Source organism: Puma concolor, chromosome D4 (genome assembly GCF_028749965.1).
Source record: "Puma concolor isolate L17-30 chromosome D4, mPumCon1.1.hap2, whole genome shotgun sequence".
Lineage (NCBI taxonomy): Eukaryota > Metazoa > Chordata > Mammalia > Carnivora > Felidae > Puma > Puma concolor.
In genome coordinates this window covers 62,644,714-62,788,892 of record NC_141679.1, presented here as the reverse complement: position 1 = coordinate 62,788,892, position 144,179 = coordinate 62,644,714, and the positions used below count along the sequence as shown (strand labels likewise).

At 40.5% G+C, this 144,179-nt stretch overlaps 2 protein-coding genes and 1 long non-coding RNA gene across 5 annotated transcripts in view; 1 reads left to right on the top strand and 2 right to left on the bottom strand.

The window, feature by feature from the left end:
- STX17 (syntaxin 17) overlaps positions 1-17,374 on the bottom strand; it is a 66,368-nt gene extending 48,994 nt beyond the window's left edge. For both annotated transcript variants that reach the window (XR_015242893.1, XM_025913012.2), the window contains exons 1-2: positions 17,314-17,374; positions 8,384-8,569 (exon numbers count right to left, since the gene is read on the bottom strand). Coding sequence is in view for 1 of the 2 variants with exons in the window: in XM_025913012.2 (XP_025768797.1) it covers positions 8,384-8,506 (123 nt within the window). In the remaining variant the exon portion in view is untranslated. The remainder of the gene's footprint in view (positions 1-8,383; positions 8,570-17,313) is intronic.
- Positions 17,375-55,652: 38,278 nt separating this feature from the next.
- NR4A3 (nuclear receptor subfamily 4 group A member 3) lies at positions 55,653-96,175 on the bottom strand. 2 transcript variants are annotated; one of them, XM_025934750.2, is made up of 9 exons: positions 93,863-93,960; positions 92,157-92,330; positions 91,186-91,257; positions 88,947-89,917; positions 85,297-85,426; positions 84,660-84,832; positions 74,472-74,671; positions 72,051-72,229; positions 55,653-58,944 (listed from the first exon to the last, which is right to left on the bottom strand). In XM_025934750.2, exons 4-9 carry the CDS (start codon positions 89,913-89,915, stop codon positions 58,697-58,699), a joined length of 1,899 nt encoding a protein of 632 aa, XP_025790535.1. In that variant the 5' UTR covers positions 89,916-89,917; positions 91,186-91,257; positions 92,157-92,330; positions 93,863-93,960; the 3' UTR covers positions 55,653-58,696. The 2 variants fall into 2 exon arrangements, with proteins under 2 accessions (XP_025790535.1, XP_086539716.1); XM_086683590.1 differs by lacking the exons at positions 91,186-91,257; positions 93,863-93,960 and adding an exon at positions 95,584-96,175.
- Positions 96,176-98,063: 1,888 nt separating this feature from the next.
- LOC147574937 (uncharacterized) lies at positions 98,064-123,602 on the top strand. Its single transcript, XR_015242896.1, has 2 exons — positions 98,064-98,253; positions 113,368-123,602. It is a non-coding gene; the product is annotated as an uncharacterized LOC147574937 (long non-coding RNA).
- Positions 123,603-144,179: the final 20,577 nt, after the last annotated feature.

The following is a 144,179-nucleotide window of genomic DNA, read 5'->3' as shown; positions in this document are numbered from 1 at the left end:
TAAAAATTTTAATGTTTTTAACTAATACAAATAAGTAACTACAAAAAAAGTTATGTAGTTCCTGTGTTCAAGAAAGAAGAAAATATGAGCACACTAAGACATGAAAGATATTTTTTTTTCAACGTTTATTTATTTTTGGGACAGAGAGAGACAGAGCATGAACGGGGGAGGGGCAGAGAGAGAGGGAGACACACAATCGGAAACAGGCTCCAGGCTCTGAGCCATCAGCCCAGAGCCCGACGTGGGGCTCGAACTCACGGACCGTGAGATCGTGACCTGGCTGAAGTCGGACGCTTAACCGACTGCGCCACCCAGGCGCCCCTGAAAGATATTTTTAAAAATTTAATTCCTAGAGTTAAAAAAGTCATCTGAAATGAAAAATGCAGTGGATGGGATTAATAGCAGCTAAGACAATGCAAAGAAAAGAATAGCAATAGAAACAATCCAAAATAAAGCACAGGAAGAAAAAAGATGGACAATAAATGAACAGGGCATCAGCAGGTCTTGGGCCAACTGAAAGCATCATAGTATATATGTAATTGCACTCCCAAGAGAAAAGAGAGATGGCAGAAAAAATATTTGAAAAATGAATAACCAAAGCTTTTCAAAACTTGATAAAAACTATAAATCCGTAAGATCTGAGAAACTCCAGAAATGCCAGAAATATGAAAAATGAAAACTATAATACACATGACAATAAAATTTCTTAAAATAAATGATAGAAAAGTCATAAAAGCAGCCACAGACAAAAGGCACATAAAGTACAAATGAACAAAGACAAGAATGACAGAAAACTTCTTTTGAGAAACAATGCAAGCCAGAGAACAACGGAGCAACATCTTGAAAACAATCTAAAACGTAACATGGAATTCTATACCCAGAGAAGTATTTTTTTTAACGAAAGCAAAATAGGGGCACCTGGGTGGCTCAGTTGGTTGAGCATCCAACTTTGGCTGAGGTCATGATCTCACATTTCATGAGTTTGAGCCCAGCATGGGGCTCTGTGCTGACAGCTGTCTGTCTGTCTGTCTCTCTCTCTCTGCCCCTCCCCCACTCACGCTCTGTCTCTCTCTCAAAAACAAAGGGAAAAAAAAAGAAAAGAAAGGAAAATAAAGACCTTTTTTCCAACATAAAAAAATTGACAGTGCTCATCACTAGCAGACCTGTACTGCAATAAAAAGGAAGTCCTTCAGGCTGATGGAAAAATGATACCAGAGAGAAACCTGGCTCTACACAAAGTAATGAGCACTGAAAATGGTAAATATATAGGTAAATATAAAACATTTTTTCTTATGTCTAAAATCTCTTTGGAAGGTAACTGTTTAAAACAAAAATAACAATGTATTATGGGGCTAATAATATACACAGAAGCAAAATATATGACAATAATACTATAAAGATCATGAGACAGGAAATAGAAGTATATTGTTATGAGGTTCTTATAATATACATGAAGTGATTTATGTATATGTGTGTGTGTGTGTGTGTGTATATACACACACATATATAATTATTTGAAGGTAGACTGTGAAAAGTTAAAGATGGATACTTTGAATTATGAAACAAGCACTAAAACCCAGAAATAAAAACAAAGAGGTATAACTAATAACCTAACAAAAGAGAAAAATGGAATTTCTAAAAAAACATGCAATTAATCCAAAAGGGAGTAAAAGAAGAAAAAGGGGACAAAGTACAGATGGGGCAAACATACAAAAATAGCAAGATGGTAGATGTAAAGACAACCATTTGACAAATGTCTATTCATTATAAAAACTCTCACCAAACTAAAAATAGAAGTTAATGTCCTCAACCTGATAGAGGCATCTACGTAAACGCTACAGTTAATATCATGCTTAGTGGTAAAAGGCTATTCCTTAATACTGGGAACAAAATAAGGAGGTCTGATCTTACCACTCCTATTCAACATCACACCAGAGGCCCTAGCCAGTGCAGGAAGGAAGGACACAGTCGGAGAAAGAAGAAATAAAATAGTTTGTCTTCACAGGTGACATAATTGTCAACACAGAAAATATCAAACACTGTAACAGAAATGCTGCATAATATTAGCAGACAGCCCAATGATCGAAAGCCATAAACTGAATATTACTCATGTAATGAAGATAAATAATGATACCTACCCCATAGTGAAAAATAATTCATTGTGCCTACAAAATATCAAAAATAACACCCCCCAAAACAAAGCACAAAGCCTACCTCCCAGGAGTGTGAATCTCCTAATGCATTATTACCATTTGCTCACGTGTCAAGCAAGCTGTAGAAGAGATTAGTGTCTTAGGTGGAGGTTGAACTAAAGGACCTTATCTCTTATAACAATAAAATTCTTTAAAAATTTTTTTTAATGTTTATTTATTTTTGAGGGAGGCGGAGACAGAGTGCAAGCGGGGGAGGAGCAGAGAGAGAGAGAGAGAGAGAGACACACAATCCGAAACAGGCTCCAGGCTCTGAGTTGTCAGTACAGGGCCCGACACGGGGCTAGAGCCCACGAACCATGAGATCGTGACCTGAGCTGAAGTCAGATGCTTAACCAACTGAGCCACCCAGGCAACCCAGTAAAATTCTAAGAAAAATAAGGAGTAAGATAGTTCGGATTTCCTATTACTCGCTACAAGCTATACCTAACTTATATTACATTATTAAAATCTATCATTGCAAATTTTTGGAGAAGCGGAAAAAGCTAAAGTGATTTAGTATGTGTGAAAAAAATTACAAGTAAATCCTTTAAAATTTGGTTGTGAGAACTACTGACAAGCGTTTTTGAACTGTGCTGTTTTTACAAAACATTGTTGTCCATCTACACAGCAGCACTAGAGAGACCAGTGAAAGCACTGCTGTAACTTGAAGCAATTAGGATGTGTTTGGTTGCAAATAACAGAAAACTCAAAAATCTTAAATTACTTTAATAAGGACATTTATTATCTCCCCTCAGAAGCAGCCTAGAAGGTAGTTTAGTTCAGAAGTTTACAAGCTCACCAACTGCCTAAGTTCTATCTTTCTTCTTTACCACTCTCAATAGAAAGTTTTTGTCCTCAGATTTGTCCCCTACTAGCTATTGTTCCAGATACAACAGGGAGACACAAGGCCAGGAGAAGCAGAACTGTTTCCTCTCATGTGTATCTTTCTACCAGTAGGAAAATCTTTTCCAGAAGTTTCCATATCCCAAACAGGCTTTCCCTCCAGTCTCATTAGCCACAACTCTAGGATACAGTTGCTATTCACACACTGACAAGAATGTAATTACTACCATTAGAAACATTATTCACCACCTGTGCTGAAGATTTCCTACTCTGAAGCACAGGAAGACAGACTGAATCAAGGTTCTGTCAAGAAGAAAAAAATGGGGCAGGGGGTGGGGGTGAGGGTGAGATTAAAAGACTGAAATAAACATTCTCAGATTAAAAAGAGAAATGGAAAATTTTTGGTTGTAATCACAGGTTTAAAAACAAATCAAAACAAATCAGTAAATAACAAATCAATGAGACTGATGTTTGATTTTGCACCATGTAGTTTGTGCTTCATACTGCCAGAACAGTTCATGCCACTCATTTTCACACTAAATTATATGTCACCTATTATTCTCTGAATATTTCCTATTTTCTTAACTGCACTGTAAACTTCTTCAGGATTAGAAAACTAATTTTTTTATGACCTTTTAAGAGCTACCAATAAAAGAAATCGCAAACACCAACACTTATGAAAACCTAACATATATTTATTTCTTGCAATTAATAATTTTCCTCCTCATTAAACCTGGAAGATTGAACACAAGCATGTATCTCTGCTCTTTTCTAAAACGCAACTAAAATGACAATAAAGGACTTTAACAGGTATACATTCATAAGAATAATGAGAATATAACAGAAGATATCGGTGGACATGAAATTTTAACCAAATTTGAGAAAATCGAAAGATCACAGACATGTTGCAGACTCAGAAGACCCGAGAAAGCCGAAACATGAGGCTGCAGAAGGGGTGAATGGTGTGGGAGAGGCAGTGAGTGACAAGCCAACAGGCACATCACTACTACCGAAAGGCTCGGTAACCAGACATACCAGCTACCGGGCAGCCAGGAGGATGTATACGGTAGGGCAGAAGGATTGGTTCAAAGCTTAGGGAAGGAACAGGTAGTCTATCTACCACATGCCCTCTCCGCAGGCCCAAGCGACTACACTGCCCTGGTCACCACAGAAGACAACATTCCACAAGAGTGTCTGGTAGTTCCCCATGAAAACTGATCTTTCATTCGCTCCCCCTCCAAGTTACAAGACCTTTCCTACTCCCTGCTACACGCACAAATACCTTCTGATTAGCACTCTTAAATATCAACAGCTGGCCAAGGAAAGCAAAGTCCATAATATTGCAGGCTGACACAGAAAAGAAAGGGAGAGAGTGAGTGAGTTGTGGAGGAGATAAGAATTAAGTTTAAAAAGAAGAAAGAACAAAGAAACTCAGGAAAAACAGACAAAGAGGCAGATAAAACTTAAATAATAATACCCCATGGATGATACTGCATCCATGAAACAAGAACAGGAGGATTCTCTTTAAAAGAAAAAAAGAGAGGACAGAAAACAGAACACAATTAGCAACAATATGATTCTCTTTATTTCATCTTAGCTGGAACGTAATAGCTGATGTGATAGCTGGAGCTGCCATTTTACATGCAAGATAGAAACCAGCTGAGGATCCGAGAGCAAGATAAGAAGAGCCAGAGTCTTTAATGACCGCTGAGCTGCCACTGCAGCCCTGGAGTGCTCCCTAACTGTGAGAGGTTCAAAATAAAAGCAAAAACGAAAAACGCCTATCTGATATGGTACGCTACTTGGGGCTTTTCTGCCACTTGTACTTTAACCATATACTAACACAGTACGTGCTACGCAGTAAGTTTCCTCCCAACCCTGCAACCTGAAACAAAGAAAATTATGTTCTAAGCATATAATCATGTTGTTTCTATCCGCTGTGCTTAGGTCTATCTTACGTTAGCCAAGAAAGCTGGATGCTAACACTTTGATTTCAGCATCACAATCTAATCACATCTACCACGTGCAATACAGTGTAGTGCTGAAGGACCCGTGGCAGAGCGTCACAGGTGCCCACGGCACACTGCACCCATTGTGTTCGGGTGTTGCAGCGTCACTCCACTAAGGCTGACCTTCAATTTCCCTTCAGTGTGACTTTCTTCTTTTAAATTCATACTGGATGACGGATGGCTAACATAATAAATATGTGATCTGTCTACACCGTTCCCCCAGGAAGAATATGCCTTTTTCAAAATAAGGCACTGTCACACACCTGGAGCCCAAACCTAGCTCTTAACTCTTTTGTCCATGGTGAACATTGCAGCTTTTAAATGTTTTTACGTTACCATAAACTATTAAAATATGCTATTCAATCATACACAGACACACACACACACAAGTCACTTTCATGCAAAACTAGAAATCCTACAGAGAGTATTATGATCAAGAATATAGAATAAAACACAGATCAGTAGGAGTTTGCTTAGCTGCAGATATCCCCTACACTGTGAATTATAATTATTCCAACATTGTCTAAAACTTTCACGTTAAGTAAAGATTTCACAAAATGCTAAAGTAAAAATGTTATGGTAGACAAAGAGGAATATACCTCTGGAATAATTTTCTTAGCAAGTCTGGCACAACTAATCAAACCGATAATAAATCCTTCCTATCCCTACCTCCCTTGTTCCCAGGGTTCTGGCTTTTCCATTGATGACTGACTGGGTGGTACACATGGCTAGGACCTGAGGGAATGATGGCAGGCACTTTCATACAGAATAAGTATAAGAAAAGGGAAATGAAAGACACGCCGAACCTCAAAGGTAACATAAGACAACAGTCCACCTATTTCTGTCTTTCAGAATCAACTTATCTGCTAAATTCTTGTCGTCTTTGTAACTGAGCACTTTGATATGAGCTCAGGACTTTAAAACACACCTTATCAACCTCCCACCCAGGTATGATCAATCAAAAGTAAACAACCCTACTTCTATATTAATATAGTACTAAAAGAATGAGCCCTCCTCAGGGCGCCTGGGTGGCTCAGTCAGTTAAGTGTTGGACTCTCGGTTTCTGCTCAGGTCATGACCTCACAGTTTCGTGGGTTCAAGCCCTGAATCAGGCTCTGCGCTGGCAGTGAGGAGCCTACTTGAGATTCTCTCTCTCTCTCTGTCTCTGTCTCTGCCCCTCCCCTGCTCATGCTGTCTCTCTCTCTCAAAATAAATATATAAACTTAAAAAAAAATTAAAAAGAAAAAAACAATGAGCCCTCCTCATTAATGAAAGCATGGAACCCTATAATTTGTTTTGGCTCATAACAAGAATAACCAGTTTACCAGAAAACTCCTCCACCCTAAAAAGTCACAGTACTTATTGTTTACAGATAAAGAAATTAAAAGATGACAAAATACTAATCTTGAATTCTAGATAGCTTCATATTTGCATTGAAATTTCCATCTTCATATTCTTGGCACTTATTGTCTATACTTTTTAAAAAGATTTAAATACTAGGAAGACAGATGGTATCTACTGGGGAAAAAACTGACACTCTTCTTAGTTGTATAATGTGCTCAGGTGAGGGTGATAAATATTGTTTACACTGAAAGGCTTAATGACCACTTCCACACCACCCCCCACCACAAAAAATTAACACAAAGTGACACGGCTTAATATGCATAGTGGGGGAGGGGCACCTGGGTGGCTCAGTCAGTTGAGCTACGGACTTCGGCTCAGGTCATCATTTCACAGTTGGTGAGTTGAAACCCCACACGGGGCTCTGTGCTGTCAGTGCAGGGCCCACTTCAGATCCTCTGTCCCCTTCTCTCTCTGCTCCTCCCCTGCTGTCTGTCTCTCAAAAAAAAAAAACGTTCAGGGGCGCCTGGGTGGCGCAGTCGGTTGAGCGTCCGACTTCAACCAGGTCACGATCTCACGGTCCGTGAGTTCGAGCCCCGCGTCGGGCTCTGGGCTGATGGCTCAGAGCCTGGAGCCTGTTTCCGATTCTGTGTCTCCCTCTCTCTCTGCCCCTCGCCCGTTCATGCTCTGTCTCTCTCTGTCCCAAAAATAAATAAACGTTGAAAAAAAAAAAAAAAAAACGTTCAAAAAAATAAATAAATAAGGGCACCTGGGTGGCTCAGTTGGTTAAGCATCCAACTTTCGCTCAGGTCATGATCTTGCGGTTCGTGGATTCCAGACTCATATCCGGCTGTGTGCTGACAGCTCAGAGCCTGGAGCCTGCTTCAGATTCTGTCTCCCTCTCTCTCTGCCCCTACCCCGCTCGTGCTCTGTCTGTCTCTCTCTCTCTCTCTCTCTCTCTCTCTCTCAAAAATAAACATTAGAAAACAAATTAAAAAGATAAGCTAAAAAATAAAAATTAAAAATAAAAAAATTTACACTGGGAGAGATCATTTTTAAGGAGCAAATCCCACTGACCTGTCCTATAGCAAATGAAACCACATAAACTGCCAAATCAATGCTCAGTACTCAGTAAACCTGATGCTCCCATGAATGCCACAACTCTTCCACCAGACACTGACCTGTCCAGGTTCTATGCAACCTTCAGCACAGTCCCTGAGACTAGTGCTTCCCTCTACCTATTTCCTAAACTGATCTCTAGGTGCTATTTCTCAATTTGGGGCTTTCCTCAATGGGAAGAAGTCAATTTGGGAAATTCCCTCATATCACACAATGATTTACCTCTTTATGCTACATGCACCTAAAGAGGATAGGAGTTACTGATAGACCCCAAAGTTCAAAAAACTTGCCATGAGGTGAATGAAATTAAGGCAGGCCCCTTAGCCAAAGTTCACTGCCTTTACATTATGGTACACTATCAAACGATTCGTATGTTAATTATTAACTACTTAATATGTCAGCATGTACAACTTAAAAGGCATAGTTTCTTTTTTTTTTTTAATTTTTTTTTTTCCAACGTTTATTTATTTTTGGGACAGAGAGAGACAGAGCATGAACGGGGGAGGGGCAGAGAGAGAGGGAGACACAGAATCGGAAACAGGCTCCAGGCTCTGAGCCATCAGCCCAGAGCCCGACGCGGGGCTCGAACTCACGGACCGTGAGATGGTGACCTGGCTGAAGTCGGACGCTTAACTGACTGCGCCACCCAGGCGCCCCAAAAGGCATAGTTTCTATTCTAATATTCCTCCCTAAAAAATGAAGAATATGAGAGGTATATTTGTAAAACAAAACCCAGATGAAAAAATGAATATTGTTAAATCAATAGGAGATGGATATTTTAGCAAAGCTTCTTATCTAATATTCTAAATTTAGCTGAAATGCACAAGTATAAATCAGAATATGTAACTGTTTCTCGTGGCAGAAAATGAAAAAACTCACCTTTTCAATATTTATCTGGTGTTTTCTTAGCCTCTCCAGGTCTGTTGGGATTACTATCTTAATGAATTTCTGGATAGCTGGTTCAAGACGGCGTAATTTCACTTTTTCTTCATCTTCAGACATTCTAGAAAAATGTTATGTCACTTCTACTTGCAGCAACTGTCTTCCCCACTCACATGGAAAAACCTAAAAGGGAAATATTTAAGAATGTTTTTAATCAGTTTCTATTATTTTCAAAAGCCAACAACGAGGTAATTTTATGATTTATTCTAAATATATATTCAACTTAGTTCTGAACTTGAATGACTTGTTTTTTCTTGAAGAAATCTTTTATTTTAGGGGCACCTGGGTAGCTCAGTTGGTTCAGCAACCAACTCTTGATTTCAATTCAAGTCATAATGTCACAGTTCATGAGATCAAGCCCCGCACTGGGCTGTGCGCTGACAGCATAGAGCCTGCTTGGGATTCTTGCTCTGCGTCTCTCTCTGCCCCTCCCCTGCTCATGCTCTCTTTCTCTCTCTTCAAAATAAGTAAACTTAAAAAAATTTTTATTTTGAAACTCTTTTCTCTCCACAAAAGTAATGTATATTCACTTTAAGAGAATATGAAAAAGAAAAAAGAAAAAACAAAAAAGAGAATAAAGTAAAATCAATCAGGGGCGCCTGGGTGGCTCAGTTAAGCATCTGACTTTAACTCAGGTCATGATCTTGCAGTTCATGGGTTCAAGCCCGTGTCAGGCTCTGTACTGACAACTCAGAGCCTGGAGCCTGCCTCAGATTCTGTGTCTCCCTCTCTCTGCCCTTCCCTGCTCATGCTCTGTCTCTCAAAAATACATAAAGATTTTTTAAAAATTTTAAATTAAAAAAAATCAATCATCTCCTCACCCATAGTTAACTAAGCTTTCCATTTTCTTTCTCCCGTTCTTTCCATTTTTTTTATTTTTTAATGTTTTTATTTATTTTTGAGACAGAGAGACAGAGCATGAGCAGGGGAGGGGCAGAGAGAGAGGGAGACACAGAATCTGAAGCAGGCTCCAGGCTCCGAGCTATCAGCACAGAGCCCAATGTGGGGCTCAAACTCACGGAGTGTGAGATCGTGACCTGAGCCGAGGTCGGACGCTGAACCGACTGAGCCACCCAGGTGCCCCTCTTTCCATTTTGATGTCTGGTTTTTTCCATATAAGAATGTATATGCTTAAATACCTTTTTTAAAAAAAGCCATGAATTTACTGCCAAGTTTTCATTTCCCAGTATATCTTGCACAAGACTAACCTTTTTAAAAAAAGATGTCAATGAGGCGCCTGGGTGGCGCAGTCGGTTAAGCGTCCGACTTCAGCCAGGTCACGATCTCGCGGTCCGTGAGTTCGAGCCCCGCGTCAGGCTCTGGGCTGATGGCTCAGAGCCTGGAACCTGCTTCGGATTCTGTGACTCCCTCTCTCTCTGCCCCTCCCCCCTTCATGCTCTGTCTCTCTCTGTCCCAAAAATAAATAAACGTTGAAAAAAAAATTTAAAAAAAAAATAAAAAATAAAAAAAGATGTCAAATGGCAAAATTAGAAAAAAATTCATAACATTTCTGCTTGTATCAAACTTCATTTTTTTAAAAAAAAAATGTTTGTTTATTTACTTATTCTAAGAGAGAGAGTGGGGCCAAAATCAAGAGTCAGCCTTAACCAACTGAGCCACCCAGGGGCCCCCAAACTCCATTTCTAACATCATAATGTAACTATGTAATTACATACTTTAAATATAACATCATATGCAATTCTTTTTCATTGAAGTCCTTTAAACTGCCTCTTCCCTTTCTTACAATGTAGACAATGATGAACATTGTCTACAACCAATACAAATAACCAGTAACAGAGCTGGAATAAGAAAGAATTCCTGAGAGTACTATCAAATGTTCTTTCTAATTCACCAGTAGTCTTCTACCAGTGTTGCAGAATGTCAAAGGGTATATTTTTGGCCCCAGGATAGGTGAGGGCAGAGGCTGGCAAGTGAGCAGGCTCCAGGATCCCATGGCTGCTTCAACTGGAGAAAATTTACTTATATATATTTCATAAATTTGAGCTTATTAGATTTTACATCAGTAAAGGACTCCACAGCTTAACTAAACTTGAGAACCACTGTTGTGCAACCTTGCTTTCATGCCGTCTCATTAGCCCACAACCTCTCCTACATTTAAAAAAATTTTAAGCTATGTTAATCCCAATGGGTTAAGGTGTCTTAAACCAGGGTCCATTATGGACAGAGGTTCCCAAATATACTTTATGGAGTCCCTGAATCTTTATGAATAATTATTAATGTATTTTTTAGTTATTTCAGAGGACAGAGTCCATTGTTTTATGATATTAAAAAAAAAAGAGATCACTCCAGAAGCATTAAGAACTATAAATAATGTTGTTTCTCTCCTTTCCTTCACAGTTGAAAATCCTGAAGTGTTGGTTATATAGACTATCTCATCGACTTAGTAACTTGGTTTTTATGTCTAAGCTTGAAAGCAAAAAAAAGAAAATCTCCACACATCAAAAATAAAGAGAGTTGAACAGCTACAGTAGTTAAGTGGGAATTGGAGATATATGGATAAGTTCATTGCCAAAAGAGTCCACAGAGCTAACAGGAAAATTCATAGCTACGGGACTAGACATAATAATCTAAAAAGGAAATTAAAGGGCATCTGGGTGGCTCAGTCAGTTAAGTAGCCCACTCCTGATTTCAGCTCAGGTCATGATCTCACAGTTCAAGAGTTTGAACCCCACATCGGGCTCTGCACTCACTGCACAAAGCCTGCTTTGGATACTCTGTCTCCCTCTTTCTGTCCCGCCCCCGCTCTCTTGCTCTCTTTCTCAAAATAAACATTAAAAATTTTTTTAAAGAAAATTAAAATAGGTACAGTTAAAAATATTCAAAGATACAAAGGAAGGAATAAAATATTTTTACAAGTTAGGTAATACTATGAGATCATATCAGGCTAACCTGAAAAACCAAGTACAAATTTGAAAAATAAAAACCTAAAATTAGGTTAAATAGTAAACTATGTAGCTGAAGAGAGAATTATTGATTGGAAGATATCAGTCAGAGGAATAAAGAGATGGAAAACATAAACGATAAAATGAGAAGCTCAGTAACAAATAGGAGTCCCATAAAGGAAAAATAAAGAAAGTGGTGAAAATATCATTCAAAGCGAATATGCTGAAAGAAAACAAAAAGAGAGAATATGTTGAGAATTAAGATGCAAGACCTCAAACTGAAAATGTACATAAGCCCCAAGAAGCATACACTTAAAAAAAAAAAAAAAAAAATTGCCCCTTCCTCGCTCGCTCACTCTCTCAAAATAAAAAAATAATTTTTTTTTAAAAAGAACTACTGGGGCGCCTGGGTGGCGCAGTCGGTTAAGCGTCCGACTTCAGCCAGGTCACGATCTCGCGGTCCGTGAGTTCGAGCCCCGCATCAGGCTCTGGGCTGATGGCTTGGAGCCTGGAGCCTGTTTCCGATTCTGTGTCTCCCTCTCTCTCTGCCCCTCCCCCGTTCATGCTCTGTCTCTCTCTGTCCCAAAAAAAAATAAATAAAAACGTTGAAAAAAAAAGAAAAAAAAAATTTAAAAAGAACTACTAAAAGGCACACTTTAATAATAAACCCAAAGGAGATGAATGGTGAGGAGCTATGATTATAATAAAGTACACTGTTACTGGGTGGATAAATGAATGAAAGAAAAAAAGATTTATTTTGAATAATAAAAATCTTTGCATGTAAATTATTATTTTTCTATAATGCATCTTTTATAGAAGCATAGTGTTACATTACATAGATGCTCCATAATTTAATCATCTGTTGCTGGCTATTTAGGTTGTTCCAATTTTCCACTATTGTAAACTACACTACAGCATAAGTACCCTTCTTACACATAAATCCATACTACCATCTATGATGGTTCTTCAAAATAACTAGAAATAGTATATGTGCACAAATTTTTTTTAAGTTTTGATACCACATGTCCCAAAGGTTGTGCCTATTTACATTCCCATTAGCAACATATCAAAATGCCCATTTATCCATATTCCCACCAATACATGGTATGGTTCTCCTTAGACATTCAAAAATGGTAGGATTTATTTATTAGCCATTTGCACTCTTATGAATTGCCTACTAGTGCTATGTATCTATTTTACTACAGGGGATGTCTTTTTCTTTATTATATTTAACATATAATAGACTCATAAATTATCAATTATTTGTCTCACAATGTTCCCAGTTTATCACATTGCTTGTGTTTTTCTCTACCATGCAGATTATATACTATAGGAAGAAATCTTTACATCTACCACCATTCCTATTTTCTTACCATACCTGATACTCAATATATGCTGATGGAATAAAATATTTTTTCACATGTCTCTTCTTCATCATTTCTAGTTCCATCACTCCAACAATGCAATATGCATAGCACCTTACAAGTGTCTTAATTGGCCTGCCTTTAGACTCTTTCCCCTCTTCTAGGTTTTTCCTCAGACTACCACCAATTAATAGAACTCAAACACCAACTGCAACATGCTACTCCTCTGAACAAAAACTTCCAAGAGTTCCCTATTATTTGAACAAAAAAATACAATGTTCATAAGTAGATAAACCCAATCTAAGTATTATCACCCAACCTCTACTTTTGGCATTGCAGTGATGCTCCCTCTGTCTAGATGTTCTTTTATATTCCACCTGCCTCTAAAATTTATGTATCATTTGATACACAACTCTAATGTTTCTGCTTTCCCTTCCACTAACCAGCTTATGGTGTACATAACAACCCTAATTATTAAATATTTGACTTGTTGGCACTGTTCCCCGATGCTATGATGATTTTTTTTTTTTTCAGTTCCAAAAGTGATATTTCCAGGTTAGAGTTGTGCATGATTCTACCCTCAGCTTTCTGTGTCCAAGGAAAATCTGGTGTCTCATTAAAGCCATCTATCAGGGAAGACATTTTGCCCCAAGAACCTCCCTAGAGACTTTTCTAACTCTTGGTCTCCCTCTGGCCAGTCTTTTTTTCCTTCTCGCCACCATTTCCATTTTTATAAAATTATAATAAAATGCTTATATAACACTAAAATGAGAATACAGTATAAACTTGGTTTGCAAGCATAATGCATTCCAGAAACATGCTTGGAGTCCAAAGCACTCCTATCAAAGCAAATTTCAAGAAACATTGGCTCAGTTGTGATCATGTGACATTCAGCACCATGTAGAAGTACTACTCCTATGGCAAAACACCAATCATTTATCAAGTCAACTTTTGTTAGAAATGTTTGCTCATCTTGCAGAACACTCGCAGACCAAGTTACTTGCAATCCAAGGTTTTACTGTATAACATTCAAATAATTGCATAAATCATGATGTTATTAAAACAGAAAGTTGTCCAGCAGTGGCTCCAATCATAAAATAGCTCAAATAATCTTTGTAAGCTGCTAAAGGAAAGTCTTCATCCAATATACAAAATGTGGGTTTATTTATTTTTTATTTTTATTTTATCTCTACGTTCAACGTGGGGCTCAAACTCACAACCCCGAGATCAAGAGTCACAGGCTCTACCAACTAAGCCAGCCAGGTACCCCCAAAATGTGGTTTTAAAATATAATTGAATAATAGGTAAAAGTGTATTTCAACATTTCTTGATCTCACAGTTCATGAGTTCAAGTCCCACATCTGGCTCTCTGCTGTCAGCACAGAGCCCACTTGGCATCCTCGGTACCTCCCTCCTCCCTGCCCCTCCCCGGCTTGCTCTCTCTCTCAAAAGTAAACACGCGGGAATGTTTGGGTGGCTCAGTTAATTGGGTGTCTGACTTTGGCTCAGGTATGATCTTGCGGTTCTGTGGGTTCAGTCCCACATCAGGCTCTCTCCTGTCAACATGGAGCCCACTTCAGATCCTCTGTCTCCCTCTCTGCCCTTCCCTTGATCATACATGGCTCTCTCTCTCTCTCTCTCTCTCTCTCTCTCTCTCTCTCAAAAATAAACAAACAATAAAATAAACACTAAAAATACATTTAAAAAATTGGAACGTATTTCCAATTAAGCCACAAAAATAAAAAATACATTTACATTAACATCACAGCTGTGTAAAATATGCCTATAAAAGAGACAAAACACACAAAAATGCCTAACCTCCTAAACTTCTGTACAGTTGATTTCCTTGTAACATTTTTTTAAAAACGTAATGAAATATTTGGGGTGATAGAATTGTTCTGTATCATGAAGGTGGTGGTAGATAATATAATTACATGCATTTGTCAAAGTTCACAGAACTATACACTACAAAGAATGAAACTTTGAAAATTAAAAAAAGAACACAAAATGTGGAGGAACACAAAATGGAACACATGCTATAAAAAAAAACAAAACTATTACCAACGAATAGCATAACCACACTGAAAGAAGTGGGGGAAGAAAATAATCTAGGTAACTGGACAACAATTTTTTTAAAGTTTTTATTTATTTATTTATTTATTTATTTATTTGAGACAGAGAGAGAGAGAGAGAGAGAGAGAGAGAGAGAGAGAGAGAGAGAGAGAATCCCAAGCAGGCTCTGTGCTGCCAGTGCAGAGCCTTACGCAGTGCTCGATCCCACAAACCATGAGATCATGACCTGAGCAGAAATCAAGAGTCGGATGCTTAACCAACTGAGCTACCCAGCTGCCCATGGAAAAATATATTTTAAGAGGATACTAAAAGGCTGAAGACAAAAAGAACTACACACAACTATACTGTATGCTAATCAGTAAATTTGTTTTTTTATAGGAGTATGAGTAAGAAATCCTGAAAATCCTTGATGTGTATACTAGGACTGAACAAAGAAGAGAATATTTTGTAGAAGATGAAAGACACATGTCTGTCAAAGAAAGAATAGGGGCGCCTGGGCAGCTCAGTTGGTTGAGCATCCGACTTCAGCTCAGGTCATGATCTCCCAGTTTGTGAGTTTGAGCCCCACGTCGGGCTCTGTGCTAATGGCTCAGAGCCTGGATCCTGCTTCCGATTCTGTGTCTCCCTCTCTCTCTGCCCCTCCCCTGCTCATACTCTGTCTCTCTCTCTCAAAAATAAGTAAATATTTTTAAAAACGCTTTAAAATAATCACAGTAATAATCAATGAAGGCAACTTCCATCAATGGATGGTAAAGTCAGCAAGTGAAAAGTCTGAGGAGAAACAAGATACCTGCATAGTTTAGAAACTCTCCCATTACAAGGGAAAAGTAGTAAATTTATGTTAGAGAATCATAGCAGTCACCATCTTAACCAAGTGATCAATAATATCAAAAGCAGTGTCTCATAACATGAACCTCTCATATGAGGAACTGAGAAGGTACATCCACTTCCGCGGCATCAACAAAAAATGCACAGCTGTAATCTAATCATAAGAATATATCAGACAAAATCCAATTGAGGGACACTCTACAAAATAACTGACCAGGATTTTTCAAAAGTGTCAAGATGTGGAAAAACAAGAAAAGACTAATGAGCCACTCCGATTAAAAGCAATGTGGGATCTTATACTGGATCCCAGAACAGAAACAAAGTCCATTAGTATAAAAAAATTATGAAATCTGAAAAAAAAAAAAAAAGTGGTAGTTTGGTTAATAGAATTGTACTAATGATAACTTTTAAAATTTTGATTACTGTACTATAATATATAAGGTGTTAACATTTTTTTTTTTAAAAGCTGTAAAGAACTTTTTTTTTATTAAAAAAAATTTTTTTTTGAGACAGCACAAGCGGGGTAGGTGCAGAGAGGTGGGGTGGGGGTAGAGGGACAAAGGATCCTAAGCTGGCTCTGTGCTAACAGCAGAGAGCCCCATGCGACGGCTCAAACTCGCTAACCCTGAGACCACGACCTGAGGCTCAACTGACTGAGCCACCCAGGCGCCCTGAAAACTCTATTCTTTTGAAACTCCTCTGTAATTGTAAAATTATTTCAAAATAAATAGACTTCTTAAAAAATGTATTAACTGATGTTTCACATGGGCCAACTGACATTTATAAGTCAAGAGCTGCCCTAATACTTGTGGAGGCGGGGGTGCCAGGTGCTCTGCAACCGATCCTTGGGTGCTTACAACTATTATTACCTGCGTACCCTTAACACTCAGGTTTCCCGTGAGGAAAGAGTACTGGGAGGTTCACTAAATTACTTAAGAGGTTATTTAAAAGTGAAACAGCCCCAATTACCAAAAAAAACCTCCAAAACTGCCGGCAACCTTCCGCCCCCCAAAAGCGATGAACACCGTCCTAGAGATCCCACAGGTCTTCCCACTGGTGGCCCCGAATGTTCTCAGGCACGTCCCCCCGAGACGGGGCACTGACTTGGGAAAGAAAAGTCATGGCCCCAAGTCCTCCCATATGGTCTCTTCTCTAAGCCCTCTGATTCTGAATTTATAAAGGAGGGAGTGAGATGCGGGACCTTCCAGAACCACCTTCCGATGTGGCTGACAGGAGGCTCCGATTTCTGGCTCCCCAGTCCTCCCCTCATTGCCCCCGAGCCTGGAGTCGCCTCTCGCTCGCTGTGTCGCCCCCGGCACCCCTGGGCCACAAACACCAGACGCCGCCACCTGGGAACGGATGCACGAGCGGTCTCGGGACCAAGGCGCCGGCGACCCTGCGACCCGGACGACCTAGGGCCCACACTGCGTCACGGGCAGATCAGGCGCAGGAAACTTTCCCACCCCGCGACCCCGGGAGGCCGCCAAGCTCGCCCTGTCGGCCGCCTCCCAACACCCGCTTCGAAGAGAGCTTCCAAAAACGAAACCGCCACTTCGTGGAGCCAGGAGGACCCCCAAAGCGCTCGCACTCCGGGCCTGATGCCGGGCTTCCCACCCGGCGCCTCTCGCGCGCGCGCGGGTTCAGCGCCCAGCCGGACAGGGCCTGACGCCCCCGAAGCAGCCTCCCGCAAACCCCTTACCTCCCGCCGGGGCGCTCGAGGCCGGTTGGTGTGCACGGCGCAGGCGCGGGCGCGACGGGGCGGGGCGGGGCGTCGTGATGGGCGGGCTGGGCTGGGCTGGGCCACGCCCCCTCCCGGCCCTTTTGGGCCCAGTGGGGCGTGGCAAGGTCTCTGTAGCTGCTCCCAGCCGCAGGAATGATTTAAAAGAGTGGTCTTGGTTTACGTTGGGGGTTGTAACATTGGAGCCAGAACGAAAGAGACTCACAGTCGTTTTTTTAGGTCTCTTTGTTGTGTTATCAGTACGAGATAATTCATACTGCATAGCCTTCTACATTCTGCAAAGTTTTCCCGTCCATTTTCCTGTTTTAACACGGATTTTGGTGGGCTAGCCGCGTGTTCTAAGCTTTTTACACATGTAGAAACTGAAGCTCCTCCGAAAGGTTGTGCCTTCTCCCACTCAGCCCCAAAACCCCTGTGAGGTGGACAGGACACGGTCTTAAAAAAACTGTAACAGGGGCGCCTGGGTGGCGCAGTCGGTTAAGCGTCCGACTTCAGCCAGGTCACGATCTCGCGGTCCGTGAGTTCGAGCCCCGCGTCAGGCTCTGGGCTGATGGCTCAGAGCCTGGAGCCTGTTTCCGATTCTGTGTCTCCCTCTCTCTCTGCTCCTCCCCCGTTCATGCTCTGTCTCTCTCTGTCCCAAAAATAAATAAACGTTGAAAAAAAAAATTTAAAAAACAAACAAACAAAAAAAAAAAAAAAACTGTAACAGGCACAGAAATTGAAGCTCAGACAAGTTGTGATTCCCTTCCCCCCACCAAAGCTGGTGGCGATCCTTATCCCAATTTCACAGATATGACGCTGAGGTTAAAGAGTTTTGAGTGACTCAATTCCAGTTCAGCCAGTTAGTGGCAGAGCTGGGACGCCCAATTACCCTCTCAAGCTCTTCCAGTTACCAGCTGCTACCAATGACCACGCAGATGGCTGGCTTTGAAGCCTGTCCGGGTCACATGCTCTGACTTCCAGACCCCGCCTCTTTTATGTGTTTGTGAATGTTCAGATGACTTGTTTAGAATGTATCCGCTGATAATTTCCTTAAAAGACATAAAGATGTTCAAGCCACAGCTCAGGAAACTCAGGTCTTACCGTCTTCCAGAGGAGTGGGAGTAGAGGTAGAATTTGTAGACAAAGGAAGATTAGGGGCCAGTGAGAAAGCCTTGAACTAAACTAGAACAAAAAAAAAAAAAAAAACTAAGCAATTTAGAGATTCTTTGTGGGTATAATGAATTCTGATGTTTGTTTGCTTTACTCTAGGAATGAAAGGCTTATAAAATTTTAATTCTAAGGAGAAATATTAAAGTATTAAGCAATGCCATGGGAAAATGTTTTTCCAGCAAGGGTCAATTAAACAAGATCTTTTGAAGTAAACGTCGTTCAAAACAAAATAAGTCCTGAAAACCAACCTCAACCAGGGATTCAAGGATTCTGTATTTGAAACTTATGGGTTATTTTATGTATGTTTGCTAGAACATAGGTGTGTCAAGGTAGCAGGATAAAGCTTTTTAATCTAACAGCTTGTTAGTTTGATTTATAATCTCTAAAAATTTAAACACAGTGTGTGGAATTCTTTGTGTTCATTTAAAAGACTAAGAAAGTAATATATAATCATGATATGAACTAAGAAATCATTTTTTTAGTATCATAGAGCAAGTATATGGAGAACCTGAGAATCAGATTTAGGGCAACAATATAGACTTCTGAGGTTATCTTCCCAACCCAGTCCTTTTCTGGGAACTGCCTCTCCACCCCACCCCCACAGATCTACAAGCTGTCACTTATGAGCCTCTGGTAGCCATTTTGTACAAGCCTGAACCCATGCCCCTGACCATAGTGAATTATTCTAGGAGCAGACATCTGACTCAAGCTGGAGCAGTAAGATACCTTTCCCAGGAATTTGGGTTTGGGACTAGGATTCTAGCCTCAGTCTGACTGGTTTCTAGAAAGGAGAAGATGCTCACAGCAGAGCTCCTGGTGGCTGTGTTTTTCACTCTATAGACTGGTGAATCAGAGGAAGCCATGATGCTCTTAGATACCATTTGTAATTGTGGAGAAATGAGTATAGGTATGTCCTAGTTCGTGGTGTTAAAAAAAAAAAAAGTTTTTTTGCTTTTTTGTTTTTGTTTTTGTTTTTGTTTTTTTCTCAAACCATGAATTATTGAAACATCTATTGCAGTTTTGAATGCGTTCTATTTCTTTGTGCATTCTACATTCCAATATCATTTATGATAGCAATGTCATTTGGAACTGAGACAAAGAAAGGTTAAAAATAAAATAATAGTAGTTACCTTTGGGATGGTATTAACTGGGAGAGGGCATAAAGTAGCTTTCTGAAGTACTGGAAATGTTCTATATATTGACACGGTGTGACTACATATGTGAAAATTCATCAAGCTGTACACCTAAGATCTATGTACTTTATGTAAGTTATCCCATAATAAAAAAGGAAAATAAAGAGCTAGCAAGTCTTGATATAAAACAAACAAAACCTCTTACTTAGTAAACAAGGAAATCTATACTTTCTTAATATTATTTCTATTACCTCTCTGAGATAGTGGTGAATTAGCAACAGTAATCTCTACCCTTGTTAAAGCCCTTCATCCCTTTGAAAATAAAATAAAAAGCCATGAAAGAGATAGAGAGGGGAGGGAGGTGAAAGTGTCTAGATGTACAAAAAAGAAACAGAGTTTGGAGCACTTTCAAATCCCTCGTTCCAGGTGACTTTACTTTCTGTTTTACTGTCACCTGCCACTCCTGCCCCCACCCCCCCCCCCCACCATCACCAGTCTGTTCGCTAGTCTATAATGTGTATTATAGTTATGGAGACCTTGTATCAAACCAAAAGGAGTAAACTCTGCAGGCAAACAGTAACTCTGGAATTCACTCATCAACTATTCACCATTTAGAAATTTGATAATCATTTTACATGCAGAATATCTTAAATGCCCAGACATCTGCCTAGAAACTTCCCTACCCCACTTTTTGTTCTTTTAAAATTACCTTCATTATTCTCAAAACTTGATGTGCCCAAGAATTATTGCATAAGGTAGTATTCATAAAACCATGCTTAATGGACCTTGTGGGCAATTTAAACAATTTTTTGAAGGGTAATTTTGACTCTAATTTTTGCTTTATTCACTGACTTTCATTCTTCATAGCCATACCCCTCTCTATCCAACTCACTCATCCTCCAAAGATGCAAATTTACATTTGCAATGAAAACTCAGTAAACATACTTAGCATTAGAATCATATTAAATGTTATTTAAACTTCAGCAATTTGCAAGGCACCTTGAATTTTATGGTACCTTACTTAATTATTATCATGAATGTCAGTTAATATCACACGGTAGATACACAGACAAGCAAATTGACACATATTCTGCATGGACCCAACCTTGCTTTCTGCCTCTCATTACTCCCCTTCACACATCCTGTGTTCTAACCAAATTAAACTCCTCAGTATTCTTCATCCCAGCCCTTTCCGCAGCCCTACATTGTGCCTTTCACCGGAGGTATTCTCCACCAATCACCCCTCCCTCTTTGCACATCCAAATCCAACTCATCTTTCCATGTTCATCCCAAATGTGACCCCTCTCAATATTTCTAGAATGTTTATTTTTATTTATTTTTTATAAGACTACTTTTTTAAAAGTTTATTTATTTTAAGAGCGCGAGAGAGAAAGAACAGAGGAGGGACAGAGAGAAAGCGAGAGAGAGACAGAATCCCAAGTAGGCTCTGCACTGTCAGCACAGAGCCTGATGCAGGGCTTGATCTCACACATGACCTAAGCCGAAATCAAGAGTGACTGAGCCACCTAGGTGCCCCTAGAATTTTTAGATTTAATGCCTGCCGCCTCCAAATATCTACCTTATAATCTGATCCTTTTTTTTTTTTTTTGACACATCACTGTCTACCTTTTATTACAGTAATTTAGTATGTGTCTTGTTACCACCTCCAATGCTTTTCAACCTTTTCCTTATTGTGGCACAAATAGAAAATGGCATTTATAAAGCAAAAATAAGAAAGTTGCTCTTAGCTTCTGCCACTGGCCCAGCTGCAGTGGGAGCTGGGGAAGTTAACGCCTCTACACACCTAAAACACATTTAAGCACAGGGGGTGAGAAGTTGTCTTGTACCATTCCATATTAGGACATAAGCTCCCTGATTCCACATTTGAGTGAAATCATTTGGTATTTGTCTTAGTCTGATTTATTTCACTTAGCATAATACCCTCTAGGTCCAAAACAAATGAATGAAAAAAGAAAGCAAAAGCAGACCTACAAAGAGAGAACAAACTGATATTTGCCAGAGGGAAGGGGAAGGTGGAGGAATGGGCAAAATGGGTGAAAAGAAATGTGAGATATAGCTTCTAGTTATGGAATGAGTAGGTCACTGGGATAAGAAGGATAGCATAGGGAATATAGTCAGTGATATTATAACAGTGTTGTGTGGTAATAGATGGTTACTACACTGTGGTGAGCAAAGCATAATCTATAGAGATGTTGAATCACTATGTTGTACACCTGAAACTAATATAGCATTGTGTTTTGTGTAATGTAACATTCTGTCAACAATATTCAAATTAAAAATTTTTTTTAATTTTTTAAATTTTTTAAATGTTTATTTTTGAGGAAGAGAGAGAGACACAATGCAAGCAGGGGAGGGGCAGAGAGAGAGGGAGACACAGAATCCAAAGCAGGCTTGAGGCTCTGAACTGTCAGCACAGAGCCCAATGCAGGGCTCACACCCACGGACCGCAAGATCATGACCTGAGAGGGGCGCCTGGGTGGCTCAGTTGGTTAAGCGGCTGACTTTGGCTCAGGTCATGATCTCGCGGTCCATGGGTTCGAGCCCCGCGTTGGGCTCTGTGCTGACAGCTCAGAGCCTGGAGCCTGTTTCAGATTCTGTGTCTCCCTCTCTCTGTTCATGCTCTGTCTCTCCCTGGCTCAAAAATAAATAAAACGTTAAAAAAAAAAAAAAAAAGATCATGACCTGAGATAAAGTCAGAGCACTTAACTGACTGAGCCACACAGGTGCCACCAAAACAATCTTTTTTTTTTTTTTTTTTTTTTTTTTTAAAGAATGTAAGCTCCCCAAGGGGAGGATCCATGTTTGCTTATCTACCCATATCTACCCATGGTATCTACCCATAGTTCCTAGTTCAATGCCTTGTACCTATAAGTGAATAATTGAATAAATAAATGACAATGCTCTTTAAGTTTGCTTTTACAGAGTTCTGAGGGCTTCCAGTTGTGTCAAGAACTTGAAAGTCATCACTCCTATCCTTAAAATAAGAACAAAGTGGAACAAACATAAACATCAGTGACTTTTCTTGGACCCATCAGAGAACTGAGGTTGCAGGGCATTTGCCTGCCAAAATCTGGAGAGAGACAGGTAAGTACAGAGAATCACAGGCACCATCAGCTTACCTGGGACGGAAGCCTTGGAACATCTGAAGCTGGTAGGAACATCTAAATGGTAACTTCAACAAAATGTTAGTAGTGACATGTGGACTGTGTGACAGTGAGAAACTCCTGGGGGCTGCAGTCTTTGGGGAAACCAATACTTTCATGGGTTTTACCTCTATGAACCTCACCAAGTTCTAAAGGGGAAGAGAGAGCCAAGAAAAAAAAATCTTCATGTTTCTGGCAGAAGAGAGGAAAATAAATCATTTTGAAATATACCCAGAGCCTTCTACATAAGAAAGCCCTACTCTGCACAGGAAAAGACTTAGCTAGAGACATATTTATGGCAGGGGTGGGGTGGAGGGGAGGTAAGGAATGAGAAGTTACCTAGCCCCACTTGTCTTAGCCTTCAAGTCTCTCCTAAGGGGGTGGAGGGGTGGGGGAGGGGTTAAGAAACACTTGTGAAAGTCATAGCCCACCAAAAGATGAAACTTAATCATAGGACTATAGGATGTTTCCCTTCCCCGTGCTCCTTACCACCACCCTAACACTCCAATATAATAACAGTGGACTATAGTTGAAAGAACTGCGAGGTACATTCTCTATATAAGAAGTTTTTAGAAAAATCTGAAAAACAAAAATACTGGAAGAAATTGAAGCCTCTGATACCTACTGGTACAGCAGACATTAAACAGAGCTCAGTCCTAGCCAGATTAACACAAAGCCTCACACTAACTGCCTATTCACCTCAGTTCCTATTGCCTGATACATTGTGTCTGGCTTTCGACAAAAAATTACAAAGCCTGTTAATAGGCAAAAAGAGAGAGACATAGTCTGAAGAGATAAAGCAAGGATCAGAACCAGACTCAGATATGACATAGATCTTGTAATTATCAGATAGGGAATTTAAAATAAGTATGATTTTTAAAAGTGTATTCATTTATTTATTTTGAGAGAGAGAAAGAAAAAGCATGAGCAGGGGAGGGGCAGAGAGAGAGAGAGAAACCCAAGCGGGCTCCATGCTGTCAGCTTAACCGGCTGAGCCACCCAGGTTGCCCCTAAAGTAAGTATGATTATTATGGCAAGGGGTTTAATGGTAAAAGCTGACAACATGAAAGAACAGATGGGTAATGTAACCAGGGAGATGGAAACTCTAGGAAAGAATAAAAAGAAAATGCCAGGAATAAAAAACACTGTAATGTAGATGACAAATGCCTTTGATGGGCTTGTCAGTAGACTGGACATGGTCCCGAGGAAAGAATCAGTGAGTATGAAAATATATCAATAGAAACCTCCCAAACTGAAATGCAAAGAAAAATAAAAATGAAAAAAAAAAGAACAGAATAAATTTGTGAGTCAATTTGAAAAGATGTAACATATATGTAATTGGAATGCCACAAGGAAAGGAGAAAGAGAATAAAGCAGAAGAAATATTTGAAGTAATAATGGCTTTTCCCAAAATTAGTGACAGACACTAACCCACAGATTTCAAGGAAGCTCAGAGAAAACCAAGCAAAATAAATGCCAAAAAGTTGACACCTAGGTATATCCAATTCCAAAAAAAAAAAAAAAGGATAATGAGAAAATCTTGAAAGAAACCAGACAGAAAAAAAAACACCAACCTGTAGAGTACTGTTCTGTGAAAGGGAGGTGTATGCAAAATGACCTCCAAAGGCAGAAGGAGACTAAAACAGAAGAAAGAGACCAAGTCCAACTTTATGAGAAATGTTTTATTAAGGAGACTTAGAACAGAAGCCTGTATTGAGTGCCCACAAGACAGGTGGATCTCAGCAACTCCACCTCCCTTAAAAGTTCTTCTGACTTTGGCTCAGGTCATGATCTCATGGTTTGTGGGTTCGAGTCCCGTATCGGGCTCTGTACTGACAGCTAAGAGCATGGAGCCTGCTTGGGATTCTGTGTCTCCCTCTCTCTCTGCCCCTCCCCCACTCACGCTCTTTCTCTCTCTCTCAAAAATAAATGAACACTAAAAAAATCAAAACAAAACAAGCATCATGGAGGATTTGTGCAAGATGGCATTAGTTTGGTTCACACAAGGACCAAGGAAAAGTTACATCAGAATTCTCAACAAAAACCGGGGCGCCTGGGTGGCACAGTCGGTTAAGCGTCCGACTTCAGCCAGGTCAAGATCTCGCGGTCTGTGAGTTCGAGCCCCGCGTCGGGCTCTGGGCTGATGGCTCAGAGCCTGGAGCCTGTTTCCGATTGTGTGTCTCCCTCTCTCTCTGCCCCTCCCCCGTTCATGCTCTGTCTCTCTCTGTCCCAAAAATAAATAAACTTTGAAAAAAAAAATTTAAAAAAGAATTCTCAACAAAAACCAAACACGTAAGAAGAGTGGAGTGAAATATCTAAAGTGTGGGAGGGGGAAAAAAACAAACACAAACCTAGAATTTGATATTCAGCTAAATTATCCTTTATAAGTGAAGGAAAAATACTTCCTCACACCAAAAAAAGAAGGAATTCAGTTCTAGCAGACCTGCTCCACAAGAAATGTTAAAAGAAGTTCTCCAGGGAGAAGGAAAATGATATAGATCATAAATTTGGATATACATAAAGAGAGAAGAGCCCAGGAGAAGGAATAAATTAAGTTAAAATAAAATCTTTGACTTTTCTTATTCTTCATGAGCTAATAGTTCAAAGTAATAGTAACAATGTATTGGGTAAAACCAATGGTAGCAATATTTCAAGGGGCAGGAGGGAGGAATTGGGAATACTCTTGTTGGAAGGTACCTGCACTCTTCATAAAATGGTAATGAGGGAGCACAAGGCAAGCTGAGGGCAAAGTACAGGCTAGCATACTGCCCTCTCCCACACCTCCCAGGTGGGATATGTGTGATATTCCCCAGGCTTTCCTGGCTGCCCAAGAACGAAGGAAAGGAAAGAAAACAAATGGTTAACTGAGAGAGATCACAGTCATCTATCAGTTTACAAATACCTTAGTAAATTACAAGAAAAAGGCAATCTTATGAATAGCCTAATCTCCAGACACCTATACACTCTGTTTCTTGGAACCCTTAATATTACCCTCCCTTCCATAGTTATGTGGGGAACAAAGGCAAGAAGGAAATGGCAGGTAAAATTAAATTTCCTTATAACCTGCAGCCCATTGACAAATACTTGAGGCAAATACAGAGTATAACATTTCTCCAGGAACCCCCTACCATCTTAAAGTTAATGCTTTGCTAGAGGGAAAACAACCTTAGCTTGACAATAGCAAGACCTCAGGTATCTTAAGAGTCCTCTTTAGCATTCCAAAGTCCTTCTGGAGGTCTGCCTTTTGCTTTTACCTCTCCCAACTCCATAGTATATAATCAGTCACTCTTCACACCACCAGTGCAGCTATTCCTTCCGCCAGTCCTGTCCCCATGTTTTAATAAAATCACCTTTTTCTACCAAAGACATATTCAAGAATTCTTTCTCGGCCGTCAGCTCTGAACTCCCACCGTCACCCAAAACCTCATCAGCGGTATAGTGTTATTTGAAAGTATACTTAGATTAGTTGTGAATATACATTATAAACTCTAAATGAATCACTAAAAGAAGTTTAAAAAGAAATATTATTGATATACTAGAGAAGGCAGGAAGGGGTTAGGGGAGAAATAACAAAAGCAACAAATAGAAAATAGTTACAAACATGGGTAAATATCAAATCAACTGTATCAGTAACCACTTGAATATTAATGCTCTGACTACACCATTTTTTTTTTTTTTGTCAACGTGATAGTCAAAGTGAACAAAAAACAAGCCCCCACCATATGTTTTCTACACAAAACCCATCTTAAAATAAAGACACAGAAAGGTTAAAAGTAAAGGGATGGAGAAAGATGTACCATGCTAACACTAATGAAAAGAAACCAGGAGTAACTATATTAATTTCAGACAAAGCAGATTTTGCAGCAAGGAAAATTAACAGTGATAAAAAGGATCACACTACATAATGATAAAGAGGTTAATTTTCCAAAAAGACATAACAATCCTTAATGTGTGCATGAAACAACACAGCATCGAAATTCACGAGGCAAAAGCTGATAGACTGCAGGGAGAAAAAAGTGCCTCACAAATAGAGTATGAGAACAACATGCGTTAGGTTCATGAAAGTTGCTATTTCTTCCAGGGGCAGCAGGATCGTCATAGAAGAACTAAGAGAATTTAACAATAGGGCAGAATGATTTCCAAGATACCAAATATTTCTAGATTCCTGATAGAGAAACTGCCGGGGCTCTCTTTTACAGGATTATAGAATCTATCTTCAATCCTTTGACAACTGACACTCTCACCAGTAAACCTTTTAATCCTCCAACTAGTGAAATACATTTAAGGAATTGGAAATCAACAAAATTCACAAAGAGCCCCACCCTCCCTCTTCTCTGCCCAGCAAGCCCCCAAATCCCATTGTCACAGCCTGCAGGGGATTTTTTTCCCCTTCTGTAGGCCTCCATGGACTGCAGGGGCTTTTGAGTGGTATTTATATTTCCTCCAGCCAAAGACAAATTAACTTTAATATTTCTTTGGCAGATTATTACCAAAGAAAGAAATATTGCTTCCTTCATGGAAATAAATTGATAGGTTCAGCAACTCATTTTGCTTGCATAAGTGAGCACTTCAGAAGAGAAATGTTTAAAACCTGAGTGAAATGGGTTTAAATATGGAAAAAATTTCCTGAGTCCCTGTACTTAAACCTTAAAGGACATGATTGCTAAGTTTAAATCTTTCCAACATCTGGTAAGTGCTTTCCCATTCATTCAATCAGTCAGTCTATATGGCCAACAAACCAGCTACTATGTCTCATCCTGCTGATTGAAGGTCTAAAGATTCCATTCTTGTCTTCTAGGGACTCACAGTCTGGAGGGAAAGACAGACATGTCAATAAATACAATACGATTGACAAGCACTGTTATTAGCTATCCTTAAAAAGTGCTATAGAAAGAAGTACAGAGAAGATTACTTCAGAGTTTGGTCAATACATAGGAATAATCAGTGAAGGGTTGAAAGAACATTCTGAACAGAAAGAACAATGTAAAAGGCACAAATAATGCAACAGATATATATTCAGGTTTCCAAAGTAGTGTGGTCAGATAAGCAGACAGAAGGTTGCAAAAGCCAAGATGAGTAACTACCTCAGATGTATTTATCAAAGTTCATGTTGGGGCACCTGGGTGGCTCGGTCAGTTAAGGGACTTCAGCTCAGGTCATGATCTCACGGTTCATGAGTTCCAGCCCCACAATGGGCTCTGTGCTGGCAGCTCAGAGCTTGGAGCCTGCTTCAGATTCTGTGTCTCCCTCTCTCTCTGCCCCTCCCCCACTCCCTCTCTGTCTCTCAAAAAATAAATGTGTTAAAAAAGCAAAGTTCATGTTGATCATGTTCCTATTTGTTTCCGATCTGGTCATGGCACTATTTAATATTAAACCTGTGCTGTGGCCCCCTCCAACTAAGACACACATGGAAATTCGCACAACACCTACCAATTCCTTGTGGGAGACTCTGAGGCCCTCCAAGTTTTAATTTAAATGTCCAGCCTCCTAGCCCACATTTTCTGAAGTTCTACCAGAGTTCTTGTAATTCCCTAATATCCCATCCACTTTCTGGCTTCCATGTCTTTGCTGAGGCTGTTCCTCCCTTTGAAATGCTTTCTGCCTCCTTTCCATTGATCAAAATTTTACCCCTCTCTGAAGACCCATCTCAAATCCCCTTCTCTCCCCAAAACACTTCCCTATTTCCCCAGCCTGTGCTCTACAGTACCTCAATTTAATTTTGCTCTGCTGTAGAGTTGTTCACATGTCTGTCTTTCCAACTAGAGCACAACTTGTCAAGGGCAGATGCCTTGTGTTATTTATTGTGTGTTCACAGCTGGTGGCCTGGAATGTAGCACTGGATAAATATTTAGATGATGTTGCGTGTCTCATCGCCTTTGTAATCTCATTGGGTTCTTCTCCAGAGCTTCTCCAGTGGGGCATACCTTCTGAAGCTAAGTTTGTTAGGGTGAGATCAGAGAAATAACCAGAAAACCACCTGATGCACAGATTCCTTGATGGCACAACAAGGCCACTTGGGGACCTTTAAAAATATACAGTTGGGGTGCCTGGGTGGCTCAGTCAGCTAAGCCTCTGGCTTCAGCTCAGGTCATGATCTCTCTGCTCATGAGTTCGAGCCCCTCATCTGGCTGGCTGCTGACATCTTGGAGCCTGGAGCCTGCTTTGGATTCTATGTGTGTGTGTGTGTGTGTGTGTGTGTGTGTGTGTGTGTGTGTGTCTCTGCCCCTACCCAACTCATGTTCTCTCTCTTTCTCTCTCAAAAATAAATAAACATTAAAAAAAGAAAAAAAAAGTTGCCTGGGCTCTACCTTTAGAGATCCCAATTTAATTGTTCCTAAGTGGAAACCAGTCATCTTAAAGTTCTGTAGGTAATTCTAAAGTGCAGTCAGTTTTGAAAACCACAGACCTGGGGCGCCTGGGTGGCGCAGTCGGTTAAGCGTCCGACTTCAGCCAGGTCACGATCTCGCGGTCCGTGAGTTCGAGCCCCGCGTCAGGCTCTGGGCTGATGGCTCAGAGCCTGGAGCCTGTTTCCCATTCTGTGTCTCCCTCTCTCTCTGCCCCTCCCCCGTTCATGCTCTGTCTCTCTCTATCCCAAAAATAAATAAACGTTGAAAAAAAAAAATTAAAAAAAAAAAAAAAAAAAAAGAAAACCACAGACCTAAAAGGGTAGAAAATAGTATCCAGGCCCCATATATGAATTAGAATAATTTCAAAATCACTTTCTCAAAAGCTGATGCTCTCCCCCGGGAAAACATAGCTAAAAGAATGGAGGCCACACAGTCTGGGTGAAATTGACCTTTTTCCAGGGAAATCTTTGTTACGAGGAGTCTGAGTTATGCTATGGGAGAAATCACACATTGGCATGATGCTGGCCTTCATGTTCCTACTCAGCATGTCTAGAGAATCCCATTATGCTCCCTGCCCTGCCCCCATCTTTAATAGGAAGTTGTAGGAAGCCATAAAATAAGACTGAAATCAAAACACCAAGTACCAAATCAGCAAATGAGTCATGAAAGCTTGAGAGTTCCCATTCTCGTAAGGGTCTCCCACATGGATATCCCCTATGGCACTCAGTAGAATGGAGGAAAGAGCCAGACACCAAGGGGAAGACCCCATGTTGCACAACTCTACAGACACTGTGCACGTTGTATTCCGTGTAAAGAGTGTCCCCTGGAATTGTATAAGGCTGCATCTTGGTACAGGGATTTCCCTGTACTCAGATGAGGAGATTGCTGGTGGCGGCCTCCATCTTGGTTCTCTTCCCCAGCCATCTTCTGTCTTGAAACTGTCACTCTGAGCCAAGGTGAAGAATGAAGAGCATCCTCGCCCAAGCACTTCCGCTGAAGTCTTTCCCTACCTGATGAGGTCTTCGTCAGAAATCCCTCTAACTGGCAGCTCTTGTCAACACATCCTTGATCTGCCCCGTGTGTTATACCACTCTGCTGGACTCCAGCCAAAACTGGTTCTTCAATCAGTCACTGCAGCAGAGTTTCAGAGAGGGTGTCAGTTCCTTCTCGGCTTCTCCACCCTTTTTCTTTTTCCTCATTAGTCAAAGTATCCACAGAGAAGGAAAGTACATATTTATTTCTAGATTTTGTCTGGTTTTTTTTTTGTTTGTTCGTTTTGTTTTTGTTTTGTTTTGTTTTGTTTTGGTGGGGGACAGGGAGAAGGGGAATCAAATTTAACAATCTAAAGGCAAAGAAGAGGTAAATTGAAGCAGTGTTATCTATAAAAAAAAGTATCCCAGCCCCTGGCAGAGAGTAGGGAGCTAAAAATGTTAGTTTCCACTGTTCTTGGAGGATGGTAAAGTGAGCGTGGTGGTGGTGATGGCTGGTGAGCTACTGAGCACTTTTCACGTTTTTAGAGAGCATGAAGAGCGCAACAGGGTCTTTAAGATAAGGAGCCAATTATTTTTCTTTAATCGGAGTTGTGAGAATGAAAAAGAAACAGGATGTTAGCATGAAAAAGTGTTTTGTAAACTGTAATGCACTATATACAATGTATGGAGTTACTATTAAGTGTCATAGGAAACGTACAAAACAAATTCCCTCAGGGTTTGAAGGAGAGGATGAGACCACGTCCCATTGTGGAAATCGGGAGGAAATGGCACATACCACTTCCTAAAGATGTACAAGATTTGTTTTCTACATCGTAGAGGAAGGACTGCGATCCCTGCTCGGACCACAAAGCAAGCTTGGTTGTGAGAATGGTTTAAAACTTTGTAGAGCACTATACAAATGCAAAGTGATGTTATTGTAGTGTATAATAATAAATACATAATATAATAAGCATATATAATAGGTATATATAATTGTACATTGTTATAATGGTGTGGCTATTGTGGGTGATGGAGATACTATTACCATTATTATTGACTCTGAAGATGTCAGTCAGCACTCAACAGGTGTAGCTGGGAGGGAAGGCATTTCAAGAACAGAATTGAGGCCTGGAGAGGTTTCCACCAACTTTCTTGGCTAACTGTGAGTTCCTCTATATAATATCTTTTTTTTTTTTTAATGTTTATTTATTTTTGAGAGAGAGAGAGAGAACGAGAGAGGAGCAGGGGCAGAGACGGGGGACAGAAGATCCAAAGCGGGCTCTGTGCTAACAGCAGACATCCGTACGCGGGGCTCCAACTCACAAACTGTGAAATCATGACCTGAGCCAAAGTCGGGCCCTTAACTGACTGAATCACCCAGGTACCCGAAAACTCATTTAACTTATTTATTTTTTTAAGTAGGCTCCATGCCCAACGTGAGGCTTGAACTCATGACCTTGAGATCAACAGTTCCATGCTCTACCAATTGAGTGAGCCAGGTGCCCTGTGAAAACTCACTTTAGCCCTGGCTTGTTTTCCCTACATTCATTTTCTTTTTAATCCCTCCCTTGCTTTTAAAAAATCTCGTTGAATTATATATAGTTTTGTAAATCATCTTTAATCCTTTCTGGATGAAGTTAAGTTACTAAAAAAAAAATCATTTCTTATTTTTCAACATTTCTTATCAATTAACTTCTGGTGACAATTATTTGGAATGTCCCCTGGGGAAATTGGCATGGATGAGGCACATTTGGAAAGTAACATTACAGGAGTTACTTTCTTTTTTTTCAACGTTTATTTATTTATTTTTAGGACAGAGAGAGACAGAGCATAAACGGGGGAGGGGCAGAGAGAGCGAGACACAGAATCGGAAACAGGCTCCAGGCTCCGAGCCATCAGCCCAGAGCCCGACGCGGGGCTCGAACTCACAGACCGCGAGATCGTGACCTGGCTGAAGTCGGAGGCTTAACCGACTGCGCCACCCAGGCGCCCCTACAGGAGTTACTTTCTGATACTACTGCTGATCTCCTAACTTTAAAAATTTGGTTAAAGTCATATATAATATTGTTATGAGTATAATGTGAATCTATTGGTAATGAAAATTTTTGCATTTGCAGTTAAACTTGGGTTTTTTTTTCCAAAAGAATTTAAGCAAAGATACAAACTTAAAACTACCTAAATTTTGGTTCCTATATGTTTTAAAATTTTTATTTAAGTTTAAATAAAAGAACTAAAATGTATAGCCTATGAGAACATTAGAAGATAAAGTCTGTTATCCAATTTAAAAAATCATGCATATAAAAATGCATGGAAATGGAATGAAATCTGTTCTGTTACTAAAAGATATTTGTAATGCTCAGATTACAATGCTGTATCAGAAAAAAGAAAAGTATAGAAAAGTCTGTAGTCTTCCTATATTCAATCTCCCTTATAATTTTAAACATACATTTTCAAACATTTGAAAACAAGATACTCTTTGAGAATTTGAAGGTACTAAGGACATTTTCTTCCATTAAAAAATTCCTGTCTAAAGATTGCTTTCATGTCCAATTTACAAGACCCCCAACTAAGTCAATTTCCTTGGTGTATGTGTATACCCTTAATCTTTACCATCTTCACTTCCCTGCCCCTTCATTTAATTGACTAGGTGATCAAAGTCCTACCTTCTTTGTTTCGAATAGACTTGACTATCTCTCAAAAGGTTAAAAAACCATTCTCTAAATGGCAATGCCTTTATACCTATAAAGAAATAAACTTTAGAAGAGAATTCTGAAAGAGGAATTTGGAGACGTTCTAAATAGAGGCAATAGTATGAGAACAAAATGTTGCCTCTAGGCTGATTACAGGAGATGATGGGCACACGGTCAGGATGGACTCCCTACAGGATTTTACTAAGACTTCTGGTGAACAAACGATTGTTGCTGTTAACTGATTTAGAACATAGAAAGACAAATACCCTCCAGTTGATTTTATGATTTAAATTTGGATTTATTTTGGATGATTTAAATATGATTTAAATTTAAATCTGATATAAACCAATAAACAAATGTCTGCTAATAATGCAGCCTAGAATAGAAATGATGAACTGGATGAACAACGATGCATGGGTAGTGAACTCATGTTGCTTCCTGGGGATCACTTCATTCTTTTCTATGCTCAATAATGCACCTAAATTTTTCCAGAGGTTTACATTAGACTTACTTGTCCTTTCTTTTCTGGCTCAAGTCATTTCTCTATTTAGAAATGCAAAACATGTACTTGTTTCTAATGTTTAGCACCTCTTCTCATTTCTATGATGTCCCAAAATGTCTCAGAGGATGACAGTGTCTGTGTTTCTTTTACATCATGGGATAGAATTTATCTGGGTCTAAAGATTTGAAGTCATGCAGTGTAGTTAAGGGTGCTCTTTCTTCCTCATATATCTTGAGCCATCGTTCTCTACTATTGTGCTTTGTCTGACCCTTTTGAGTTCCTATAATGCTTCCATTTGCACCAGAAGAAAATGGAAATCAGGTTGAAATTGAATGTAAAATGTCAGAACTAGAAAAGCTATTAGATCAAATCCAGATAAAGGAACAAGTGCAGGATTTAATCTGGCTTGCTCCTTATGGAGATAAGTACATTGGGCTACATCAAAGCTATGCTAGTAAACACTTGTATCATGAGCTAATTCCCCTTGTTCTGAGTCTATGCTTATGTGAAGCAGACTTTTGATAATAATTTGGTTTTCTGTGTATATCTGTCTATAAATGAAGAATATACTAGTCCCTAGTTATAAGTTAACAAATGAGCTTTCAAAAACAAAAAATAAAAATAAATAAATAAATGGGCTTCCTGGTTTATACATCAAAGCTTGTTAGTAGGTGTCCACCTGAGAGAGAGGGAGAGAGAGAGAGAGAGAGAGAGAGAGAGAGAGAAATCCACTCTCACCATGCTGCTAAGTCAGGTTCCTGAGGTGTAGCTTCTATAACATGGAGATCACACCAGGGTATGGCCCCTTTGAGGCCTCTCTGGGCATCTGACCACTCTTCACCATGAAGTACTTTGATTCCATCTTGCTGCTAGTTGTCCACAACCACCTGCTCTGTGAAGACAGTCCACCTCTTAGTTTTCAAGCCCAGAAATAAACATAGCTACTTTTCAAGAGACAGTTACTGACCACAATAGGTCTTTTTTTTTCCTAAGAGCAAAAGGTGCAATCCTCCCACCTGTTAAAACATCTTCTGAAATGCTCTATGGAACAAACAGTGTTGTTTTTCCTTTAGACATATGACACAAAAATCTATTTATGTAGCCATTGGGTGAAACATGCAATTGTATGGACACCTTCAGGAATAAAGAAAGATTATAAAATATTCCCTTACAAACCTTATAGAGATCCTTCAAATGATTGTGTCTAATTTGAGAGTTTGATACATATTCCAAGGACTGAATTGTGGGCCTTTACAGTAGGAAAAGGATCGAAAATGCCTAAAAGCTCTAACACCTGCTTTTAAAAAATGCTTGCAAAATATAATTACTGAAAAGTACTATTTGGAACTTTTTCAGGATTAAGGAAGCATCTGAAAATAAACTTGCTTAGCAATTTTGAGTTACTCTTCAACTAAAAAAAAATCTGGCTAATGGACTTTAAAATGATTTTGTATTTCTGTTTAAAAAGTATGCAACTCTTATCTGGTTTGACAGCTTAAGTGCCAGGTCCCAGCCAGATAAAATCTGAAGTGATGAAGGCAGTGCTTCTTAAATAAGAGCAAATTGGAACTGCCATCCCAAATTACTATCATCTCTTCTGACAAGATTAGATATGCCCTAACTCCCATCTGATGAGGGAATCACCTCAAGCTTGGAGACAACCAGTTTGGATCACCCAAGTACAAGGTAAAGCCAGAAAAGGATCCCAGAACTCTGTTCTTTGGCCAGCCCATTAAGTCGGAGAGTCTTATAGAGGTGAGTTAGTCAACACTCGGATACCTTTAAGAAGAGAGTATGGATCTAGTTTCTTCTGTCTCTTTAGGCTAGCTCAAAGTAACAAAACACCTGCCCTCACTGACCTCTCCAGTTTGAGTTTTTGTTATGTTTCATACTTGCTCTTGCTTTATATTTCCTCTTTGTCTCATTGAGATACCTGACCTTGGATCTGCTTCTGGCCGTTTGGAATTGGTATTTGAACCTGGTCTCTGTTTTTTTTTGTTTTTGTTTTTGTTTTTGTTTTTGTTTTTGTTTTTGTTTTTGTTTTTTTTAGACCCTGGGTTTTCCCAACAGATTTCAATTTGTTTTATTTTGCTGGCTCTCTATGCTCTGAGCTATTCTAGTCCTTGCCCTTCTGAAGCTAACTTCCAGCATAGTACACTTAGCTGGCTGGCTGTTCTCTGTGTCTGCAGGAGTCTATGTGAGTGTATGGGGGCCAGGGATACAGTGTACATGCATTTTGGATAATCACTCACTGAAATGGGGGTGGGTATCTAAATAGAAACAAGAGGAGTTGGGAAGTAATGCATTTGCTACTCCTGATTAACCATCCTGAGGTTTGACGTAAATTCTTAATTAGGTGTTTACTTTTCTGCCAAGAATTTTATCTCAGCTCTCAGATTTTGCTGCCACCTGGTGCTAAAATGTTCCAGGTAGTGATGACTAAATAGTTTGACAGATGCCAGAAAGTATAACCTAGATTCAGAGATAACACAAATTAGGATATTGGATACTAACATTAAAAAACATAACGATATAATAAGAAATGAATGTGGTATACCTGTTACAATAAATTTATAAGGAGCAATCATAGTAAAGTACTGTGCAGTTCTAAGGTATCACCATCTCTTAGAAGTATGGTCCCCATATGAGCTGTCATTCCTGAATACAACAGAAGGCACATTAACAACAGTTTCTCTTAGTTAATGCCCCCACCTCCCAACTGAAAACAGTTTGCTACCTACTCCTTGTGAGTTAAGATTGGCTAATTCTGTCCGAAATTTCTTTTTTTCTTCCTTTCCTTCTTCCTTTTTTCTTTTAAGATTTTAAAGTAATCTCTACACCCAGCGTGGGACTTGAACTCACAACTCTGCTATCAAGGGCTGCATGCTCTACTGACTGAGCCAGCCAGGCGCCCCACCCATGGTTTATTTCTACTTCAAAGAAAACATTTTTTCCTTTTATGGCCTTCATCGGTCTGTTGTATCTTCCTGTTCTTCATCCCGCCACTATTCTCCATTTCTTCTCCAGATAGAGTATGTTTCTATTGCTCCTGACTTTTCCCAAATTATGTTTTGCCTGTATTCTTCCACTCACTCTGTTGGAAGGGATTTTTCCTTCCGGGTGATAACACATCATGCAGCCACCATTTCCTAATCTGACTCTTAAAGAAATTCTGTCCTATTGGACTCCCACATGGGGTAATACTTTGGTCATTTAGCTTTTGAGCCCCAGGTGCAGAGCAATGTAAAAAGAACTCCCCCAAACCCAGGCAAAAGAGCAGTTCAGTGCTGTCCATGTATGGCAGATTTTATTTTCCAAAGATGACCAAAAGAATAACTCTCATCCTACATGTTCTTCTCTACAATGTGACTTTGACACTCCTCCCATGGAGAAGTGAAATCTGTGTTCCCTTCACTAGAAACTGAGTGGGTTTGTGACTTTGGAAGAAGTGACACAATGTGACTTCTAAGATTAGATTGTAAGAAGTGATTAAGTTTCTGCCTGGCCCTCTTGGGATACTCACTTTTGGAACTCAGCCACTGAGAGGAGGGAGTGCAAACTATCTCATGCAGAGATACGACACAGGGAAGTTGCTTGTACTTTTTTCCAGCTGTCAGCCCTAGCGCGGTTGTAGCCCCATCGAGTATCCGCTGTGAAGATACCTCTGGATGATTCCAAACTCCTAGATGAGGCCCCTAGACATCAGAGAGCAGAAACAAGCCATCGCTGCTAGGCTCTGTCCCAATTCCTGACCCACAGATAACATGAGTCTAATAAAATTGTTGTTTTCTGCTGCTAAGTTTGTGTGTCAGGTGGGAGGAGTCGTTGCACAGTAATGTGGACAGAAACAGTATCCTATTCAGTGTGTTCCTTACAAATGGCGAGGAAGTCCCCCAGGGTGGGTGTAGAGCCCAATTCCACTCCATCTCTTACGTAAAGTTTCTTGTCATCCTGAGACGTCGCCCTTAGCCACAGCCGGAGCAGCCTTTACCTCTTCTGGTTTTGAAAGTCTTGTTTCTGGTATCCCAGAAGCCTCACCCTTAATGTCAGAGACAGTTTCTCTATTTCTTCCAGGAGATCTGGGACTTCATTGTAAATATTTCTGTCTCACTCATTTCTGGCTCGTTTCTCACATTGTCTATTCTTGGTTTCTCATTCCATCATTCTACCCCTGTAATCCACATTTTCTTGGGATGAGTAGTGGTGGGAATTTTACTCCTGAAGAGACTCCAACCTACTCATAGGAGTGTGGCCTCACCCGCTGGTTCCTACTAGGCAATTGTATCAGTGATGGCGCATTATCAGTATTTCCTTGATTATTCTAAAACTGATTATGATATGGCTATATTCCAAGCATTGTGCTAAACTCTCCATACACTTCTTTCAGTGATTTCAACGACTTTATAGAGTAACAACTATCATCCCTCCCATTTTAAAATAAAGAAGGGGCGCCTGGGTGGCTCAGTCGGTTAAGCGGCCGACTTCGGCTCAGGTCATGATCTCGCGGTCTGTGAGTTCGAGCCCCGTGTCGGGCTCTGTGCTGACAGCTCAGAGCCTGGAGCCTGTTTCAGATTCTGTGTCTCCCTCTCTCTGACCCTCCCCCGTTCATGCTCTGTCTCTCTCTGTCTCAAAAATAAATAAACGTTAAAAATAAAATAAAATAAAGAAAATGAAGAACAGAGAAGTTAGGTAATTTGCTCAGGATAACACAGCCTATAAATGGTTGGGGGGAGGGGATTCAGATGAAGATGGTCTAACTCCAGAGCCCATGCTCTTAACTACATATCCATGTTTCAAACTGAGCCCAACTTGTTAAAAGACTATTCCAGGGTGAGGTGAAGATCTTGCTTACATGTCCCTCCTGCTTTTCTCTTCCTCGCAGCTTCCTATTTCTGCACATAAAGGCACATATATCTCTCCAAGAATAAGCAACTGCTTCTAGGTGAAGAACATCCAGTTTAATTCTATACAGAGAAAATAAACATTTCTCCCAAAGAAGCAACAAAGTCTGTGGATGCATAATTTTGGCTGCTAGAAGCTAGCCAGGACAATTTATATTATACCACAGTCACTCAGCTTTTTTGGCTAAAATATCTGGATTCAGGTTACATCACAGATCTTCCCAAGAACAGTAGGTGGAAGCTTGTTTTATAGTTGTGTAACTAAAGGGCCAATTCTCGGCCATATCCCCTGAAGCAAAGAATAATCTGCCTCAAAGTGTCTTTTTGCAGGGTGCAAACTGCTTACAGCAATTTAGTAACAGTGTTTTACATTGTTTTTTCACCAGTGTAACAGGAGTGCAGCAGGCTTCCTGGGAGCAGTCACAGCTCCAGGCCTGCTATTGAGATGGCACTCAGCATTTTGACATATTTCCAGTATAGATCTACCTCTCTCATGCATGGATGAGAAATGGACATTTTGCTGAGAATTCCGTGGGATTAAGGGAAGAGGTTTGGCACTGAAAAATCATATTGTAAGCCTTGATAAAATCCCCTTTCGGGGTACCTGGCCGGCGCAGTCAGAACAGCATGTGACTCTTGATCTCTGGGTTGTGAGTTTGAGCCCCGTGTTGGGCGTAGAGGTTATTTAATAATAAAATACTTTTTAAAAACCCTTTCATGATTTCTATTCTTTTCCCAATTTTCCATAGTGAATAGCAATTTTATTTACTCTTCAAAAATCTGCCCTCTCCCTCTAGAATTATTCTCCAAATTTATCAGTCTCTAATCCCAAACTGTCACCTCACCCCCAACTCATAGTTCTCTCTCCAGTTTGCATCCTTAGACCCACCTCAGCACTCGGAAAAGGAATCTCTTCTTTAAGAGAAGGAAGAGTGTGGTATACAAAAAAAATGTAATTTTTCAGTCACAAATAATTTTTTTTACAAATATCTCTATAAGAAGAGCTTCTGTGCATCAAGCTTTAAATTGGTTTTAACATCTTTTTTTTTAATTATGAACTAAATCACACATGCAAAAGAATAAACATAATGTATGTATACACGCTAAAGAATACAAGATAATGACAATAACAAAACCCAGTGTGCTGGATTATGCTGGGTTAACCTGGTTAAACTGGAATTGTGTTCCTAGTATTCCCTTTACTCTGACTCATGGCTAGAGTTGGCTTAAAGAGGAACTTGCACAAATATGGAAGGTGGAAGCGGAGACGCAGCCATTATTCTCTGAAAGTCATTGTAGTCAGATGTGGTGATAGAGACACACATGTTCCCAGCAAGTTCTAGCTTGCCCTTGAGCTCCTCCATTGTGCCAGTAGCTCTTCTAGCTAGCTGCTTGCTCTGCTACAGTTGCAGATGTGGTTTATTTGCTGAAGCAAAACAACAAACGCTTTGGCAGCTATGGATATGGCAAATGCTTTTTTCTAAATTCCCATTGGTAAAGACCACCAGAAGCAGTTGTCTGACTCAGCAGATCTTGAAGTGTCTAAACAGAGATGCATTGTAGAGCATTTGGCAAGCCTTTGTGTGTGAATCATAGCACAGATCTTGAGATTTTTGAGATAAAATTATGTCATCCTCTCCCAATTACTATATATATATATATATATATATATATATATATATATATTTTTTTTTTTTTTTTTTTTTTTTGAGAAACAACTTCTGGCTTATTACTGGGCCCCAGTGGAGTCTGAACACTTGACTATGGGACACCGAGTTACCGTGCAATCTGAGCTGCTTATCACAAAATGAGTGATGTCTGACCCAATAAGCATCACTTCATCCACAAGTGGGAATGATATGTAAGGGGTCAGGCTCAAGCAGGTCTTGAAGATATAAGAAATCGCATCAGTAAGTGGCACAGATTCCTGTGAAACCCACTTTTGCTACATTGCCTCTCCTCTCTCAGTCGGCATCTATGGCCTCATGGGGTGTTCTTTATGATCAGTTGATTGAGGATAGAAAATAATGCATTGGGTTTACAGATATTTCTACCAGAAATGCTGGCAGAAGTTGAAATTGAGCGACTACAGCATGACAGCCCCACTTAGGTGTGGCCATGGACAGTGTTGAAGAGATTCTCTCAGTGGGCAAAACTCCAAACAGTGTACCTGGTTGGCTAATTTGCCTGGAGGAGAAATGACCAGAGGTATGGATCTGCATTAATTCATGAACAATGGCTAATAGTTTGGTTGATCTGGTAATGGACTTGGGAGGAAGATGATTAAAGAATGAGAGGCAAAGAGTTTTGGAGAAGGGATATGAGGAAAGACCTCTTTGAATGAATACAGAATATGAATGTGTGTCCCAGGTGAATGCTCACCAAAGACCAATCTTACCAGAGAAGGATCTTAATAATCAGGTAGACAAGATGACCTGTTTTATGGATATCAGTAAGTATCTTTCCCCAGTCATTTCTGTCTTTGCCCAGTGCAGTCACAAATAAAATGGCCATGGCTGCAGGGATAGAGGTCATCCAGCAACATGGACTTTCTCTTACCAAAGCCAGTATGATTATTTCCATTTCTGTGTCACCAACTGCCAACAACAAAGACCAATACCACCTGGAGATATGGCACTATTTCTCAGGTCACCTGACATCAGGTTGATTATATTGGACCATTTCCACCATAGAAGAGAAATGCATTGTTCTTACTAGAATAGATACTCATTTCAGATATGGATTTGCCTTCCCTTCCTGCAGTGTTTCTTCCAAAACCATTCATCCATGCACTTACAGAATGCTTTATTTGTCATCATGGTATCCCATCAGCCTTGGTTCTGACCAAGGAACTCATTTTACAGAACGTGAGTGCAGTAATAGTCTTCCTATCATTTAGAAGCAACTGACCTGATTGAATTATGTAATAGCTTTTTGAAGACTCGGTTTAGTGCCAGATGGGTGGCAAAACTTTGCTCTTCAGGATAGATGAAGTGGACTTTGTGTGCCCTTTTATTAAGAGAAGGTTAACAAGTTTTCAGTTGTATGAAGGGTAATTTAATCATGTTATACAAAAATACGGTCTTGAAGTTTTTATTTGGAAATTAAATACAGTTAAAGAAGTGTGTGGACCGAGTTGACAAGGGGGGACTGTGCTGGATTGTGATATGTCAACTTGGATAAACTGAGAACTGCATTTCCTAGAATTTCATTTTTTATATGATTCTGAGTTAGATTTGGCTAAGAGAGGAACCTGTGCTATGTTTCCAAGGCGGAAGTGAAGCAGTGACCAATACTCTCTGAGGCTTGTTGTGTTCAGGTGTAGTGATGGACAGATACAGAGGTGCTTAGTGGGCCCATCTTGTTCTTTCCAATTGGCATTTAAACATGTCTTTCCCATCTTTAAAAATCTTTACTTTGACCTCATGTCCCCTCCCGCACTACCCTCTCTTCTTTATTCCTGGCTGTACCCGTTTTCACCTTTTGCCTCAATTGTCTGCTACTGGTCTGTCACATCCTTCTGCCTAAAACTGCTTTCACTGTTCTCCTTATACCCATTCTTATGGGATTTCTATTATCGTTATATGCTGATGACGCTCAAGAGTATACCTATCCAGATGTTTCCTCCAAATTTCATATCTGCGTGTCCAGTGGTCTACCCAATACCACACCTGGATGATAGATAGGTACCTACAAGTCAGCATGTTCATAACTAAACTCATCACACTTCCCCTCAAAACTATACCTCCTTCGTATCTCAGTGAAAAGTACCATTGTCCACTCAGGTGTCCAAGCCAGAAACCTGGTTTCAAAGCTTCCCACTTCTCTCCCTCCTACTGCCACTCTCCTTGTTTGGGTTTCCTTTATCTCTTGCCTGGATTACTACAGTAGTTATTGAAGTCGTGAAGATCTAATTACACAACCAGAATGTACCGTACACATGCTAGGGTTTATCTTTAGTGTAGATCTGTATTAACCCTGAAAATGTGGGGCAATAAATCCACTTATTATTGGTTTCAGTCAGTAGTGGGCTAAGGTGAACAAAAGGAAAACACACTTACACAACAGTGGACATTTTCAGTGTGTTAGATGTGGTGAAAATGCTGTTCATTCCACAAACATTTATTAACTTGCTACCATAGTTAGGAACTGTATCTTCAGGAGAAGTTTCCAAGGTGTTGATTCATTGTGTACTTTTCCTAGGTCCTGTACTATGTGACTTGCAGGGGATATAAAGATGAAAAAGCCACGGTCCCTATTGTTTTTCTTTTTAATATTTTTAATGTTATTATTTTTGAGAGAGAGAGAGAGAGAGTGCAAGTGGGCTAGGGGCAGAGAGAGACAGAGATACAGAATCCAAAGCAGGCTCTGTTGGCACAGAGCCCGATGTGGGGCTCGAACCCACGAACTATGAGATCCTGACCTGGGCCCAAGTTGGGCACTTAACTGACTGAGCCACCCAGGTGTCCCAGTCATGGTCCCTATTCTTAAGGGACTCTCAACTTCCTTCAGTTACTACTGGTGTCAAATGAGATCTCAAATGGCCCCATCCACTGCTGAGCTCCTCCCACAGAGAGTGTGGCAATAATTTTCCTTCCAGGGCCTGTTATTGTTCAGAGAATAAATTAAGTCCAGAGGAAAATAAAAAGTCAATCTAGAGACATACATAGACTGTTGTCTAGATGCAAGGACTCTTTTCTGGTGACACACAGGGAACACCTCCTTGGGACCTGAATTAAATTGTGAGTAATCTCAGTAATGAATTCAGCCTTGTGCTCAGCCCATTCCCAGAACCTCTGGCTTAATTATGAGAAGAAAACCTATTTATTGTAGGACATCACCACTTTGGGATAAATTCCTGGAAGTCATCAGAAAAGCAAGGGGAAGCTCTTTCTCAGAGTCTCTTCTCTGGATTTCTCAGAAAGAAATGTTTCATGTTTGGCTTGTCAAGTGCTTTTAATTTCAGTCCATGGATTTGCCCCCTTACTTAACTCTCTTTGAACTTAGGTCTGCCTGTCCATTCTGAGACCTGGATCTCCTGTGGAAGAGTAAGTCAAGCTTTCTCAGTGTCTTCATCGGATATCATCTTTCCCTGAGTCTGTTCTTCATATTATTAGCTACAAGATAATAATAATAATAATAATAATAATAATAATAATAATACTTTTACAGTATTTTACCTTTTACAAAACTTTTGATGTGTTTTCGTTCCTTTAATCCTAGTAGCAACCCAGAGAGGCAGAGCTGTGAGTAACCTGAGGCTAAAAGTCACTTTTTAAAGATCACACATCTGTTAGATGACAGCCCTCACAAGGAATCCAGATATTCTAACTCACATCTTCTTTCCACCCTCTACATCCATCCAGTGGCTGAAGTAGTTTCCACCTATGCTCCATTTCAAAATGATTCTTAAGTTTTAATAAAAATACATTGATATTGGGAGCCAAGAAACACTGATGTCTCTCTTGGGGGATGAACTTTGTTATGGGGATGAATCCAAACCCCCTCGGCCCCCAAGCCAGGTCTCAGTAGGGGCCTACTCAGAGCAAGGAAATGCAGGACAAAGTCTCCTGAGGCAGTAGTTTTCAACCTTGGCTACACATAGTAAACACCTGGGGAGCTTTAAAAAATACTGAAACCTGGGTTTTAGCCCCAGAGACTTTTATTTAATTGGTCTTGGGAGCAGCGTGGTAACTGAGATGTTTTAAAAACTCCCCGGTGAAACAAATTTGCAGCCAAGATTGAGAACTATTGCCTGAGAGCTTCCACAGATTTACCTGTTCCTGGTAGGATTTGTGGATGCATTCTCTCCTCTCTCCTTTCTAAATGTTTGTTATACCAATCATATATAGTCATTGGATAAAATCGAGAAACTATGGACTAATCTTTAGATTAATATCATAGTTATTCCAAAGAGCATAAATACTGTTAACAATTTGATGTGTATCTTTCCAGACTTTTGTCTATATAGAGACACATAAATAAGCCTCACTCTCTTTTAAAATCAAAATGACATACATATATACTGCTGTTTTTGCAATTTTTCCCATATCAATTTTTCCCATATCAATATGGGAAATGAAGCCATTTCCATAGGTTTGATAGCATTCTATTGTTTGGAAGTACCTCATTTAGTCTTTAATAACAAGAAGAAATTTTCTTTTTATTTCCATATCCCCTTCCTTTCAGACAATGTGACACTTGAAATCCTAGAATATCATTAAGAATGATCAAATTTTGTTGTTTCTTTTGGTTTCTGAGTCAACTGCAATTTATTTGGAAGAATTACAATTAATCAAATAGTAAGCCAATATGGAAAAGTTTTTTTTGGAGGGAAGTTGGGCAATAATTATTAACACTTAAGCCCCAATAATATTAAAGAGTGAGAGAAACTCTGAGCTCTACAACCCAAAGTTCTACCATGTCTTCAGTTTGGGGTCTTTTCTCATATTGTTAAAGCCTAGCCAACTACCTGGGTAAGCTCAATGAAGAATCTATGAAATAATGCTAAAAATAATTACAACTAGCATTTGCATAGCACTTTAGAGTGGCTAATTCTAACATAAAAATAAGAACTAATTACCATTTGTTAAAAATCCTTATTGATAATCAATGTGCCAGGCACTGAACTAGGGACTTATTATATATTGCTATTTTATATTTCTTATAAAGTCTATATAGTGGCATCAGCATCATCTCCATTTTACAGATGAGACACCTAAGTCTCAATAGATTGCCTGAGTTCACATTTTATTTATTTATTTATTTATTTATTTATTTATTTATGTTTTATTTATTTTTGAGAGAGAGACAGAGACAGAGACAGAGTATGAGCAGGGGAGGGGCAGAGAGAGAGGGAGACAGAATCCATAAAACAGGCTCCAGGCTCTGAGCTGTCAGCGCAGAGCCTGATGCAGGGCTCGAACCCATGAACCACGAGATCATGACCTGAGCCGAAGTCAGTTGCTTAACCAACTGAGCCACCCGGTTTTTAAAACTTCATTGTATCTGAGATATCACCTCATGCCAGTCAGAATGGCTAAATTAACAACACAGGAAACAACAGATGTTGGCAAGGATGTGGAGAAAGGAAAACTGTCTTACACTGTTGGTGAGAATGCAAACTGGTGCAGCCACTCTGGAGAACAGTATGGAGGTTCCTCAAAAAGTTAAAAACAGAACTACCCTATGATGCAGCAATTGCAAATAGAAATTTACCCAAAGGATACCAAAATATTAATTCAAAGGGATACATGCACCCCGATGTTTATAGCAGCATTATCAACAATAGCCAAAATATGGAAATAGCCCGTGTCCATTGACTGATTATATATATATACATATATATATGTATATATATATATGAAAAAAAAATAATCATATCATGATTTTACCCAGCATTGTATCTCAGAGCCTAGCTCAGTGCTTGCACTATGCCTAGCAGAGAGCAGGCACTCAGTACATAGTTGACAGATAAAGGAATATTAAATCACATGCTATTTCACTAACTCATACTGCCTCTGGCTGATGCAGAAATGCTCTCTGTAGAGGAGATTTTCTTTTTTTTTTCTTCCAAGTTGTTCTTTAAATTCCAGTTAAGGTTAAAATACATTGTAATATTAGTTTCAGGTGTAGAATTTAGTGATTCATCTCCTACATACAACACCCAGTGCTCATCACGAGTGCCCTCCTTAATACCCATCACCCATTTAACCCATCCCCCTGCCTACCTCCCCTCCAGTAACCCTCAGTTGGTTCTCTATAGTTAAGAGTCTCTTATGGTTTGCCTTTCTTCCACTACCCCCCATGTTCATCTGTTTTGTTCCTTAAATTCCATATATGAGTGAAATCACAGGGTATTTGTTTTTCTCTGACTTATTTCATTTAGCATAATACTCTCTAGCTCCACCTGTGTCATTGCAAATGGCAAGATTTCATTATTTTGATGGCTGAGTAATATTCCATTATATATATCCATATATATATATATATATATATATATATGTATATATATATATATATACATATATATATATATATATATATATATATATATATATATATATCCATATATATCCATTCATCAATTTGGGTTCTTTCCATACTTTGGCTATTGTTGATAATGCTGCTATAAACATTGGGTGTATGTATCTCTTTAAATCTGTATTGTATCCTTTGAGTAAACAGGGGATTCTTTTCCTGGGCTTTCATTCTCTAGGAATGATTCCTCACATAGTAGTGATTTGGTGAATCATGGAAATTTACTTGCATTCTTGTCATTCTCTAGGGCAATTGTCCCCAAAATGTGGTCCCTAGACCAAGAGCACTGGTGTCACTCATGAGCTTGTTAGAAATGCAAACTCACAAACCCTCACTCCAGACTGCTGAAACAGGATTTCTGGGCATGAGTCTCAGGAAACTGTGTTTAATAAGATTTCCAGATGATTCCAGTGAGCGCTAAAGATGAACATTAAATTTTGAGAACCTCGGGGAGTAAATGAATGCCTTCCTGTTTTGAGACTCACAATAATAGTTTAGCCTGGATGATTGCATGGCATGAAGAGCCATTTACAGAGATTGGGAAGACAGGAGGGGCAAATTTGGTTGGAAATCATGAATTTGGGTTTATTAAATTTGAAGTACCTATGGGATATCCAAGTGAGGGTATCGGGAGGCATCTGGAGCCTCTAGGTCTGGAGCTCAGGGGAAAGGACTGAGTTAGACATGTAGATTTGGGAGTGGTAATTGAGGTAAGAATAGGACTGCTCAAGATAGTGGGAAGCATTAAAGAAGTGGGGGCATTGACATACCCTAAGGAATAGAATTATTTAAGAAGAGTAGGGGAGAGATGCTCAGAGAAAGAAGAATCTGGGGACAGCCATTCTTTTTTGTAAGTGACTTGCATTGGAATGTGTGTCTCATCTTCCCTTCTGAATTATAAGCTCTTTAAAAGCAGGGACTGTGTAAACTTGAATAGGTCCCTCAAACAAAAGTACATTGCTGCACAGGCTGTGAATAATCAGTAAATTCCTACCAGGATTCTGCTTTGCAGTAATCCAATGTGATCAGAGTCACTGGCAAGATGTTTCCCCCCAAAACACTTATATAATTCCCCAATGGACAGTGTGGCAGATTAAAAATAAGTGAATAAATAAATGGCATCTTGTGTAATCCACTGATATCCATGCTAATCACATTAATCAGAGTGAATTAATTACACCTGAAAACAGATGCAAAGTTAAATTCCTTAGAAAATCAATTCATTAAACTCATATTGGAATGCACAGTCAACAACCCCCATGTTTAGAAACTCTTCAGCATGATTTGTGGCAACTTCTGATTTAGTAACAAAACTGCTTAAAACATTTTTAAAGGCAATTACAATTACTGTCTGGTATTTGATGGAAAGAAATCTAGTCAGCATTGTCCCTCGTGTGTCAACTGTCACAATTTTCTAAAAATTTTGGGGCAAAAAATAGGCAGGCTCTACTATTTGCTAGCCTCGATTAGGGTTAATTCAATGTGTGTCTGCAAATAATAGTGTTTAATGTAATCTCTCTAATTACAGATAAAACGCATTTTCAGTCATGCTCATCACTGACAGTATTTTGGGATAAGTTAAACTGACAGCTGCTTTCTAAAGGAAAGGAAAAAACAAACCTTCCTAGGGATTGTGTTGATTTTCTCTCTCTCTCTCTTATTACATTGAAGTTCAGAAAAATATGAAACTAGACCTTTGGCTCTAGTTCCAAACTAACTTTGGAATGACATATGGAATTTGGGAATTTTATCTGTTTTCCATCTCTCACCCCCATCAATGAATATCCAACTTGAATTCACTCAAGAAGCATTTTCTAAGGGTTTCTAGGGAACCAGACATTGTGCTAGGCACTAAGGAGGTCAAGAAGGAATGATTCTACCAAAACTGCCCTACACAATTGGCTCCATGAACCAAGTCAAACTTCCTACTACACCAGACATGACAATCACAGTGTTATGATATTCACAGCCCCTTCAGAGTGAGATATTCAAGTCACAGTATTTTCTGAAGGTTCAATGTCTGTTCTTCAATGATAGCTGATTAGACCAGAGATGACACAAGGGCACCTAATCCACAGATTGTTCAGGGACCTACATTTGGCCTAGAAAGAAAAGTTGAGCTAAACCTATTAGATTTTCTCTTTCAGGAATAGGAATTGGAAAATGCTGAATAAGGCAGTTAGTGGTAAAAGTGAAATTAGAAGATGGTAGGAGAGAAAGCACAAGAAAGAAAGAAGACCATGAAGGGGGCAGCAGCATTAGGTCTATAAGGTTAGGAGGAACTACAAACACAGGACCGAGTTCAAAGCTGAATGAATCAATGAAATAATAAATAAATAATTGTGGCCTAAGATGTCTTTGGCTTATTTGGTAGCCTCAAAACATGAATGATTCACATTGAATCACTATCCTTAATACTCCTGACTTTTTTTTTTAAACTTATGCTGCAGATGGACTATGTTTCTTGTATCTTATGCGTCTTAGTTGAGATATAGTTCAACTTTGAGTAATGGAAAAACTAAAAAAAAAAAAAAAAAGGAGTGGTTTAAACAAGGCATTTATTTCTCTTTTATGGAAAGTTTGGATAGAAGCAATCCAGGGCTGATAGGGTAGCTCTTCTCCAAAAACCCCTCCAAGACTCTGATTTCTTCCAACTTACTTTTCTACAATCCCTAGGAAGTACCCTTATCTCCATAGTCTAAGATAACATCCACGTTCCAGATGGAAGGTGCAGAGAGGAATAAACAAGGGGCAAAAGACACCGACTATTGCTTAAGGTAGGTTTCTAGAACCTGGGAATATCCTATACATGTGACGTAAGGAAAACATCTAAGTTCCACTTCTAGAGCAACACCAGAACTAGGGATGACACCAGAAGTACAGCAAGATAGTACATTAACAGAGCTAAACAAACAGCAGTGGGACCCCAAAGCTAGTGCTAATGTAAAAACTGGCAGAATTTACATGTATCTTGAGGAAGTCTTTGGATTTTTCTATTTGTGGAAGAAGGAGATCAAAACAATCTTTTCTAGATCCTGAGTGGAGGAGGCCCCAGCTAACATGTGGGTTACAATACACATCAGATATATTCCAAGACCAGTAGTATGTATAAGCCATCCTAAAATATCACCTATCATGATATTATTCTTGATTCTTATCCACCTTGAAATTTCCATCCATAAGGCCACTTTCTGGGGCCAGACAATAATAATGTAGTCTCTAGAAGGCCGCTGTCAAATGCCATCTGGAAGCAGAGAGTGACATACAGGAGATAGTAACCAGATGGACACTTTCACGTACGTCCATTGACTTATGTCCACTTAAGTGGGCCAAGACCATGCCTAACTGCAAGGAAGTCTGAGAAATGTGTTTATCCTGAGCAACCATGTGCCTGGTTAAATATTCTATTTCTATGTAGAAAGGTTTGGCAGCTTCTTATAAACTTACACCTACCCAGCAATTCCACTCCTAGGTTTTTACTCTAGAGAAATAAAACATGTTCACACAAAGACCTATAGATAAATGCGTATGGCAACTCTATTCATAATTGTATAAAGTACAACAAGATGCCATTTTATAGCCACTGGATTAGCTAAAACAAAACATTCTGATGAATCCAAGTGTTGGGGAAGATCTAAAACAATAGGAATTCTCCTACCTTGTTGTTCAGAGTATAAACCGGTGCAAATACTTTGGAAGAAAATTGGTATATCTAGCAAAGGAGAAGATTTGTATACCCCATAGCAGTTCTATTTTTTGGTAAACCTAAGGCAGTGACTCAAACTTTAGTATACATCATGACCACCTGGAGGTCTTGTTAAAACACAGATTGCTAAACCCCACCCCTAGAGTTTCTGATTAAGTAGGTTTGGGGTGGGGGCTGAAAATTTGCATTTTTAGCAAGTTCCCAGGTGATGCTGATGCTTTTGGTCCCGGGACTACACTTTGAAAACCACTAATCTAGAGAGATGTTTGCCTATGTTTATCAGGAGATGTATACAAAAGTGTTCATAATATTATAGCTTGTAATAGCAAGAACATGGAAACAACTTAAATATCCATTGACAGGAAAATTAATTAAGAAATTATAATGTAGGGGTGCCAGGGTGGCTCAGTCGGTTGGGTGGCCAACTTCAGCTCAGGTCATGATCTCACAGTTTGTGAATTCGAGCCCTGCATCAGGCTCTGTGCTGACAGCTCAGAGCCTAGAGCCTGCTTCGGATTCTGTGTCTCCCTCTCTCTCTGCACCCCCCCCCAAAATAAAATAAACATTGAAAAAAAGAACTTACAATGTATTAAAAGAAGTACTATTGAGCAGTGAAAAGTAATACATTAGAGCTCTATAACATCGTAGATAAATCTCAGATATAATTTTGAGCAAAGAAACAAGTTGCAGAAGAACATATACCTTATGATACCGCTGATATAAAAATTTAAAAATGTAACTCTAAACAATAAGTTGTTTAGAAATGTACACATATCAATGCTAAACCAAAATTCAGGCTAGTGGGGAGAAGAGAGAATACAGCTGGGAAGCACAGGGACTCCAACAGTTCTTGTGTTGGATGGTACGTTCATAGATGTTTGGTTTAGTATTGTTTTATATGTTTAAATCATTTTATGCTTTATAATACTAAGTGAGATAAGTCAGTCAGAGGGAGACAAATACCATATGATCTCATTCACATGCGGAATTTAAGAAACAAAACAAACAAACATAGTGGGGGGAAAAAGGAAAGAGAGAGAGAGAGACAAGTCAAGCAATAGACTCTTGACAATGGAGAATAAAAAGCTGCTGGTTACCAGAGGGGAGGGTGGGGTGGGGGTGGGAGAAATAGGGAATGGAGATTAAAGAAAACACTTAGCATGTTGAAAAAAAAAAAAAAAGAAACAAAATGATAAAAAATAAAAGAGACAATAAAATAAAATAAAATAAAATAAAATAAAATAAAATAAAGGCTTTAAAAATCATTTTATCAGGATGCGTGGATGCATCAGTGGGTTAAGCGACTGGCTCTTGGTTTCAGCTCAGGTAATGATCTCATGGTTAGTGAGTTTGAGCACTGTGTTGGGCTCTGTGCTCACAGTGCAGAGCCTGCTTGGAATTCTCTCTCTCTCCCTCTCTCTCTGCCCCTACCTCGCTCATGAATGCACACACACACATGCTCTCTCTTAAAATAAATAAACTTAAAAAAAGCATTTCATCATAATTTTTTGCTTTTAGATCACTTCTATTTTTTTTGTATATATAAATATTTTACTTTGTCCTTTTTTAATTTTTTTCTAAATTAAAAAAATTTTTAAATCACATTTATTTATTTTTGAGAGACAGAGTGAGACAGAGCGCGAGCGGGGAGGGGCAGAGAGAGAGGGAGACACAGAATCCAAAGCAGGCTCCAGACTGAGCTGTCAGCACAGAGCCCAAGGTGGGGCTCGAACCCACAAACTGTGAGAGCTGAAATCGGACAGTTAACCGACTGAACCACCCAGGAGCCCCATTTTGTTCCTTTTAATCATATTTTTCTAATTTTATATTATTTTAATTTCCCATAGAATCTTGGTAATGTAAAAAGCAAAAATACAAATGTAAAGGATGTACTCCTTAGTTTTTAAAATTAAAAAAAAATCCCCTAAAGAGATATAAATGTACAGTGAAACACATGCAAGTAGCTTTGTTAGGTAGTGTACTTACATGTATGTTTTTTCTATATACTTAAAAACATTTTTGTAAACTTCTGAACAATTGATTAGAAACTGGCAGGAAAAAATGAGCAAGGATGAGATGGTGAGGGGGAAGAAATTAGGACTTTAGGTATAAAAGGTGGAAAGTGTGTTATAATTTTATTTATTTTTATTTTTAAATATTTATTTATTTTTGAGAGAGAGAGAGGGAGGGGCAGAGAGAGAAGGAGAGAGAAAATCCCAAGCAGACTCCTCACTATCAGTGCAGAGCCCAATGCGGGGCTCAAACTCATGAACAGTGAGACCATACATAACCTGAGCAGAAATCAAGAGTCAGATGCCTAACCAACTGAGCCACCCAAGCGCCCCCTTTTTCTTAAAAATTTTTATTTTATTTTATTTTTAAATGTTTATTTATTGTTGAGAGAGAGAGATGACAGAGACAGAGGGGGAGAGAGAGAGAGAAGGTGGGACGTGTGTTAGAAGACACATAAATTCAATGGGCAAATGTACTCCAGGCTTCAAGGAAGAGAACAAGTCTGAGATGCTTAAGGAAAGTCTGGTTCTCTGCAATGCTCCAACATCTCTCTCTCTCTGCAGGGACAAAGAAAGTAGATTCTGCATGTGATGAGGCTGGTCTTTGTGGGTTTAGTGAATGTGGCCAGAAAGGAACAGAGGGGTGGTTGTAGACTCCAAAGGAGGACAACTTTGAAGCTGTTGACTATAGAGCCTTAGTGGAAGTTTTATTTATTTATTTTTAGTTAAAAAAGGTTTTTTTTTTAATGTTTATTTTTGAGAGAGAGAGAGAGAGAGAGAATGCACAGGGAAGGAGCAGAGAGAGGGAGACAGAGGATCTGAAGTGGGCTCCACGCTGACAGCAGAGAGCCTGATGTGGGGCTCGAGCTCATGAAGCACAAGATCATGACCTGACCTGAAGTAGGGTGCTTAACCAGCTGAGCCCCTGAGTGGAAGTTTTAAATTACCCAGAAATTGGGAGTTTGGCAGGAGGCAGGAAAGAGTTGTGAGGGTTCAGTAATTGAAATCTGCTCTCAGGGTAGACAGCATTTGTGTCGAGAGAGGGAAGCACCAGAAATGATCCTAGAAGTGGAGCAGAGCTTCATTATTAGAAGACTCTTCGGGTATAAGGCTCGTGAGGGACAAGGTTAGAGACGTGGAGACAAAACGGTGGGGGCCTTGAGTCCTGAGGGATTAGTAGGACAGGTGGTAAGGTTGACCAGAAGGGAAATGAGGTTGAGTCTGTGTATAGGATAGTAGCTCTGGTGCCTGTGTAGAATTCCTCATCACTTGCTGGTGAGCAGGGAACTGAGGGTAAATGATCTCTGTACTGCCGAGAGGAGCAGGAGTCTGAAGACTAAGCTGCAGGAAGGCAGCCAGGAGTCACAGAGCCATATTGAAATGTATTTCAATCTAATAGGACCTTGGTAAGGGACTTAACCCTTCCCAGCTCTTTCCCCATTTTCAGACTGGTGTAACAGTCTGACAATGAGATCACATATGAAAGTATTTACCAGAGTGTCTGGCACACACAATAGATGCCTAATAAATATTAGATCTCTCTTCTCTTCCCCTCAAATCAAATGCCCTTAGAGGCCCAGCATGAGAGACGGCCAGCATCACAGCAGGTAATCAGAGAAGGGGCCATTGATCCTTGGGGTCACCGATGGAACAATGAGATGGGCAGAGACAAAGAAAAAATAACACAAGAATGACACTGCACTTGCAACACTATCAAAACAGAACACACAAACAAAAGATATTATCTGTGTTAGCGTCACAGTGTAACTCAGAGACAGCCCCAAGGAAGAATTTTCTGAAAGAGTTGTTGAAGAATTGTGTTCATGGTGAAGGGTGTCAGATAATAGAAGGTGCAAAAACCCTCTTTGAAATTTGATGGGATTTTCAACCCCTTGGGCAAAGTATGGAATTTTTCAAAGAAAAAGTATTTGGACAAGATGACGGACCATTTAATGTTCTTAGATTTTAGTCCTTTCCATTTCAAGCCTGGTCTTAGAGCAAAGGTTTACAAACAGCTTGCTCATGAAATGACCTCAGGTGCCTTCTGAGAGAGAAATGGGGAAGGCCTGAAATCAGTGCCTGAGGCAAAAAAAAATCACTTATAATCAAGATTATCCTTGCAAAGCACACATATAATATACTAAGCTCAACCATCAACAGTTAGCCAAGAGAATTGAACGCAGGTCCCGAAAAGTTATTTTTACACCATGTTCCTCGCAGTGTTATTCACAATAGCCAAAAGGAGGGAGCAACCCAAAAGTCCATGGACACATGGATGGATAAACAGAATGTGGTATGTACATACAACGCTATATTACTCAGCCTTAAAAAGGAAGAAAATTCTGACATGTACTGTAATATGGATGAACCTTGAGGACATTAGACTAAGTGAAATAAACCAGACACAAAAGGACAAACACTGTATGATTTCACTCACATGCGCTTCCTATAGTAGTCAAATTCATAGAGACAGAAAGAATGGTGGTTACCAGGGCTGCAGAAAGAGTGAATGGGGAGCTATTGTTTAAGGGGTATAGAGTTCAGTTTTGTAAGATGAAAAGAGCTCTGGAGATTGGTTAAATAACAGTGTGAATGTCCTTGACATACCTGAACTGTGCACTTTAAAATGGTCAAGAATGTAAGTTTTATGTGTATTTCACCCCAGTTAAGAAAAGTCAGCAATTAGCTTCTTGTGTTGTCTTTGTGGATTTAACTTGTGGAAATTTCAACTACAAGCACATCCCCCTTATTTAGCCCTGGATTTCCCACCTCCCTTCCCATTCAAACCAGACTTTTGCCTCTGGAGTCCCCAGAGAAGAAGATGAACTCTCTCTTTTTCCCCTGTGGCTGAGCACCTATATTTAAAGTCATATGCAAGATGGAGCTCTACCAACTCTCTCATTCTTTTCTTAGTAATCATACTGCATAGTTGAAGAAATGAAGGTACTGAAGGTACTTCTTAGAAGCAGGAAGAAGGGTTTGGCCCTGGGCTAAACATGGCACTTAGATGTCACGGAAAATACTCTGTGCATGAACTGATTTAGTAGACTGGGAGAGCTCTATATTTCTTTTTTTGAGCCATCAATGCCCACAAAAAATATATATTTGCACTAACTCAGAATATATGATGTTTGGGGCAGAGATGAATGAAAGTTGCATTGGAATTGCCCACAGTGAGGGGTTTCTAGGCAATATAGCAGTAATGACGTCAGCAAAAAGGCAGAGAGTTCTGATCAATCCTGGAGAACTCTAATCCTGATTGTTATAAATTCTGGTTCACAAACAATTAATATCCATCATCTTGATAGAGAAATAAATCCTTTATACCCCTAAAGAATACTTTTAGGCAATAAATTATTAGCTCCATTTAATATACACACAGTTATATACAGTTGAAAGAAAATAGCTTCAGACGTTGTGCATGTTTGTATCTCCTCAAAGCACACAGCAGTGCTTTGCCCACAGGAAGCAGTCAATAAATGGTTATTGAATTCAGAATGCCCTTCCCAATCAGTGAGGTTTAATATATTTCCAATTCAGAATGCCTATTAATTTTTCAGCATTAGTAAGCCTTTTAAAAAAATCTATTTTGGGATGTGTTTAAGAGTTCACAGCAAATACTATTCTAAAAATGATTAAGAGAATACTGTTCAATGAAGCATGCTTATTCAACACACCGGTAGCCATTGATAAAATGTAGTTTAATCATTTAAATTTACATTGTTAATGTACAAGAGCATTTCTTTCAAACCACAGGTTAACACACACTAAAGAGCAATGCTGTTAGAAGAGCAGAGAAACTTTGGAAAACTCTGCTGTCTGAAATGAAAGGCAAGGCACTCTCCATTAACAGCTGGTGGATTCCTGATTTCTGCCCACAGAAGGCGTGTTCACACTGAGAGAGCTCTCCCACAAGGAAGAATCACCTGCTTTAATTCTTGCTGTCCTCTTCTGAGCTAGTTTGGTCATCCACTCTGTATAAACTTGTGTGTCAACATCAAGACAAAAAAAGGGAGTTGAATTGATGGATTATGTGGGAAGCTCTCATAGTTATTACAACTATGGAAGACGGAAGAACATTGGCTATAACCATTATTTTCAGCACTAGCGTCTAGACCTATAACTAAAAACCTTCATTCATTTCAACCAATCAATATTACGGCTAAAAAGTCTTTTCCTTAAATCTGATGGGTGTAAAAATAAAAAGTAACAGCATTTCTCCAGGGCTCTGGTTTTTCTGTTTGTTTTGTTTTTCTCTTATGGATATGACAAAAAACAAGGATTAACTTTCCAATACCAATGGTGCACAAAAGGGTTATGTATGCACAGCATTTCTAATTTATTCAAATTCAATCTGAATTTGATCTGAAGCTACCTTGTATGAAATGTTAGCTTTCCTGATATTTAATAATGTTTATTATGTTTGCATATAAGCTCAAAAAATTAATGCAAAAGTACTACTTTCCTCATGGTCATCAGGTAAAATGTAAATGGTCGTGGTTATTTTTAAAAGCCTATTTTCCTATAGATGTAGTAAGTTGAGTAAAAACACTATGGAAAAGAGAACCAGGTCCTAGTCTTGGTTCTGGTCCAACCAGCCTGTTGGATCTTGGGTAATCTTTACTCTTCGCTGGGCCCCTGTTTTCTCCTGTATGGGTTTCAGAGGGGTGGGGGACCAGTCCACAAGTCAGGCCCCTGCCAAGTCTAACATTCCAAGATCCTAACATTGCAGACCCCATCACCTGGATATAAAAATAATAATCTTTTATAAAAGCTCACACAAACATAATACATGATCAAATATCAGAATGACCGTTGGAAAAAAAAAAACCATATATGCTTTGCTATCTGGGTTATCCTTTGCAGCAATTAGGCAATTCATTTGGCATTTGTTTGATTGTATAATTTAATGACAATATAAACAGCATAGTTCTGTTCTTTCTTCTTTAAAAAGACTAAAGCAAAATGATTTAAAGCTAACAAAAACTACTGTGACATCAGTTTGACATTCAAAGTTTGTTTCTTAGCAAAATGGCCAAAGATATTTTGACTTGATACAGAGTATATAATATAAAGACTTTTCGACCTAAAAATCTTCAAACATTATTCGAATTTAGCAAAACATAAGCAAAATTTTAATATCAAAGTGCTAAACAGTACTGCCTTAAAAGTCACTGCAAATGAACCATAAAATAACTGCATGGGAAGTAACATTTATTGTACAAATGGTTAATAAAAAGACACATTATAAATATATATATGTAACCTGCTATATTTATATATATATTTGTTTATTTAATTTCTAATAGGTGTATCCAAGTCGCTGTGAACACCCCATTTAAGTACTCTAACTCAGTTTCCAGGAGCTGGTGGTCTTGCAATAAATACAGGCAAAGCTATTACAATATAACGTGCATACAAATGTTTGTACAAATAAGGACACTATGCAACAAATTATCTCGTAGTAATATGGCATTGACAGTATAAACATACAAAAGGGAGTACGAACACGGAATGTTGAAACGCAGCCCACTAATCCTGTCTAGTAGTCACATTCATACTATAATTTTTTTTAAAATAAGACTCACTTGCTCTCCAAAATTGTCTCTGTAACCAGTAACAAAAATTAAATTATATATATTTAAAAAATCTTATTATCTCTGATGTTTACCCTGTATGATCAGTTCCTACTTATTTGTATGTTCTTATTTACGGATCAGACATGTGAGACTCACTGAATGCTCCTGGGGCTTCTGAACGAATGTGTCAGCTAGTTGCTATCAACTGGAACAAGTTTAGGGAACTCTGTCTCGGTTGATAGAGCACAACCAACACAGTTGTATGCAATCCATTTTATAATCTGAGCCCCCTTTGGGACAGCTGGACAGTCAGGGCAGAGATCTGGATCCATTAAGAATTGCCTAAAATCTTGGACGGACCATACCTCAGAAGGGTTCTATAGGGCAGGTGGACAAAGCCTCTGCTAGGAAAATTAACATGTGTCACTTGCCAGCATGACTGCTTCCTTTTTATTTCCATATAAAATAAAGGAGAGTTAATAAACAAGACTTAGTAAGACAGCACTTTAAAAATTGCACTTGTATATGGAAGCGAACAGCCATTATCGTTTTGCTATGTCTGATTTATAGGTAATCCTCATCTTTCACCATTTGTTAAAATAAAATAAAGGAAGAAAGAAATTAAGAAGAGAGAATTTCTGCCTTGTTTGCACCACATACATACCCTTGACACAGGAAGTGTATTCTAAAGATCAACCTCAAGACACATCCTACTCTGGCGAACAACCATCGGCTGTTCTTGTTTTTAAATACAAAGCAACTATAATTGTATTCCCCAGAAAGAGTTTTAAAACAGTTATATTATCCTTTTTTTTTTTTTTTCCTGCTGGGATAGCATCGTCCAAAAGTGCTTTGTTAGCAATTTCTTAGAAAACCCTCATGAACTATACCCTCCCCTCCCGCGCCAACCCCAAAGCCTAAATATAAAACACAACCCCAACACAATACTCTGCAAGTTTTCTGGCTTTAGGTTGTAAGGAAAAGTGCCAGAAAAAAAAAAAAGTCTTTTCTACAGGAGCTGCTTTTTTTTTTTTTTTCTCTTAAGCAAGGACAGAAAATGGTAGGTGTCCAGACCCAAATCCTCTGCTGCTTAGCAAGTCGGAGGCGCTAGCCAATGAGGCGGCTCCCCCCCTCAGGCTGCTCCTGTTCAGAAAGGCAGGGTGTCCAGGAAGAGCTTGTCGATGATGGAAGGTGGAGACACCAAGTCTTCCAGCTTCAGGTAGAAGATGCGCTGGAGGCCCAGGGTACAGATCTTTCTCAGTTCTACCAGAGCGCCCAGGACCTTGGGCTCGCTGGGCTCCACAGCCTGTCCCTTACTCTGGTGGTCTTTCAAGCTGCTTGTGATCTTGTTGCATAGCTCCTCTACTCTCTTTGGTTCTTTTAACCCATGTCGTTCTGCAGAACAATGGAAAAGGGGCAAGTTTGGAAGGCAGTTACATCTTTTATTTAAAAAAAAAAAAAAATCTTTTTAAAGTTTGTTTGTCTACAGAGAACATGCACGAGCAGCAGAGGACCAGAAAGAATCCCAAGCAGGCTCCGTAGCCCAATGTGGGGCTCAAACTCACGAACCGAACCGTGAGATCACGGCCTAAGCCGAAGTCGAGGGTCGGACACTTAACTGACTGAGCTGCCCAGGTGCCCCAGGAGGCAGTCACATCTTAAGAGACTTTGAATCCCTAATGGAAGCCCGCATCTTGTTCCTCCAGTTGGGATGGCATTTTACAATGCAAGCACCTCCCTCTTGGAGGGAACTCGTGGCCTTTGGACTCCAATGGCACCAGGGTTTGCATCCCAGTCCTGCCACTTCTTCACTGTGTGCCCCTGAGTTAGCCTCTTGATTTTTGAGCCCCAGTGTCCTTATGAGATGAAGATAATAATCGTCCCTAATTTCGGGTTTCTGGGAGGACCCACTTAGGTGAACTATGCACACAGTTCCTGGCACATAGTCACACTGAGTGAATGACAGAGTGGTTATTATTTTGCATACATACGAAAGCCTTGTCAGGAAGCAACTCTTTAGAGTGACAAAGAAACACGTCCAGGCAAATGAATTAATGTTCTCATCTTGACAGATGGGGAAAGGGGCTCGGTCAGTTCCATTTGCTAGGAACAAGGGTAGCAAGGGCTACCCCCCCCAAGACCCAGCATAAAGCACATTCTTCATGTTTTCATGCACATGCTTTCATGCTAACCAGCACTGAGAAGAATCCAGCTTTTCTTTTCCTTTTTTTTTTGCACCCCCCCTTGAAACACCTATTGACCGACACCAGGCACTCTGTACAAAATACACATGTCTTCCTGCTGTGGAGATGGAAAAGTCAAAGAGAAGGGAAAAGGCCCAGAAACAGGCACGGTGGCATTCTACAATGTAGCAATACATGAACACCAGTATCTTATATTTTATAAAACAATACATAAAATGATCCCCATGTTGAATATTATGATCCCCCAATTTATTTTAAGGTTAAGTGATAAACCTTAACTGCTAAACTGATCTGAACTCAGTTTTCTGAGGCAGATTTTGTCCTCTTGCCCCAGAACAATGTTGCATCTCTAATCAGAAAGGAGCCTGCCATCCAGTACAAATCACTTTGCTCTCCCTCAGCATTTAGATACCAGAGCCTCTTTCCTGAGAGAAGGGCTTGGCCCCAGTTATCTCAGTCAGGGCTTGTATCTCTAAGTATATTTACATGTAAAACAATAATTCTTGTGAGATGGAAGGCATCCTTCCAATGGGAAATCAGGCAACACTGTCTAATTTTTCCTAGGTTTATTTTTTCAGTTGGGGATATAGTTCCAGAATAATTAAGGTATAGCATTATATTAGTTTCAGGTGTACAGAAATGTTCAGTGATTCAACATTTCTACACATTACTCAGTGCTCAGAAGATAAGAAGTTACTCTTAATCCTCAGTTGGGGATATTTTTGTTGGGGAAATTATTTCCTTAAAACAAAAGCCAATCAGCAAAAGGAAGCAATGTCCAGACATTGTTTTCTTCTCTTGCTCTAAACCAAAGGAGGCCCAGGGGCCAGAAGATCTGCAGTCTTCCTTGGGTTGGCCTTAGGTTGGCTAGTTGTGTACAACTTGGGTGAGCTCCTCTCTCTCCAAGGCTTATCTTAAAAGGAGGAGGTTGAATTTAATGACCTCTCAGGTCCCTTCCAGCCTGGTGGTTGTAATTATATTAAAGTACAACCATGAAAATTGCTGGTTGGCATCTCAGTTGGATTGTGACTTGTAGGCGTCTCATCTCAGTGCATCATAATATAGAGAAAAGGGCACTGGACGTGCAGTCAGACAGATCTGGATTCTGGTTTTGGTTTTGTTACTTACTAGCCATGTGACCTAATCTCTTTGAAGCTCAACGTCCTTCTAGGAGAATGGGGATTACAGGGCGGTAGACACACAAGTCTTGATTCTATCCTTCATTCCTTTCCGTGTGTCTTTTAAGATTTTTATTTTTACTGAAAAAATTTTTAAAAATTATTATTTTGGAGACGGAGAGTGTGTGTGTGTGCATGCAAATGGGGGAGAGGGGCAGAGGGAGAGAGAGAATCAATCACGCTTGATGCTCAGTGCTCCACACTCAGCACTGGGATCCCACAACCCTGGGATCATGACCTGAGCCAAAATCAAGAGTCGGACGCTCTTGACTAAGCCACCCAGGTGCCTCTATGACTTCACTTTTAAAGAATCTCTACACCTAATGCAGGGCTGGAACTCAACCCGGAGATCAAGAGTTGCACATTCTACCTACTGAGCCAGCCAGGCTCCCCTTTTCCGTGTGTCTTAAATATTACACAATAAATTAAAAGAAGAAGTGCCATTATAATAAAACCTACTTCCGTGGGTCATTGTGAGGCTTAACTGAGATGATGAAACCCAAAAGTGCTCTGCCAACTGCAGGGTGCTCCATGCGTGGTACCGTCAGCACCTACGATGCTGCGTGACATGTGGCAAGTGGTTGGCAAACACAGGGTCAGACAAAAGGCAGTAAAGTTCCCTACTTCTCAAGGTTTGCAATGCATGATTGCAAACTGTTAGCTAATCAGCCCAGGTGCAAACCTGTCCTCTACGTTTATCTTTACTACATACACATAGTCCCTTTGTTTAGTCTCAAAAGATGCACCCGGGAGTGAACTTGAAGAGAAACTCTTCCTGCAATAGTGTTCTGCCTAGAGTTTTATTTTCCCTCTAAAAGTGAAAAGGCAAGCTGCAAGATTGGCAATAAACTTCAAAAGCTATAAGATGTGCATAGCCTCTGACCAAGTAATCCCACTCTTGGGAATTTATCTGAAGGAAAAATTCAGAAGAATGAAACTGTATGCATGAAGACGTTTGGGGTAGCAGTATCTATTAGAAAAAAAAAACTGGAAAAAGGTAAGGGGTAGAAGAATAGGGAAATTGTTAAATAAAAAAAATGGTATATGCACGTAATGGGAGATTCTGTAGACACCGGAAAGGACAAATATGAAGATTATGAAGCAACGTGGACAAATACAGAATATCACATTAAAGAAAAAATAGAATATAAAATGGTATCTAAGCTGCAATGACATCTAAGCAGAAGTTATTTCTGCATATAGAGAAGGGTGAAAGGAAACAAAATAGTGAGAATATTTATGAGATTATCAGATAACTCCTTTCCTTTCTTTTAAAATTTCCAAGTTAGTGGCATTTACATTTGAAACAGTGTTAACACAGAACAATCTGCGATTTGGTGGCTCTAGTGGCTGTAACATGATCAAACAGTCATTGTGCTGATAGTAAATTCTATCAATACTGAGCTATATCAAATTAGGTTCATAACCCAGGGAGGGACACTATTCCCAGAATAAAATACCAGTCCGTTGATTTGAACTTCCCCTTCCTTTCAGTGCCCCATGTCTTGAATTATATTCAAGATCCCATATTCATTTTTAGGATAAAGGAATGGAGCAAGGCGTTGGCTGGATTTTGGGAGGGGGTTGATTATGGAACCTTATAACCAGACTTTCTTATGGCCAAACTCACAGAAGGAGCCTCAGAGTTTTCCCTGCTCTCCAACCAGTTGTGGCTGCTCAATAACTATGGCAACCATTATTTATTCAGTGAACTCAAGTGGAGATCGATACCTCCCTGCCAGCTGGATCAACCCTAGGCCTGGAATTCCTTGAGGAATTCAGAGACACTCCTGTTAGAAGCCAAAGGCACCTTCTTTGTTGTTTTGAACAGCTACTGGATTTGTGGCTTCTTTACTTTTTCAAAAGGGCTGAGATAAAATTCGGTCTCCATGCAAACTACTGCCAGCAGCAAGCAAATTTTCAAATCACTAGGGAGTCACTAGGTGTCTGGGACCTTCCTGGTAATCTGAAATTCCTTAAAACCCCAATAACTGACATTTTAGTTTAAGGAACCTTCTTTCTTTTTGCAGCTTGGTAAACATGGCTGCAGCGCTAATAAACAGAGACTTCAATCCTGGGGGAGACTGGACATTTGGACTTCCCCCTTCCTAGAGAATCACATGCATCTTAGTATAAGATCTTTGTCCCCATTAAACACAACAGGGTCTTCAGCACTTCTTGCTTTTTGATCTACATCATTTTTATCCAATACTCCAGTATTTTAACTCACCTTTATGCATTCAAAGCTTTAAACTGCATCTTACAGAAATGGTTAACTAATAGATTTACATGTTACAGTCATAGTACATATGAGTTGGAAAGGATTTGAATCATTTAGATCACACTCCCACCTAAGACAAGAATCCCCACCACAAGAGATCACAAAGAGAGTGCCCAGAACCAGCTGCGTAATAAAACTAAACCTAGTAGCACTTTATATTTTCCTCTTTTACTTAGATTATTTTATCACACCTCTCAGCATCTTTGTGAATCAGGCAGGACAAAGGTGATCTTTATTTCATAGTTAAGAAGGCTGAGGCTCAGAGAGTTTCATGACTTACTTACAGTCAAAACTAGCAAATGGCTAATTTCTTTTGTTCCAAGTCCAGATGTGTTTCTACTATACCAGGATGCCTTGAACACCATATTAGAATGTTCTTCCTCATCCTGAGGTGAGCTCAGCCCCCCTGAAACTCCTTCCTACTTTCTGTGTACCTAATGAACTAATTAATGAATTACGTCTTTCAACAAATATGTATTAGGTGCTTATTCTGTGCCTAGCAATGTTATAGCCATTGGGGGTAGAGCAGTAACTAAAACAGACAGACAACAGATCATATACTCCTGACCTGTGTGGTGTTAGTATCTAAAGAAACTGTTGGATTCTCATGCAATTTTAGCTGCCCATGCCATAGACATCTCTGCAGAGAGAGGAAACGGAGGGAATTGGAAGAGGAGAGAGAGGAGGAAGGGAGAGGGGAAAGTGAAGGAATGGGAGAGAGGGAAGGGGGAGAGAGAAAGGGAGAGATTGACTGAAATGATAGAGGTATTTAGGTCTGTGCTCATGTTTTCCCCTTTTTGCCTAGTTAAGACCTATTCATCCTTTATTTCTTAAGCAGCCTCCATGCTCAGCGTGGAGTCCAATGTGAGACTCTAGAGGTGGATGCTTACCTGACTGAGCCACCCATCTTTTAGATTGCAGATCAAATATTTCTTCAAGGGAACATTCCTTTTTACTCCCAGTTTAGACCATGTTCTCCTATGGCATTCTACTTTTCCCCTTTGAAGGATATGACAGGTTGAAATCAGACATTGGTCTGACTCTTGCCTGCCTCCTCCATTAAATATAAGCTCCATGGAGGCATGGACTGTGTTTGCTCACCATTATACCTACAGCACCAAGCTTACTACTTAGGAGACACCCAATAAATGTCTGTTGAATGAATACACGCATGGAGGAACCATGATCTGTGAAATACGATTCACTGAATACTAAACGTGTAGGTTGCTCAGAATAAATATACAAGTAGGGCATAAGCAGCACCCAATGGTAAAGAACTTCACAACTCTAAAACCTCTTGTATTAGAAGCTTAAGAGCCAGATTTCCTGAATGTACTATCTACCACTCATGAGCCTGATGACTGTTGACCCATCAGTAAAATATGGCTAATAATGGTACCTGCCTCGTGGGTTGTGGTGAGAAGTAAATGAATTGATACATGTGAAGTATTTGGGCCAATGCCAGCATACAGTAAGTAACAAATATTAGCAAGTATCCCCTATGTCTAAGACTCAGCTCATTAATGTCCCTTCAAATCAGCCACTTCTCTGAGTTTGCCTTTTAATGATTTCACAGTCCTCCCCATCACTCCCATAACCATCTCTAATGATTGCTTCCCCCGGCCGTCCTAGTTAATCCATCGAAGAACTTTGGTTATTATCTCTGTGATGTTCCTCTCATCGAGCTCCTCCTCTCCTAGCCTCTCTGGGCTAGGTCTTCCCTATCCGTCACCTACATCGTTTCAATAGCTCCTGGCTGGTCCCTCTGCTTTCCATCTCTGCTGTAATCCATCCCAGGTCCCTCCAAATCTCCTTACTAAACAAACAAAAGAGCACATGTAAAACCCTTGGCATGGTGCCTGGCACTGGGTATTTTAAAACGATGGCTATTCTTAATTTCACGGAATCCTAATTACCAATAGCTTTCACTGTCCCTTGCTACACAGTGTGGTCCCTCCTCCAGCAGCATCAACATCAAAATGCAGAATCTTGGGCCTTACCCCAGACCTCTGTAATCAGAATGTGCAGTTTAACAAGATGCTTAGTGATTTCATGCACGTGAAAGTTAGGGAAACTCTGCTCTAGTCAATTCTGGTCCCCATGAGATGCCTGGGCCAGTCTGCAACCAGTGGTTGTCTAGCCTCTGTTTGTAAACCTAACTCCCCAGTGCTGCTTGCTCCTGGATCAAGCTTTTCTTATATTGAGCTGAATTTTACAGGGCCCAGTTCTGCCTCTTGGACCCATACAAAAAAGAAATTCTCTTCCTCGTGTCAAGCAGCAGGGTATGAGGACAGGGGATGAGGACACCCAATAAGGAAAAGCAAATCCTTCTTTTTTTGAGCAGGTCTCAGGGCACAGGCCAGCATGGAGACCACAGTGAGATAGTTCCAGCTGAAGGGGAAAACGAAACCCAACAAACAAACAGGACCTTCCTGCTCTGAGCTCCCCTTCTTTCTTGGGGAAGTCATCTCACTGCTACCTCTTATTGCATACGTAACATCCTTCACTGCTGGGCGGTCCCCAGAGACACCGAGCCCACACTGATCAGGAAGCCACAGGTTGGTCAGCAGTCTGTGCTGAGGCTGTGATAGTGCTTTCCACTCTGCCTGTCTTTGGTTTATTAGAGTATGTGTCTGTCTCCCCAACGACACCACAAACTCTTTGAGGAGGAGGGATTTGTGTGGCTGGCGCAGAGCAGATGCTCAATAAATATTACTGAATTAATCTGAATTGAAATAAGGTAGTCCTCAGGAATTCAGACTATTTTCTAATAACAAAGTAGTAGGCTAAAAATAATTAATTTTCCTAATTTGGGAGACTTTCTGAAATTCACAATTAACCCATTCATTTAACCAATTTTTGCCATGTGCCAGACGCCTTTAAATGCCAAAGTAATTATAAAGATGAGTAAGACTCTCCCTGCCCTTAAAGAAACCCACAGTCTATTTAGAAAAGAAGAGACACAAATAAGTTACTTAATATAATGTGTATATGCAATTATAGGGATGCAGGAAATTGTTCTGGGTTCTCAGGAGAATAGCTAGCTCTTCCTGGAGGTAAGAAAATAACACTTAAGATAATAATAATGAAGGTTTGGCTAATATTTTTTTCTCTGCAAAGTACACATTAGCTCACTTAATCTTTATAGGAAACCTGCAAGTAGACATTATCTCTGTGAAAAATGAGAAAACTGAGATTCAGAGAGGGTAAGCAACTTAGCCCAAGACTGCCCAGCTAGGAAGTAGCAGAGTGAAGACTTGAACTCAGATCTCCCATCTCCAAATCTTGAGACAACCCCCACCCCTTTTTAAAAAAAGGATATTGCCTTGCCAAGTTGTACACTTAGTTTTCTTTGCAACGCAGCTGATGGCCATATACGATATAAACACAGGGTAACCAGGTAACCACTTAGAATGAGCTCTGGGAAGACAGGTGGTGGAGGGTGTGGCAGGATCAGCCACCTGCCCGGTCCTCCTATGACACTGTTTCATTGCTTTCTGCCCCTGCTTCAGCCTTCCTTTCTGCTCCTCAATCTTAGAGTTCATGTTCCAACAAGACCAGGAGAAAGATTATAAGGCATAAGAGAAAAAAGTCATTTTCTCACTTGACAGAAGACCTGAGAGAGAAAAGAAAGCTATGGTGGAGAACATCCTTTCGGTGAAGTGATTAGCAAGACGGCATTTGGGCACTCAAGATTCTCTCCACCATCTGGTCCAAAATGGCCTTTCCGATCTTTTCCCCCTTTTCACTATGTGGGAAATGCATTGTACTCTGAGGCTAGATCATAATCCCAGGCCATAAGATATCACATTGAATCAATCTTTTCCCTGAAAATCTTCTAAATTTCCCTAAAGTTCAGCTTTCACCACTAGAAGTAGAGAGCCCAGGGCCCACACTGTGTTCATGTCTTCTCCCTCCTGCTCACTCCAGGATACATAGTCATAGAGTATAATAGACTGCACTCCTTTGGTTCTTCTTTCTACTGAGATTACAGGTGCGATTTAACACATGTGATGCAGTGCCACTGTGTTTGCTCTACCCTAGAGGTGCTCAAGTATTCCATGCCAAGCCCTTGCAATGCTGTTTGCTTGGTCTGGAATGTCCTTCTTCTCTATCTTCCCTTGGCTACATGCTACCTCCTTGGGAAGTCATTCATGACCAGCACTTCAACCTTTCTCTGCCCTAAAAGAGTGAGCAGTAGTCTGGCCTTACCCTGCACTGAATCTGTCCATTTTAAGGACCTGGGCACTAACCACTGCACATCAAGTTCATGACATGAAAATCACATAGGACTTCCTAGTAGGCTATTCATGGCTTATCTTTGCATCCCAAGAAACTGACACCAGGCCTGGCACATAGTAGGACCTCAATATTTATTTAATGAATGGATACTTACGAAAATGGTAATTCCACACTAACTTTATGTTTGGGGAGCTTCTTATTTATTAAATATAATTAACTATAACTAGACATCCCCCCCACGGATACCCCATCAGAAGCAAAGCCTGTAGGTTGTTCCCATGTCAGGGATGGGGCACCGGTTAAACAGGGCGGTTAGGGCAGAAAAACTGGGGACTCAAAAACGTTTGACAACCACAACTGTGGGGAATGAGAGCGATCTGAAAGAAACCATTTCCTGCCCCACCTCCCCACCTAGTTTATCACAAGGGGGCCTAGAGAGAGGTGGAAGAAGCAGAAAAAAGAATTAGAAAAGAAAAGCCACGTTTGTGCAAACTTCTAATACTGCACGGATTCTTAATAATTTTCCTGGAAAAGAGATTGGTTAAAACTTCTGACATTCTGCTTCCTTTTCAAGAGTTCTTCCCTGTGGTTTAGGGGCAGACAATTATTTTGGGACGAATTTCCTGACGCCAGTAGTCCAACTGGTATTCCACAAACACCCTGGACGATCAGTGGGGCTTATTCAGAAGTGAGGATTTCACGGGAGCCCATATTCAAATGGAAATTCATATCCGCAACAACGCACACTGCTGTTTTCCAGGCACCGCCTTTTCTGCCGTTTCCTGACGCTTTCACACATTTCAAACACTCTCCCAACCAGCAAATCACAAAGTATTGCAAGGTCCAGAAATGAGACAAGAGGGGCTAACTTTTCTTGTGGGTTATACCCGCCGCACCTGTAACAACTCTGCACAGGTGGGCGGGACTGAGGGCAGTATCCCATAAAGGACGTGGCCCCCCTGTGCCCAAGTGCTTGGTAAGTGCAACCTAATTTCTTCAATACCAGTGTCATCCTTTGGGCCTCTCAAGCATCCAAGGATGCTTGAGATATTCACCAAACTTAATACCTCCTAAAGCCACCACCCACTTCCTCATGCCACAGAGTTTGATTTTCGACTACCTAGGGCTTCCAAGGGGAAGGGGCAGGCGTGTGCCTAACACTGGGGGCTCCCTGTCACCATCACTCCAGGATGGAATGTGGGTGGATGGAGTGCCTATTCTGAATCCGGTCTGGTTCCATCACAAAGCTACTTTCCTGTAATCCATACTGCTGCCTCATGGAATAGTTGTTGTTATCCCCACTTTACAGACGGGAAGACTGAAGTTCAGAGAAATGAAACATGTTACTGAATAACACACGCTTGTTAAATACAAGACCCCACATGCAAACCTGGGGGTGCCAGATCCCATCGTCATGCTGTGTCTGCTATGCCAAACTGCCTCCTCCCCGAGCACCTCCCCACAGAAAGGGCAGCGGGCTGAGCGGCTATAGCCGCAGGACATACAGTGGACTGGACGCAGAGACAGCACTAGCAGCACCTTCTCCTAATTCCTTCTCTGCATTCTCTACACTGAGCTGCCCAATATCTCCAGGCGGGGACTGTCTGGCACCCACAAGTCCTGGCCTCAGAGTCATCTATTAATTTCTACTTAAAGAGTAAACCAACAACAACAAAAGGTGTAAGCCTCAGTGGCTCTCCTCTTAAACCACAGCTCCTACACCTGAACTGGCCTCTTCCCTCTCATTTGTGCTCAAAGCCAACTGTCAGGGTAGTTCTTTGTAAATGTTTGCTTATTAATATTATTATTATTATCATTATTTTGAGAGAAAGAGAGAGAGCGAGCACCAGTGAGGTAGGAGCAGAGAGAGAGGGAAAGAGAGAGAGAATCTCAAGCAGGCTCCGCACTGTCAGTGCAGAGCCTGATGTAGGGCTCAATCCCACAAACCATGAGACCATGACCTGAGCCGACACCAAGAGTGGGATGCTTAGCTGACTGAGCTACCCAGGTAGCTCTTTCTAAATCGCAAGACTGACTATGATTCTCCCTTGGTCAAAATTTTCCATAGGTCACCATTGTCCTCCAAATAAACTCTGACCTCCTCACTGATGTCAGGGGCTCTTCTTGCCTTGCTCCACCCTTAGCTCTCATGCCAGCCTCACCGCCCAGCATGCTATTTTTTTTTTTTTTTTGGTCACTTCCTTCCTGAAACTTATGATAGCCATATTTCCAACGGCTTTAGTGAATTTTTATTTATCTCTAGAATTCTCAGTCCTTCCATTTTGCCCTGGAGATATCCTGTGCCTTTATCAAGGACCATCCCTGCTTTTAATGTTTATTTATTTTTGAGAGAGAGAGACAGAGAGTGAGTGGGAGAGGGGCAGACAGAGAAGGAGACACAGAATCTGAAGCAAGCTCCAAGCTCTGAACTGTCAGCGCAGAGCCCGACACGGGGCTGGAACTCACCAACTGCAAGATCATGACCTGAGCTGAAGTCGGACGCTTAACCGACAGAGCTACCCAGGCACCCTTAGGACCATTCATGCTTTTAATAGATTACCTGTTTTGAGAAGACCACTTCCTACCTTCTATCTCTCAGCACTTTGTGCCCACTCCTACATCCCTACTATGCCACAACACCCTGTACCACATGCATTAGTTTGTGCATTCTGTCTCCTCCAGGGATGTGTGCTATCTCTGAAAACACACTGACACGCTGCAGAGCACGGAGATCAGTGAACACCTGTTGATTAACTAGACTCAACAGTCATTTCCATAGAGATGTGGCAATGTACTGGTTTTGTTTACTGAAAGCCAAGGCTGGCTCTAGTATTCTTTTTTTTTTAATTAACTAAACTCTGTACTTTCTAGTTTTGAATGTTGAACAGTCCTAGGAAGAGCTGAATGGTTTTGAAATTGAGCTGAAGAGCTTAGTTCAAAGGTAGCCTTTGAACCAATTTCACTCCAGTCCTGCTGGGAGCAATAAGCTTGTGCCTTGAACATGCTTATTTTCCTCAGGTGCTCCCACAAGCCATTTGAAAGCCCTCTAAATGGAATTCATCCTCTTCAAGATGGCCTTGCTTCTGTTTTTGTTAATGGCTCCCTCAGAAATCTCTGGTAGGCCCCATCAAAAGAAGGACCAAAAACCTGGAGGAAGTGGGGTTCCACTTGGAACACTGAGGGAACAAAGTAGTGTCTGAGTCCTACCGTAGCATGTGCTAATTACTTCTATTTGCCTTCAGATGAAGCATTAATTGCTGAACCAGCCTAGCCTCTTAAGGCACTCAGACGCATCTCACTGTCATTGACAGGAGATGTCACAAGAAGGTGCATGTGAACAACCCACCTGATACATGAGAAAAATGGGCCCATTTGCACCAAAGGATGGATTTGGTCCTCTGTGAAGCTCATTATGTTCCTAAAACACATGTTTTCTACAGCTAAGAGTGTAGCAAATCTGAACCTTAATTCCTAGTCCGACAGCCTAGCCCATGCTTGGCTCTGATGACAAGGATGGCAGGTGAGCCCCAGGTCTGGCTGGCCTCTTCTGAAGCCTCCAACCTCTGTCAGTGGTTCACCAGGCCCCAGTCTGATGAGAAGGATGAGACTGAACAGGACACTTTGGAAGTGGAGGGAGGGGGGCAAAGGGAGCTGGGGCCTGGGGCTCCGAGAGCAGCCACAAGGAGGTGGCATTTCTTTTCTCACTGATGTGCCTTTCTTCTTCTCTCTCACTCTGTCTTGGGAACCTTTCTCTCTCAAAAGACCAAAAGGGAGAGGGACACCTGCGTGGCTTAGTCGACTGAGTGTCCAACTCTTGGTTTTGGCTCAGGTCACGATCTCACGGTTTGTGGGTTTGAGCCCCAGATCAGGGTCCACGCTCACGGCTCAGAGCCTGCTTGGGATTCTCAATCCGTCTCTCTCTGCCCCTCCCCAGCTCCCTCTCTCTCTCTCTCTCTCTCAAATAAATAAATCTTAAAAAAAAAAAAAAAAGAAAGAAAGGGAGAGGCATCTAGGGGGAAGAAGGCATAACACAGAAATTGAATATGTGTTATGCTTCTGGTTCTCAACCTTCAAAAATTATTGAGTTGAGCCATTTTTTGCTTTTCATAAATATCTATTTTTCTCAGCTCTCCGCCAAAGTTGCTAAATAAAGTTGTAAATAAATAAATAAATAAATAAATAAGGTATGTTTCATATTTTTTGGTTTTACTTTGGGTCACCCACCAAGGACTGGGAGAAAGGGAGACTTGCCCCTTCTGCTCCATAGGAACAGGCTGGTTAAGGTAAACTTCCTTCAAAAACCCCACGTAAAAATAACCCAGAAGCAGTTGGTCCAACGTCAACAGAGCTTCTGTGGAAATTCAGATTTTTCCTGAAGGTTCATGGCAGTAAGTTGCAGATATATGTTTCTTTGTTTAAACAAGGTTAAACTTAGCAGATTTTTAGAAAAGTGGCAGTCATTATCCTAATCTGTGTGTGTGTGTGTGTGTGTGTGTGTGTGTGTGTGTGACAGCTAAAGCCAGAACCCCTTAACACAGGAAAGGAGAGGAAGGGGGGCTAGGGACACAGTCACTTTGGTGACCAGCTGGTGCTTACCTGTGATCATGCTCAGTGCTGATAGGCATGCTAAGGCTTGGATATCAAGGTTCAGGCTCTGCAAACTTAAGGAAAAGTCTTTAATGGAGTCGAGCCACTCCCCAAATCCACGAAGGCACTGAAGTCGATGCAGGACAAGTCCGTTGCAGAACACAAACTTATCTTCAGCAGTGTTCGACCTATAAGACAAGGTCATGGCGGGTGGGAGAGAGAGACACATTAAACGGGTGTGTTCAGTCTGTCCAACACCACAACACAAAGGCACCTGAGTAACCACGCGGCAGTGTTCAGAACCCGGCGGCCTATGCTGTGAAACCTGCCCAGATACTCTTGATGCCCGAGACTGTGCTCCTGGGATAAACAACCACCGCCACTTGTCTGTGCAAACTTTCTTGGTGAGCATCAGCCCTGGGAAGCTGGGGGTGGAGCACTTGTACTCTTATTATGAGAATCAGCTGCCATCCCACCCGGGACGGGACACAGAGGAGCAGGCACTCCAGGAGCACGGCAGTGAAGCACTGTGCACCGCCTCTTTCTGTAGTGAACACGAGCCTTTTCCCTTCATGGCTCCTTCCCTTCTTATTCTCAAATGCCAAAAACTGAAAAGACCTGAGACTAGACACTACAATTCCACTCTGCAGACTCTAAGAACACCAAGTCCTTGCAACTGCCAGAAGTCAATCACAAAAATAAAAAGTCACTGAAAGTAAAACAGTCATTTTGCATATCCTTCTGTACTTTAAAAAAAATTGTTTTGACGTTTATTCATTTTTGAGAGACCGAGAGAGAGAGAGAGAGACGGAGTGTGAGTGGGGGAGGGGCAGAGAGAGAGGAGACACAGAATCTGAAGCAGGCTCCAGGCTCTGAGCTGTCAGCACAGAGCCTACTGCAGGGCTCGCAGAGCTCAAACTCACCAACTGCAAGATCGCGACCTGAGCTGAAGTCAGATGCTTAACTGACTGAACCACCCAGGTGCCCCGGTGCAGGGCTATTTCTACATCTGCCTGATAGTTTATATTATGTCCATCATCACCTCGTTCGTCTCTCATGACAGGTGCCTTGGAACACCTAGATGTCACCACTTAGCTATGGGGCCTATGCCACTCTTAATTGCTCCTTTTCCTTACCTGTAAAACAGGAATCCCGATTGCTACCTCTTAATATTGTTGTGGGAATGAAATAAAGGATCTGAAAGACCATGCACCGGGCCTGGTACACAAGGGGAGCTCAAAGAGCAACAGGTGTAACTAATTCTGAATTCTCTGTGGTCCTTACTTGAATCTTACCTTTCCTTTCATTTTCCAGTCTCTTGCTACATCTTTGTCTCTTTTAGCCTATTGCGATAAGTTAATATCTCTTAATTTGTGCTTCTTGGATGAGTAGTTTCATTCATTCATTCACTTAGCAAGTATTTCCTTAGGACCAAGTATATGCCATTCCTGGAGCCAGGCACTGGAGAAAACTTAGTGAATGGGGCATATATGGCACCTGCCTGTGGGGAGCTTATCCCTTACTTAATCCTTTGCTGTCTGCCTAACAAGTGACAGTCACATTGCTGGCTTGGCTCCTGTGCACATCGGCTTGGCTGTAATTATGCTAATTACTGACTCCTTAGATGTAACTCCTCCTCTCTCTCACAGATCCCGCCACAGAGGCATACAAAGGACACAATCGTTCAGTCTCAGTATTTAAAACATGGACCTCAGGCCACTGGCTTCAGAATTGCTGAAACATGAGTTAAAAAAGCAGATTTCTGAACATTCTCCAAGGTAGCTCCAAACCAAAATAGCTGGGAATGAGGCACGGGAATCTGCAGTTTAAACAAGAGTTTCTGGTAACACAGTATGAAAAGCTTAGACAGATCCCAGGTTCCAGCTTTTTGAAAATTCACTGCCTTTCTGTCTTTGGTGTCACTGAGTAGGATAGGTTGAACCAAATCTTTTGATCCAGATTCTCCTGCAGTAAACACTGGGGGGTTGAGAAGCTGTGGGAACTCTTTAGAGCCCCAGCTTGTCAAATAGAAACCCATGAGGTAAATGCAATGTTCAAAACAAAAACTTGCTGCCAGGAAATACCTTATGCACCAGGAGAGAATCTTCACAGAATCACAGAATGCTGGAACTGCAATGGGCTTCAGAGATCAACAAATCTAACCTCATTTTACAAAGGAAAGTAAACTTCAGGTGAGGCCACTGACCTGCCCAGGGTCTTATAGCAAGTGCACGTAAGAACTGAGACTAGGACCCAGGCGTCCTGGCTACCAGTCCAGTGCTTTACCCACTGCCCGGTTTTTTAATGCCTGACCAAATTTCCTATTTCCTTCCTGAGCAAACTTTTCACCGATGACTCAGTTAACAAACCCAGCAGGTTTCCAACTGCTTCAAAGCAAGGAGAGAACGAAAAAAGATAAATAGTGATTACCTGATGGAAAGTCTGAGAACAAACAGCTCCAAAAAGGCTGATTCTATAAGTAATGTCTGATCTTCTTTGGGGAGATCAGTAAACCCGGGAATCTTTTCCGCCCAGCTTCTGGATACATCGATGGAGGCTGTCAGGAGATTGTAGAACTGTTGAACATGTTCGGCATCTGTGCCTGCAGCGGCCTGTTCGGTGGGACAGTACTGGAATGCAAACCACACAGAGCAGCATTATCTCAGTGCAGCAGAAGCAGCAGCAGTCTTAACAAGCTGGCTCTTCCCAGGCCATCAGTGCCTAAATCCTCACTTTTAGGTCTCACGGTTATAAACACTTTTTTTTTTTTTTTTTTTTTTTTTTTTTGCATTTAGTCTCATCTGATTCTCACAATGTAAACAGAGCAAATTTTGTTACCTCTTCACAGACAAAAGAAATCTGGTTAAGTCCCATTAGTGCAGTGGTTTTCAATCTTGATGCAATCATCTGGGGAGCTTTAAAAAACACTGTGTCTAGCTCCTAGGCACAGAGATTCTACTTTAGCTGGTCTGGGGTGGGGACTGGTCAGCAGGAATTTCAAAGGCTCCCCAGGTGATTCCAAAGAGCAGCCATTGTTAAGAACCATTACCCCTAGAGGTTTGTGTCCAAGTAGGCCTCCAGGGTCTACTGATTCCAGGAGAGCATGGCTGTCTCCAAGCAAGATGCTCATTAAGCCACAGTTCTCAAAGTGTAGTCCCTGAGAATGTGCCACAATTGAACATCTTGGGCCCCATCCCAGACCTGCAGAAGCAGAAACTCTGAGGGTAGGACCAAGAAACTGTTTTATTAAGATCTCTAGCTGATTCTCATGGACACTGGAATCTAGGAATCACAGAATTAACCAATAGGAGAAGAGAATGATTTTTGCTTGCTGTGACATAAACCAAATCAGGAAGGGGATGGGAGGGTGTCTTCTTAGTAGGGCCCAGGCAGTTATGTGCTATCAGACTCAGGACTTGTGGGTACTAAAATGAATGGAAGTTAAAAAAAAAAAAAAAAAAGAAAATTCAGTTCCTCAGTCACACTAGCCATATTTTAAGTACTCAAAAGCCATGTGTGGTATATAGCATATTTCCATCACTGCAGAATATTCTACTGGATGGCATTGATCTAAAGGATCCCAGGAGAAGAAAGGTACAAGTAGGAATGAAGTTCCTGCCCAGCTTTTGGATATTCTGGCAGAGTCAAGGTTGCTTGAGTCACTGGAGGAAAAAAATCTTTCCTGCTTTAGGCAGGAAGATTGATATACCAAGATAATAATCAAGGGACAACCAACAACACAGAGACTTAAGACATCTGCAGAAACATTCAGGTAAATATGTGCATCATTTCCTTGAGTGTGCATTTGCGTCCTTTCTCTCAGCTCCTCCTGGGATATGGATTTTAATCCTTATTTTGCAGATGAGAAAACTCAGGCTCAGAGGGAATTCAGAGAGGTTAAGAGACTTTCCCAAGGTACACGACCAACAGTGGTCCAGTTAAGACTTAAACATGGCCCTGTGTGTTCCGCTCCTACACTTCCTGGCTGTTAATGTGTCTGATGTTCCCAACTGGTAGCTGTGGGATAGTTTTAAAAAGCATTTTGCTTTGCTCTAATTGGAGGTCTCCGGGTGTGTATTCATTTGGTCCCATGTTTTGTCAGCAGCACAGTGACTGGCACATAATGGACACCCAATAAAGTGTTGTTGCATATTGTGCAATGAAAGAATAGTCACGGGACTGCCTAGGTTTGCCACAACGCCCTAACCTGACTGGAGGAAGAACTGCCAGTAAGCACTAGGTACCAACTGAGAACATAGACATGAGGAAATGAGACATTTCTCTCAATTGGGTCTCTTTTTTTCCCCTTTCTGCATTCCCAGGAGGCATACGAAATAACAAAAGACACCATCAGCCGGAGGGCCCAGCTGCTTTAATTCTAGATTTGTCCAGGCCCCTAATTTGTAAAGTAATGTAGCTCTGCTGCTTACTTTAGCTACCTGGGGTAAAAGACTTCACTTTTCTGAGCCTCAGTTTTCTCCTCTGTAAAATGGGGATAATAGCCTCCTCAAGATTCTGTTGTAAGGATTATATGTGATAATATTCGTGAAGGGCCCAGGATAAGGAAGATGATTGATGATGACAATGATGACGATACTGATAACGATTATGATACTTGGAACTAACACTGTCCCTCCACTTCCTTATTTATAAAATGGGGAAAGGGGAAAGTTAGAAAAAACTGGAAGATTTCCAATCCTCAGCCCTGACTTTCTAGGATCCATCAGGTCCAGTTTGGAGTCCTGGCTCCTCCGCTCTCAATAATCCCACACAGGGCTTGGGTTCTCTGAAGCCCTGGATGTTTCTGTGATGTGGTGGGACTCTACGGGAGCAAAGTCCAGGAGAAGGAAGTAGTCCTTCTTCCCACAGATAGTCAAGGATGTCAGCATGATCCTGGTGTCATGACACTTCCCAACACTTTCTTTCAGCACATACACTACTAACTGGAGGAGAGTAGAAAAAGGGATTTTATTTTATTTTTTTGCTTTCTCTTCTTATATGAATCTAATTCCATATGACCTCCAAGGACAGGAGGAAAACGCCCTCTAGGAAGCCGACAGCTCTACATGTGAAACTCCTGAGTGATAACTGGAGTAGAGAAAAGAATGTTGGACCAGGCAGCAGGTCATGGGGTCCTCCCCCAGGCTCTAGTATTGACTTGCTGTGCTGCCCTAGACAAGTCACTTAACTTCTCTGGAGAAGGAAGGGACTGGGCTACCTGATTTTGAAGATTCCATCTGGCTCTTTGCATTCAGCTGTCTTTCTCTTATTGATTTCTAGTTTAATTCCATTGTGGTTTGACAACAGACATTGTCTGTTTTCTATTCTTTGAAATTTGTTAAGGTGTATTTTTATGGCACAGACTATCATCTATCCTGGCAAATGTTCCAAATGTTGGTTCTTGCATTCGATGATTCTAAGTGTTGCTAATCATACCAGGTATGATGTTATTGCCTGGAATTTGACACTGATTCAGAATTATTTTGTTTTAAAATAGTATGTTAAACAATTGTATGTTTGGTTAAAAAGACCAAAGGTTGTAAACTTTTCCCTAGGAATGGCACCTAGCAGCTCCCTCCTGTGCTGACTTCTCTGAAATCATGGCTCACAACTCAATAATCACTCTGCTTTCAATATTTGCTCAGAATCCTCTGGAGTGTTTAGCTTCCACCCAGCATCCTCTGCAGGGCTCTGTCCCTGCTAGGCTCACATTTCATGCATCCTGCACACAGGGAGATGTAGTCCCTGTGTACCCTGCGTGGGTAGTTGTCTGTGATGGAGTCCAGCAAGGAGAAAAGCCAGCAGGCCTGGCGTGCCAGACTCCAGCCAGACCCTCTGGGCTTCACCTGCAGTGATTCTGGTCCACATTCCAGAATTCTGGGGCCAAACTGGATTCAGCCTGAGCCACCAGTAACTTGGGGGTGACTGGTGGGTCAGCATCCAATGCTAGAGGAAAAGACAAACCCAGTGTTGCATCTACTGAACATAAGATTTAAAGAAACAGAACAAAACATTTTAGATACTTTCTCGCCTGGCCTAGCAGTTTTTATCAAACCTCACCAAGGCATACTGGCCCTGGAGTTGGATGAACCAGATCCCCATTCTCTGCTTCTGTTCTCCTCTACATTACTCTGTCTCTGGGCTAGGCAGGCTTGGGGTTCACCAGAGAAAATCTGGAAACATTTGTTTATTGATCATTCCAATTGAATTTTGGTGAAACAGAGAATGACTTTAAAAAAATGAATCTTTTTTTTCCTGTTTATGCTTTTTATTCCAGCCTGTATGCATAACAGATCCATCAAAAAATCTGTCTTTACTCCTAATCAAAGACACAGTATTATATTTACTAGCCATTTAGAAGAGGATACAGCTAATGTCTGATGGAAGTTTCTCCAAATTACCTAGAATGAGAATCTAAAGCTGAAAACAACCACAGAGGTTAGTTTCCATATGGCAATAATATGGCTGTGTAGATCAGACTTCAGAAACAACGCTGGCCTAAAATAAATTATTCGAATGGGAATCCAGTGAGACCCTTGGTGAATGCCAGCCCTACATTAGCAATGTGACATTTTCATAGCAGAATGGAATCTGATATTATTTACTCTCTCACTGCCAGTCCAGGCTAACTATGTAAAATGTCCTAAGAACGTTTTATCTCCCTGTAGAAGATTATTTTTCCCTGAGTCTTTATATTTCTTTATACATTTTAGATGTGATCACTACATATGAGCCAAACTACGTACACATATTCTTAGGTTCTTACACTATAAAAAGTGACACTTTAAAAACTGGCAATGAATATGTTTTCCCCCAAATTTCTTCTTTTCTGATCTAACCGCCTCCCCTGCTAAAAAAAAAAATAATAATAAACAAAAAAGCCTCCTCTCCTCCCACTGATGGCATCACCACAGTTATACATTTGCTTACTTTCTCTATCCTTCATGTCAGCTGCATGAGGGTGGGACTCTTTTGCTCAAAAATGTGTCTGCTGCTCCAGAACAGTGCCTGACACCCAGTAGCCATTCAATAAATATTTGTTAAACGACTTAGTTACTTTCCGGAAAATTTTTATGTCTATTGCCCATCCCTTCTTAGTCTCAAAAAAGGCTGGGAAATAGATTTGAGGTAAAACTGGATTGTTCTTATTAAACTATATTGGTGATTCTCAACCCCTAGTGTGTCAACAGGTCATCTGAGGCACTTGTTAAAAAACAGATTTCTGTCTGCCTCCTCCTCTGCTCCCCGTTCTGATTCTGTAGGTCTGGGTGTTGCCCAGGAATCTGAATTCTTAAGCAAACACCCGAGGTCCTTTGGCACACCACACTTTGGGAAATGCTGAGCCCTACCCACAGTGGAATTACAGCAAGTGTAATGGTCAGAGGGTCAGGGAAGAAGGCTGGAAGGGATCGTGGCAGTGCATTTAGTCCAATCTCCTCACCATTCAGTTGAGGAAACGAAAGTGCAGGAGCTGGCCTGAAATCATCTAGGGAATTGGTGGCAATTTGAGAGGTTTTCTGAGTAGCTTCATGAAACAGTTTTTTTGCAGAGTTTTTATACTGTTTACTTTGTAGTCTAACACGCGTTCGCCCCGTTGTTTCTTGTTAACATATTTAAATGCCATTTGCTGGTGCCTGGTTTTATCCCAGCAGCATCTCTTGTATTTGGAATCTCTTACTACACTGAGTGATACCAATTACCAAGCAACATCCTAGTTTCCTGAAAAATACTTGAAATGACCAACTAATGAGGACCTGAAGTATATTTCCTCATCAGTAATTATGCAGGCTCTGAAGCCAAGCCCAGTATCTATATATACTTGTATTGCTAAATGAAAAGCAACTGTGGGACAGAGAATAGCTACATTTCAAGGAGAAACAAATCAAACATGACATGTTTTGACTGCCCTGATATACAATGATCTGAGCTCACTTTTGAAGGAGAGAAGTTTGGCCCAAAGGAGAAGTGAAGGTCCCAGAGCCAGGAACACTTTCACAGAGCGAGGAGCTCTCTCTCTCTCTGGCCTCTAAAACATGCATTCCCTCTGTGACCTGGAACGCAACCCCTCAACCTCCCTTTCCCACAAATGAGAAAAACCCGCTCACTTACTACCTTAAAGGCACACATGCCTGAACAAGAAGGTTAGAACACACCTGCGGGCAAACATTTTCTCCTTTCTCTATTTACCTGATTCACAGGGGAAACTGGCATAGTCATGTCAATAAGTTGTCTTGGTCAAGTCAACTGTCTGATGCAAGTCTGACAGGGCAAATTCTTATTTAAATGTAGTAAGTTATGGACACACACGAAACTGTTAACCGCTGAGGAGTGGGATTAGTCAGGAATAAATGAAGAAGAGACTTTCATTTTTCGCTTTATCCTCTTCTAAAAGGGTTACCTTAAAAAACCAATGGGCATATATTACTATTATTGTAATTTCTAAAAACTTAATAAGGGTTCTATTTAAAAAAAGAACTAGTGAGGAGTGAGGAGTGCCCGGGTGGCTCAGTCAGTTAAGTGTCCGACTTGACTCTTGGTTTCAGCTCAGGTCATGATCTCACAGTTTTCATCCCAATCCTGCTTGGTTGGGATTCTGTGCCTCTCTCTCACTGCCTGCTCCTCCCCCACTCACGCTGTCTCTGTCTCTCCCAAAATAAATAAATTAAAAAAAAAATAAATTAAAAAAACCCTAGTAAATTGTCACTAAATAGAAATGGCAGTATGGTGAAACAGAAACTTAATACTTGCAGTGATGAGACTTGGATCTAGCCCTGGTTCTGCCACTGACCTTAGGCAAGGCACTTAACTCCTTTAAGCCTCTATTTACTCCTCTGAAATTATGGGGGTTGGATTAGATGATCTCAAGGTCACCTCCAGTTCTGTAAATTTGTGTTGAATATATATACACATTAATATACATATACACACATGCGTATATAAGCATAAAGAAAAGGTATTAAGAAAACTGAATTTCAATGAATGGCATTCCTAAAAAAATTACTGAAACCATAAATTATAACACGTAAAGCTGTGGCGTAAGTGAAATTGTGTAAGAACATATGAGATAGCGCCTAGCTCAAAGTAGGCACTCAATAAATTCATTTTACTTCATTTTATGTTAATGTTTTTTAGAGATCAAAGCAAGTTGAATCTTGTTAAATAACAAGTTACTTAACACATATTATTAATATATATGTGTACATAAATATAAATTCATATAAATGAAAAAACCGTTTGCATTTGGGACAACAAAGTAAACCCCAGAATCACTAAATTTTAGAATTGGAAGGAATTCAACTTCCAAAATAACTTCTCTGCTTGTGAGAAATCCTGTTATGTGTTCTCCTTAGTTACTTCTTGGGTTGTTACTTCTTAGTTACTTCCACAGGAGCTCTTGTGGCTCAGAGAGCTCATCCTTATCTTCAGAATGAGCTGGAAGGGGCCCCCTTCTTCTCCCTCTAGATTTGCCCTTGGGAGCACCAGTCTTCTTTCCACAGGGTAAAAGGGTGACCTAGTCCTGCCAAACTTTTTCCCTTCTCATCCAGTTATCTTCATTTTCTCCAACGATCCTTTGCAAGTTTCCAGAAAAGCTGTGTCCACATCCCTCTTAAACTCCAGTTTGGGACTGGACTTAATCCTTGAAGTGTGGTCTCACAGGACAGTCTATGGGACCACCACCAACTTGGTTCTGGTCCTATACTTTTACCACTGCAGCCCAAGGTAACCTAGCATCCCTTCCTTCCACCACACATGTACTTTGTTGTTCATAGTGAGTGTGCATGGAATAAAGCCTCAAGATCTTCTTAACATGAACTACCGATGGGCCAAGGCTCTCCCATGCTTTAAAATTCTAAATACCGAGCTTCATATTTATTTTTGTTAACTTTGTTCATGATGGCTTCAGCCCATCCTGTTCCAACCTGTCGAAATCACTCTGAATGTTGATACTGACATCCATCATATTAGCGATCCCTCCCAGCTTTCTGTCATCTGCAAATGTGATCAGCATGCCTTCTATGCCTTCATCCAAGTTTTTGATGAAAACTCACTGTATTTTTAAAAAGTCTTTTAATTTAATTGATTTTGGTCCAAGTTTTGATAATTTTGTAAAGCTATCTCAAAGCAGGAGAATCCAAGTTATGAGGTTCAATCTGATTCCAAAACAATGCAATTAAAATAAATATGCTTTACAGAATTGAGCAAGGCTCCCAAGGTAGTATCAATGTGACCCAGACTCAGGCATGGTCAATCTGCTATTTTGGACAAAGCTAACAATTAAATTGGATAAATGTTTGTTGATGAGGATGATGACTCTAGTCTAACACACTGAATAGTGCAGAGGCAAGCAAACACACTGGATTGATTTTTCTGTGTGGAGACAGTTCCCAGCTGGGGCAATTCAAAGTGCTGGAGAGGGTTTGCCACTGAATGACTAATTAGGCCATGTAGACCAATAAATGGATAATTTTGGGCCAAAAAATCACTTTTGGGGCCTAAAATCTCTGCACTGATCATCATTAGTGATTTCCAATACCCTGGAACAACGTCAGACTGTGTGCGACAGCCTCAGTGTTGGCAGTGGGGAACAGCTTCATTAATTCAGAGTAATTGCACAAGGGGAGGCCAAAGTTGCTTCAGGGAGGAGACATCTTTATTCCCAAATGCCTTTCTAGCACCCACTCTCATTGAAACCAGAGACACAGGGAAGGAAGCATGGTATGCAGGGGCTCAGATTTTGGGGTCCAACACACTTGGCTTCTAATTGTCTCTCTGATGCATGGCTAGGTGACCTTGGGTAAGTCACTCCTTTCACCTCTCCAGTTTTAATCTCCTCATCTGTGAAACAGATACCTTACCTTAATGGTATTGCTGGATGGTGCCTGACATTTGTTGTGTTCACACTTATTAATACATTCAAACAAATGGTAAAGTAGGAAAGGTTGGTCAAGGAGATAATGTACAGCGTACTGTGCTAAAGCTTTGACAAGTACCATCCTATTGAATCTTCTTCACAAACCACCCCAGGAAGTAGATATCATTGTTATTACTCTATCACACAGATGAGGAAACTGAGACATTAAAGGGTTTAGTCAGTTGCTCAAGGTCACCCATCTACTAAATGATGGTTGTTTGGATTTTCTCCTAGGCCTGCATGTTTCCAAAGCCTAAGTCCTTAACCATTGCATTATTCTGTTATACTATTATTTGAGACTTGACTTTAGTTAAGAGATGCTACTTGTAATCAGAATAAGAGTCCTCAACCTTTGGTGCTAAGGATCTACCATGATTCTCATGTGAAGTCTTGTGATCAGGTGTGGAGAGGAGGCTTAACCGCCTATAATGAGGCTGAGGAGGAGGGAAGGAGGATCACAGCGGGTTTACGAATCACCCCTTCATTTCTGTCAACACTGCAACCCAAAAGGAGGGCACGAAGCAGATATACACACATCTTTGCCAGCTCTTCTGTCAAAAACCTGAAATACTGATGAGACCTGGGGAGGGCAATCTGGAAGTAGCTGCTAAGCCAGATCAACCAACTGGAGATCCCTGGACTTGCCTCTCTCTCATCTGTGTGCAAACTGTGTTTATAAGTTTTCTTGTATCAGAGAGGGGGTAACCATCCTCACCGTTCATGGTTTTTTAAATGATGAAATGAGACAACACACCACAATGTCTAGCATGTAGAAATAGCTCAATAACTGTGTTTTTTTCCCCCTTTCTTTCCAACTCTGGTGAGACCCCATCTTATTAGAAGTTTCTCTTCTAAGTCTTTTTCAAAACTGCCTTTCAGTAAAGTTTATACATTTGCTCAGAAAATCCCTTCTCATGGTCCTCCTCTGTGTTATCCAAATTTCCAGGAATTTTCACAGTTCAAGCTGATGACATTTTACTATACCTCATATGAAATAAAAATATTGATATGCCTTGGTTGACTTCAATAACAATATTGGTGCTTATTTTATGTTTTTCAAAACCATCATTCGTGTGTGACTGATGTTCAAAACATCCCGCTGGGGTTAAATATTGTAATCATCTCCACTGTGGGGATGAGAAAGCCAAGAGCAGGAGCCAGGTGACACAGGCAGGAAGCAGCAGAGGCAGCATTCCATCCCAGTGTCCCTGACACCTCCCAATTTCAAAGCCAGAGCTTGCTCCTCTCCATCAGTGGTCTAGTGCCTCTATTCAGAGGGCAGGTCAATCAATGCCCATGCAGTTGGGTAAACTGCTTAAGGATAACTTGAGGCCCACCCAGATGGTGTGATCACAATATGAAAAAAATTGGTAGTCATTTCCTCTAAACCGTGAAAGAAATCTACACACTGTAATTCACCTGTGCAGATTTTCGTTGGCACAACCACCAGGAATCCTACAACAATGGTATGACAGGTGCAGCACCATCAGGGTCATTTGTTAAGGCATTTAGAGATCCAATAAGGCAAAAATGATTTGGTGCAATGGACGCACCGGAATTGCTAAATGAAGTGAGAAATATAGGAGAGGTATGAAAACTGTTTAGTACAGTGCCAGGCACAAAGTCATTCAATCTACTGTCGTTAGTAGTATCACGAATAGAGACTCTGATCATTCATTCGAAAAGCAGGACATCACAAAACTTACTCTGGAGTAATCGAGATCTCTGGGTGTTGAGTCTGTTAAAGCTCGGACAAGGGCATTCATCATACAGATCGGAGGAGAAGGTGGAGAGGGCTGAGAAGGTTCCTGCTGTAATGGGCTCTTTGGTTTGGAAGGCAGCCGACCTCTCCTCCCTTTCAGACTATCTGTACGGACAACTGATACCAAGAGAAAGAAAGAAAAAATGTCTTCAGAGATATCCACGAAGAGCCATAAATCACAAAAAGGAATCAAAACACATTACAGTGGAGCAATCATTAATGGGACCAACCATTTAAAGGTGGCAGTAAGTTTGGAATAATATGCGCACAATGATTTAATGAGAGTTGAAACAAGCAGAATAAAAGCCACCCATACTTACATTTGGTAATGAATTAGCCCTAAAAGTCTCCTTCTTAAATAGAACAGAGATGTATGTACACAAGCTCTCTATTGATTTTGAGAAATTAGAATAAGTGGTCCTCAGCTATTTTTAAATGCTAATATACACCATAAAAATAAAATGTGGGAAAGAAGGGGAAACTAGGAAAATTCACCCATCCCAACGTCAATATTAACATTTTTTTCAGTGATATCTAAGAATATGTGTAAACAAGCTGAACAAAAAGCATTATGTCCATACCTTCTTTAACCATTCCAACACTGAGACACTTCTGAAATCGACAGTACTGACATCGGTTTCGACGTCTCTTGTCTACAGGGCAGTTTTTATTTGCCAGGCAAACATATTTTGCATTTTTCTGAACTGTTCTCTGAGAAAACACAATACAGAGATAGTCAACTAATAGTTTCTGGAAAGAGGTAGGACCTGACAAGATGTATTTTAATTACAATGTGAAAAGCGACAGTGCAATTCGTATAATTAGATAAATTTAATTTCCTAACACGCTAGCCTGCAGGAAAAACAATTTTATTAGTGTTAGCTGCTGACAATGAAAATCATCTCGGATTGTTCTGAAGCAAGTCTCAGGAGACACCCAAGTCTGAATGATAAAATCATATCTGAAATTACCAGGTCAACATATCATACCTTGGAGGATTAGATTATCTCCACTTTTAATATCCCTTTGGGAACAATTTTCTACTTGTTCCACTCCCCTGATTATTGCTGACCTTATTAAAATAAAATCAAAATTATCTGGGATGTACTTTGTTGGCTATCACTATTGTAAGTCAAATATCACAGTAACTGGCTTTGTTCCCCAATAGAGATGAAATCTTAAAAAGCAAAATGAGGACTTGACTAGTTACACCATATAGGAAATGTTTTAATGCAAAAACAAAAAAATCACTCAATCGGCCTATATCATTTATTTAACCTTTAAAATATTAAGATAATACATATTAAAAGAATATTCTCTTAAGAGAATATGTATAGTAAACTGGTCATTTCTGATTTTTCAAAGCAAAATCTTAAAATTGGTTACTAAAAACCACTACCACATAGAAGGAAAAAAACCCAGAAAAGAGTAAAAGAAAGAAATATGAGAGCCATAAATTTTCAATGAAAATTTCCATTAATAGGTCATTTCAAAAATGACTATTGACATAGACATCAAAATAGCCATATTGTAAATGACACATCATAAAACTTGGACTTGGATATAAGATGATGTTGTATTCTTCAGAATCACATATATTTTTAAATGACACATGGAGAAATAATTAAAGCGTATTTTATGCTCCAGATTTTCAAAATAATGATTTACTTTTTAAAAGTTAAAGACACTTGTGCAAACGGATGTGTATTTACCACTTGGGGGAAATCATTCAGAAATCACCTGAATCTATACAACTCTAGATAGAGCAGAAAGTTGAATTTTATTTGGTAAGCCTGGGCTGCATTTAAAAAAAAAAGGAAAAAAAGAAAGAAATCGAGATAATTTGGGATTGGTGATCTATTTTGGGTCCAAAATTCTAGATTTACTTTCAATCTTTTACTTTTAGCAATCCTCAACCCCCACGTATTAGTTTTCATCCTATCGCCTTTTAATTTCATTTCAGGAAATGGTTTCTAAATTGCTTATATAAAACTTAAAAAATCTACCAAAGCCAGATCCATTTAGTTTAAAATGCAAAATTCCAAAACACAAACGTATTTCTGAATTTCCAGCATTTAAATTCTCAACAGTCTTTAAGGGTAGGAAACTTATGTTTTCTGAATGAAGCTCTCTTTCATTGGACATGCAGTAATTTCTAAAACTCTATTTCTTGCCATCATCCTCAAGGCTCTCTGCCAGTTTGAGTGCTGGTGGCATTTTGCTTCAGGTATACATTTTCCCAATAACCTGAAAGCTTCCCCACATTTGTGTGTGCCTGCACAGTTTAAGGACAAGGAGAGATCGTTACGGTTCAATTACTGAATGCCCATCATTAACTGCACTTCGTGTCACATTTTTAAAGAATTCAATTTAATGGTAGAAAGCCACTGGGTCAAACCAGCTCCTGTTCCTTTAATTAACAGATCTGTGGGGTGGTTCTCCCTGATCCTACCCCCACCCTTTCAAGTATAGATTTGTTTTCAAGGCATTGCTGCAGAAAAGGGACGCTGTTGGGGAACACTTAATTGACATTTCTAGACTAGGAATGTATTACCATTCCTGTATTTTGGTTAACTCTCAATTATTCAGAGGTGATTATATTTGTGGGTTAATCGTACTTCTCTTAATTGTTTTTTTCCTTTCTTTTACCCTTTCTGGCTGCCTGTTTCCTTGCCCACCAGCATTTCCACTGAAATACTGTGAAAATGAAATCTGCTAAAGGAAAGTGGTTAACTTGAAAGTAACCCTGCTAAAGCTTGGGTAGTTAAGAAAAAAAAAAAAGAAGAAGAAGAAGAAGAAGACTAACCTGAGGGTTCTACATTTAACATACCTCCTGTATGGCACTTAGCATAGCGCAAAGTCTTTCCACAAGCATTTTCTCATATATCTGCAGAATTTAATTAAGCACACGAATCCTAACTCCAGATCAAAAATAATTATTGCTTGCTGGTAGGTATACCAATCCACAAACATGTGCATTTTTACAAATACTCTGCAGGTTTCATTTGATAATGAACTAGTGTTCTATGGCCATTTAAAGATTATAAAGTGCATTCATAAATGTCTTATCTAATTTAGTACTCATAGTCCTTCTCTGAATTTTATTCACCTGACTGGAAAACTGAAGCCTAGAAAGGCATATCATGCTCAGCGTCATAGACTGGTAGGTGACAAGATCAAGGACTCCTATTTGAATGTTCTGACTCCAATTTTAGCACACTCCCAGATATATCCTATTGGCCCCCCATACCAATTACCCAATCAGCATCTAGCTTCCCCTCTCCCTCCACCCTGCCCAGCACTGGAGGCTAGGGAGTGGTTCCTGTGGGAAAACATTTGTGGGTTTGCAAATGCCTGAGATAATGGCCAGGGGAGTAGGGAGGGTGGCACAGAATTAAGTGTCTGAAGAAGTCTGGGAGTCAATAGCAAAAGTAGAGCAGCAAGAGAACAAGGGCTCTTCTTCAGTGGTAGAGAGAGCACTGGCCTCAAGAGTTGAAAGAAACTGGCTGAAACTGCCAAACTTGCCACTAAGTCACCATTTCTAGCCTGCACAAGACTTCTCCTAGGCCTCAGCCTCCTCCCAGGTAAACTATGGGGGAGGCTGAAGCCCCTCGAACTGTAAAAGTCCCGTTTGGGGCTGAGCTAATGAACAGCATCTACACCTGGCACTGCATGTGGCACAGAGTTGGAGGGGACTGGTGAGACCCAGCTTCTGTCTTCCACAGAGGGAGCTGCCCCAGAGTGCATCAGCCACTTGCTCCTGTCTATTCTGTTGCTGCAGATCTTGGACGAGGGTGCACACTTTGGGATCATGCAAACGTGACTTGGCATCCTGCCTCCCTCTCGCTCTGAACGTGTGTCTTGGGGTAGCTGAGTAACATCTCCCAGCCTCCATTTCCTCATCTGTGAAACAAGGATAATTAATAACCACCTTCAAGACACTGTTAATAAAAATAGCTACCGGGTGGCCAGAATTCAATCTCAATATGCTGAAGGTTCCCTCTGGAAAAATGTTCATTGAGGTAAAGCCATGTCAGGAGGTTCACGGCCCCCTGGAGTCCATCCGGCTCGGCCTCCTGTAATGGACCTCAAGTTAAACCCCCCTGAGAGAGCGCATGTGAAGGTGCCAGGAAGGGCTACAGGAAAGCACCCCTTGGCTGCTCACTTGAGCGGGTGGCACAGGAGGCTGGCTGCAGGGGGGAGGGGGCGCCAGGAGGAGGCGTGCGCTCACCTTGAAGAAGCCCTTGCAGCCCTCGCAGGTGCGCACCCCGTAGTGCTGGCAGGCGGCGTTGTCCCCGCACACTGCGCACGTGCCCTCGCCTGACGACGAGCTCCTGTTGGGCGGCGACGGCAGGCTGGGGCTCTCGCCCAGCAGGCTGGACGCGGTGGGGGAGGCCGTGAGGCCGAGCGGCGGGAAGGCCAGCGCGGCCGCCCTCTTGGCCAGCGGCAGCCCGTATGGGTGGCCCTCGAGCGCGGCGGCCTGGCTGCTGGCGGCGGCGGCTGCGGCGGCTCCCAGTGGCAGGCTGAGCGCGGCGGCGGCCGTCGGGTCGTAGCCCAGGTGGTGGCCGCCGGCCGGGCTGGGCGCGGGCGGGTGCGGCGGCGAGGGCTTGAAGTGGAAGAGCGGGAAGCGCGCGCCGGCCACCGTGGGCACCGCCTTCATCGGCGGGTCGAGCAGCGGGCCGGGAGCGATGCAACCCTGCGCCGAGGGCAGCGCGTCGTCCCACAGCGCCCCCGCCTGCGGAGGGAAGCCCGGCGTGGTGGGTGTGGACGGCGGGGACGGCTTGAAGTACATGGAGGTGCTGGGCAGCACCTCGTCCTCCGGGCCGGAGGGGGGCGGAATGGAAGGTTGCTGCTGCTGCTGCTGCTGGTGGTGGTGGTGGTGATGGTGGTGATGGTGGTGATGGTGGTAGTCGTGCGCGCGGCCCTCCTCCATCTTGATCAAGGGCCGTGGCCCAGACGGCTGCATTTGGTACAGGCAGGAGGGCTTGAGTTCGTAGTTGCTCGAGTAGCCCTCCATGAAGGTACTGAAGCTGGGCAGGGACGTAGTGGCCGTGGCCGTGATCTCAGTGCTGCCAAGGTCCATGGTCAGCTTGGTGTAGTCTGGGTTCATAATCTCCGTGGTGTATTCCGAGCCGTAGGTCTGCACTGCATAACTGGAACCTGGAGGCGAAGGGCTATACTGGGCTTGAACGCAGGGCATATCTGCAGGACAAAGGGACAGGGAAAAGGGTCTTTCAGAAGCAAGTCAGCACTCTCTTCTAGCTGACAGGTAGCACTGAATTCATTGCTCTCTAATCTGGGAAATGGGATAGGAAGTGACATCTTTTCCTCCTTCTGGTAGCATAGATTTAAAGCTCCATGCTTACTTTCTTTCCTGGGAAGAAAGCAGAATCCTTGACAGACTGTCAAAGGGGCACAGGATGCCAAAACCAGGACTCCTGGGGATCTCTGTGCCCACCTTCCTTCCCTTGCCCTTGTCCACCACCAGATCTGGAAAATTTGATTTCTTCCTTCATAAGCCCAGTGGTGTTTTTACAAAGTGGTTTTAAGTCCTATAAACTAATTGGGGGTGGTCTCAGCCAGAAGTTGGGAGGACAAAAAGAAAGCCAGTGAATGCTCTATTGGTTTATTTTTGGGGAAAGAGGCCAGGAGTCCCCCAAGTCACACACATTGATTTATACATTTATGAGTTGGTTAAAAAAAAGGGGGGGTGTCCTATGTGGGACTTACTGGCCAAGGGAGACTGACATTCTAACATTTTATGAGTGCCAACTGAGCCTACCCACACACGTTGTGGTCGCTTTCTCCCACCCCCTCCCCATTTCTCCAAACACAGCCAGCAGCCTACACAAACTGGACCCCTGTTGATGACTTCAGCCAGCTAGGTGGAGAGGTGGGAACACAGGCCCAGGAAATGGACTCGGGGGAGTGTGTGCCATCTGCAAAGAAAAAGATCAGCAGCTGCAACAAAACACCCACCAAACGTGCTCTCTGCCATGTACAGTATATATATATATTTTTTTTTCCAATTCTGACTAATAAAATATATCAGTAGCTGTTTTAAGACAACAGTTTATAGCTACTGTAATAGGTGAGTTAGTCTACAAATTTTTTATGGCAGAAGAATTAGTACCCTTAGAAAAGAAAGCAACCGCTTAGTAGGTTTAGTTTCTATGTTGAGCCCCCAAAGAGATGGGTATCCAGGGGGCTTATTATTGTTCAGAGAGGTTGAGCTGGATGAGAAGGCCCTGAGAATTATTGGATCTAGTGGATGTTTATCTAGTTATTTCCCTTTCTTTATGGCTAACTAGAAATGATACAATGGGCAGCTTCTGGTGGTTGGTTTTTCTGAACTGGAGGAAAACCAAGTGCTTAGCCTCTACCTGGAGTCTATGGTATAGAAGTTGTGACTAATAAGCAAAAAGAAAAAAAGTCAATACTTCACACTTCCTTTGACATCTTTCTCTTACCCACATTTCCAAATCTGATTGAGTCATGTGTGTATGGGATGAAATCTTGACTTGGAAAAAGGTGATGAGGGCCTGTTGGAAGAAGCAGTGATAAGGAGAGTCCAGTTCAAGCCTTCATTTTTCAAGAAGGGCCTTCAAAACACTCTCTAGTTTGATGTTAAAAGATTACTTTTCCTACTGTCTTGTTGTTGGGGTGAAATGAAAGACTAATGATTTAAAAGAAAGGCCACTGCCTGATGTTCCATCTGTTCTCCTTCAGCACCTCTAGATTTCTCCATTAGTCTTCTGTCATCCTTCCTTACCAGTCCCTACCCATTGCTCTTCCTCATGTCTTCCTGAGGTCTCCAGCCAGAAGATGAGTCTGCTTGGGACTAAGTTCTATTTATCTGCATATCTTTGGTGACCACAGCCCAGGGACCTGGCATCTCTTTAACAAATGCAAAAAAAGAGGCGTAAGGAGTCAAAACCTGCAATCCTTTCTTTTGCCCAATTCGAATTGACTCCTTGGTTTCCTGCTTAAATGCTTTTTCTCTTTTTCTCTGAGCTTCAAAAATCCAAACTTCTGCACCAAATGATTTGGGTTTTATACAAACATGAGCTCTGTATTGCTCAAAGTGATCCTGTAACTTTTACGTGCATTATAAACTGAATATAAAAGGAGAGCAAAAATGAAGACATTAAAATGTATAAAAAGATCCTAATCTTTTATATGCATTACATTTTTCTTAGGAAAAATATTTTTGAGAAATGCAAGGCTTAATTTAATCTGGCTGCTCCACTAGGTAGCAACAGGGTGTGGTATCCAGAGGAGCTTCGTGCGATGAGTCCACCTGTGCTGTGAAATGCGTGGCCAGCAGTCACTGTCCTGGCGCTGGGCAAGTCGGTACAGCCTGCCTGCTGGACGTGTGGCTCCCCCCATCCCCCACCTCTCCAAACCTGGGAGGGATAAAGGGTCGTGCTTTCAGACCTACCTGGAGGATATCTTGCGCGCTGAATGGTGGGGCTGTGGGTCTCTCCAGCAGAGGCTGAGAGGGTAGGAGGCGGGGAAGTCCGGCGAGGCGAAGCGGTCACAGTGCTGCCTGGCTCCGCGGAGGGTCCAGTCTCAGGGCGGGGGCTTGCCGGACTGCGCTCTTCCGCAGTGGGCTCTGCGGGCACCGGGAGAGAGGACAGAGCTCAAAGTGAGACCAATCTGGGTCGTCGCAGTCTGGGCTGGACGTATTGGGAGGGGGCGGGTTGGTAGGGGGTCTCTATGAATGCTATGTTAATTATAAAGAATGGTAAAGGGCTAGAAAGCAGTGCTTAAGATGAACGGAGTCCCTGGGCACTAAGTGTCACATCACCTCGGGGGTAGCCACAGAAAGCTTGTCAGCACACACTGCACTTTCTGGCGTTTTGTGGCACCTAAACCTAGGCTAAAAAAAGTGTATTCTGTCATCGCCCAGAAATTGATCTCTCTGTCCCTACAACCGGTTCTGAGCTCGTTAAGTCAAGGAAACCAAAGAAAGAGCACCTGAGGAAGAGTTTCGCCCGAATTCAAGGGGTCAGTGAGTGTGCACGAGCGGAAAATAGCCATTTTCCAACTCTTGTCCTCCCCCCCTCCCCACCCCTCAAATACAAAATTTACACGTTGCATAGGAAATGCACAAGGTCCGGAACGAATGCGTGAATGCCCCGAGGAATTAAGAAAGTCTGCGCTTTTCATTCTAAATGCTAATGGAGCTTCGCTTCTATTAGCCGCGAGTTTCGGGGGCCAGGGGTCAAGCAAACAAAAGGGCACAGTGGAAATAGGCCCGCGCTGGAAACAAGGGGACAAGGCGGCTGGAGTTCCAGGCTGGTGGGGTCGGCGGAGGGAGGCCCCCTGCACCCAGCAGGCGGTATCCCTGAGGGTGGGCGACTTCGAGGCTCGGGGCCATCCGGCGGCCCAGAGGGGGCACATTCCGGAGGGCGCCAAGCGCGGCTCCCGGGCAAGCGTCTCTGCGCTCAGCCTCATCGAAACTTTGTAGCTGGAAGCGCAGCTCCGCGGGCCTCAGGGGAGGGATCCCCTGCCCCAAATTCTGGCCTACAGCGCCCCCTTTGCCTGGACCCGTTCATTTCTAGAGGGTTGGGAACACAGAACTGAAAAAAACCAAAACACAACCCAAAAAAACCTCGGGGGTGCGCGGGCCGAGAGGGGAGTGTAAGTTTCGTCCCCCGCCGCCCCTGCGCCAGGGGCTTGCCTGAAGGGAGAGAGTGGGTAACAGAACCCCCAGGTCCGGGAAGCCCTGGAAAGCCAGGAAACGGGGGATTCCCTTGCCACCCCCAGCCCCAGCCCCTGCCGTGCCCCAGCTGATCGTACGGAAATCTTGCGCTCGCTCTAGCGCAAGCACGGGCGGATCTTCCCACGGCTGTAGCAGGAGCTTCCCGTCCGCCCCGAATTTTTAATGCGAATCTCCAGCAACCTTCCACCACCTCCTGCAGTAGGTGCCCTCATTCCTGCCCTCTCCCCTGGGTCCTTTCGAGCAGAGTCTTTCTCCGAGGATCGGCTTCTGACTCGGCTCGGCGAGGGTTGCGTCTCCTCAAGGAATGGGCTCCCCTCGAGCTCCCGGCGTTCGCGGGAAAAAGCCACACCACGTTTCCTACAGCCGAGCCAAGAGCCCCATGGCTCCCCCCCCCCCCGCCCACTCCCATGGCCGGTTACCTAGGCAAAGCCTCCGCGCCTGGAAACACGTTCTGTCGCTCCCGCTCGCGGCCGCCGAGGCCGGGAGCACTGAGCCTCGGGGTTGTAAATTAGGTAGAAATAACTACCTCTGTCAAAGCTCCTTTCTTTCTCGTGGGCAGCCGAAAGGAACACCCCCGTGTTCCCCTCCCCGTGGTGAAGTGTGTGGAGGAAACCGTGAAACGCACCATTGTGACCGGGGCTCCTCCGCGGAGTTTCCAACCCTGGGGAGCGGGGGCGGAGGTTGGGCGGGGGCAGTAGGAGTGGAGGAGAGACCGACAGAAAGGGAAAGACAGAGATTCTCAGAAAGACCGAGGGAGAGGAGACAAACCGCGGGGGAGAATTTCTGCGAGCGCGCGTCCGCAGGGAAGGGAGTGGGTGGGTGCGGGGGGAGGGAGCCGGTGTGGAGATTGCCTAGCCAAAGGAGTCTTTGATATTCACGTTAGGAGCGCCGAATACAGGTAAGATAACGCGAATGAACTCTAACTTCATTCATTGTCCCTAAGTAGCTGCGTTGGGCAGCTTTTTTCTTTCCCCAACTCAGTTCTGTGAAATACTTCTCTGTCGTGGGAATAGAAGATTCAGGACAGATTTGTCCTTTACCTCTGTCCTGGCACCCTAAGGCTCTGGGATAACAGCCCGAGATTTCTGATTACTAAACTCCTTGCAGCACTTCCCTCTGAAGAATCCAGAGGCGTAAATAAAAGGCAATCTCCAGGAACGTTCTTTAGAAGCAAGGGGCAAATGCTTTCTCTCTTACTACTGACCCAAGCTTCCAACGGGTTCGAGAGGTGCCTTTGGAAGCCAGTCTCCGCAGGCTGCGCTCTCATAACCGCTCTCCTCTCACCACTGAGAACTTTCATTTATTTCTATTAAGAGCAAAACACTCAGAGCAACTTCTCCAAAAGTCAGTTAAGAGTAAAACATTCCCACACCAAGCCAAGGCCCGAAGGAAAGGAACACCATCCCCACGCGTGTCCGGGCTCGGGAGTCGGCAATTACACCCGATTACCTCTGAAGGGAAAAGTGTATACGGGCAAGTAGGCTACGCCAGGCAGACGTGCCTAGGAGAGCCCCAGGCTCATTTCAATACAATAAGCCACATTCCTACAATTACGCCCTGTTTCCAGAGATCACCGGAGCGCCTTTGCAAACTCCAACCACTGCTGCCCAGGCCCCTTCCCTCTCAAGCTTCCTCCCAGCCAACCAGCTGGGAGTCACCATTAGATATATTAACTTGGACCCACTGAAGCCCCTATTTTCAATCCTAGTTAAAAGGCAGGAAAATTACTGCCGTTCATCACCGGAGCTGCAACTCCCTGCCGCTGCCGCTGCCGCCGCCGCCGCCGCCGCCGCCGCCGCCGCCGCCGAGAGCATCATTACCATGACAACTAGAGCCGAAATACCCTGAATTACATCGCTGGAGCTGCTACTGCACAAATCCCGGTCCTCCTCTTTGTTAGAGGCTTTTCGCCTCTTCGGGTGGGGGGAGGAATCCCACGAGCTTCAGAGATCCCCGCGGGCCCGCTACAGGGGAAAAGTTTCAGATCAGAACCCACCGGGCCACTCGGCGAGCAAAGCCAGAGCGAGGAGGCGAGGGGGAAAAACCCCACACTCAAAGTTGTCAATTTCGGGAGCGACGCTTCCCAGCGCGCCAACTTTTTAACAAGTCCCCCAATTAACTGGGCGAATCTCATACGTACTCGAGTGCTGTAGCGGTTCCGTCTTTAGAGCGAGTTTCTAGAGAGCTGCCCCGAAATCTGCACTGGGGGGGAGTCACAGCTGCTGTCCCGGAAGGGCTGCGGTGTACAAGCCCAGCGGCTCCCAGAGGTGGTGCGCTTCTGGCAGGGGATGCTGCGATCCCGACTCATGGGAGAGTGCCGGCGAGGGGTTCCGCGGGCGTCCGGGCTCCGGCCGCGACCAGGGGGGAGGATGCCGCCGCAGTTCCCACCTCCAAGGCCACCGCCGGCGCTGTCAGCGTTGCAAAGTGAGTCCGGGAGGGGCGTCCGGCTGCCGCGCAGCTCTGCACGGGCGAGGGCGCGGGGCGAGAGGGGTGTGAGCGCGCGGGAGAGAGTGGAGAGTGTGTGCGGAGCTTGTGTGCGCGCGTGTCTGTGTGTGCGAGTGAGGGAGCGGGTGTGAGCTCGTCTGTGTGTGGGGAGCGGAGGAGGAGCAGGAGCTGGAGGGGTGGGGGGCGGGAGGCAGGAGACTCCGCTCTCCCGGCTGCGCGTTCGCTCGCTCTCTCGGCACGTCATTTATGCCACAGGAGCCCTAGCGGCCTCTCCATAGAGTGCCTGGAATGCGAGACGTCAATGTGACGCCATGGGACGCTACGTCACCCTCCTCCTCCCTCCCCTGGCCCAGCCGGTTCCGCGTGTGCGAGGGAGGGTGTGTGTGTGTGTGTGTGTGTGTGTGTGTGTGTGTGTGCATGTGCGCGCGCGCGCGTTCCCCGGCCATTCTCAGGGCTGCACAATGGAAACTGCGCGGCACGGCCAGCCCCGGCAGGGGGGCCTTTTGGACCCGCGCCGCCAATCCCTTCGCAGCGGCGCTGCTCTCCTGGGCGCGAGTCTGCGAGAGGGTGCAGCGGCCCGCCCGCGGGTCAGGCGGGACCGCCCAGCTGTCAGGCTCGGGTGGAGTAGAGTTGGGAGGAGTGCTGCTGGCGCGCCTCCGAGGCTGCCCCGAGGCATGGAGCCAGGGAGAGGGGGGTAAGGGAGAGGACAGCTCTTCCGAAAGAGAAGGCTCCGCCAGCCAGCTTCTCCGAGTGACCTGGCAGCCGGTGCAGGAGTCAGGCACCGGCCCGAAGACTCCCTGAGGTGCAGCTGCGCTTTCCTCAAGCAACAGTTCCAAAGCTGTTTAAGTCTCTCTGGCCCTCAGCGTGTAGACTAATCCCTCTCCTCCTATAATTTGCTGAGTGCGTGTTTCGCACTGGGATGCAGATGGCTCCGGGAAGATAAGGTTTTATTTCTTTATACTAAGGTGTGGATTTCCTAACTGGACCCACTATAACCCAACTGAGTGCACATCCATCATCCACGTGCGCGCTGCAGAAGAAACTACTTAATGTGTGTAAAAGAAACACACGTGTTGAACAGCTGAGCGGGTCTGTTGCAAATCATTCCCCCCCCCCCCCGCAGAAATGGAAATCTCAGCTCGCACTTTCACTTTTTGCTGGTTGCCCCTCTCCCAATCTCCCAAATTAAACATTTCGAAATCAATCAACAAGATTTATTAGTGAGTCCCTCGCCATGGGATTTGCTCTGGTCTTCTGGGACACATTTGTCATGAAACAGTGTGCTGAAAGCCTCAGCAACTGTGTGAGGGAGAGCAATTTCTTCCTGGAAATGTTGAATTTAAGTGTGTATTTCTTGCTGAAAACAAAAACAAAAATTTATCAGAGTTAAAGTCTCCTAGTTTCAACGTGCAGCTGAGAGAAAGCAATCTCTCTAGAAATTAATTTTTGAGGTGGAGAAAATATTTGAGTGAAACAATGCAGACAGGCATGGTCCCCATGTGGTCTGCTTGAATCAGATGTGGCATTCTATTTCTTTGACCTGTCCCAATCTTTGCGTGTGTGTGTGTGCGTGTGTGTGTGTGTGTGTGTGTGTGGCGTAGTGGGGGGGGGGTAGTATCCCACTGTCGACAGCTCAAGGTTCAGAATCGAAGGTTCGAGTTAGCACCAGAAACTTGAAAACAAAACTAGTGTTATGTATATTATATATACTATTATATACATATGTATGACATTGGTTTATTTCTTCGATTCCACTTCCACTTTAGACAGAGTGGTGTGGAGAAGACCGTGGGAGGGTGCTCCGAAAGTTGACCCAGCAGAGAGGAATGGAGCCTTTGCACTGCCGCGGGTTCCAATCCAGTCTAGGAAGGAAGGAGGGCGCTGCTACATTGTATCCATTCAAAGGCTGGGGGGTGGGGGGAGCAGGACCTGGAGCAGCGCGGCGCTGACGCACAGGAGGCGCGTGATTGACGCAGGCGATGTTACTAAATTCGGCAGTTGGCCGGGCCCTGCCGCCGGCGCGCGCCGCAGATAGCGGAGTAGGTTCCCCTCGGTCACCCCCGCCCCTTCTCCATTCAGTGCCGCGGGGGGCGGGGCGGAGCGCGCGGGGCGGGGCGGGGCGGGGCGGGGCGGAGCGCGCGGGGCGGGGCGGAGTGCGCGCGGCCGCGTCGGGATCCGGCCGAACCAAATATAGTGGAGCCTGGCTATTTTTAGCTGGGCCTCGGGCGCGAGCCCGCCGCGTGAGGGGGCGCCCTGACCCTGCCAAGAGTGCGGAGGGGGCGGGGGCGGAGTCGCCATCTTGGACCCGGCTCGTCCCCGTCTAGTGACCGGCGGCGCTGGGCAAGGCTCTGCGCAGGGGGTCGGGGTGAGTGGGTGTGAGTCTTGGGAGAGAGGGGGCGCGGGCTGTGACTGGAGAAGAGGGCGAGGCGCGGGCGAGGGAGTGGGGCGCGCGGCCCGTGGGGCGTGCGTGTGTGTCGGACGGCGTAAGCCGTCTGCCAACCTGCTTGGCAATCCTGCCACCCGGCGGCCCGGCCAGCCCCGAGTCGCGTGGGGGCGGAGCCGCCCGCGGCCACCACTTCCTGAGAGCCGGGGATACCCCTCCCGGACGTCACGGAGGAGCCGAGGCGGCGGTGGCGGCCCGGGGCTCATCCTGCACTTGCATCACGGGTGCAGCAGCAGCTGCTCTGCTCCTTTGTGGCTTTTTCCCCTGTTGAGTAACTGCTTTGTTAACTGAAAATACCATGACGGGCCAGTGTGATCACCAGCTCAAGACCTCAAAGAAAGTGAAGCTGTCAGGCAAGAAGAGGGAGACTCCCCTAGCCGGCTGTGATGGTATCTGGTGGGTGGGTGTGTAGAGAAGCACTTGACAGTTTCCACGTATTAGTTCTTGCCTAATTCTTCACCCCCAAGAAAGTTTAAAAATACTTTTATTTCCATGCTGTAAAAATTTCATGTTTTCTGCACCCCACCCATAACCCCTTTAGTTTGAAATCTCATGCAGAACTGGAGTCACTGTAGAGCAGAAACCCTAAAATTAGGTACAGTTTTTAGGAAACAGGACATCTTTTAATGAATTTATTGAATAAAGTCCATTTTCTAAGTGTTAATATGTAAAAAGGTCTTTGCCCACTCAGGGTTGTTCCAAGGCTACTAAGTTTGTTCATATGAATCGGGCTCCTCCAATGACAGTTTTAAACTCGTGTCTTTGTTTACCTTTAAAAAAAAAAAATCCATCCCTGGCTGAATATCTCCAGGTAAAGGATTTCTCTCTTTTAAGTGGATGTGTTTTTCTGTGTGTTTGTGTGTGTTGGTTAATTCTGTGCTTTCCCCAACCCCTCTTTTGCATCCTTTCCTTCCTGAGTATCAGGTCACCAATCTTTGTTCCTTGACTGCAGTTGGGCTGAGGGCTGTTGTCTGATTGCACTGAGCCAATCAGCTGGCTTAGTACTCCTCTGGGTAGGAAGTTGGGCTGACTGTTGGAGAAGTTCCAATAGTCACTGATAAGTGGCAACGTCTTTGCACTCAAATGGAAAGTCATGGAAGGAGAGACAAGGAAGGCTCTCTTACAAATTGGGACACCATCCTCTGCTTAATCCTTGGTCTCTAAACCTATGCAATTCCTCAAACAGAATGAATCATTCTCTTTTCTTTTTCAGATTAATATCTATTGATCTATACCTTTTCATAAATCTGATTTACTAGAAATCACAATATTCTGTAAGGCATGTGTAATATGACTATTTCAGTAGTCTGAATTACCTTTTTGATGATTATTTTGTATTAAATGAAACGTAATACTTTATAATTAAATCTCTTCTTTGGGGAAATCAAATAGAATAAGACTACCTTAATCCGTGCAATGTTGAAAACTTAACTGGTTTGGTCCTTTTTCTAGAAGAGAGACATTCATGTGTGGCCTAGTTTACACACACAAAGCAAAGAAAGCAGTTAGTTTTTGCTTTCATGAAGGGTACGGCAGTCAATCTGTAAAAAACTCTTTCTATGAAGTAACTATTACAGATTCATTGGATATTAACCTTTCATTTTGTTTTGGTTTTGTAGGTGAAACCTGCAAGAAAAAAAGTGCTCTTGCTCTTGGAAAATAAAATATGAAATTTGGGGGAAATTTATTGTGTGTGATAGAAAACAATCACTTTAACAAAGTGGGGTTTAAAAAATTGCTTTAAATGTTCTTCTGATTAAGCAATGACATATGATGTTGATTTTGCTAATAAACAAAGAATGATGTCTTATTAATGCTAAGGTTGGATAAAGAAAAGCGAAATAAAAAATCCAAGCCAGAAGATGTTACCTGAAATGAAAATAGGAAGGGAAAGTAAAAGAATTGTGTAAGTCCAAGTTTCTAGAATCACTGTAGAAGTTATATATATATATATATATAAAGATATATATATATGTATATATATAAAGATATATATATATATGTAAAGATATATATATATATATAATAGAAGATATATATATATATGTATATGTAAAATTTGGTAACTGTAGCTGACATTCACTTACAAACTTTAGTGTTCTGGGCTCAGGAATATGGTACTACTGTAGTAGTTTTCTGACTGATCTACCTGCATATCATCTCTTCCATATCAATTCTATCATTGCTCAAAAGGTCTGGATATTCTCTTCAAAGGTCTCCATATCCCGGCCTCTTTATTTCCACAGAATTTCCCCATTCTAGTCAAACTGGTATTTCTACTGCTCTTCAAACATCTTTCCCCCTCCCACATTTGTTCATAGTTTTCCTTTGTATTATGTTCCCTTCTCCTTCTTTTCTGCTTATTGAGATCTTATTTTTCCTGTCAAACTAGCTCAAGAAATGTACTCAGATTGTGCTTTAGTCTTTTATAGAGTTCTTATTTTACAGCTTTTTTTTGGTGCTTTTGTGTTCATAGCTTATTCCCCTGTCAAACTATAAGCTTCAGAAACATGCTTCACACATCTTTGAAATTTCTGTGGCACCTAAGTTTAACATAGATAGTAAATATCCATAAGATATTTCCCTCTTCTAAATTTAAGTATAGAGACCAGCCATAATATAAATAAAAAACTATATGGATTGGGAGCTTCTTGGCATGCATTAATGGATGTATATGAGATCATACATTAAGCTTTCTTCACCTCAACTTCTGACAGTCCTGATTGAAGATACCTTGTTAGATAATGGCTACAAGCCCAGACAGTTGCATGTTGATACAAGGAAATTGCAGTTCGGCTTGTACCTGTTGTATCTGCATAGGAAGATTTGTTAATGATTTTTTTTTTCCTGATAGACTTGATTCTTATTTTACCCTCTTTCTCCCTTTATTTGCACTTTCTCTTATGCTGCTTTTTCTTAGTGATGAACCGGATGCTGTAGGCTAGGAAATGTAATGTCATATTCTTGTGCAAAAATTTCTTAAGATTTACAAAATTGAGAACTCTGACATCTGTGTATAATGAGTTAAATATAAAAATTTCTTAATTTTCTACCTCTTCTGAAATATATTTAACTAGATGTGTATGACACTATATGTAGAAGTGAGCTAGGCAAAGAGATTTTGGAATTATATTTGTAGGAAGTTTTAGAGAGAGGCTCTTGTGACTTAGAATATTAAAATTTACTTTAAAAGGAAAAAGTAATAGATGAGGGAAGACTTTCTATATTACAGATTTTAGAAAACAGTAAAAACTGAGATAGAAAGATTACTTAATAGCATAACTGCTAATAATATTTTAAAATCTCACTAAATGATATATTTTTTTAATTCATTAATAAATAACAGGCTTGGAGTGTGGTTAAAAAGAGAGTTTGTTTCTTTTTTTTTATTTAAAAAAATCTTTTAATGTTTATTTATTTTTGAGAGAGAGAGAGACAGAGTGTGAGTAGGGGAGGGGCAGAGAGAGAGGGAGACAGAACGCAAAGCAGGCTCCAGGCTCTGAGCTGTCAGCACAGAGCCCAACGTGGGGCTTGAACTCACAGAATGTGAGATCAGACCTGAGCCGAAATTGGATGCTCAACTGACTGACCCACCCAGGTGCCCCAAGAGAGTTTATTTCCTAGTCATGTTTTTCCCCAGTTGCTGGTAAACTCTAGAAGACCACAGATTTGGGGGAGAAAAGTTACTACTCTTGTGTGATAAATCAACTTGGGATATTATTTATACCTATAAAATGAGAACTTATTTGAGCTAGAAGTGATAGGTGAAGTTAATATCTTTTTCCAGATATAACCACATAACCCTTTTCCTTATCACCCAACTGTGAAATAAAAAAAATTGCCTCACATGAACTTCAGTTGCTTGAGAATGTTCTCCAGGAGTGGGATGCTGTATTTCCCAGAGAGCACTAGATTGCTTCTCAGAGGCCTGGGTCTGGCTTGGATGCCATGAAACTGCCCTACCTTGGGTAAGTTTATTAAGCTTTTTTTTTGGAGCCTAAATATCATCATCTATAAAATGACAACATTGGGCTATCTGATTTGAAGGATCTTTCGGGTTCTGGAGTGGAATGCTTTTTTAGGCCAGTTAAATATTGTGAATCACGAGTCAGCTCTGGTCTAGTCTTCTGTCACTACCTGATTGCTGTAGTCCGTAGGCTCAATAACTCTTTTGTATCTAACATGTATGCTTATAGTAGTAATCTTACTAGTAATATATTAAACTGCTTTGGCCTGTGTGATAATTAATTGTAGCTATTGAGTGGGATCTTGGTAGCCTGAAGGAGTTAATGTACTGCTAGCATCACAGCTTTCTCTTATCCATAAAGTAGAAACGAGCAGAAACCTGGATAGTCCAAAAGTCATTTTATATTTAGTTATGGAATTTGTTTTTTTGTACATTCATCTGAATATGGATGAGTAGCAAATTGACTTCATACAAATTAATAAACTTTCATTGGAATGGATACTGTTGTTTGTTTCAGTTCCTTTCTGATCCTTACTGCATGCTAGGCATAAACCATTTATTTCTTCTTAGATGTAGCAGCCAAGGAATAACTGTCTTTTTTGCTTTTTTCTGGAGAATGATTGGTGATGGTGAGGTTGTAAGTCTTTATATCTCCTTGTAGAGTGTAAGTAGATAGGGTGAAATATTAAGAAGGTTGGTCAAAAGGAAAGTACCAAATAGGTATTAGGTTGAAAAAATATTAGCACATCAAGCAGGAAGAATGCAATAAATTCTGTTTGCAAACTTGTTACATTTTCAGTTGGATACATCTTTATGGATAAATAAGAGCCAACTTTATAGGCATTGAGAAATACCTATTTTAACACATTGCAGGTTTATTTATTATCTGAGGTTTGGAGAGTCAAAACGTGGTTTGTCCATTAACTTAGGGCTGTTTTTTAAATGCCTGTTCTACATATTTAGGTATCTGGTTTCCTGCTTAGATCATGTAATTAGTAACTGATTCTGATTTTTTTACCATAATACATTTTCCAGTATTTATTCCGCATGTTTATAGTTCACTACTGGAAAAATTCCTCCCTGACATCTGTTCTGAATTAGTTCCCTTTTCCAGTTATGTTTTCCTGTTTTATCGATTGTGGTGATGAGAATAGAAAGCTTATATTTTAAAGATTTATCCTATTTAAGCTTAGTGAAATTGAAACATACTACCTCATTATTTCTAATTTCTGAGAATGATTTTCTTATTTTAAATTCACATGTTAGTTACTATTTTTACTCTTTTAAAACAACAGAATAAACTGGGTAAAAATTGAAACCCATTTACCATAGTTTCATAGCATTTTATAGCTGTCAATTGACTTTTTAGTTTATTTTTCATATTTCAAAATGTTTTTTAAGAGAAGCTTCTGTTATGTCAAAATCTTTTAAAATCTCTTTTTTGTTTAAATTACTTTGGACATATTTATTTTGGGGGATGAATTTATTGAGCACTTAGAGCAGTTCTTGGCACAGAGTAGGTGCTCTGTAAACATTTGATGGGTGAATGAAAGCAGTTTTCAAGAAGCTTTATTCCAAATATTCTATTTTCTTTATCCTAACCAGCCTTGTGGCCTTATTAACTTTTCTGAGAGAGTTTTACGTAGAGTTTAGGCCTAAGAGAGCAGCTGAGGAGGCTGGTTGCACATCAGTGTGCTGTCACCATTGCAGCTAGTCTACAGAAGAGCTGTGCCTTTAGTTGTACCACTCTGTGACATCTGTGTTTGAACCAAGAACCAATTCAGGTATCCTAAGGAATTGTACCACATTTTGACTTAACTCCCCCTAGGAATTAATCTCTGGTTTATCTCTATTTTGATGTGCCTCTCTTACTATAACACTTTCACAAGATTGTGTTCTTTCCTCTTTTCTTCACTGCCTCTGCCCTGGGAATAAACAACCATCAGTGAGCTCTTCACTTCTAGTCATCAGGTTTCCAACTGTAACCCTCACTTTGCTTCTCATTTCTGGATGCTACTATTTAAGGCAGCTTCCAAGTGCATACTCACTTGTGCACCATCTATCACCCATAGACTGAGGGGTCCAAATGTGGAATATTTAGTAGATATCACTGAAATTATATCTACTTAACATTTAATATATTAAGCATTTAAAAATTTACCTTTTGAAAAGGTAATGCATTCACTTGATTCAAACAACAAAGTGTTTAGAAATGAGCAGTTTCCTTTCCACCCCTGTTCCCCATCTATTCAATTCCCATCCTTCCAGAGTTTTTAAGTGCATATTCAAGCCAATACAAATATAAATTCTGTTTTTCATTTTATATAATACATATAATTATATATGTATTATTCTCCCTTTTTCACTTAACAGTGTTTCTTGGAGTTCTTTCCATAACAGTGGGAAAATATCCCAGATATATTTCACTTTAATAATATATCTTGGAGCTCTTTTCCACATCATTGTGTGGGTATAGCATCATTTATATCACCAGTCCCATATTGATGGGCATTTGGGAAATTTTCAATCTTTTGCTATTAGAAACAATACTGCAATAAGTACTTTTGTTACATAGATTATTTCATACTTGTGTAAATGTATTTGTAGGGTAAAATTTTAAAAGTGGAATTGCTGACCAAAGAGTGTATGTTGTTATAATTTTATAGGTACTACCAAATTGCTCTCTATAGAGGTTGTACAATGTACACCCCCACCAGAAACGCATGGGAGTGACTGGTTACCCATGTTCTTGCCCACAAAATGTGTTCTTGAACTTTTGGATTTTTTCCAATCTGATGGGTGAAAAATATTATCTTAGTGTAGTTTTAATTTCTATTTACCTTATGAATGAGTTTGAATATCTTTTCATATGTTTAGGAGCCATTTATATTTCCTTTTTCGTGAAATGTGTCTTTTATCCCTACCTTTCTGGGTGGGGGGGCGGGAGGGGGAGCGGTTGGTTGTTTAAAATCACCCTGTGGCTGTTGTGTTTAATTTGCCTGTTGTAATGTGAGTTGCAACATGTCCGCCATCCCCGTTTGTTATTGTCTTTCATCTTTGCTTATGGTGTTTTTGCTAAGTAGATTTTTTTTTTAAATGTAGTTGAATTTGTTATACTTTTATGACTTCTGGATTTTGGGTCATAGTTAGAAAAGCCTGTCCCATTACAAAGTTGTAAAAGAATTCTCTCATATTATCTTCTATTATCTTTGTGGTTTCTATTTTACACTTCAGTTTTTACCCATTTTTCTTGGTGTATGGGTGATGGATGGGTCCAACTATATTTTTCTCCGAATGACTACTCAGTTGCCCCAGAAGCATTTGTGAATAGTCCATCTCTATGTTGTTTTGTTTCTTACAAAAACAAGACTGATTTATCTATTTTTTTCACACCTACTTTGCTGTGATTGAATATAAATACTGTTCTCTGTTTTCCTTCCTATAGAACACCTTTCTTAACGACAGTGGCAATAATGTCTTTCACCCTGCTACCTCCTTGCTTGCCTCAGCAACACCCACAGCCTGGCAACCAGTTAATATTTGAGTTGAATATAAGTGCTCAGAAAGCTCTCCAGGATTTTCCATTGAACATTAACTAGCTAAAAAGAAATCCTAACTGTAATCAGGTTCCTTAGAGGACTTCGAACCAGGGATGTCTTCTGGCTCTCGCTAGCCATATTGACCAGCTATTGTAGAAGCTGAAGTCCACTACCTGAGTTCTTCACTCCTAAAGCAGTCCAGTACGAGTTGCTTCTTCCTCTGCAAGGTCATATCATCTGCCATCTCTGCTTTGTCTGACAATGTGGGAAATTACCTTCTATAGTTGGAGTGGGAACCATAATATGCCAAAAAACTGGTTTGAATCCTCTGTCATGCAGTGGCCAGCTCCAAAACCTCATTTACTGTGAAAGTGATTATGGAATGATTTGGGGAACATTTGTCTTCAACTTGAGACCCAGGCAGATTAGGTTTTTTCATAGGGAACCTGGGGAAAACCCTAGTACTGTTCTACCCAGGGGAGAGAATCCAAGCAGGCTGATGAAACCCAGTTTACTTGGTATCCTTACAAGCACGTACTAAGCTACTTGGGTTCATTTTACAGCTCCTTGCCTTGATAAAAGACTTCCTTCCACTTTGAACCATTGCCCTAGGTGATTTTTCTTTTTCAGACTTGTCCAGGCTATCTTGCTTGTTCTTTATTACTGAATCTTTTTTGGGAACCCTATTTCTTATCTGTGCCTTCAGACTTTCCCCTGATGCTGATGGTGTGTTCTTTGTCCAATACCAAATTGACTTAAAATTATTTTGGCCAAAACCAATTTTGTGAACACAGACTGGCCAACTGGCAGTTTGGGTAAAAAAATGATTTGACTTAGAAGAGAGAGAGAGAGAGAGAGAGAGAGAGAGAGAGAGAGAGAGAGAGAATATCCTAAGTTAATTAAATTTTTGAGTAGTGATAATTTTAGAGTATTATGGGGTGATTAAACACTTTGATTCATTTTTTTAGGGATTTTTCTAACTTTTCTTCTTTTATATTTCAAATCAATTTTCAGCTACAAGAATACTTTGTTACTTATGATATCAAAAAGTTAAAACAACCTCGTTTCCCAACCTTAGGAATAGTTGGACAAGCTTGATCTTAACTACAAGGCAGTTAAAGGTTAATTGGAACAACGAAAACATAAACATCAAACGATAAGATAAAAACATGTTTCCTTTTTTTCCCCCTTCTTCATTAAAAAGGCAGTGTATGTGCAGTACAGGACACTCAGAAAAATGTAGATAAAAAATAGAAGGACAAAAGAAAAAAAGCCGTAAGTTCATTCCAGAATAACCACTGTTGTCCTTCCCTGTCTTTTCAAATGCATTTTATACACATACACTCTGCATGTTGTTTGTAATCTGCCATTATTTAAGCATTCTTCAGTTACTGATTAGTCACCTTTGTGTAGGATTAGGTTTTGGTTCCATTTTGGTTTTTGTCTGGAAGCTGTGGACTGGGCCATCTTCACTGTGAATAGATGGCCATTCTTTTTTTTCCTTCTGTCCATCAATCTTGCCTAGGCCCACATCCAGACTGGGCCCCAAAGACGCTCTGCTTCCTGTAAGTGAGATAGTTTGTAAATGAAGCCATTCTGCCAAGCTTTTCTATGGACTTAGGAAAGGGGTCAGTTTTCAGAATTCGTGTGGAACTCTGATTATATATAAAATAATTCTTGGAGTTTGTGCTTGATGTATATTATATTTATATATATGTAAATTACATAGGGAGAATAAAGAGGGAAAGACTAGATTGAATTTCCACTAAAATGAAAATAATGAGGCGTTGCATTAGAGAAATCCATGATCATTGGAGGGAAATTATTTAAAGAGACTTTCTCTAAATCAGTGTTGGCAAATATACTCTGTATTGTGCCCAAACCCAAGTCCATGGAAGACATCACTAATGAGTCATGTCACTGTTTTTCACTGATCCAAACTCCGCTTTGGATCATTCTTAAATTGGGGTTCTAGATAGCTGTATCTACTGGAATAGGTGTGGAACACCAATCTCTTTGCCATTCTTGCTCTAAAATGTTGCATTAAAGATTTTTTTTTTTAATTTTTTTTTTTCAACGTTTATTTTATTTTTGGGACAGAGAGAGACAGAGCATGAACGGGGGAGGGGCAGAGAGAGAGGGAGACACAGAATCGGAAACAGGCTCCAGGCTCTGAGCCATCAGCCCAGAGCCTGACGCGGGGCTCGAACTCACGGACCGCAAGATCGTGACCTGGCTGAAGTCAGACGCTTAACCGACTGCGCCACCCAGGCGCCCCAAAGATTTTTTTTTTAAATAGTGGATTGAATAGAAAGTTTTAATAAAATGTTTTATATCTGATGAATAAGTTTATGATGGTAAATATGAGATGTGAGCAGGCAGTAATTATCTGAGTCTCACGCAAAGCACATGCCTCATTGTTATGATCATGGAAGAAGCATAATTAAATTACAGTTTTGTTCTGGAGTGAAAACAATGTCACAGTAATACTCATCATTATAAATTGCCCATGGTATGGTCATGGCGATTGACTCTCTCCAGCATTCGTTCTATCCCAGATGATTAGTGTAAGCAATTATGGTTGATCCCATTTCCTTTGCCAGTGAAGGCTTAGGCATGGCCTGTAACCTGTTCTGGCCAATGAGATTTGAAAGGAAGTCTGGAGGAGGGCCAGAGTGCTTCTGGGAAAGAGTTTCTTATTCCTAAAAAGAGATAAAAGAAAGAGATGGTACCTTTTCTTCCTCTGATGATGTTATGAGAGAATGTAATGGCTATAACTGCTCAGGCCATCTTAGAACAATGAGAAAAAGTAGCTTTGGATGAAGTTCATCTAGAAGGTAACAGAACAAGAGAAGAAACCTGAGTCCTTGATGACCTTATTGAACTGCTGATTGTATTTTTGGTCTGCTCTACCTCTGAACTTCTAGTTCTGTGAGATAATACAGCGTGATTTGGGATTTTGTCACTTGTAGCCAAAAGCATTCTGAGTGGTTATACCTACTTTGTCCCAAGCAGATTCATGTCCAATGGATTTGATTTTATTATGATACATTTACTTTTATCAGGGCTCTTCCCTCTCCTGACTTCTGGCTTCATAGAGTGTGTGCAGATTCTCGGCCAGTTCTTGTCTTGATCTTCTCTAAGGGACGTTGCCTCGGACCAGGGTTCTTCAGAGAAAGCAGTAAAGAACTGGTGTATTTTCTCATCTTGTGTCTTTTACTCATGGCATAGAGTAAGTAGTACCAGGAATGTGTACAGGTCAGGGTATTTGAGTGTTCATTATGGCTTCACTGTTTCGTACCCATGATCTTGGGCAAGTCACTTGAAGACGTTGAGTTTCTTCTTTGAAATTTGTTACTGATAGTCTTTTTCCTTCATGGTATTGTGATTCAAATGAAGTCATGTGAACATGGCAAATTTTAAAAAGTCCAGGTTTTAAAAAATGAATAGTCAGGCTTGGTTGGATTTTCCGATTATTTTCCAGTGAATTAATGTCAAAATCTCTATAATCAGCTCTGTGTAGCGCTTGTTAGCCTGTAAGAAAGGCAAGAAAGTGTGATGTGGGTCATAATAATACAAGTAATTAGGGATTGAAGTTGATATTTTAGTGGCAACTTACAGCCTGAAATAAAGTGAAAGGACCACACAATTATGAAGGAGAAATAAAGGTCAGAATGTTTATCTTGAGGCTTGATTCTAGTTCAACCAGAAATTCTGGTGAGCCAAATTTGGGGAAAGAGAAACCAGTAGAAGAAACACCCCCCTCTAGTGGCGAGGGGCCAGGTTCTATACTTTGGTTGCTAAGATGGGTGACTAGGGAATGAATGGCTTTTTAGCATGTTTTTTAAGTTTTGTTTTTTGTTTTTCTTTTAAAGATTTTACTTTTAAGTAATTTCTATATGCCCTGTGGCGTTCAAACTTAAAATGCATGTTCTACCAACTGAGCCAGCCAGGTGCCCCAGGATGTTTTTTAAGTTTCTTAAGAAGAATCCCAAGGATCTAGAGTCAGAACTTTTAAGGAAGATCTTTAGCCCATCTTCCTTATCAAGGGAGTTAACACATTTTACAGAATAAGTAGTATTTTGGCAGTCTCATGTGGAATTGATTGAAAAATATAGATGCTACAGTTGGAAGTGGTTCACAGTTTACTTTTTTTGTAGGTCATTTAAGAGCATGAGAATTAGGAGACTATTGTTGCTAAATTTCTTATTGATCTGAGATAATATAGTATGTACCTTTATAAATCCATTTGTAGGGAGATAAAGCCTATATTTAAAGTTATGGGTATGCCATACAGTAGTATTCACCTATATATACAAAATAGTGGGGGTGGCTTTCCTAAGTATAATTATTGATTTGAAATTTTTTAGTGGCCATCCTGAGAACTGAATGTTTAACATGCATCTTGGAGGTGATTTAATTGCTTTCTATGCAAAGGTAGTGAAATTAGGTAGATTAAAATAACATATTACCCACAATTCAGTGGTTTGGTGGGAACACCTAATGATTATTGAAGGACATCTCATTTTAAGGATGTATGTTGTTGATGGTAATAATTACAAGTGATCTAAGGATGATTTGAGTGCCATTCTACTCTAATACAGGATAGAATGATTAAGGCACAAGAAAATAAATTCTGGTACCAGACTGCATTATCAAAGTGCCATTTCTTAAATTTTTAATGTCAAACTTCCTTGCCCTGAAGGGAAGACATTTGCAGCTTGCAGTAGAACCAACCTCTCAATAACTTAAAATGTGTCTGAAGATGTTTTATGTGAAATAAAAATGGAAACATTCTCTCGGAAATATGAACTTGTACATTGGTAAAGTAAGATTATAGAGTTATGAAGTGAACTTTTGTATGTAACTTGTGGAACTAATATCCTTAGTTTATGGTTATACTTCATAAATATACTTGATTTTAGAAAGAAGAACTAGGTCTGGCAGTAGATCAGGATCTACCTATTGGGGAAAACCAGAAATAGGAGGAAGAGATTATTAATGGTTCATTCTTCACCGAGAAAAATTCAGTATGGAATAATTAAGGTCAGCTACAGAAAGAATTATGATTATGTTAAGTGAGTTCACAGATATTGTTGAAGGCAAATCAGCTAGAACTGATTTGTTAATATATATGGGGGCAATAAACCAATTAGATAGTCTCTTTACTAAATTAGTATGACAGTAGTAGAAGATTATCTGGAGGGAAATAAAATAGACGATAGGGTTAGTGGTAATTAGGCCTTCATTAAATCCTAGCACTAAAGAGGTACTATGTATATTAGTGATAGCTTAATTCTATACATAAAATTGGATATTAAGAATTGATAGAATGTTGGCATTGTTAAAATTAGGCACGTTGATTTTTGTGTAAAGGGTTGCAGCAAGTGGATTTGAATAAAGAGCCTGTGCTCCAAACCTCATTTGAAATTCCAGATAAAGTATAAGAATAATAATAATACATATTCACATAGGATTTTACAGTATTCTGAGTGTTTTCAGATCCATGATTTCAGTTTAGTCTTATCAGAACTCTGGGGGATAGTAGCACAGGTCAGATTATCCCATTTTTACTAATAAGGCAGTGGAGTCTCAGGGAGGCTAATGGACTTGCTAAGCAGCAAATAGGGACGAAACTGTCAGGTGTGGTACTTGAACCCAGGGCTTCTTACCAAAATGCCTTTGTTCACTGTCTCCTGGGGCTGCAGTAACCAATTATCACAGATCCGGGGTATAAACAACAGAAACGTATTTTCCCACAGCTCAGGAAGCCAGAAGTTTGAAATCAAGGTGTTGGCAGGCAGCACCCCTCTGGAGCCTCCAGAGGAGAATCCATTCTTTGCCTCTTCTGGCTTCTGGTGGCTGCTGGCATTCCTTGACTTACGGTTGCCTCACTCCAGTCTCTGCCTCTGTGTTCTCATAGCCTCCTTCTTTTCTGCTCCGTGTCTTTTCCTCTTCTGTCTCAAAACACTCTTGGCCTTCCTCTGGAAAGGACTTTCTCTGATAAGGACTGGCTTTAAGACTCCACTTGTGATTAGATTTAGGGCATGCCTAGATAAGCCAGGATGATTTCCTCATCTCAAGATCCTAAATTACATCCCCAAAGGCCCCTTATTCAAAGAAGGTGATAGTCATAGGTCCTAGGTATTAGGGCATGAACATATCTTTTCAGGGGCCACCTTTTAACCCCACTACATTTATTATATGCAATTTAATTCTTTATCTTCCTTTTGGATTGAAAAAATAATCTTCCATGTGAAGATAGGTAGTGGACTTAGGGAATTTTTAGCTAGTATCTAGAGAGGAACATTTAAAATATTTCTGGTTGGTGCTAAGTGCTTAGTAAGTAGAATTGACCTAGTACAAGAGTTCCACCAAATTGTTATGTTGGCTTTCGCATTCACAGAACTATAAAAGATGGGATTAAAATAAGTTAAAGTAACATTTGACTATTCATGATTAACTATTAAAAGTTGGCTTTTTTGTTTTTGTTTCTTGTGCTAGAAGAGGTGTATGTGTATGTGTGTTTTGCATTTTGTTAATGACCTTGGTATGATCAGTTTCTTACATCACATGGGCATTCTAATTTGGGTCATATAAATCAAGATTCATATATGTAACTCTTTGAGGGAAGGGGCTCCATGTGTCTTACTTACGGTTAGAACTCCAGTATACTGCTTGACACATAACATAGATGTGCTCAAGTAATTTGCTGAATGAATGAAATAACTTTTTTATGACATTCAAATCACATAGCCACAGATCCCATACTAGTTCACTTTTTGGAGGGTCCTGAGTGGCAATAACAATAAGATCTACTCATTGTAGGAGAATCCTCCATGTCTCTCAGAGATTGCACTGTGAGTACATTTGCTCTTTTTTTTTTAATGTTTATTTTTGAGAGAGAGAGACAGAGACAGAGAAAGAGACACAGAGAGACAGAGTGCGAGCAGGGGAAGGGCAGAGAGGGAGACACAGACTCCCAAGCAGGCTTCAGGCTCCGAGCTGTCAGCACAGAGTCTGACGCAGGGCTCGAATCCATGAACTGTGGGATCATGACATGTGCCAAAGTTGGATGCTTAACTGACTGAGCTACCCAGGTGCCTCAAGTCCATTTACTCTTGACAGAGCTTACAACTTTTTTCATCTGTGATAATCTTGAACTCTAGGCCAAAAAAACTGTCATCCTTGCCTTGTTCACATTAATAAAAATTAATCAATGAGATTCCTTCAGCCCATCAGTTCACTACTCACTAGCATGAGCTCAGGTAGCATTAGAGGCAGTAGCTTGGGGCCTATTGTACAGCTTTTCAGATCATTACTGCTAAACATTAAGGTCTGGGGAAGGTTCTGGCTTTTGCCTTCTCAAAGGTCTACAAAGTTTTCACTTTCTGATACAAATTCCAGTGTTAACAGATCGAAGTCCAGTGATTATAATGAACTATGTGCCAGACTCTTCTGGGTGTTATCGCAAATACTGCTTCCAGCCAACCTTAGAAGTGAAGTACTGTCATCATTCCTGTTTTACAGAAGCACAAAGAAGTTAAGTAACTTGCCCAGGTTCACACCAAGATTTGAAGCCAGGTAGTCTTACTGCAGAGCCTATGTGCTTAGCCATCTCCAATGCTGGCCTCATGCTCATTCGTTTGTAAGTAACCTGTTCTTTCTTTTTGAAAGTTTATATTTTTCTTTATTAAACTTCAGAACTTTTGCCAGGATATATCTAAGCTGTATGCCTTTTTTCATTTATCCTGCCTGGCACACAGTGAGTGATTTGATCTAAGAACTCTAGTCTCCTCCTGAGGGAAGTTTTCTTGCACTATGTTTTGACTATTGCTTTCTCCACTGCGATCCCTCTTGAGTTTCTTTTATTTGCAATGAGGGCTCCTAGATCTGCCCCCCATTTCTCTTTCCTTTTCATTCAGGAATTCCATTTCTTTTATTTTTGATTTGGATATGTGATAACTCATTCACTTGCTTTTCCAGATAACAAGTTTGTTCTTTTAAGGGTTGGTTCTACTGTTTAATTCCTCAGTTGAAATTTGAAGTTTATAAATTGTTCAAAGAATTTCTCAGTCTATTATGTTTATCCATATTAAAATATCACAATCAAGTAGACAAGGTTTATTTGAGATGTGTTAAGGCTGTTTCAACATTAGGAAATATTAATTTAATGTATCACTTTAATAGATCAGAAGAAAAAAAATTAGGATTATTTCCCCAGATATTACAATGGCATTTGATAAATCAGTATTCATTCATAATAAAATGAAGAAATAAAAAACAGTTCTTGGTAACCCAGGAGATGAAAGATATTTTCTAATAGCCATTGTCGTACTTAACATTGAAATAACCTAAGGGATATTTCCTAAGTGTATTCTCTGAACTGTGGGTTTTTAATTTAAAATTTTGTTTTTATTTCATTGATGTATATTTATATCCTTTTACCAATACCACGTTGTCTTAAGTGCTTAGTTTTATATTAAGTACAGAAATCAGGTAATGTGAATTCTCCTTCCTGTTTCTCTTTTTCAGAGTTGTTCCACTCATTCTAGGTCCTCCGCTTTTCCATATAAAGTTTAGAATCAGTCTGCCAAATTCTACCAAAAACTATGCTGGAATTATTTTTGAGATTGCATTGAATATGTAGTTCAATTTGGAGAAGACTTGATATTCTAACAATATTGAGTCTTCCAATCCAAGAACATGTTACATAGTGCCAGTTTTACTTAGGTCTTTTTTATTTATCTCTTTAGTTTTGTTTTTTTTTTTAAAGCATACATATTTTGCATGTATTTTGTTAGCTCTATCTCATATTCTGTTGCTATTTTACATGATACTTTTTTAAATCAAGCTTTTAATTTTAATTCCAGTATGGTTTAACATATAGTCTCATATTAGTCTCAGGTGTACAATATAGTGATTCAACACTTCTGTACAACACCTAGTGCCTGTCACAAGTGTACTCCTTAATCCCCATTGCCTATTTCACCTGTCCCCCCGCCCATCTTCCCTCTGGTAACTACCAGTATGTTCTCTATAGTTAAAAGTCTATTGCTTGGTTTGCCCCCTTTTCTCTTTTTTTCCTTTGCTTGTTTGTTTTGTTTCTTAAATTCCACATATGAATGAGATCATATGGTATTTGTCTTTCTCTGACTTATTTTGCTGAGCATTATACTCTGTGGCTTCATCCATGTTGTTGCAAATGGCAAGATTTAATTCGTTTTTATGGCTAAATAATATTCCATTTTATGTATGTATGTGTGCATACACACACACACACACGTACACACATATATATACACACCATATTTTCTGTATCCATCTATGAATGGGCACTTGGGCTGCTTCCATAATTTGGCTGTTGTAAATAATGCTGCTATAAATATAGAGGTGCATGTATCTGTTTGAATTAGTGTTTTTGTATTTTTTTTGGTAAATACCCAGTAATGCAGTTGTTGAATTGTAGGGTAGTTCTGTTTTTAACTTTTTGAGGAACCTTCATACTGTTTTCCACAGTGGCTGTCCCCGTTCACATTTCTACCAACATGCACAAGGGTTCCCCTTTCCCCACATCCTCACCAATGCTTGTTTTTTCTCATGTTTTTGATTTTAGCCATTTTGACAGGTGTGAGGTGATATCTCATAGTTTTGATTTGCGTTTCCCTGATGATGAGTGATGTTGAGCATCTTTTCGTGTATGTGTTTGTTGGCCATCTGGATGTCTTCTTTGGAGAAATGTCTGTTCATGTCTTCTGCCTATATATAGATTTTTTAAGTTTATGTATTTGAGAGAGACAGAGGTAGCACAAGCAGGGAAGGGGAAGAGAGAGAGGGAGAGAGAATCCCAAGCAGCTCTGTAGCGCAGAGCCTGACATGGGGCTCAAACTCATGAAACCTTGAGATCATGACCTGAGCTGGAACCAAGAGTTGGACGCTTAACTGACTGAACCACAAAGGCACCCCTCTGCTCATTTTTTAAATTGGATTGTTTGTTTTTTTGGGTGTTGAGTTGTATCAGTTCTTTATATATTTTGGGTACTAACCTTTTTTTGGATATGTCATTTGCAAATGTCTTCTTGCATTCAGTAGGTTGCCTTTTAGTTTTGTTGATTGTTTCCTTTGTTGTGCAGCTTTTTATTTTGATGCAGTACCTGTAGTTTACTTTTGCTTTTGTTTCCCTTGCTTCAGGAGACATATCTAGAAAAATGTTGCTATGACTGATATCAGAGAAATTACTGCCTGTGTTTTCTTCTAGGATTTTATGGTTTCAGGTTCCACATTTAGGTTTTTAATCCATTTTGAGTTTGTTTATTTATTAAAAAATTTTTTTAACGTTTAATCATTTTTGAGAGACAGAAAGAATGAGTATGAGCAGGGGAGGGGCAGAGAGAGAGGCAGACACAGAATCTGAAGCAGGCTCCAGGCCCTGAGCTGTCAGCACAGAGCACAACGTGGGGCTCGAGCCCATGAACTGTGAGATCACAATCTGAGGCGAAGTCAGACACTTAACCGACTGAGCCACCCAGGTGCTCCAGTTTTGAGTTTATTTTTGTGTATGGTATAAGAAAGTGGTCTGGTTTCTTTCTTTTTCATGTAGCTGTCCAGTGTTCCTAACACCATTTGTTGAAGAGATTGTCCTTTTCCCTTTGGATATTTTTTCCTGCTTTATCAAAGATAAATTGATGTTACAGTTGTGGGTTTATGTTTGTGTTTTCTATCATGTTCCATTGAGCTATGTGTCTATTCTGTTTTGGTTACTACAGATTTGTAATATTTTGTGAAGTCTGGAATAGTGATACCTTCAGTTTTGTTTTTCTTTTTCAGGATTGCTTTGGCTATTTGGGGTCTTTTGTGGTTCCGTACAAATTTTAGGATTGTTTGATTTAGTTTTGTGAAAAATACTGTTGGTATTTTGATAGGAATTGCATTAAATGTGTATATTGCCCTGGGTAACATAGACATTTTAATAATATTTGTTTTTTCAATCCATGAGCATGGATGTCTTTCCATTTCTTTGTGTCATCTTCAGTTTCTTTCATCAGTGTTTTAAAATTTTCAGAGTACAGGTCTTTCACCTCTTTGGTAACTTTATTCCCAAGTATTTTGTTATTTTTGGTGCAATTGTAAATGGGATTGTTTTCTTAATTCCTCTTTCTGCTCTTCGTTATTAGTGTATAGGGATCTGGAGTTTTATTTTAAAAAAGGTATTTTAGTATGTTGGTTACAATAAGGCAACATATTTTAACAAACACCAACATTTCAACACCTTAATACAATAAGAACTTATTTCTCCTTCATGTAATACTCCCATGTGGATGTTTCTGGTTGATAAACAGTTTTTCTCTGTATGGATTCAGGGACTCAGTTTCCTTGCATCATGTGGCTCTGCCATTTCCTAAGGCCTTGACATCTTCTCTTTCCAACTGGCAGAAAGGCAAGGATATGGTGGAGAATGCACACTCTCTTCTCAATTACTTTGGTCTTGACACAATGCACATCATTTCTGTTCACATTCTTACATTCCATAGGCCAGATAGGTGGTCTCACCTATCTGTAAGGTATGTTTGTATATTGGTAGTGGGGCGGGGGGCATGGGAGAATGGGAAATAGTATCACCTGGGCAGCCAACGTAAGGGAAAGGAATAGACGTTCTCATTTGTAATTGGCAAGATGACACCTCTGAATAGAAGACACTGTGGTAATTAATATCTTTCAAATTTTAAACTATACATATCCTTTGAACTTAAAACTCCACTTCTAGCAGTTTTTACTGAATATATATTTACAAATGTGTACCTATTTACATTTTAAGGACACATCTAGTAACGTTGTAGTAGCAAAGTATTAGAAATATCCTGAATGTCCATCAAAGGGGACTGGATGGGGGCGCCTGGGTGGCTCAGTCAGTTAAGTGTCCGACTTCAGCTCAGGTCACGATCTCGAGGTCCGTGAGTTCGAGCCCCGCGTCGGGCTCTGGGCTGACAGCTCAGAGCCTGGAGCCTGCTTCTGATTCTGTGTCTCCCTCTCTCTCTGCCCCTCCCCCATTCATGCTCTGTCTCTGTCTCTCAAAAATAAATAAACGTTAAAAAAAATTAAAAAAAAAAGGGGACTGGATAATCAAGTGGTTATATTTTCATACAATGGAACATTTTGTAGCTACTAAGAGTAATAAGGCAGTGATAAGTGTATTGCCTGGGAGATTTGAAAAATGAGGTACAGGATTGTGTGTGCATGGCTACCACTTATTTAAAAAGAAATATATACACATACGCAAAATATCTGTGGAAGGATCCCAAGAAACCGGTAACAGTGGTTGTTTCTGGTTACAACTAAAAGGTGATTGGGGAATGGGATGGGAGAGAGACATGCTTTTACTGTATACTCATCTATACCTTTTGATATGCTCCTTTTTAAATATAAAGAAGTTAGTTGTAGAAGTATAGTAAATGACGTGGAAAGATGGTTGTAATATATTGTTGCCTGAATAAGCTGTTGACTGAAAGGAATGTACAATAGGGTTTCAGTTTTATAAATAAATAATTTTTAAGTGGCATATACAAAAATATAGTGGTTTTTTAGTGATTTTTTGCTTATCTGTATTTAAGATCTTGTAAATAATGTGCATCTACCACCTTTGTAATTAAAATATATAAATAAAAATAAAAGAAGAAATACAATGAAAACTTTCCCTAGTACTCCCTGAAGTTAACCCTGCCATGAAATCTTTCCCCATTTCAGCTAAATGCCTCTTATTTGCTTTCATGCTACATTTGTCATACATTCATCACACCTTGAATTGCATTATCACATACACATTTATCTTACCTACTCTGTACATTCTTTTAAAGGCCTGGATCTTACCAGATGCATCCAGATTCCCTGTCTATGCCAAGAACAGTGTCTTTCTCATAACAGGTGTGCAGTAAATACTGAGTTGGTGCTTGAAGCAGAGAGCACAGTGAGTAAAGTGGTTGTGCATTTTGTTGTTTTGTGATGCAACCTGTATTCAATACTGTACCAGATTCACTCTGTAGTTATGCCGGGGCCCATTAGGTGCAGTGCAAAGTATGTGGGTGAAAGGCTTTCCTTTCTAAAATGATATTGGTTGTCCCTAGAGATCTCTGTCTCTACATCTTAGATTAGTTAGTGTGGTTTGGTTATAGAAATATATATAGCAAAAATGACATAAAGTTGAAAATAAATTTAAGATTAATCAAATTGCTGATGACATCGTTCTGCTGTTTTACAGGTGAGACACTCCTACCTGCTTGATATATTTTTTAAAGATTTAAAAAAAAATGTTTATTTACTTTTGAGAGAGAGAAACTGCAAGCGGGGGAGGGGCAGAGAGAGAAAGGGGGACAGAAGATCCCAAACAGGCTCTGCACTGACAGCTGCTAGCCCAATGTGGGGCTCGAACTCATGAACCAGGAGATCATGACCCGAGCCAAAGTCTGACGCTTAACCGACTGAGCCACCCAGGTGCCCCTCTGCTTGGTATTTTAATTTAGATCAGTTTGCTCCCATTTTTCTCTCCATATTACTTTCCTTTCCCCATTTGTGTCTTTTTGCTACAACGTCTCCTTGTACACGTAACTTTAGTTCTGTTATGGTTATAGGGGCCAGTTATGCATGAGAAGAGATAGAATTGGGAGCTGATAGTGTTACTTACAGCAGTTAAGATTTTTTTTAATTGAAATTGCTTGAGAATTGCTTTGATGGCCTGGCTTCTCTTCATGTCCCAGTTTTATTGCTAGATTTCTTGCCACTTTATTGCCTTATTCTCCATTTTTCTTCCCTATGTTCTAGTCACAGAGATTTACTCAGTATACCCCAAAAGTTCTTTCTAGGGCCTTTCCTCAAAACTTTTCTTACCGGGAGGTTCTCTGCATATGTCCATTAATTTAAGTACTACCTTCCCACAAAGAGCCAGTTCACATGCCACCTCCTCAAAGAAGTCATTACAGATCCTCTTAGTCAATTTCAATATACTCATTCTTCCATTAAATCATTATACCCTCATTAGAGTGCTAATTAAAGTTTATTTATTAATTTTTTCATTGTGTACACATTCATTGAGTGTCTACTGTGCATAAATTGTTCTGGGAGCTAGGGTAAGAGACTGTTAAGACAGTTTTCAAGAAGCTTGCAGAATAGTGGGGGAGGCATATGAGCAGGATAGTTTCATTACAGTGTAATAAGTACAGTGGGTGTGTGCAGGATTCTGTGGGAGCCCAGAGAGGGAGCATCTAATGTAGCAGGGGTTGGGGAATTCCAGAAAGATTTGAGCTGGACATTGGAGAAATGGAGGTAGAGAAAGGAATTTCCCAGACTAATGGAACAGCACATTGTAAGTCACTGAGATGTGAAATGTCTTGCATATCGGAAGAATAAGTAGCTCAGGCTGCAGTGTGGATGGGGGAAGTGGCAGGAGATGCATTCAAGGAGGCAAGACAATGGAATCTTGATGGACCTTTTGTGCCAAGCTAGGCACACGAGCTTTCTGAAAGCAGTATAGAGCCCTTGAAGGACTTTATGTAGGGGACAACTAAGTAAGCCTTGAGTTGTTTTTCTCAATGGTACGAATCAAGTCTTATACATCATGGTATCACCTTAGCACCTAATACAGAGCTTGATACTAGAGGCCAGTAAAATTGAACTGGGTTTGCTGGGTACTGCTTTAATTCTTTTCAAGAATTAATTTATCTGAAATAATAACAGTAATAGTGTTGAACACTTTTGCACTCTGTCAAATCTATAAGCATTATCTTACCTAATCCTTACTACTCTCTAAGCATAGGGGCTTAGAGCATTTAAGTGAGGGGACCACCATAATAGTTAAGTCTGCTTAGGTTTGAATTTCAGCTCTTCCAGTTACTAGTTTTGGACCTCAAAGTTACATTTGTGCTTCAGTTTCCTCATCTGTAAAATTATAATGATAATAATACCTCATAGGGTATTGTGAGGAGTAGTGATACATGTAAAAACATGTAAAGCGGTTGGCCCTATAATTGCTAAGTGATTACATGCCCAATAAATAATTAATTTTTAGCTATTATTAAGAAACACACCCCAAAGTCACAGGCACAATTAGCGGTAAAGCCCAAGATGAACAAGGCAATTTGACTTCAGAATCTTTAATTGCTATTTATTCTATGTTATAACTGCTTCTGTGGTTATAGTGAGATGAGTAAAGATGGGTTCCAAGCAGTGAAACAAAATGAAGAATTTTAGTCAACATGGGAAATACCATTTGGGGTAGGGAGTTCTTAGGGGCTCTTCAAATTACCCTCACTTAAAGAACTCTTCCTTTGATACCTTGCCTGCACTTTAGAGACTTATGTGAGAAGTATATCTCTGTAATTTAGGTAGATGCTGTTAATTCCAGATTCATAGTTCACATAGCTATTGAACCTAGAGACTATTTTATAAAGGTCTCCCTCTAGGAGTTTGTCTGCTAGTGCTGGCACCCAGTATACAATGTCAAGTCTTGTAGCTCTGTTCCTTTTCTCCATACTCCCTAGATTTTTCCAACTTTAGGACCCAAGTGGGAGTCTTATGTTGGAGGATGTTGTGCAAACCACATGCGTAAAGAAAATAATTTACATTTTTCCTTTCTTAGCTTCTGGAACATCAGTGATTCCATCCTCCCACTTCTATTGGGCAGAAATTGAGGTATTCTCCTTATGCTCCCTCATCTTCTCCAAAAGGCACCACACACACACACACACACACACACACACACACACACAGACACACACACACTCCTTGCCATACATGTCAGAGGGACCCAGCATAACTGCTTTTTTTCTGATTCAAGGTCCTAAGAACATACTAAGTCTTTGGTAATAGAGGCTCCCGCCAGCAATTCACTTTTTCTTCTCTGTTCTTACTCTTTCCAGTCATAACTGTCTTTCAGCTTTCTTTTTTTTTCACCAATTTATCCCATTATCCCTTACATAGTGCTTGGTATATAGTAGGCATGCAATAAGTAGTTTTTGAAAGAATAAAAGAAAGGCAGGATGCATTGTATATTCAATACTTTAATGATATTCAATTACAGAAAAATGTGCAAAAATCTTGCCTTGCTTTAAGTTTCATGGGAACAGATTGGTGTTAGCAAGTAGGCCCCACCGTCACCTCCACTGCCACATTAGAGCTCCCACAACTTCAGGATTTATCCCCCTGAGTATATGTAGTAATGGGACTGAATGGATGCCTCACAAATAGAGATCTCCAGGTTTGGGGCAGGTCTGTCTCATGAGCTTTGTTATTTTTCCAAATTCTTTTGCAATTTCATGACTTCATAATGGAAGAGTTTCCACAAATTTAAGTCCGTATGGAAATTAATAAGTCATAGGAGACATATTGCTTACTGTTAGAAAAGGGTGGGGGAAATAGATATCCAGGGCCTATGGTTCAGAATAAATAACCTTCATAATTCTGGTGTCTATAAGGACTCAAATTTATGTAGACAGTGGTGCTGAGACAAACCCTCTTTCACTGGTTTCCTAGGAAAACCGTTAGAGATGTGAAAAAAGAGGCTTAAATTTTAGGAGCTTATGCTTGCCTGAAAGTCCAGACTCATGTTTAGTCTGGGCCATGATGACACACCAGTAGACTATCCAGACATGTTCAAGGCTGTGAACCTGGTCATTCAGGACTTTGTTTGACCTTGGATCTCATACAGTGTATTGCAGTATGCAGAAATAGTGTGTCGAAAGATGAAGAACATCTCCTGAAGCCCAAGAATGTCGTGTGTGTGTGTGTGTGTGTGTGTGTCTGTATCTATAACCTGGAGGTAATCTCGAAGACTTCAAATGAAAGTGATACCCAGGCTTGAATCTGGTGTGCTTCACGCACAAATTTTGTTAACTGCTTGCTCTGTCTTCAAACCTCCTTAAAAAGGTTACTTTAAGGTTACTTTTCATACCTCTATAAGCAATTAGAAAAAGAAGACCAAATTAAACCCAAAGCAAGAAGATTAAGATAACAGTGGAAATCAGCCAGATAGAAAAGAGATAGTTAATAGAGAAAATTGACAAAGCCAAAAGTCTGTCCTTTGAAAAGTATAATAAAATTGATGAACCTCTACTGTGATTGATAAGGATAGAAAACAGAAATTACCAACCTGAGGAATGAAAGAAATATCACTAGATCATACTGACATTAAAAGAATAATAAAAAAATAATATGGAAAACAACAATGTGGAAATTTTATACCATTAAATTCAACAAATTAGATGTTTTCAAATTACTTTAAATCATAACTTACTAAAGCTAATACAAGATGGAATAGAAAATCTGAGTAACCCTTTATCTACTCAAAATTTTGAATTTTTGATTTAAAAAACCTTCCCGTGAAGAAAACTATAGGTTCAGATGATCTCTCTGAGGAGTACTATAAAACATTTAAAGAAAAAACAATATGAATGCTAAGCAAATTTAGAAAATAAAGGAGGAAGGAATATTTCTTAACTCATTTTATGAAGCAAGTATTACCCGGATACCAAACCTGAGAAAGCTATTTCAAAAAAATGTTGCTGATCAGTATTTCTGTGATTATAGCCACTGCAATATAGTGAATGTTTGTGTCCCTCCAAGATTCATGTGTTCAAATCCTAACCTCCAGTGTGATGGAGAAGTCAACAGTCTGCAACCTGGAAGAGGACCCTTACCATACACTGAATCTGCTGGTGCCTTGATCTTGGACTTCATACCCTCCAGAATTGTGAGAAATAAATGTTTGTTGTTTAAAGTCACTCAGTCTATGGTATTCTGTTATAGTAGCCTGAAGTAAGACAGAAATCAGAATCCTTAATGAAATATTAACAGGTTGAATCCAGCAATATATGAAAAAGTTAGTACCTCATGATCGACTGGGGTCTATTCCAGGAATACAAAGCTGTTTAATCCAAAAGTTAATTAATGTATTTCACATATTAGTATGATAAAGGAAAAAATGTTTAATTCTCTCAATAAATGCAGAAAAAACATTTCACAAAATTCAACAATTCTTGACTTAGCAAATCAGGAATGGAAAGAATTTTATGTAACCTGATGAAGAGCAGCTACAGAACACCTATAGTAACGTCATATTTAACATTAAAATATTGAAAGCCTTCCTCATGATTGAGAACAAAGTATGGATGTCCTCTCTTACTACTTCTGTTTGATATGGCACTGGAGCTCCTAGCCATTGCAATAAGGCAAGAAAAAGAAGTAAAAGCTATAAAGTTTGGAAAGGAAAAAGTAAAACCCTCTATTTCTCCCCAACATGATTCTTTACATAGAAAATCTTAAGGAAGCCCCAAAACAACTACTAGAACTTAGAAATGAATTTTAAAAGGACAAAGTAATTTAGAAAAGTTATAGTGAATTTAATACATGAATTTAGAAAATGTAGAACATAAAGTCAATTGTATTTTTATAGATCAGCAAATAATTGGGAAATGCAATTAACAATATAATTCTGTATTATATAACACCAAAATACCATAATATACTTAAGAGATTGATCAGAGATCCAAACATAAGATGAAAACCATAAAACTTCTCGAGGGAAACAAAAACTTGGGTTAGGAAAAGATGTCCTAGAGAGAGCATAAATGTCGCTGAACAGAAAGGAAAAAAATTGATAAAATGGAACTAAATTCTTTTTAAAAAATGTTTATTTTTGAGAGAGAATGAGCAGGAGAGGAGCAGAGAGGGAGAGGACAAAGGAACCAAAGTGCGCTCCTCACTGACAGCAGAGAGCCTGATGTGGGACTAGAACTCAAGAACTGTGAGATCATAACCTGAGCTGAAGTTGGACACCTAACTGAGCCACCTAGGCACCTCAGAATAAAAAGTTCTGCTCATCAAGTTATCATACCAAAAACAAAAAGGGAAGACACAGATTGGAAGAAAATATTTACAATACACATCTCCTACAAACCAGTAATAAATAGACAAACAGCCCAATATAAAATGGGTGAAAGCCTCGAGCAGGTGATTCATGAAGGAAGATGTATAAATAGTCAATAAGCACATGAAATTTGTCAGTACCATTAGTCTTCAGGGAAAACACAAAGTAAAAGTATAATGAGATACTATTTCATACCCACTACAATTGCTAAAATTAAAAAGACAACACCAGCTGTTGGTGAAGATGTGGAGAAACTGCTGGTAAGAGTATAAAATTACACAGTCACTTTGGAAAAATTTCTGGCAGTGTCTCATAAAATTAATCATACACCTGTGCTGTGGCCAGAAATCCTACTTCTAGGTATTTATCCAAAAGAAATTGCTATTCCCACAGCAATTTTATTTACTCCAGTCCCAAAATGAAAAGTACCCAAATATCCATCAACAGAAGGATAAATTTTGGTATAAATCATTTAAATACTACCCAGCAAGAAAAAAAGAATAATACATGCAGTAACAAGAGCAGATCCCCAAAACATCACGTTGAGTGTAAGAAACCAGACACAAAATAATACATAGTGAATGATTCTATTTATATAGAATTACAGAAGGGGTAAAACTTAGGTTGATAGAAATAAGAACATGGTACATGGTAATTTTCTGGGATGATGGAAATGTTTGATATCCTGATTGCGACCATGGTAGATAACATGGGTATATATATTTGTAAAAACCCATTGAATTGTACACTTATGGTTAGGCATTTCATTGTATGTATATTTTGCCTCTGTCAAAACCAAACTGACAGTTAACTGTATGCTATTGTAACAGTGGCCAAGGGGAGTTAAAGATACGAAGTTGGTCAACAATTATAGTGAAGAACAAAGAAAATGGGTGGTAATATTATTACAAGACAATAGTAGATTTCAAGGCAAAAGCATTATGTGAAACATTAAAGTAATACGTTTTGTATTGATAAAAGGAAGAATTCATAAGAAATATTTATATCTGGAAGGGATAGCCCAGAAATATATAAACCAAAATATGAACACAAGGGGGATTTGAGATGACCACAGCAACACAGTATTGACAAAATAAGTGGAGAATAAGTAGATAAAGAATGAGGATATATAAAGTTTGAGAAAAATCAGTGATATATATTAACTCTATGCCTTATAAAGAGACAATATGCATTGTTTCCTGATGTCCACATTAGACATTTATAAAATGTGATTATATACTGGACCAGATAGAAAACTTTAATATTCCAAAGTAGAAAATGTATAAGCCACAGTTGCTGACCAGAATACCATAAGATTTTGAAATTGACTAAAGCAAAACAATGTAGACTCTTGAATAATTTAAGACACTCTCCTAAATTACTTTTTGGGGCAAAGAGAAAATGTATACATTAATGACAATGAAAACCACTCCTAAAACTTAAGGGTATGGCCAAAGCAGAACTTAGACCAGATTTGGTGCCTTAAACATATATTTAATATTCAATATGAAACAAGGGAAGAATAAATGAAGATATTAGAAATAGAACAACGAATACAACTGAGGATATTGGCGATAGAAGCTCACCAAGTTAAATACAGAAATTACAGAATTGGTGGACATAAAGAGAGTGGAATGGTAAATCCATTGAGAATGTTGAGAAAAAACAAACAAAACCTCTAAGTCTAGTCAAGGAAGAAGAAAGGAAAGCCGCGATAGGGTTGGAAATGGGCATGGAATGACAGATATGAGGGAGAAGGAATTGCAAGTGAGAATGATGCCCACGTTCAAGCTAATAGATGATAAAATGGATGATTTTCCAAGGAAAAAAACAATCAAGTGTCCAAAATTAATTAAAGGAGACCTGCATATACTAAGTGGACCCACACACAGAGTCATAAAGATTGTTAAAGATCTGTTCCACCCAGAAAGCACCAGACTTTGATGATTTTATGGGTAATTCCTGGAAATGTACCAGGGGCAGGTATTTCTTTTGATCAGTAAATATGTTGGATATTAGAAATGTAAGAAGTCTTCTCAATTTATTTTTTTGAAACAAACATAAGTCTGATAACTAAACCTGACAAAACTGGTATACACACACAACTATGTCAATCTCACCTATGAAAATCAGTGTAAATAGTCTATATTAGAAAATTGACTTTTGTGCTGTGTTACACATATAATACCATAACCATGTTATATAGAGCTTATTTTAGCAATTTGTGGATTGTTCAACATGGAGTTTATTAGCACAGTTGATTACATTAAATAGGCTAAAAGGGGAATGAACATGATACCAGAAAGGCATTTAATACAATTTACCAGTTTTTAGCGATTTAACAGTCTTAGTAAGGAGATTTCCTTGACATACTAAAAAGCTCATTCATGAGCAACTATGAGTAAACCTATTTAATGACAAAACCTTAGAAACATAAAGGTGCCAAATATCACTAAAAATATTTAACTTTATTATACTTTTTAACAGTATGATACTATTCCTAGCCATTGTTGTAAACAGAGAAAAATAAGTATAAATATTGGAAAGGAGGAGACAAAATTATCATTATCTAGAAAATACTTAGAAAATATAAGCGAATCAAGTGAGGAACTTTTATTTTTTTTATTTTTGAGAGAGTGCACAAGCAGGGCAGAGGCCGATAGAGGAGACAGAGGATCCGAAGGGGGCTTTCACATTGACGGCAGAGAGCCCAAGTTGGGCCTCAAACTCACAAACCATGACATCATGACCTGAGCTGAAGCTGGGGCCTTAACCAGCTGAACCACCCAGGCACCCCTCAAATGAAAACCTTTTAAAGCTAATATGAATTTTTGTGTCTGTTAGAGTATGTGTGTACACACATATCATTATACCATATGACATACACACATGTATGTATATACATATGTATGTATATACACACACATATGCATGCTGATTTCCCATGTACATATGAACCAACACAAACCAACACAAACTGGCTAGAAAATATAATAGAAAAAAAGACCCCTTTCATAATTATGATAAATATATACAGGGACCTAGGGATTAACTTGGCAAGAAATAGGACTATATGAAGAAAGCAACAGAACTTCCTGGGGAACAAGAGAAGACCTGAATAAGTGGAGACAGACCACATTTCTGGATAAAAAGACTCCAAATTATAAAAATGTGAATTTCCTCTAACTCACTCTAAATTCTAACCAAAATCCCAATGACACGTTTTGGGGATGTGACAAAATGATTCTGAAGTTTAGGTGGAATTACAAATATTCAAGGGTATCTAAAAAATATTAAAAAATTTTTTAATGTTTTTTTTTGACAGAGAGGCAGAGAGAGAGAGAGAGAGAGAGAGACAGAGCATGAGTGGGGTAGGGGCAGAGAGAGGGAGACCGAGAATCTGAAGCAGGCTCCAGGCTCTGAGCTGTCAGCACAGAGCCTGACGTCGGGCTCGAACTCACGGACCGCGAGATCATGACCTGAGCCGAGGTCAGACGCTCAACCGACTGAGACACCCAGGCACCCCTCTAAAAAATATTTTAAAAAGTAATGAGGGGAGAATTGCCCTGTAAGTTATTAAAATACATTATGAAGCTGTTGTGTGGAACGAGTTCAGATATAGATCGGCAGGTCATAAGATTAGAATCAAAAGTCTAGAAACAGTCACAAGTGTATATAACATATTAGCATATAATGAAGTTATACATCAGTTTTAAGTCAACAAAAAATATTGTATTATTTAATAAAATAGCATTGGGTGGGGCACTAGTAAACTTACGTTGGAAAAGGCATTTTGGAGTTTTCCTGCCCCAAGCGCTCTTCACGATTTCAAATTCCCCCAACTCCCAAAGTTTTCCCATCCTTTGTAACTGCTTCCAATTTGCTCCACTACCTCTTTGTCCAAAATTCCTTGCATATTTTTTCTTGGACCCAGATTTATCTTCTTCCTCTCCAACTTTCCCTTTCCTGGATCTGTTTTTTTAGCTGATAATTCTTTCCTTTTCCAGTGTAAGACCTCACAAGTCTTTTTTTTCTTCATGCACCTATCTCAAAAAGGCCTCATTACTGGGTTGGACAAAGCCATCTTTTTTTTTTGAGGGATATTGAGGGTGGAGTGAGTAAATGGACTCAATTAGTGAATGGGGTCATCTGACAACTGCAGAATTTCCTTTGTAGGTCTAAAAGAGAAGAGGCTGTGGATTTTCAGGTCTTGATATTTTTGCCACCATCAGAATTGAACGCACTGTGGGTCATTTGTAAATTGGAATGCATTAATCACAAATGAAACCAAGTCAGGGGTTTGAGGCTGGGTGGGCACTACTGAGAGGGCTCAGAGGTTCCCAGAGGTGGGTGGAGGAGGTCTAGCAGGCAGGGCATGCCTTCCTAAATAATAGGCTCCCACCAGAGTAATATTTGTATGTTGAAGGTTCCCACAGAGTTTTAAGAACGGTTTCTGCTACAAAAATGTTTGAAGATCACTTCTTAAGAAAACAATTAAATGGTAAATATTTTCAATAAAAAATAGCTGCTTTAAAAAACAGTATGAATTGGGGGCACTTGGGTGGCTCAGTCTGTTAAGCCTTCGACTTCAGCTCAGGTCACAGTCTCTTGGTTCGTGAGATCAAGCACTGAGCCTGCCTTAGAACTTCTCTCTCCCTCTCTCTCTGCCCCTCCCCCACTCATTCTCTCTGTCTGTCTCTCTTTATTTCTCTCTCTCTCTAAAAAATAAATAAATATTAAAGAAAAAAAGCAGTGTGAATTGTAAATTAAATAGATACATGGCTACAAAAGACATCTAACAGTAGTTATATCTGAGTGGTGGGAAGTGAATGATAGATTTATTCCTTTTGCTTATATTTATTTAAAACATTTTATAGTGATAACATATTAATGTTATTTGTTTTTATTTTTATACCTTTGAGGTATAATTTGGATATGGTAAAATGCACAAACTTTAAGTATATCATTTTATGACATTCCATGTATGTATACACCTATGTGACCATCACTCAGATCAAAATATAGACTATTTCTATCACCCTAAAGAGTTTCCCCATGGCCCCTGCCATTCAATGGCCCCACTCCCCATATCCCACCAGAGATAACTACTATTTTGACCTAGTTTAGATTAGTTTTGGTCTGTTTTTAAACTTATTTTATATGGAATCACAGAGTGTGTACCTGTTAGGTTTGGATTATTTTGCTCAATATAGTATTTCTGAGATCTATTCACATTGTTTTGTATATTAATAAGTTTTCTTTAAATTGCTTGGTGATATTCCATTTAATGGCTGTATCACAATCTGTTTATTCTTTCCTTGTGGGACATTTGATTATTTACATTTTTTGCTATTAAGAATAAAGTGGTTCTCAGGGGTGCCTGGCTGGCTTAGTTGGTAGAGCATGTGACTCTTGATCTCAGGGTTATGAGTTTAAGCGCCATGTTGGGCACAGAGTTTACTTAAAAAACAAAACAAAACAAACACACGAAAATAATGAAGTGGCTCTAAACAATCTTGTATGATTTTTTTTTGGTAGACATATCATCCCTTTCTCTTGGACATATACCTAGGAATAGGATTACAGGAGATCTGCATCTTTAACTTTTCAAGACTTTGCCAATCTTTTCATCAAAGTGGTTACATGAATTTACTTCTCGATTAGCACTGCTTGAGAGTTGCTCATTCTGTTTTCCCTCTCCCACTGTAAAGTTCAAACAATACAGACTTTTCCCTATGGGAAGACCAAAACTAAGCCTGGAGGAATGTGGCAAAGCCAACTCTCATGTGGTCCAGTGTCCAATCCAAGAGAAACATGTAGAGAGCAACAACAGGTCTGTAGGTTGACAGTTGTTCTTGCTGTCTGTGTCCAGGTTGCAAGTCCCAGAGGAAAGTGGGAGACAGAGGGATGTGTGTGGAAAGCCAGTCTCAGGAAAGGGCTTACAGACATTAGATAAGACGTCAGGTTCCAGGGATAATTGGTTAGAATTCCATCTCTTCAGGGAACCAGAGGATCTTGGTTACAAGGGGTAGATTCATGAACCAGCCATATGCTGAATCCTTAAATGATTCAGGTTTCATCTGATGTTTACACCAGCATTAAGATTGCTGTTGCTTTGCCTTTCTGGGCACATAGGGTAGGAGGCTTTTAAGATGCCACTAAAGCTGGGCTACCTTGAACCTGCAAGTAGAACTTCAGGCAGATATGGCAGAGCTGATATAAAGAGGGACACCTATATCCAAGCCCAAGTGTACAATTGAACCTAATCCTGGGGCACAGTTTGTACGTTAGTTTTCTAGGCAGGAGGCTAAGGAAGGAAGGCGATGGAGGAAGTGAGATCTATTAACGTGTGAACCCAGTAGGTACTGCTTGCCAAGGCAAGTGGAACCATCTGAGCTGAATAGCTGTTGGTGAATCCTAGTAACAACAGAGACAATGAGGCCAAGTTTTCAGGTATAACTTCCATACAGATTACTCACTTTTGGTCTGTTTTATGGTCATAGTCTGGATCCTTAGGTCTTCCTGAATGATGTAGAAATTTGTTACTGATGACCCATATGAGAGTTCAGCCAAGTCTGACTCTACTTCTAAAATATATTTTGAATTCTTTTGCTTCTTTCCAATTTTATTGCCATCGCTTTAGTTGAAGCCATGATATATATTCCTCAATATATTGCAATGGCCTCATCACCAGTTTCCTCCTATCAACTTCTGGCCCACTCAAATTCATTCCACATAGCATTACTCATCATGTTATCCTCTTTCTTAAAATCATGTTGAAATCTCAGGAGCATGTATTTGCAGCATATATTTGTGGATACTAGAAAATGTGCCATTTTGAGAGTTAGAAGACTCAGGTTCTAATCCTGGGACAACCACTAACTAGCTGTGTTACTGAGCAGTCTCTCCTCTATGTCCCAGACCTTAGTTTCCTTATGTGTAGGTTAAAGAATAGGACCAAACCGTGAAGTCTCTAGGGGCCGTTGTAGGTCTAACCTTCTGAGATACTTTGTGGGGCTAATTCAGAGGATTTTTCTTGAATCCTTTCCTGGGATGGAGAGAAAGAAGTGAGACCCTGGGATGGGATTTCAGTTCAGCTCTCCCATTTCTTTTCTGAGAGATGGCTGGCATCCCTGAAGTTTTTTTTTTTTTTTAAGTTTTTTTTTTTTTTCAACGTTTATTTATTTTGGGGACAAAGAGAGACAGAGCATGAACGGGGGAGGGGCAGAGAGAGAGGGAGACACAGAATCGGAAACAGGCTCCAGGCTCCGAGCCATCAGCCCAGAGCCTGACGCGGGGCTCGAACCCACAGACCACGAGATCGTGACCTGGCTAAAGTCGGACGCTTAACCGACTGCGCCACCCAGGCGCCCCTGGCATCCCTGAAGTTTTAAGACAATTCCCACACACTGAGGAAAACCATATGAAAATGTTTCAAGAGCATCTCCTCATTTCAGCAGGTGTGTCTCAAGGACTGAGAGTTCCCTGTGGTTTTGCATCGCGGATGTTGGCCCTGGTCGAGTTCTCTGTGCTTTACTGCGCAGACGTGTGGATTCTTCTGAGAACCATCTTTGTAGGATTCTGAATGGTGAATGTCGACATATATTCAATTGTCCAGTTATGCTTTTTAAAACATAAGTCTTGGGGCGCCTGGGTGGCGCAGTCGGTTAAGCGTCCGACTTCAGCCAGGTCACGATCTCGCAGTCCGTGAGTTCGAGCCCCGCGTCAGGCTCTGGGCCGATGGCTCGGAGCCTGGAGCCTGTTTCCAATTCTGTGTCTCCCTCTCTCTCTGCCCCTCCCCCGCTCATGCTCTGTCTCTCTCTGTCCCAAAAAATAAATAAGCGTTGAAAAAAAATTAAAAAAAATAAAAACACAAGTCTTATGGCAAAGAACTCTACACATGCACTATACAAATGCCAATTTCCTGGTTTTAGTTGTGTACTATATATAGTTCAGTAAGATCCAGTCATTGACAGAACCTGGGTGAAGGGTACATGAGATCTCTTTGTTCTATCTTTGCAGCTTCCTGTGAATCTTTGTTTCAAAAATTTTTTGAAAAAAAGCAAGTCTTTACAAGGTTGTTAATAGGACTCTCTAGGGCTGATTCCATAATGTCTCCCACAGTTGTCTGAGTTGGAGCTTTTTTCCCCCTAAGGTGCAATGTAGATTTCCTCACAATGCAGTGGCTTTTCATAATTTCTACCATGAGGTTTGGTCCCTGGCATCTCTTTTTGAAGGCTCAATCTACACATTCAGTGGCCTATGTGTTTACGTTCTTTTTGACCAGTCTTAGCAATAGCACTGCATGGGCTGTTCTTTCTGGGTCCGTGGATTCTACACTAGCTCCCACATTTCTCTTCTCCATTTCTAGGCTCAGCCCTCCCTGGCTCTATGTACACAGAGGGCTAGGGAGTGGCCTGGCCAATGTCCTTCCCAGACTTCTACAAGGAGAATCTCCAAATGACCACTGGGGCACATAGGATGAAGCGAGCTCAGTGCTCATTTGGGGATTCAGACAATGGAGAACCATTTTTCTGTAGATTGGGGTGGAGGCTGTCAAGGCATGAGGAGAAGATGCTGCAGGCAAGAATGATTAGTGGCACCCCCAAAGATGTCCATGTCCTAATCCCAAGGATCTGTGAATACATTAGATCACATGGCAAAGGCAAATTAAGGTAGCAGATGGAATTCAGGTTGCTGATCAGCTGACTTTAATATCCTGAGATGTCCTGGGGGGCTCATTGTTATCACAAAGGTCCTTAAAAGTAGAAGGGGGAGGCAGAACAGAAGAGGCAGAGAAAGAGAAGCGGTGAGGAAGCAGGATCAGAGAGATACTACATTGCTGGCTGTGAAGGTAGAAGAAGGGACCATGAGTCAATATATGGGGGTGGCCTCAACAAGCTGGAAAAGGCAAATAAACTAACTCTCTCCGAAGCTTTCAGAAGGGAGTGCATCTTGATTTTAGTCCAGTAAGACCTGTATCAGATGTCTGACCCACAGAACTATAAAATAATAGATTTGTGTTGTTTCAAGCTACTGCCTTTGTAGCAATTTGTTACAGCACAGTAGAATACTGATACTGTAGAAAAGCAATGTACTTCGGCAGTATATAAGGTTTCAGGGTAAGAATTAGTTGAGGGAGGACTGGAACTCAGGAATCAGAGAAGAGTTTTGGGGCTGGGTGGAGTGAAATCAGACAGCAGGTAGTGATTGGGAGGCACAAGAAGCCCAAGTTTTAGGGACATAGTCATAGAGAGGACAGTGCTATGCCAGGAGGAACTGAGTTAAGCATTAGGAAAAGAGAGGGTCAGCTCAGGTAGTCAGAGAAGCAGTCTGGGGACTTGAAGTGCATTGGTAATAGTACAAAGGTGAGACCTGGGTGGGGAGAGTATATGTGGGAAGAGTGGGTTTGTATTAGGCTGGGGCACAGAAGAAGGGAATGGAAAGAACGCAGGGCTAGGAATCAAGGAGTCTGTATTTTAACTATTTTGCTAAGCCTCCTGGGCCTCAGTTTTCCCACATGTTAGATGAGGGGCTCAGAGTATGAGTACTGTTTTCCAGATTGAAACAAAATTTACACGATTTGGCGAAGGACTTTATTGAGCTCTTTAGGACTAACCTGACTGTAGGTTGTAGCATTTCAGCTCATTATGTCACTAAGTCAGTGTCTTTGGACACAGCTCAATGTGGTGCATGTCAGTGACAGTGGAATATGGCTTCCCCCTTAGCAGAATAACTTGGCTCCACAGGTGAGTGTTCATTGTATTGCTTCAATGTAGAAATAATGACTATAGTACACACAAGTCCCCCCATAATTGAAATAATTTCACATTTTCAGAGTTGTACCTACATGGTGCTTTTCATGGCACAAGTTGAAAGTCTTTGCAAATTCAAACTGCCATTTCTGATTTCTTTCAGGATAGGCAGGTAGGAGCCTAAAGTTGGCCAAACAGAGAAACACAGGGCTATGGATCCCCAAATCTCTCTTAATTCTTAAGCATTAAGTATTTCAGAATCCTGAAATACTGAGTTCAGTAAAAATGTCTTTGCATTCTGTTTGATTTTGTACACTTTTCAGTTTCTCACAAACCTTTTACTGACAGAGCATCGTAGCATCTGCCAGTGATAGGGCAACCAGAGGGTTTGGCAGCTTGTGGGTGGGAGTTTCAGGGTTTGGGGACTTGGCAGCAGTTAGATTGGGCTGTCGGTGTGGGAGGATGGAACTGTGTATTGATGATGGTCTTGGCTTTTCCTAAATCACAATTGCATCATATGAGATAGCTGAATTTATGTTGAGCTTTACAAAAGCCTCCTGGGAAAAGGGCAAAACTGGTTTTAGTGCGTAAGAAGTTTATTTATGGCAATTATGGTACCAAGCTGAGACTGGAGACTGTTGAGAATCTGGACCGTTTTCTGGTGGAGGAAAAAAAATGATTTTACTTTTGTAAGTAGGGATCCCATAGTAGAATCACTTTGTAGTTGTACTGAGTTTTGAAAGTCTTCTTGTCCTTTCCATAGGGCAGCAGGTAGAATATTCTTGTTATGCGAATTCAAATAAGGGTGGCTTCTGGAAAGAAATATGAGGGAAAAAAAAGAGAATAAGAGTGAATGGAAAGAAAATGGCCAGCTCTTGGGGAGGTGTTTTGAGGATGTCAAGTACGGTTGGCCAGGTTTCTTATGACTCATCTGCACAGCAGAACCGTATGACTGCCCTCCTGGAAACACAGGGTCACACCTTTCTGTAGTATTGAGATGACTCACAGAGAAGGGGGCTGTAGGTTCCATCGCAGATTTGTCTGATGTGCATAAATGTGACTTGTACCTTTGATTTGATTTTTTAACTTGTGGTGTCCTGATTTCTAGTGATAGAATGCCCTGGAAGGGAAATTGTATTTAATGATTTTTTTTTTCCAAAAAGGATTAGAAAACTAGAGCTCATCTCAGTCACCCTTGCACATAGTCCTAGAAATGGGTTACTTTTGGTAAGGTTCTAGCAAGAGTTCTTCTAGTATAGTGTAGTATAATGTAATCTATCAATTGACAACTCAGTGGGATATACTAAGCACTTTAACTTTTTTTCAGTTACTTCTTTCTATTAAAATCTGTAGAATCTTCTTTTCCTTTGCTTTAATAAAATATTAAGTAAGTATCAAAACATACTGGTCATTTTTGATGAGTAAAGTTCAGTCCAACACAGTTTAAAACTTTCCCCCTAACGCATTGCTCGAGGGACCCAAAAGTGTGTTGGAAGCGGAGATTGGAAAAAGAGGGAGGAAGGGAGAGAGACAGAGGGAGAGAGAGAAGGTTGGAGGGAGGGAGGGAGGAAGAGAGAGAGGGAGATGTTGAGAAATAGACATAGATGATAGAGATAGGTAGATAGATGGAAAGAAAGGAAGAAAGAAAAGAAAGAAAGAAAGAAAGAAAGAAAGAAAGAAAGAAAGAAAGAAAGAGAGAGAAAGAAAAGAAAGAAAGAAAGAAAGAAAGAAAGAAAGAAAGAAAGAAAGAAAGGAAAGAAAGAAAGAAAGGAAAGAAAGAAAGAAAAAGAAAGAAAGAAAGAAAGAAAGAAAGAAAGAAAGAAAGAAAGAAAGAAAGAAAGAAAGAAAAAGAAAGAAAGAAAAATTCTAAGAGATTTCCTCCCCTTCTGTCATGTATATAGTCCCTGACTGGGGCAAAGAGATCTTGGATAGAAGAGGTAACAATAGTTTTACAACTGTGACTACTTGCCAGTTGTAGGAAGGTACCCTATTTACTGTGGTCACTCTAGTTCTATCTGCTTCTAGCAGCCTCTGCTGATGTCATTGTCTCCATGTGATGGTTTCTTGTCCAGGCCAACCTGGCCCACTCTGTCAGTGAGGGCTTTCTTAGAGAGGGGCAACCCTGCTGTGGTTCATGCCTCCTGGCCTCTCTCTGGTAGAGTGTCACCTCATTTGTCCTGGCTCTCTGGATAGCCCTTTTTGTCTCTCAGTCCCTTGTCTGTTGTGGAGTCCTTTCTGTGGACTGATGGGGTTTTCTGCTATACCTTTTGTCATGAAACCAGACTGGAGGTGCCACACATCTTTTCCTTCCCAGGATTACTATTCTATGCTTCCTTGCTGTGCTATAGCAAGATTGCTGCAGTAAGCCTCTTGCCTTCAGACATCTGTAGGGAGAAGTGGGCACAAGGCTCTAAGTTCCATTGCATGCCCTCGTCTACAGGCCAGGCCCACCCTAGAACTCACACACCAGGCTTTGCTGTGCTCCACTCATGTCACAGTGAGATCACAGTAGTTCTCCTTTCCTGCAGTTACCCCCAACCTGAAGTTGTTTTTGTGTTTTGTTTTGTTTTATTTTGATTTGAGAGGGAGTGTGAGATGGGGGGGGGGGGGGGGGGGGGAGAGAGAATTCCAAGCAGGCTCCAAGCTCAGTGTGAGCCCAGTGTGGCGTTTGATCCCACAACCCTGGTACCATGACCTGAGCTGAAATCAAGAGTCAGACACTCAACCAACTGAGCTACATGGGCGCCCCATACCAGGAGTTCTTTTAGAGCCATGCATCCCCTCCCTCTAACAAACTTGGCTTTGTAGGAGAGGGGAAAAGACAGTTTCCTCACAATAAGCAAGGCTGGGGATTCCATTCACGCTCCTCTTCCTGCCTAGGCTCTTACATGGACTGGGAAGAGGTGGGAGGGTTGGGTTGATGGCCTCTAGTCATAGTCTTGGTTGTGACTAGTAGTAAGCCTTAAGGGAAGGTGTCTGTCCCTTTAGATATGGAGACTCAGTGCCTGTAGATTTCATCTATAGCCCCTAGTGCCAGTACTGGGGCCATAGGGAAAGTTCTGCTCGGCATCCTGGCATACTAATATCTGGTTTTACGTATGACTATGTTCTCCTGTCATTTGGTGGCCTTTCATTGTTATGGGATGGTATGATGGGTTTTTGTTTTTTTTGTATCTGTCAATTCATATTTCTAGAAAAATCATAGAAAATAATGATTTATGAAAAATAAATCTCTGTTTACTTTAGTAGTGACTTGTTTCCCAGGAAATATTTGATTTCCCCAGCTAGATGCTATAAATGCAGTAGGACATTATATTTATATTAATATAATAGGAATTTTTTTCTGTAAGTCAATTCATGGTCTTCAAGATGTGTTCAATGTAATAAAAGCCCAGGGAGACAGTAGAGTGCATGGAGGGGTCAAGGTGAGTTGGCTAGGATCAGCAGCTTTATGAGACTGGTGAGTTAATTAACATCTTCCTCATAAGCAAAATAAAAATACTACTACCTATCCAACTCAGAGGGTTATGAAGTCTCAGTTGAATAATGTATGTAAAGCATTCAACATAATGCCTGGATCATAGGATGTATATCATAAAGTTAGCTACTTTTATTATCTTTATGGTATACTTGATTATTGATACTTTTTTGTTATTCCACTACAGTTTGAATAAAAACATATCGATTGGGCAGGGGAGGCCAAGACCAGGAATTCTATTAGATATAAGGAGGGTTAGCATATATCATGTTAGCAGAAAAAAGAATCAAGTTCAGGAAAACAGACAGCACAAGTTAGGGATTCCATCCAAAAGATTGGGAGATATAAGATCAGGGATGAAAGTCAGAGTGTGAATAACTAAAAACTAGGCATATCACAGCGTGAATAAAGCTTGATAGTTATGGATTTGAAAGATAAAGTCTAGAACACATCTCAGAGGATGGGTGTCCTGGGATTGTGGACTGTATTAAACCAGAGCCTCTGACAGTAGTGCTGCTTGGGGTATGAGATGAGATAATTCCCTTATGGCATTTTTCTTTTTGCCAGAGGGATCTTTAAATATTTTTCTTTTGTGATCGGCAGGTCTCATTTCCTTCTTTTCTACTAACTCTGGTGGGGTGAAGTAGAACTGAGCATTAGAAAAATTATTGTTAACTGAATAGGCAAAAAATAATCTCATTTAAATTTTTACTTTTTGATCATAAGTGGGGTTTAACATATAACATCACAATGTTAGCTATTTGCATTTCTCCTTTTGTGAATTATATACTCATGCTATTTGTAATTGGTTCATTAAAATTTTAGTTTTTTCTGTTAATCTGTATATGCTCTTGATATATTGACTCTTGGTCAATCATATTTGCTGTACTTCTCTCCACTTCTTTTTACCTTTTAATTTTGACTTTGTGCTTTTAGGGTATATGGAATCAACACAATGAAAAGGTAACCTATGGCATGGTAGAAAATATTTGCAAACCATAGATCTGATAAGGGATTAATATCCAACATATATAAGGAAGTCTTAAAACTCAATAGTAAAAGAACAAGTAACCTGATTAAAAATTTGGCCATTGAATAGACATTTTTCCAAAGAAGGCATACAAATGACCAGCAGGTACATAAAAAATAAAAGATGCTCAATGTTGCTAATCATCAGGGAAATGCAAATCAAAACCACAATGACATCTTACCTCACACCTGTTAGGATGGCTATTTTCAAAAAGTCAAAAGACAACAAGTGTTGATGAGGACGTGGAGAAAAATCCTTGTGCACTGTTGGTGGGAAAGTAAATTGGTATAATCATTATGGAAACAGTATGGAGGTTCCTCAAAAAATTAAAAATAGTACTACCATATGATCTGAGTATATAACCAAAGGAAATGAAATTAGTATCTCTGAGAGATATCTGTACTTCCTTGTTCACTGCCACATTATTCACAATAGTCAGGATATGGAAATAATCTAAATGTTGATTGATAAATGGATAAAGAAATATACATATACATATATATATATATATATATATATATATATAGTGGAGTATTAGCTTTAAGAGAGGAGGAAACTGTCATTTGTGACAATATGGATGAAACTGGAGGATATTATGCTAGTGAAAAACAACAAACAAACACAAAAAACCAACCTCATGGTAACAGAGAATAGAATAGTGTTTACCAATGGCTGGAGCATGAGGGGAAGAGGAGGTTTAAAAAAATTAAATAGTAAAGTGGTAATTCCCAGGGGCTGGGGAGGGGGGCGGGTCATGGGAAGTTATTGTTTAATGAGAACAGAATTTCAGTTTTGCAAGATGAAAAGCTCTGGAGATCGATGGTGGTGATGGTTGCACAATAATATGAATGTACTTAATACCCTTGAACTGTATACTTAAAAATTGTTAAGATAAAAAAATAATTGTGTTATGTGTATTTTACCACAATAAAAAATTTTAAAAGGGAAAAAAAAGGAAAATATTAATACATTAAAAAAGAAAAAATTAAATAAAATAAAGGGACATATGTTCAGCTGGTGCAAAGATTAAACAGGTAACAGGAATATACTATGGTGGAAAACAGTTTGGTAGTTCCTCAAAAAGTGAAACATCAAATTATTATATGTTCCAGCAATTCCAATCCTAGGTACATGATGGAAATAATAAAAAGTTGGTATGTGCACACTGATGTTCACAGCAGCATTATTCACAATAGCCAAAAGGTGGAAACAACTCAAGTGTCCATCAACAGATGAATGGGTAAACACTCTATGATATGTAGAGAGAATGGAACACTATTTAGCCATAAAAAATAGTGAAACCCTGACACATGCTACAACATGGATTAACCTTGAAAACATTATGCTAAGTGAAATAGGCCAGACAAAATAATTACATGATTCTATATGTGTAAAGTAGATAGGATAGGCAAATTCAGAGAGATAATATAGAGAATTGAGGTTACCAGGGGCTGAGGAGGGGAAGGAAAAAGAAAGTTAATGCTTAATGGGTAGAGTTTCTGTTTGGGATGATGAAAAAGTTCTGGAAATAGTGGTGATGGTTACATAACACTGTAAATTTACTTCATTCCCCTGAATTGTATACTTAAAAATGGTTAAAATGGAAAATTTTGTTATGTATATTTTGCCACAATTACATTTTTTAAAAAGAAAAGAAAAAATATACCAATCTTTTACTTTAAAGCCTCTTTTACAACTTTTAAGATGACTTCCATGACTTTTTTCCAATGTACATTTTTTTACATATAATTCTTTATATTTTCCTTCAGGCATTATAAAGTTCAATTTTTGCATTTAAATCTGTTATCCATCTGAAATTTATTTATGAGATACAGATACAAATTTATCACAGCATCATTTACTGTCTATTCTCTTCTGCACTAATTAGTGATCTTTCTTCATCATACATTAAACTTATATATAATAAGTATAATAATGTGTAAATTCTGTTGTTGATTTGAAGAATATCAAAGGGATTTTTGCTTCTTTGGTTATGGAAATGTGGATACTGAGCTTCTAATTGTGTATTTACCTTAGGGATTTCTTTTTGTGTATCATGATTATTCCATGTTAGTATAAGCTCAATGTTTTCAGAATGTAAGTTATCAAGTGGTGCTACAGTTCATTTAAATTTATTTATAAACATTATTTTTTTCCACATATGGCCAAAGCTCAACACCACTGGTTTTGACAAAAAACAATGCCTATCACGTTCAGTTTCATTAGTAGGGAAAGAAAATCTGCTCCTATAACATTTGTAGAGCCATTAGTGGTTATTACATCATATTTGTTATTATAAGTAATGCCCTTCTACACTATCATTCCAACTGGGCTGGTGGGCTGTTAATTCAGCAGATTTAATTTTCTAAGTGAGAAAAGTTGCCTTGCATCAAGCTCATGAATATAATGCCTGGTTGTGGATATAATTCTTCCATTATCATCTTCATTTATCACAAGGCAAGTGGCCAGAAATGTGGAATTAGATATGGCGAAGACTTAAAGATTTCCCTTGCTTAATTTTACCAATGCATTTTACTTCTTCATTTTAACAATGATATGTCTGTCTACGTACAGAACTGAATTTAGAGCATATATATTTTCAGTATTAAGCCACTGCATTTTTTTTAGAATATTTTAACTGGAATCATTCTCTAGATATTATTTATCAAGTGACCTTGCCCATTTGAATGGTCTCTGGTCTCTGGCAAAGTACTGCTTCCCCATTCATTATCTGAGTTTTGTAACTATTAGGTCATTCTGTGGGGCTCAGGCTCATAGATGGGTCTCTAGGACTATCCTGTCTTTCTTGGGATTTGCTCATCCTGGCCAACTTCTGTCTCCATTTGGATTTTTGTTCATTTACATTTAAGGGATCCAAAGGAACATAGTCAATCTATTACTACTGAGTAGATCATCACAACTTAGTTGTGTCTTAAATTTCTCTGAGCTTCTTAGGTTCTTGGCATAGTGTACACTGATTTTTCTGGACTTGACCAACTCATCAAACCATTCTACCTCCTCATTCATACCAGTGAAAGAAGCAGAACATGAGAGACAGAAGCAGGAATACCAGCCCCAGTGGGTCAAGAAATCTGAATGAAGCTTGATTCATGGATCCTGTGGAGGAAGAATATATTATTGGTCTGCAGATTTGGTGAGGTTATAGGAAAAGCAACAGAAGGTTTCTGTGGAAAAAAATTTTTTATGGAGTTTAGGAATCAGACATAACTGATAGCTGAGATAAAGTTGTTTGAGAGTTTGGGGATTTAATGAGAATTAGGCAGATATTCCTGGAGCTTCGGCTATTTTCTAGGATTCATAGAGAAGAGAGGTTTTTATAATTTTGTCTATAAATGACAGGTCTTTTTTGTAGGTTCAGGATAGGATGAGGAACAGAACCTGTTGCACAGCCTAATGACATGAGGATGACAAGTGACAACCTAGCAACCCAGGAAGAATGGTCCCTAGCTCTTGGTGATGTCACTGTGATTAGGTTCCCAGGCTCAGGTAGAGAAATGGCCGAAGGGAGGGTAAGCAAGTAGTAAGAGAGAGGGAGGCACCTGGAGTATCATTTTATAAGTTCAAGTCTTGTAACTATATTTGATCTGGTAAAGGAGAGGTTTTTGCTTTGTTTTGTTTTTCCTCCTTTGTTAAGGATCTGTTCAGTTCTCTATTCCACTGGAAGTGTGATCGGTTGAAGCTGAGAAGATCAGGCCTTAATAGTGTCAAATCCGAAGAGAGAAGGATTGGGATGGGAACTCAGGGTTACAGACTGAAAAATAAAGGGGTTGAAGTAGTAAGGATTGCAGTATTTAGATGGAAGAGGGGCAACCAGATAGTGGAATACCCGAATAGACATAGGGTACTTGCAATAAGAAGGCAGGACTTTGGGAGACAGGGATCTTGTTCAAGATATTAATTTTTTAGAAGAAAGGCATAATATATATTAAATAACATAAAACTGTAAAGATTTCTCTACTGGATAATTTAAAATAAAATTTGGTCTCTAGAAGTTTTAAGTATTAGTAGTGCAGATTGAAACCTAAAAAAATGCATCACAACATATTTGTGAATATTCCTCACCAAAATTTCTCAAAATTACAAGTATGTATGTATTACACACTTAAAACACAATTATCTATCTATATTTATCTATCTACCTATTACACAAAATTAGCTTGATTCCTTTCCTAATTGTGTGCTTTATTTTTGGCTTGCTATTTGTAATAAGTGACTCAGAAACGGAAGTGAAAAATCATTTTACAGTTTGACCAAGGATTTTTATTTTTTGTTAGGGTTGTTGTAATTCTTACATAATACAAATACAAACCTCTGAATGTTTATGAGATGTCTGGTGCTAGGTTTCTGTGTAAAACAACAATACCAGCCCCCTAACTTCCATGCCTCTCTAATTATATGTAAACTTGTTTAAGATCATCAAGTACAATGATTCATCACTCCAAGGTGCTCTGTGAAAGGCTACATTGTTATAAGACTATTGTTCCCTGCTGAATATATTTATTTTGAGCTTTGGTTAATTTTTTTATTTTTAACATAAGCTCCAGATTTCTATCTGTACTTATTATGTAAGAAATAATAAACACTTGAATATAGTTATCTACTTTAAAAAATGTACTTATGATAAAAACAGAAGGCTACTGCCTTCTGAAAAATTTCTGTTTGGATTTATTTCTGTCATGATGATGATGATGATCGTCATCATCTGTTAATATTGGTTGCGAACCATTAAGTTCAGGGATTATTGTAAGTTCCAGTAGCAATTACAAATAGTATATATCAAATAACAGAGTTCTTGCCCTTATAAAAAAAGAGAGAAAAATGAGTAATGATCAAAATTATAAGCAATTCCTAACTTTCAAATGGGTTGGTTGCCAAATTTTGTCTGTAAGTTAGTTTGTTTGAACTTGGAGAACTTTTTGTTGATTGATTGGTAAACACTGTTATATATGGGGTATAGGTACCCAGTTTTGCTCCAAGAAATCCACTCAAGAGTTGAAACTCTATGTGTTTAGGCATATGATAGAATGTTTGAATATGGGTCTATTAGTAAAAATCTATCAAGACTCAACACAGAGCCTTCCGCTAGAGTTGGTGGAAAATAATTCTTCCCTTTCTGCTGTCTTCACCTACACTCCCAAGGAAGACATG

Bases quoted from the DNA above. Each gene is read 5' to 3' on its own strand.
- NR4A3 (XM_086683590.1), bottom strand. From the start codon at position 89,915: ATGCCCTGCGTTCAAGCCCAGTATAGCCCTTCGCCTCCAGGTTCCAGT. The intron at 85,427-88,946 runs GTGAGCGCACGC...GTGTTTTCTCAG, and splicing joins GCTGCAAGGGCTTCTTCAAG to AGAACAGTTCAGAAAAATGC. The intron at 74,672-84,659 runs GTAAGTTTTGTG...TTTGCATTCCAG, and splicing joins GAGATCTCGATTACTCCAGA to TACTGTCCCACCGAACAGGC.